Raw genomic sequence first — 144,179 nt, forward strand, 5'->3', positions numbered from 1 at the left:
CATGTTCTGAGAATAGCGAAGTGTCCAGTGAGTCTAGATGCAGTGAGTAAACCCACAGCAGTAGGAAGTGAGGTCACAGACTCTTGATCTCGGGGTTGTGAGTTCAAGCCCTGAGTTGGCATAGAACTTACTTACATTTATTTATTTACTTATTTATTTATTTTTAAGATTTTATTTATTTATCTGACAGAGAGAGACAGAGAGAGAATACAAGCATGGGGAGCAGCAGAAGGGGAAGCAGGTCCCCACTGAACAGGGAGCCTGATGTGGGACTCGATCCCAGGACACTGGGATCATGACCTGAGCCGATGGCAGATGCTTGACAAACCGAGCCACCCAGGCACTCCTAGAGCTTACTTAAAATAAATAAATAAATAAATAAATAAATAAATAAATAAATAAATGGGATCATGACTTAAAAAAAAGAATTCCTCCAAGGTTACCATATGATTCAGCAGTTCCACTTCTGGGCATATATCTGAAGTAAATGAAATCATTATCTTTGAGAGATAGCTGTACCCTCATGTTCATTACAGGATTATTTCCCATAGCCAAGACATGAAAACAACCTAAGTGTTCATCGACAGATGAATAGATCAAGAAAATGTGATATATCTATATCTATATCTATATATCTGCCATTTGTGACAAAATGGATGAAACTGGAGGGCATTGTGCTACATGAAATACCTCAGACAGAGAAAGACAAATAAATGCCTTATTAACTTATACGTGGAATCTAAAAAACTGAACTCATAGAAACAGAGTAGATAGGTGGTTTCCAGGGGTGAGGGGGGCTACTGGAGTGGGGAGATGTTGGGGAAGGGATGGGTGAAGGTAGTCAAAGGATACAAACTTCCAGTTATAGTATAAATAATTTTTCCAGGGATCTAATGAATAGCACGGTGACTCTTGTTAATAATACTGCTGCATTGTATACTTGAAAGTTGCTGAGAGTACATCTTAAAAATTCTCACCACACACACATACACACAAAGGTAACCATGTGAGGTGATGGCTGTGTTAACTAACCTTATTGTGGTACTCATTTTGCAACATATGCATATATCAAATCATCATGTTTTATACCTTGAACTTTCAAAATGTTCTATGTCAATTATATCTCAATAGAGCTGGAGGGGAAAAAAGTACTCCAAAGATATTATGAATATCCAAGTCTAGAATACTAGTCGTATGGAAGCAATTTTTAGGAGCACCTGTTAATGTGTCTAACAAGTAGTGTTCCCCAGAATATCATTTGGGAAATGAGGTTAAAGATACTCAGTGAAAAAAAAAAAGATACTCAATGAATTAAAAGCTATGCCAAACTACTGAAGAGTCAGATAAAGTTAGTGAGTACTAATTAGTAGTAAAACAAGTGTCTTAGATTGCTGTTTTGTTGTGGCAGCTGGGTGGCTCAGTGCGTTCAGTGTCTGCCTTCCACTCAGGTCTTGACCCTGGGGTCCTAGGATCAAGCCCTGAGTTGGGCTCCCTGCTTAGTGGGGAGTCTGTTGCTCTCTTCCTCTGCCCTTCTCCCTGCTGTGCGAGTGTTCTCTCTCTCAAATAAATAAATAAATAAAATCTTCATTTTTAAAAAAGATTTTATTTATTTATTTGAGAGAGAGAGAGGCAGAGGGAGAGGGAGAAGCAGACTCCCCGCTGAGCAGGGAGCCTGATGCAGAGCTCCATCCCAGGACTCTGGCAGACAATTAACTGATGAGCCACCCAGGTACCCCTCAAATAAATAATAAGATCTTAAAAAAAAATTGCTGTTTTGTTTAGCAATGATGAGCTGCTCAGAAGGATTCTGGTCACCATACATGAAATGCAAGCAAAAAGTAAAGTCAATTTTAATATACCTATTGAAATATCAAACTGGCATTTAGACCTAGACATTTTATTAAGCTTAGTGGTAGAGTTTATAGCTAGGTGAAATTGTAAAAAAACAAATAAATAAATGCACATAACAAGTTACATCTGTTCCATTCTTGGGCCTATATCCTATATGTGAGGTCAGCAAGGACTTCAACTATGGACAGCTGAGGGAACCCAGCAGAAGGTCAAGAGAACCAGAGATTCTACAGAAGTGTATTGTTAGCAATTCTGATTTGGGATCTAAGGCTGTGTAGAAAGACAAGACCAGTGAAGTCTTCCTTGTGGATTCCAAATTCACAAAAGGAAGGGACTAGAATACGTGGTAGGTGGAGAGGTTGAGTTTTGGTCAATAAGACCAAACTTACTACAGTAAGTTGACCTGATGAACATTGGGACAGATAATAAGTTACTCCTTAAAAAAAGAAAACACCAGGGGCCCCTGGTTGGCTCAGTCAGTTATGCATCTACCTTTGCCTCAGGTCATGATCTTGGGGTCCTGGGATTGAGCCCTGCATCAGGTTCTCTGTGGGTGGGAGCCTGCCTCTCTCTCTCCTTCCTGCTTATGCTGTCACTCTCTCTCTCTCTGAATAAATAAAATCTTAAAAAAAAAAAAAAAAGAAAGAAAACACCTTTATTAAAATTTAACCCAACATCAATACCACCCTAGGGCTTAAAATTTCCTCTGAAATGGAGAACCCAGAAATAATATGCAGAAACAAAATGCCAAATTGATTTTTTGATAAAGGTACAAAAGCAATTCAATGGAAGAAAGATAGTCTTTTTATTTATTTTTATTTTTTTTTTTTAAAGAGTAAGTAACTTTTTTTTTTTTTAAGATTTTATTTATTTATTCAACAGAGACAGAGACAACCAGCGAGAGAGGGAACACAGCAGGGGGAGTGGGAGAGGAAGAAGCAGGCTCATAGCGGAAGAGCCTGATGTGGGGCTCGATCCCACAACGCCGGGATCACACCCTGAGCCGAAGGCACACGCTTAACCGCTGTGCCACCCAGGCGCCCCAAGATAGTCTTTTTAAATAGAGTGCTGGAGCAACTGGATATGCACAGGCAAAACATTGAATCTTGACCTAAACCTCACACCTTGTTAACTAAAAACTTAACTCAAAAAAGACTATAGGCTTAACTGTAAAAGGTAAATCTAAAAAACCTTTAGAAGAAAATATAGGAAAAAATGTTTAGGACATAGGATTGGTGAACAGTACTTGGACATTACACTAAAAATACAATCCATGAACTTAAAAATGACCAATCTAGACTTCATCGAAATTTAATACATTTACTGAGCAACAGAACCTGTTAAGAGGATGAAAACACAAGCTACAGACAGGAGAAAACATTTGCAAACCACATATCCGATAAAGGACTCATATCTGGAATATATAAAGAATATATATATGGAATATACTGTTACATCTCAAGATGTAACAGTAAAAAACAAATAATGCAATTAGAAAATGAGCGAAAGACATGAGATATTTAACTGCATAGAATATACAGATGGCAAATAAGCACATGAAAAGATATTTGATATTATTAGCCATTCGGGGGATGTAAATTAAGGCCATGATGAGATATCATGACACACCCATTATTAATGTTGGTTGAGCTGAAATCAAAAATAGTGAAATAGCAACTGATGGTGAGGATAAGGAGAAACTGTATCTCATATATTGCTGGTAGGAATGTAAAATGGTATAGCTACTTTGAAAAATAGTTAAGCAGTTTCTTTAAAAAACAAATATACATGTATCACATGACCCAGCATTGTGCTTTTGAACACTTATCCCAGAGAAATCAAAATTGATGTCTACCCAAAAAAACACGTGTTCATAGCAGTTTTATTTGTAATAGCCAAAAAAAGGAAACAACCATAATATTTTGCAATAGGTGAGTGGTTAAACAAATAGGTATGTCCATAAGTGTATCTTATTGGTTTTGCTTTTCTGGAGGATCCTAATACACCAGGAATGCTACTGGGCAATAAAAAGGAATGTAGTGTTGATACACGCATTAACTTGAATGGTTCTCAAGGGCATTATGCTGAGTGTAAGAAGCCAATCTCAAAAAGTCATACACTGCATGAGTCAATTTATGTAACATTCTTGAAATGTCAAAATTATAAGAATGGAAACAGTACTGTTGAACCTTGAACAACATGGGTTTGAACTATGCAAGTCCACTTATACATGGATTTTTTTTCAATAAATATAGTACATGTATTTTCTCTTTATGATTTTTTATCTTTTTTTAAACAAACTTTTTTTTTTTTAAAGTAAATTCTACACCCAACATAGGGTTGGAGTTTCTTTTTCTTGTTTTTTAAGATTCTATTTATTTGAGAGAGAGAGAGAGCACAGGCATGAGTGTGAGTGGGTGGGTTGATGGCAGAGGAAGAAGGAGGAGTAGACTCCCCGCTGAGCAGGGAGCCCAAAGCCGGGCTTGATCCCAGGACCCTGAGATCCTGATCTGAGCCTAAGGCACACGTTTGACAGACTGAGCCATCCAGGCACCCCAACTAACCTTTTTATTTTAAATAATTCACAGTTAATCATTGTTTTTAAGGTCAGTAGCCCACAATACAAAGATATTTCCAACACTGGTCTCAGAAGATAATTTTTGTTTTATATGTATTAAGCATTAATAATCTTCTTGGTGTTCAGATTATGGTCGCCATGTTCAGAATTTGCTGGGAAGACAAGGATATCAAATATTGTGTTCCATTAGTTTTTCATTGAAATCCACATGTCAAAAACAAAACAAAACAAAACAAAAAAACAACAAAACTCTTTGCCAGGCCATGTGTTCAAACTGGAAACTATGATCATTACAACTGGAGAACATCAAACTGAATACAGTCCTTTCCTGAGGGCTTTCATTCTGAATCTGGCAACACTTTGGGAAAGTACTACTTTACGTTCTCAAGAATCCAGAGAGCCCTCTGGCTCTTCCAGTGAGCTCAGCCCTAAATATGCTCAGTCCTTTGAAAAAATTATGAGTCGCAGGTGTTTAAATTTTCCAGGTTTTCTTTTTGGGGGGGAGGCGGTGTCTTTTCATTAAATAACCAGTCCTAACAACGAACAAGGATTACGATTTATGGAGGTAATATTTACACTGAATGCACTGCTGCATTTTCTTCCATTCATTTTCCTTCTTATCTCTCAATCAAACCTTTCACCTCTTTTCTAAACTCCAATATTTAACAAAGCGCCAAACAAAAATGAAGTAAACAAAACCCCACTCTATTACATTGTGGTCACAGTCTTGAGAACGAAGGAAGTTTGTCCCTTCCGGAGATCCGTCCTGGCGTTTGCCTGCAGCAAGATGGCGGCGGTCTCAATGTCAGAGGCGCTGAGGCAAATGTTGTGGGGGAAAAGGGCAGTGGCTGTAGCTGCCATTTCCGTTTCCAGGGTTCCTATCAGGTAACAGGATTGTCAGGCTTCTTCTTCAAGCTTCTGGGGTCGCTCCACTTTCGCGGAGGTCTCTTCTGGCTGGGTCCCGGATAAGGCCGCGGGGAAAGCGTTCTCTGCTGACCCTTTCCTCCGGAGAGGGCGGGCGAATTTGGGACTAGCTGCGATTCAGGGGCGCTGGCCAGGCGAGTGGGGGGCGTGAATGCGGGGATGGGGAGGAGGACGTATGGTTTCTTGGAAGCTTTTGGACTGTTGCTGTGAGAGAGGGTCCGTGGGGTGAGGTTGTCTCCGGGTCTGCGAGCCGAGCTCTAGCCCCCAGAGAAGGGGAGGAGTCTGATTTTTCTCCCCACTTTCCGCACGCCTCCATTTTTCACCTGTTTGTCCATCACTCCAGTCCTTGTTGGAAGGTTAAATCCCTCTCTTCCTTAACACGGCTTTAAGTGGTATTAGTGGTTTTCTGTGCAGAAAGATTGTTTTATTTTTCATTAGACTTCTTGGTTGGAATTCATTGTCAATGAACATATCACTGTTAGTAATATTGGAAGGTAATTTTTAAAAGGCTGGTGGTAATGTCGGAAAGTTTCCTATCCAGAATTTTATTAAAGCTTCACAGTAATTCAGAGATTGTTGCTGTTATTGTTCTGCTTTGTAGCGTTTTTGTGATGGTGATTTTTTTTCGACTGCATTACTTAATTCTCGATTTCCCTGTTTTTCCGAATTTTCCTGACTTTGTTACTAACACAACAGACACACATACTAGTATTTTTATCTGCGAAGAATTATGTTTTATCGCTATTTTCTCTGCTCATTAGAAACGTGGGCATATATTGAATATCTTTATGCATGCTCAGGAAACTACACTAAGTGCTTGGAATAACGTGGAAGCACTGTATGGACAGATGGGGGTGGTTAAAAATTGGTCTAGTCAAATGCTAGTGTTATATTAAAATATAAAGGGAATGTAGAGAGTTAGAACTAGAGTTATTTAATTAGAAAGGATTTCTAGAGGTTAAGTTTTTATTAAGGTTTTAAATAGTGGGTGTTGGTGAGGTGGGGAGAAGAGAATGTTCTGGGTAGCCTCAGTGGCTTATGAAAAGCTTTGAAGGCATTAATGGATATGTACATAGTATACGATCTTTGAAAAATAAGGATGCTAAGATTGGGTAAAGGTAAGCAAGTTTGTAGTTAACTGTTTTTACGTTTGGGTAACTTGAAGAATGGAAAGTGCTTCTCTAAAATGCCCCACAGATTGACTTAGACGATGATACAGGTGATACAGGTTAGTTCTTGTTCTAGAGATTATGGAGATTGATTTTGCATTCCCAAGTAATGCATTCATAGTAGCCATAGAACTCAAAACAAATTTGAAGGGACCACTGGTACATGGCTAACTGAGACATGACTGTATATTTAAGCTTAAGTTCCAGCCATTTTGTCAGCTACTGTAGTCGAAGTTAAGATACTGGATTTTGGAAATGATAATTGGTACTAAGTTATGCAAATTTGAAGAGTTTCTGTTTCCAAATGTGTTAGAAGAGATTTGAAAATAAAATATTACATCATATAAGGTGACTTTTGCTTCACACTTTAAAAAATTTATTTTTTAATTTTTAAAAAAGATTATTTGCTTATTTTAGATAGGGGGGGGCAGAGTGGGAGGGAGGAAGAGTCTCAGCCAGGAGCCTGATGCAGGGCTAGGTCCTACAATCCTGAGATCACAGCTGAGATCACTACCTGAACTGAAACCAAGAATGAGACGCTTAACCAACTGCGCTCCTGGGCGCCCCCAAAATTTTATTTTTAAGTAATCTCTACACCCAGTAAGGGTCTCGAACTCACAATCCCGAGATCAAGAGTCTCATGCTCTATTGATCAAGCCAGCCAGGTGCCTCTATTTATTTACTTTCTATAACACTTTCTTTACCCAAGGAGCTTATGGTCATCTCATCTTGAGGCAGATTTATAGCCCTTCTCTTTTATGTATTATTGGCTTTTCATCCTTAAGTTTTCTCTTTCCATTATGATTCTTTTTTTTTTTTTTAAGATTTTTATTTATTTATTCGACAGAGATAGAGACAGCCAGCGAGAGAGGGAACACAAGCAGGGGGAGTGGGAGAGGAAGAAGCAGGCTCATAGCGGAGGAGCCTGATGCGGGGCTCGATCCCATAACGCCGGGATCACGCCCTGAGCCGAAGGCAGACGCTTAAATGCTGTGCCACCCAGGCGCCCCTCCATTATGATTCTGAGGTAATGAGGACCTGAAAAGTTTGTGGGTGGAAAGAGAACCAATTAATTGGATAATCTAAATCTAAAATTCATTTTATTGTAGTGCTTATAAAACATTTGCAAATAGTATAACATTTCAGATCACTGGAATAGAATGAGGGAGAGTAGAATAGTTGGTAAGAAGGGGAGTAGTGAACAAATATTGAAGAAAGATCAGTAGAAGGAAAGACGCAGTTACATTAGCTTGTATGCAATTAACTATAGAATATCAGTAAAAAAACAAGAGCAAACCTAAAAACCCAACAACATACATAAGGGTGAAAAATTATTTAAACAGTGTAGATGATTCAGTTGATCTAGTTATTGAGCTCATGCTCTAGAGTGTCTTAGTTTGCACGTGCTTCTCATTTACCTGGATTAATGGCCTACATTTAGTCTTACTTTCCCTGACTTGTCTATGGAATTGTCCAGGGTAAGTTTAACTACTTAGGATTTTAATCTAAAAGCTAGATAAAATGGTACTCTCTTTCAGAATAGCAATACTTTGGACTCCATGCTTGATACAGTGGTTTTTGTTTTTGTTTTCTTTAACCTATTCATGTATAACTTATCTAGCCTTGTTTTGTCATTTCTCATTTTTTAAAAAATTTTATTTGTCAGAGAGAGAGAGGGCACAAGTAGGGGGGGCTGCAGGCAGAGGAAGAGGGAGAAGTAGGCTCTCCCCTGAGCAGAGAGCCTGCCACGGGGCTTGATCTCAGGACCCTGGGATCATGACCTGAGCTGAAGGCAGACACTTAACTGACTGAGCCACCCAGCTGCCCCATCACTTCTCATTTTGAACTGAGTCGTGTATTTACCTCAAATACAGTTCCTTAGGGTTGGCACAGGGTATTAATGATGTGGTGGGGACTAAGTGTATGGGTCTTTTTTTGTGAGGCTTATTTTATGCTCCTATCTCTGGCTCTGTTGTGTTGCCCTATTTCCTTTTTCAGCACTAGATAAGCTAGTATGAAATTAATGAGTCTCCAGGACCCTCCTGAGTAAGATGTGCTAAAATTGACAGTCCTAATTTTTTTTTTTTAAGATTTTATTTATTTATTTGACAGAGAGAGACAGCCAGAGAGAGAGGGAACACAAGCAGGGGGAGTAGGAGAGGAGAAGCAGGCTCCCAGTGGAGGAGCCTGACGCAGGGCTGGATGCCGTAACACCAGGATCATGCCCTGAGCCGAAAGCAGACGCTTAACTACTGAGCCACCCAGGCGCCCCAACAGTCCTGATGTTGACAAGAGTTCTGTGTATATTACACCTTGCCGGGAAACTGTCTCAGCCCAAATTTGAGAAACATCTAGGACATTCAAAACCAGTCGTTGACTTCTACTTCAGATAAGCTGAATAAATTCCTCTCTGAAGTGCAGCTACTTTCGCTGTCTTTGAAACATGTCAAAGCTAAGTTTAGTGAGCTTGAAATATCTCTAAAAGTTTTTTTCTTTTAAGTAGGCTCCATGCCCAGTGTGGAGCCCAAGGTGGGACTTGAACTCATGACCCTGAGATCAAGAACTGAGCTGAGATCAAGAGTTAGATGCTTAACCGACTGAGCCACCCAGGCACCTCTAAAATGTCTTCTAATAGGTTTCATTGTTTTTCTTATTTTCCTCATTAAGAAATACCCGTGATTGGTCTGTTTTCTTCAGTAGTAAACATCTTGAATTCTTCCTAGAATAAAATACTTTGGTACTAATAAATATTAGAATAGTGTCTGGCACATATTAAACCTTACATAAATAAACACTACTTTTATTGGTTTGAATATCTGAATATATTTCTTTTCTTTAATCTTTGTGATAGATATTGTGGTAGATGCTGCTATTGTTTAAAATGTTTGCTTCTGCTCCCTGTGACAGGATTATACATCACTGCCTCATTAGCCAAGTGATTTGTTTGGGCCAGTGAAATGTTACTGGCAATAATATACCATGTCAAGCAGAAGCTTTAAGAGCTGTCCCATGTTTTGCCATGTCTCTTTTCCCTCTGCCTATGAGATGGACATTTTAGGTGGGATTTTTTTCTTTTCGCTTAGATCTTGAAATGAAGATCACATGGAGCAAAGCTAGAAGTTGATTCTTAACAGGTTATATAAAATATAAAGTGACTAAGAAATAAATCTTTGTTGTAAGTTGCAAAGATGTTTGGATTGTTGGTTGCCTCCATATAACAACCTATACTGACACATTTTTTACACACACTTGTTAATGAGCAGTTTTTAGCACATGGACTGATGTATCAGTAGTGAGGGCACAGGCCTTTTTGGAGGGCTGGAAAAAATTTTTACTTATTTTTGCATACTTCATGGCACCCATGTAATGGCACACAAATAATAGGTAAATGTTTACCCACTGATGAGTAAATACAGGGGCACCTGGGTGGCTCAGTTGTTAAGGGTCTGCCTTCAGCTCAGGTCATGATCCCAGGGTCCAGGGATGGAGGCCTGCATCGGGCTCTGCTCAGCGGGGAGCCTGCTTCTCCCTCTTGCTCTTCTGCTCCCCCCTGCTTGTGTGCTCTCTCTCTGGCAAATAAAATCTTAAAAAAAAAAAAAAAAGTTGAGTAAATGCATATTTAGAGATTTGTGATTGTGAGGAAAAGCTGGAAGCCATAGGTAGTATTTCTATTAGTAGCCTCATCCTTGAAAGCCAAGGAAGCACTAACCTACATAAATGTGAATATAAAGTATCTGCAACACATACTCTTTTCTAATTACTTGAGGCGGTCTGAGTTTAGGATATTGACCTAAAACTGTGTTATACTTCTGGATTGAAGTTTCTTACAGATTTTTTTTGTACTCATAAATTTTCTTGACAAGTGTCCTGACTCTTATATTCAAATTTTAAAAAAGAAGTGGAAATGAATTTACTTGGGAAAGGGTATTCATGGAACATGATAACTTTTGAAATAATAGTAACTAAATGTGATTATTAGACTTGCATTTTGCAAGCCACTTTACATGAAGGTTTTAAAAGTTAATGTTACATTGGTCTTAATGGAGAAAGAAGGAGCAGTTTGATTCCTTTGTAATACATGAGCTCTGTTTGGGTATGGGGTGAATATAGAATAAGACAATTTCAAATGGAGAAGCTTCTAAAATAAATTCCTTGGTGAAAGCTGAGAATCGTTTTTTATGTATTTGTTCTGAGCACAAATTACCTAATAGCTGTCATTTATTTCTCACTCTGTGTTAGCCATTGTGCCGATGCTTTACCTGCATCATCTTACGTATTTCTCGCAGTAATCTTGTGAACTCAGGTGTTCTTATTTTTCTCATTTTTTGGATGAGGAAACATACAGATGAGAAAACAGATTTTAAAAATTACATTGCTAGGAAATAGTCCGGTTTAGCAGTCCAAAGGAACATGTTGACTTTAGTAGTGAGAAATACAGGTTTGTAATAGTAAATTAAAACCTCAGTGTCTTCTCTGTTTTTCTTTTAGCAAGATGTCTTTATTTGAGAAACTCTGATGCTCTTTACTTTCACTCTGCTGTTCTTTTGTACGGTGAGAGTCTGCAATAGAGAAATTAGTTTTTTTTGTTTTATTTTTTGTAGTAAGGATTTTTTTCCCTTAAGTTTGGTAATTATATTTGGTGAGAAACTTTGTGTATGTGACTTGATTATTATACTTTCTTACCCTCTTAAAAAAATGCATGTGATGAATGTATTAAACAAGGTAAACAACATATTTTTCTTTTTTTCTTAATCCAGTGATCATTAGGAAAAACAGTTATTGTATTCTGATTCCTTTAAAAACTATCAAGTGTTTGCTATACGTTCTGAGTTCTTTTGTCTGCTTTTTAATAGTGTTTTTGTGTCTTCCTTTGACTGGTCTGCTTCTCTTTAGTAGTTTCCCTACCCTTTTTCATTTATCATGAGTTTGAATACCAAGCAAATAAACCTGTTAGGATTTTGTGTAAAACAAAGTAGGCTTAATGAAGCTCTGATAATGGTTGAAATTTATTTTGCTGTGATTAAAACCTTGAGCTTTCTTAAGGTTGACAGATAATTACATATAATACATGAGCTCTTATGATAACTTTTTTTTTTTTTAGTTTGCAGTATCCAAAGACCCTTGTGGAACCTTATTGTACCTGAATTATGGAGTGGCAAGATTCTTCACAATGACTTTCATCTAAATATTTGGATATTTTAGCAAACTATTCTAAGTCTTTTGTCTTAAGTAGTGGCATGAGAGCGAGTTAGAATTCCTGTTTCAAGTTTTCTTTCTGTTGTCTTATTTTGATAGGTGACTACAACCTTAGGTTCTTTAGAACTAATTAGTTGTCAAATGTGACCTTTTTTCTTTTTTTTTTTTTTTTGCCTTTACTCATTAGATTTAATTTTTTCCTTTCTGGGATCTTACTCCAGTTTAGCGGTTTTTAAACCCTTGCTGTGCATCAAAATCAACTGTTGTGTGCGTAAAAAATTCGGATGCCTCGACCCCAATATATAGTAGTTCAATAAGCTCAGGTTGAGGCTTAGCTCTATGGAGATTCTGATGCACAGCGAGGGCTGAAAACTACTGTTTGTGTTCGTGTGTTTTAAAATAGTTTCCAAAAAATAAATAAATAAATAAAATAAAATAAAATAAAATAGTTTCCATGCTGTATCTTTAAAGACTTCAAAATGCATTTTTCCTTGGGGGAGAGGTTGGAGATTTCCAGAAACAAGCAAAAATTCTTCCATTTTTGCATAGTTCCCTAATCTAAATTAAGTTTTATGCTTTTCACCCATGTACTGTATGGAGGGTTTTTCTTGGAGAAATTTTGCTTTGAGGCAGAGCAGGCATTTTGATAATTTTGGAGAAAGCGAGCCATGTTACTCACTCTCTAGAGACTCCCGTTCTTCCTTTTGGAAAGGCTCAGGTTTAATATAGCACAGCTGTTGAACTCTGCCCTTCAAAGTTTTAAGAAGAAAGTGTTTTATCCTTTAAAATGGAAATGCCTTTTTTAGGGAGGTGGTCTTTGGCTAGATATAGTTCTCTAAGAAAGTTGCATGCTTTTCTAGAGTTCTTTTGTTTCAGTGTTTTCTTAGAATTGTTTCAGATGTTGAGAGCACAGTCTCTGAGACTAAAGATCTGGCTGCTTTTCTAATATGTTTTGCTATATCCTTAACAAAGCTAGATGAAGAGTTTATTTCTTTGTGTTTTCTAGGACTCGAAAATATGTTCTTTCCTTTATTCAGCCACTCCATACATAAGTAAATGGTCCTTGAATAGGGTTTACTAGACAAAAGATCCTGTTCTAGATGACTGTTCAGCAAGCCATATGCTTCTCCTAAAAATGTCAGTCTGTCTTGATGAGCTTTAAAGTGAATGCAGATGTTTTGGCTCTTTTGAGGACTACCACTTTTTGTGTGGAAAGAACACTTCTTTTTCAGGAGATTTCTTCACTATACTTATAGAAATTTGCATGAAATTTATATTTGTAACTTTTGTCTTTTTAGCCTAATGAAATTAGATTTAATTAGGCATTAGTAATTCGAGTTTAATTTTAATATCCTTAGGACAAATCAGATTTGTGGAAATAAAATAGGTCTCAATATGGCTTTTGTTAAGATTTTGTATTTAGTCTTTTTAAAAATTTGGAACTCGAAGTGCTCTATAATATTTACCTTTATGCAATGAAAGGTGATATTTTGGCAGGAGGGTTTACCTTTGTAGATGTTTAGTGCCTTCTGCTTTGCTAGGTTAACTCCAGAAGTTACAGTTCATAGATTCATACAGTGTTTGAGTTCGGAGAAAACTGTAGGATCATTCTGCCTGACCTTTTGTTTAATGCAAGAATTTCTAGAATTTCCTGCTTCTTGATTATCTAACAATTGAGAAATAAATGCCGAATTTCTGGTAGCCCTAGAAAACACTCTGTACTTTTGGATTCATTGGTAAATGATGTTTCCCTTTAATACTATACAGAAAAATTCTAACCCCTTTGCACATGTCAGCCTTTCAGATAATTGAAAACCTTTGTCATTACTCATTCTCCCCTTTAAGTCTATGCTCCAAGCTTAACATATCCAATTTTTTTTTTTAGCCTTTATTAATTTATTACCAGATTTCCTGATGCTTCACTATCTCTTGGTACTCCTTAGGATGTATTCCATTTTTCCACTATCTTTCTTTGAGCTATATACTGTACTTTTAACTAAATGAGATTATCAGAGGTGATAACTTAGCTAAAATTGAATTAAAGAGAAAAGTTGACACCAAGTTGGGATTTTTAAAATTTTATCTTTAAAATTATAAAGGAAAGGGACACCTGTGTGGCTCAGTCAGCTGAATGTCTGCCTTCAGTTTGGGTCATGGTCCTAGGGCCCTGGGATTGAGCCCTGCATAGGGCTCCCTGCTCAACGGGGAGCCTGCTTCTCTCTCTCTCTCTCTCTGCTGCTCCCACTGCTTGTGTTCTCTAGCTCTCTCTGTCAAATAAATTAATAAAATCTTAAAAAAGTAAAATTTTAAAGAAAAATTCACTTATTCCTTTTGGTGAACAGTTTTTAGAATTTAATACATGTATAGATTTATGTAATCACCACAATAGTCAGGGTACAGGATACCATAAGACTTCATTGCCCTGAAAGACTTCCTCATCTTTTCCCTCTCAACTCTTATAATCTCTGGCAGTAAGTTATCTTATCTTTTTTTTTTTTTTTTTTAAAGATTTTATTTATTTATTTGAAAATAGAGAAGAGAGAGCAGGAGCAGGGGCAGGGGGAGAGGGAGAAGCAGACTCCCTGTTGAGCAGGGAGCCCGATGCAGGATCTTGGGATCGTGACCTGAGCCAAAGGCAGATGCTTAATGGACTGAGCCCACCCAGGTGCCCCAAGTTATCTTTTCTTCATCTCCAAAGTTTTGTAATTTTGAAACTGTAATATAAATGGAACCATACAGTATACCATCTTGTGAAGATTGGATTCTTTCAGCATAATGAGATTCATCCCAAGTTGTTGTGTTTATCAGTAGTCTATTATTTTTATTGCTAAGTAGTACATATTTTATTGTGTGGATGTACCCCACAATTTATCCCTTCACCCCTTGAAGGGCATTTGGATTATTTCTGGTTTTTGACAGTTATAAATAGAGCCATTATAAATAAACATTTGTGTACAGGAGTTTATGTGAACATGATTTCGTTTTTCTAGAGTAGCTACCCAGGAGGGAGATTCCTGGGTCATTGGTAATATATGTCTAATTTTATAAGGTACTGCTAAAACATTTTCAGAGTGGTTGTACCATTTTGCTTTCCCACCAGCATGTGGGAAGTTTCAGTTCTCTGCATCCTCATTAACATTGATATTGTCAGTATTTTTTAATTTAGCCATTTTAGTGGATGTATAATGATACTTCATTGTTTTTATTTTTTATTTGATTTTTTTTTTTAAGATTTTATTTATTCATGTGACAGAGAGACAGCCAGCGAGAGAGGGAACACAAGCAGGGGAGTGGGAGAGGAAGAAGCAGGCTCCCAGCGGAGTAGCCCGATGTGGGACTCGATCTGGAAACGCCGGGATCACGCCCTGAGCCGAAGGCAGACGCTTAACGACTGCGCTACCCAGGCGCCCCTTTTTTAAAAATTTGATTTTTTAAAAAGATTTTATTTACTTATTAGAGAGCAGAGGGATAAGCAGACTCCCCACTGACTGCAGAGCCCACCATGGGTTTGAACCCAAGACCCTGAGATCATGAACTGAGCTGAAGTCAGATGCTTAACTGACTGAGCCACTCAGGCATCCGTCCCTTCGTTGTGGTTTTTAAGTAACAACTTTATTGAGATATAATTTATAGGCCATAAAATTCACTCACATAAAGTAAAATCTGATGGGTTTTAGTATATTCACAGAGTTGTGCAACCATTCATTGTCAATTTAGAACATTTTTATCACCCCAAAAAGAAAGTCTGTGCCCACTAGCTGTTACTTCCTGTTTCTCCCTTGCCCTAGCTGTAGGCAACCACTAATTTACTTTCTGTTTCTGTAGATTTGCCAACTCTGGACATTTCATACAAATGGAATCACATGTGATCTTTTGTGACTGGCTTCTTTTATTTAGCATACTGTTTTCAACGTTTATCCAAGTTGTAACATGTATGAGTACTTTTATTCCTTTTTATTGATAAATAATATTCTATTGTATGGACATACCACATTTTATTTATCCATTAGTTGATGGGCATTGGGGTTGTTTCTGCTTCTGACTATTATGATGACCTATGAAACATTCATATACAAGTTTTTGTGCAGACATATGTTTTTATTCTTTTGGGGATATGCAGAAGTGTTGGATTGCTGGATAATGTTATAACTGTTTGACCTTTTGAGTAACTGCCAGCCTCTTTCCAAAGTGGCTACATTATTTTATATTCCCACTGGCAATGAATAAGTGTTCCAGTGTCTTCACAACCTTGCTAACACTTGTTACTGTTTTCTTTATTATAACCATCCTAGTGAGTGTGAAGTGGTATCCAGTGGTTTTGATTTTTATTTCTGTGATAGCTAACTCTTTGTGGTTTATGTCTATTTCCCTAATGGCTAATGATGTTGAATTTTGGGGAAGTGTTTGTTTATATCTTTTGCCCATTTTTTAAATTGGGCTGTTTGTTTTCCTTTTTATTATTAGAGATTTATTTATTTTAGAGAGCGCACCCATGCTGCAGGGAGGGGCAGAGGGAGAGGGAGACTCTGTGCTGAGCCCTACGTGGGGCTCGATCCCAAGACCCCTAGGTCATGACCTGAGTGGAAACCAGGAGTCAGATGCCCAACCGACTGTACCACTGAGGCGCCCGTTGGCTGTTTGTTTCCTTATTGTTGAGCTTTGAGAGGTCTTGAAATATTCTGGATATAAGCCTTTTGACAGGTACGTGGTTTGTAAATTTTTTCTCCCAACCGGTAGCTTTTCTTTTCATTCTTTTAACAGTATCTTATAGAGTAAAAGTTATTAATTTTGATAAAGTCTACTTTACTCGTTTTTTTCTTTTATGGACTGTATTTTTGTTGTCCTAAGAACTTTTTCTAACCCTGTCAGTGAGCTCTCTTGCTCAACTATAGACCCCAGCAGTTATTTCTTATTGTACTTTCTTGAGGCATTGACAGAGAAATTTTGCAATGACCTTAACATTCCAACCGCCAGACCAGAAAAGCCTGGTTAGGAACAGAATGCCGAGAAGACCACACCCCACCCATCCCCTCTCCAGCCCATGATCGAGGGCTGAACACATACTGACCCCCACTCATAATCATCACACACTCTCTGCTGCTCTCTTGTCCATATCCCCCTGAACTCTTTCTATAAAACTCCAGGTGTCCATCTTGCTGGTGCAGAGGTTGGTTAAGGCTCAAGCCTGCCACCTCGCAGGGCTCCTGGCACCCAAAGTAAATTTCTCCCTTTCTCTTTTCCAAACCCTTGTCTCTTGAGTTACTGGCTTTTCTTTCGATGAGTTTATCTGTGTTTGTTGGAAATACTGTTGGCAAACCCCCTTGAAATTCCCTAGGAGGAGCAGATGGCTGTGGCAGTGTCAGGGTTTACCCTTGTGTTTCCTGAGTTAACAGCTGTATGTTCGGTAACAACCCCAGGTCATGAAGATTTTTTTGTATTCTCAAAGTTTTGAAGTTTAATATTTTACATTCGGATCTATGATCTATTTTGAGTGAATTTTTGTATAAAGTGGGAGATTTAATTTGAGGCTCACTTTTTTGTGAATGTACACTTGTTCCAACACCATTTATTGTAAAGACTACCTTTTTTACTTTTTAAAGATTTTATTTTTAAGTAATCTCTAGTCCAACATAGGGCTTGAATTTATAACCCCAAGGTCAAGAGTTGCATGCTGTACTGACTAAGCCAACCAGGCACCATTAAAGACTATCCTTTTTCCATTGAATTGCTTTTGCACCTTTATCAACAATCATTTGGTTATATTTGTCTGTGTCTGTTTTTGTATTCTCCATTCTGTTGCATTGAACAGAATCCCTTTGCCAGTACCACGAAGTCTTGATTACTATAGCTTCATAGTAAATGTGTATTATAATTGAGTGATTGTGATTTTTTCCAATTTCATTCTCTTTTTTTCCCCAGAAGTTTTTAGCTATTCTAGTTTCTTTGCCTTTCCATCTAAATTTTATTTATTTATTTAAGAATTTTTTTTTTTAATTTGACAGAGAGGGACACAGCGAGAGAGGGAACACAAGCAGGGGGAGTGGGAGAGGGAGAAGCACGCTTCCTGCTGAGCAGGGAGCCTGATGCGGGGCTCGATCCCAGGACCCTGGGATCCTGACCTGAGCCAAAGGCAGATGCTTAACGACTGAGCCACCCAGGCGCCCCCATCTAAATTTTAGAACCAGCTTATCAATATCTGTGAGAAATCCAACTGGGATTTTGGTTGGTATTGCTTTAAATTTATAGGTTAATTTGACAAGAATTGTCATTTTTACTGTGTTGAGTCTCCCACTTTATAAACATGATGTGTTTCATTTATTTATAGATTTCTTTCATCAGTTTTTTTTTTAGTTTTGAATGTTCAGATCCTACAGATGTCTTGTTAGATCTGTGTCTAAGCATTTCAGTTTTGGGGAGCTATGGTAGATAGCATTTTATTTATTTATTTATTTATTTATTTATTTATTGCATGGTTTTTAAATTTCCAGTTTCTAATTGTACATTGCTATATGCAGAAATAGGAGATTCTAGGGCACCTGGATGGCTCAGTGAGTAGAGCATGCAACTGTTGATCTCGAGGTTGTGATTTTAGCCCCACATTGAGCATAGAGCTTACTTAAAAAATAGGATTGATTTTGTGTAATGGCTTTGTATCCTATAACCTTGCTAAATTTACTTGTCCTATAAGTATTTTGCAGATTCTTTGGGATTTTTAAAAGTAGGTAATCATGTGGTCTGTGAATAGGAACGATTTCATTTCTTCTGGTCCAATCTCTGTGCCTTTTGTTTCTTTTCATCTTCCCAGAGGATGTTAAGTAAGAGTGGTGACAGTAGACTTTGTTGCCATTTACCAATCTTAGGGGAAAGCATTCAGTTTTTCACCATTAAGTATAATGTTAGCTAAAGTTTTTTTTTTTTTTCAATGCCTTTTATCAGATTGAGGGTTTCCTTCTTTTCCTAGTTTGCTAATAGTTTTTATCATGAATGGGTGTTCTGTTTAGCCTAATGGCTTTTTCTGCATCAATTGATGTATTTCTGTGGTTTTCTTCTTTAGATAGTTAATATTGTGCATTGTATTGCTTGATTTTCAAATATTGAACTAGGCTTGCATTCTCAGGGTAAACCCCCGTTGGTCCTGTTGTTAATCCTTTTTATGTATTTCCATATTTGATTTATTGATATTTTGTTGAGGATTTTTACCTATGTTTATGAAGGATATTGGCCTGTAGTTTCGTTTCCTTTTCTTTTCTTTCTTTCTTTCTTTCTTTCTTTCTTTCTTTCTTTCTTTCTTTCTTGAACTGTTTAGATTTGGTATCAGGGTAATGCTGGACTCATAAAATGAGCTAGGAAGTATTTCTTCATCTCCTGTTTTCTTTTGAATTGCTTTGGTTTCATGCCATAATTTTGATATGTTATATTTTATTTTTATTCAGTTTAAAATATTTTCTTCTCTTGAGACTTCTTCTTTGATACAGGAATTATTTAGAGAAGTTTTATTTAATTAACAAGTATTTGAAGATTTTCCTCTCATTTTTCTGTTAACTAATTTCAAGTTTATTTGCATTATATTCTGAAAACCCAGTTCTCTGGGTTTCCCTTTTCAGTTGCAATCCAGAAATTTGTGGCTCTTGTTACTCTGCTCTGTAGTCAGGGGCTAAGGGATGGAGAGACCGAGAACAAAACAAAACAGAACAAAACAGTAGATGTTGGTCCTACCTTCTTAGAATCACAGCTTTAGTAAACGGGGAAGAAGATTTCCTTCCCTCAAATGTTGGCTCTTGCAGGTTTCCATGTGGCCACAGATTGCCTGTAGCTTGTGTATGTGGTGCTTTAGAGAACAGAAAAAAAGAAGAAAAATATGGGCAATTTCCACTCTTGTTCATTTCCATTCTCTTTCTAGCTCCTTGGGTCAGAGTGATTCTTCTGGAGAAGTGCTTACTCCTGGGTTTCCAGCTGCATTAAGATTATTAATTTCTAGCTACATGAAGGGATACTGGAGGGAAAATATGGTAAACTCACATTTGGTTGAGTGGTACTTTGAATTCTGGTGATCTTCCCTGATCTGCCTGCTGTTTGCTTTTTAGTCTTCAGAAAGCTGTTCTATGTATTCTATCCTGAGTTTATGGTTGCCATTCGGTGAGAGAGACAGGGTAGAGTGAGTGTGCTTAACTACACCTTACCAGGACCAGACATTTTAGGATGATTTTTTTTTAAAGCTAAATTCTAATTTTTCTTTTCTTTTCTTTCTTTCTTTCTTTTTTTTTTTTTTTAAAGATTTATTTATTTATTTGACACAGAGAGAGAGAGAGCACACAAGCAGGGGGAGCAGCAGGCAGAGGAAGAAGGAGAAGCAGTCTCCCCACTGAGCAAGGAGCCTGATGTGGGGCTTGATCCCAGGACACTGGGATCATGACCCAAGCCATAGGCAGACGCCTAACTGACCGAGCCACCCAGGCACCCCTAAATTCTAATATATCTTGTATTTTAGCACATCTGAATAGACTTAAAAGATGTAAAAGTGATTCAAAAAAGTTCTTCATGTAGATTCTAAACCACTGATTCTCAACTGTTGTAGAAGGAAGGGATGAATTAACATACCAGAATCTCAAAACACATGTGCCCTTGGTTGAAAACTATGGTATTTAATAAAAGATGGAAGTTTGTTGCCCGTATAAATAGGCAGAGATATACATTAAGTCATTGGCTTAGACCATCAACCAATCTTAATTTCTTTTTTTTTGTTTTTTAAGATTTTATGTATTTATTTGACAGAGAGACTGACAGGAAGGGAGAGGACACAAGCAAGGGGCGTGGGGGAGGGAGAAGCAGGCTTCCTGATGCAGGGCTTGATCCCAGGACCCTAGGATCATTACCTGAGCCGAAGGCAGAAGCTTAATGACTGAGCCACCCAGGCACCCCTAAATCTTAATTTCTTTAGACGATATGGTAGTCAGATTTATTTTGAGTAACTGGTGAAAATTTTAGTACCTTTAATAAATACTCATATATATATATATAAAATCAGAGTTCTGTTTTTAAGGGATTCATGGATCCCATGCTTTGTAGCCGTTCTATAGAGAGTATTAGATCTTATGTGATGTTTTGTTTATACCAGCTCTTATGTTAGCCCTTTATCAGTTACAAGTGACAGAAACCTAGATACTCAAATGACCAGCTTATGCGAGATGAGGAAATTGGTTTATATTACCAAGCAATGGAAAGGGCAGGGGTACAGCTAACTGGTCTTAGAGACTGGAGCTAGACAGCTACCAGGCTCGTTCTAATTTGTCTCTGTCATTCTCTGAGTGACAGCTACTACTTCAGATTTGTTTCCTGTGTGGCAGGTATCATAGCTGATGAAAGTTTTTTTTAGGCTTATATCTCATGTCTTTATCACCAGGGAGGGACTAAAAATCCTTTTCTTTGGTACTAAGTTTTAAAAATCTTGGGGAGAGGTGCCTGAGTGACTCATTGGGTTAAGCATCTGCCTTCAGCGTGGGGCTCCAATCCCAGGAGCGTTGTGTCCAGCTTCCTGCTCAGTGGGAAATCTACTTCTCCATCTCCCTCTGCCCCTCCCACTTGTGCTTTCTCTCTCAAATAAATAAATAAATAAATAAATAAATAAATAAAATCTTTAAAAAAACAAAAATCTTGGGGAAATAGTGAGTCATATTAAACAGACAAGGGTTTATATAATAATTATGTCATTGTTTGTAATTCTACTTATATGTATACATAAAAACTCTAGAAATTAGGTGTAATGAAAGCTAGGCCCCCTGAACAAAAATTAAGAATAGGAATATTTTATATTGAGGTGTCTTTAGGGATCTTTAGGGAACAAATATGTGTATATATTGTGTAGGCTGACTTCTTACCTTTTTTCTTTTCTTTTCTTTTTTTTAATGATTTTCTTTATATGAGAGAGAGAGTACAAGAACAGGGGGAGGTGTAGAGGCAGAAGCAGACTCCCTGCTGAGTGTGGAGCCTGACATGGGGCTCAATCCCTGGACCCTGGACCCTGGACCCTGGGATCGGCGCCGAAGTCAGACACTTAACTGACTGAGCTACCCAGGTGCCCCTTTTTACCTTTTTTCTTAATGAACTCTGGGATTTTGCTTGCTAAAGTTTATTCACCCATTCAGCAAATATTTATATTTTTTTCTACTCTTAAAAGACTGCATTTCTACAGGCTTTTACTGGGAACATCTGCCTTGATGTTTTTTGGAACATTTGCTTCTAGGATGAATGTGTAGGATGGAAGTATTCAAGCAAAGACTAGATGATCGTTTCTTGGGTCTGTGGATGGACTTTGTCTTAGATTGGCATTTCTTAAAGTAGAGTCTGGGTCAGGGATATGGGTGTAGGTGATTTATTTGAGTTGAGCTAGGAACTAGAATGAGGAGTTTGGGAGACAGGGAAGGAAGAAAAAAGCATGATACTGAGATTGGTGCTGTAAGCAATAGAGGCTCAGTTCCTCCTGGAACCTCCTAAGAAGCATTTAGAGTTCCCCTCAGTATTGTCCTTTTGAAAGATGGAGGGCTTGAACGTTTATCCACCGGTTTTCATTCACCTGTGGTTGAAGGTATTAACTCTTCTGTACTTTGAGCTGTACTTGTGCTCCTGAAGACCTGAGGCTTATGGGTTCACTCCACATGGAATATTGGTGGATAACCTGAGTCTGAGTTTCTGTAGCTATGGCAAATGACACCTGGGCCAAGGGGGTGTGACATGAGCCCTGAAGGTGTTGGTTACAGGCTTCCTTATAACTCAAGGGTCTCTATAATTGATTTTTTGCTAGAGGGTGCTAATAATAATTTTAGTAGCTATTATTTATTGAGCACTTAAGCACTGAGGTAATTGCTTTATGTATGTAATTTCGTGTCATGAAAGTGAATGATCTCTTTTTAGATGATCTGTTGACAATTATAGTTTATTCCTAGGGTTGTAAATAATTCACATTTATGGAATTTCCTTTATTTACCAGTACTCTGAAGGACATGACAAAAGATTGGGAAACTGAGGTCTTACAACTCACTTAACTAAATAGTAATAGAAGTTCTCTAGGAAAGAGATGGTTTCTTCTGTAAAATATCATGTTTGAGGAATTCATGATGGCAGAATACTGTACTATGTACTAGGTAGTTGACATCCAAGTTTGACAGTCAAAGATCAACTTACAGATTTTCCTTTGAGTTTGAGAATGTCAACAGATAAGGCTAGTGGCTGGTAATTTACGTAATCTCATTCTCTGGGTTGAGCATATATTTTCACTGATACTGCCTGAATGATTCAAAGATAGTTAAAATGTTTTTCCTACAGCTGCATTTTAGGCTCTTGCTCCTGTCCCACTGTCATCTCTGACTGTTAATATGGTGGTAGCTTTGTCTTCCATCTTATTAATGTGTTTCAGCTACCACTTCAGTGCATAGTTGGTTGTGGAATGGATATAACATGCATCTGAGGTTATTTTACAAATTTCAGTTTCCTCTTCCCTTGAGACTTAAAACATGGTTATTCTGTTGCTTGAAATTCATGGTTTAAGTACATCTTAGTTACTGCTTGTAAGTGACCCCTCATTAGGGCTCAAGTTTTTATTTTGGTTTCAAATTTATCTTTCGACTTCAAGTTCAAACTGTTAATTTGGCCAGTCCCCTTAATAAACTCTTACTAGTGTCCTTGACCCAAACTGCAGGAAAAACTGCTTTCCAGAGATAGCCGTATTAACTCCTGATATTAACCATGCTGCCAGGCTATATTCTTAGCCTCATACTTGAACTATTCTACTTCACTTCATGTATCAGTCCAGTCAAACATTTCAGTCTGACGTAACAGAGCACACGTTTTGGAGTCAGCTCCACCTGCATTTGAGTCCTACCTATGCCACTTTCTAGCTCTTTGCCTACCTTGTATCTGTTTTATAAAATGGACATCATAATCTCTCTTTCATAAAGTGTATAAAGTCCTTAAGGCAGTGCCTGGTGTATGCTAAGTGCCTGATAAATTATAACAATAACGTTATTATCAACATCATTATTTTTTTTTTAAGATTTTATTTATTTATTTGACAGAGAGAGACAGCCAGCGAGAGAGGGAACACAAGCAGGGGGAGTGGGAGAGGAAGAAGCAGGCTCCTAGCAGAGAAGCCTGATGTGGGGCTCGATCCCAGAATGCTGGGATCACGCCCTGAGCTGAAGGGAGACGCTTAAGGACTGAGCCACCCAGGCGCCCCTCAACATCATCATTATTACTGTTTTATGGCTTTTTTCTTTTCCTTTTTGTTCCTTTCTTCCTTCCTCACTTTTCTTTTTTTCCTTTCATAAATCTTACCTAGATTCTAGTTCTTCTTCGTGGATTGTGAGAGCAACCTGGATTTTGTTTATTTACAGTATTTTATTCATGAGTATATAAAAGAATTATCTGCACCTGGCTTTTTCCAGATTGTGACCTCCCATGCACTCCTCAGCTCAAGCCATCTATTTTTGGCATCCACCATTCCACTGAAATAGCTTTCATCAAGGTCGACAGTGACCCTGTTGCTAAATTAATAAGCTCTGCTCAGTCCTTATCTTATGTGACCTTTGCAATCCAAAGAGATGCCTTTCTCATTATTGAAAGATTCTTCCTTTGACTTATACTTTGGCTTTCCTCCTTCTCAGTTACCTTTGAATGGCCCATCATCTTTTGCTGATTCCTTGAGCTGTCAATATTTCTCATTTGATTTAATAGCTCTTTATTCTTTTAAAAATGTTTTATACTATATAATATTTTATATACACTTGAATATATATAACATATATATTTTAGGAAGCATAATGGCACAGTGAATTCATGTGGGCCCACTGGAGAATTACAGGGGCACCTGGGTGGCTCAGTTGTTAAGCATCTGCATTTAGCTCAGGGCGTGATCCCAGCATTCTGGGATCGAGCCCCATGTTGGGCTCCCTGCGCCGATGGGAGCCTGCTTCTTCCTCTCCCACTCCCCCTGCTTGTGTTTCCTCTCTTGATAGCTGTCTCTCTGTCAAATAAATGAATAAAATCTTAAAAAAAAAAAGCTGGAGAATTACTAATACCTTTATTCTTTGCTTACTCTCTATGATAGGCTGAATAGTTGTCCCTTCTTCCCAAATATATCCATGTCCTAATCCTCAGAACCCGTGAATGTTACCTTGGATGGCAAAAGGGATTTTGCAGATAGGATTAAGTTGAGGATCTTGAGATGGGAGATAATCCTGGTGGGCCCAATGTAATCACAGTGGTTCTCTTAAGAAGGACTCAGAATGAGTCCGAGGAGGACATGTGACCATGGAAGCAGAAACTGGAGTGGTGTGACTATATGCTAAGGAATGCCAGCAGCCTCTAAAAGCTAAAAAAGACAAGGAACAGATTCTCTCTTGGAGTCTCCAGAGGAACCAGTTTTGATTGACACATTATTAATCTGTGAGACTCATTTTGGACTTCTGCCCTCCAGACCTGTAAGAGAATAAATTTATGTTTTAATCCACCAGCTTTGTGGTAATTTGTTACAGCAGCAGTAGAAAACTAATATGATCTCTTTGTATCTGATTATCTACCACTACTTCGGTTACCATCTATTTACACTAAAACCTAAATGTACTTCATTTGCATCATATGTACTTTTTTTTTTGGAAGTTCTTTTTTTTTAAACTTTTTTTATTTGAGAGGGAGAGAGAGAGAGCATGGGTGGGGGAGGGACAGAGGGAGAAGCAGATTCCCTGGTGAGCAGGGAGCCTGACATGGGGCTCAGTCCCAGGACCTTGAGACCATGACCTGAGCCAAAGGCAGACGCTTAACCCGCTGAGCCACCCAGGTGCCCCTGGAAGTTATTTAAAAAAAAAAAAAAGATTTTATTTATTTATTTGACAGAGAGCAGGCATAAGCAGGGGGAGCAGGAGAGGGAGAAGCAGGTTCCCTGTTCAGCAGGGAGACCAATGCAGGACTCTGTCCCAGGACCATGGGATCATGACCTGAGCCAAAGGCAGATGCCTAACCGACTGAGCTGCCCAGGCACCCCATACTCTTTGTAGTTTTTGCTTAACATGCTGACTTTAGGACCTACTTTCCATTAAGGTGTGATTCTACATCCTTTTCTGTAAGTCTAGACTTCTAGATCCTTAGATCTAATCAGGATGTCTCCACTTGGATTTTCCACAGCCTCTCAATCATAGCATATCTGAAACAATTTGATGATCATCATCTCTTCTACCACTCCACTCATTTTCTGCCTTAGTTACTGTTACCAATACCTTTCCAGTTATCTAGCCAGAAACCTATGCATCATTCTTGTCTCCTTCCTCTCCTAGGCCTCTTACAATTAGTCATTCAATCCTAGTATTCATTTTCCTAATTCTCAGTTTCTATCCTTACTGCAGCCGTAGTTACTGTCATCCTACTTCCTAACTGGTTTCCATGTCATCAGTCTTAATTTGTTCTCCATGTTGCCTATGAAGTCCATACTTCTCAGCATGCCACAGAGTCCTTCATATTCCGTGCTCGTATCTTCTTTTCATTCCTTGGCATTCATCCTCTCATCATTTTCACTCTGGCCCAATCTCCAGCCATACATGAACTATATTTTAGTGATTCTAAACTGCTTGTAATCCCTGACTGCTCGTGCTCTGCCCCCGCTCCCGCCCTGTCCCCCTCTGTCTCTCTCTCCCCCCTTACCCCTTCCCCCCCCACCACAATTAAGGTTCTGCCTGCCTAGACTGTTTATTCTTTCACCTCTGTCCTCCCTGCCTTGACCCTACCTCAGGATCCTTTGCCTATTAAAGTCCTATTCATCCTTCAGGTGGCACTTTAAACATCACTTTCTATAAGGAGCATTCTATGAATTTACAGGCTTAGACTATAATACTAATCTTATGTTTTAGAATCCTCTGTTCTTAACTCTTATTTTAGTACTTGTTATATTTCATTATGATTGCTTTTTTCCTTGTCTCTGTTTCCCAGTAGACTGAAGTTCTTTGAGAGCAGGAACTGTTTCTTCACCTTTGTGCTTACACAGCATAACACAGTCCTTAGCAAAGAACAAGATACTCACAGTTAGTATCTGTGGGCTCATTTGATTATGGAATAGTATAAACATTTAAAAATATTTCATAGCATTTCCTTAAGCAGGATGGCATTTTAGATTTTTGTTTTCCTTATGAAATAACTGTTTAGGGTTTTAAATGTAACTATCATGGGCACTGATGTCAGAGATTACTGAAAAAATGATGACTTACAGGTTAATGACATATTCTGCTTCTTCCATATATTGTGTAATATTGCAGACTTTATCTTAAGGCAACATTTACTAAAATGTATAAGTGGAATTTGGTCAGAAAGACAGATTTTTGTGTGATTTGGGTTTTTACTAGGACTCCGGAATTTTCCTCAAGAAAGACTGGAGAAGATGAACATGTATTGCAAATTTAAGTAATGGCCAGTAGTAGTATTTTTCTGTAGAAAATAGCTGGGTTGGGGCGCCTGGGTGGCGCAGTCGTTAAGTGTCTGCCTTCGGCTCAGCGCGTGATCCTGGCGTTAAGGGATCAGGCCCCACATCAGGCTCCTCCGCTATGGGCCTGCTTCTTCCTCTCTCACTCCCCCTGCTTGTGTTCCCTCTCTCGCTGGCTGTCTCTCTCTCTCTGTCAAATAAATAAATAAATAAATAAATAAATAAATAAAATCTTAAAAAAAAAAAATTAGCTCCGTAGCTATTATTCGACAGATTTTGGAATGGCAGAATGCTTGATAAACAGAATATACCCTGACTTTTTTTTTTTTTTTTTAAGATTTTATTTATTTATTTGACAGAGAAAGAGGGAACACAAGCAGGGAGAATGGGAGAGGGAGAAGCAGGCTTCCAACTGAGCAGAAAGCCCAATGCGGGGTTTGATCCCAGGACCCCTGGATCATGACCTGAGCCAAAGGCAGACAGACACCCAACAACTGAGCCACCCAGAAGCCCCTACCCTGACTTTTAAGGTTGAGAACTACACGTTCTGCTGTTATAGTCCACATTAAACAGACCACATGATTTTACTTAAATTTGTTCAGTTCTATTTATTTTAGAAATAAAATCAATTAAAAAATGGGATCTAGGGGTGACTGGGTGGCTCAGTCGGTTAAGGGTCTGCGTCTGGCTCAGGTCATGATTCTAGGGTCCTGATCCCCACTTCAGGCTCTCCCTACTTGTGCACTGTCTCTCTGTTTGAAATAAATAAAATCTTAAAAAAAAAATGGAATCTATTAGTGTTTAAGGCATTTTGGAATATTGTAGATATTGTTTAATTTACGGGGAGGGAGTTGGGAGGAGGCAAAATAAGAAGCAGTGGTGGAAAAATAAGCATTTTTGGGAAAAGAATTCATGACTTTTCAACTAAAGTTTAAACTACTGATTTTGTGGTACTATACCTAATTTTAAAATAAATTATGAGCATGTTTTCCAAGACTGTATCATATATAATAGGCACTAAATGTGAATGAATCAAAGTAATACGCTAAACATTTTTAAATTTCCTTCTTAATCCTGCAGCATTGACTGCTCAGGCAAAATTGTTAAGGAAGTTTTTCTTGACAGTCCTTCCATATCCTATCACACTTACCACTCCTCAATACAGTTGTTTTTCCATAAATAGAAAAGCACCTAAATATACCATTATCATAGAAATTACCACTAACTTTCAAAGTAGTGACATTGATATTATTGTGTATATGTCTGCCTTTCCCCAATAAAAATCTTCAAAGCCAGCTACTGAGTCCAGCAGTGTGCATAAGACATAGTAGATGTTTCTTTCTTCCTTCCTGTGTGTGTTTTTTTTTAAGATTTTATTTTTTTTAAAGTAATCTCTGTACCCAACATGAGGCTTGAACTTACAACCCCAAGATCAAGAGTTGTATGTTCTGTCAACTGAGTCAGGCAAGTGCCCTGACATAGTAGATGTTGAAGTAGATTTTTTAAAAAAGATTGATTTATTTATTTTAGAGAGAGAGAGTGCGAGCACGCGTGTATAAGTGGGCGGGACAGGCAGAGGGAGAGGATCTCAGGCCAACTCTGAGCTGATCATGATCCCAAGGTGGGGCTTGATCTCAAGACCCCAAGATCACCACTTGAGCGGAAACCAAGAGTGCGATGCCCGGGGTGCCTGGGTGGCTCAGTCGTTGGGCATCTGCCTTCGGCTCAGGGTGTGATCCTGGCGTTCTGGGATGGAGCCCCACATCAGGCTCGTCCACTGGAAGCCTGCTTCTTCCTCTCCCACTCCCCCTGCTTGTGTTCACTCTCTCGCTGGCTGTCTCTATCTCTGTCAAATGAATAAATAAAAAATCTTAAAAAAAAAAAAAGTGGGATGCCCAACCCACTGCACCACCTACATGTCCCTCAATAGATTTTTGATTGAGAGTAGGCATTAGAATCTTGATGTACATTCTTAAATATATATATAGTCAACAAAGTTCAGCTGGGCTTTTTGAACATAGATATACTATTTTGTAGTTGAAGTATTACTAGCTCTTGCCAGATCTTTTAGATTTTTTTCCAAAGAATATTTCATTGCCTGGCTATTCATCAACGTAACCAAAAATGTTTTAAAATTAAGGCATCTTTTTATACCTTTTTATACCTTTTTAAGGTATAACATAATAACTACAGTTAATAACACTGTATTGCATATTTGAAAGTTGCTGAAAGGATGGGTCTTAAAAGTTCTCATCACAAGAAAAAAATTTGTAACAATATATGGTGATAGATGTTAACTGTGGTCATCATTTCACAGTATTTACAAATATTGAATCATTATGTTGTACACTTAAAACTAATATGCAGTTTATATCAGTCATACTTCAATTAAAACAAAATCCTCTTTAGTTGAATATTTTTATTTTTATTATTTTTTAAAGATTTTATTTATTTGAGAGAGAGTACGCAAGAGCACAGGAGCAGGGATAGGTGAAGGGACAGAGAGAGAGAGAAGCAGACTCCCCGCTGAGCGGGGGGGGGGGCAGATCCTAGGACCCTGAGATTTTTTTTTTTAAATACTTTATTTGTCAGAAAGAAAGAGAGCACAGCAGGGGGAGCGGCAGGCAGAGGAAGAAGCAGGCTCCCTGCTGAGCAAGGAGCCTGATGCGGGACTCAGTCCCAGGACCCTGGGATTGTGAGCCTCTCAGGCGTCCCTAGTACCCTTAGATCTTGACCTGACCCAAAGTCAGAAGCTTAACCGATTGAGCCACCCAGGTGCCCCTAGGTGAATATATTTAAAAGATGGAATGTAATTATGAAAAGTCAGTGGAAAAAGTAGTGGTTTCATGTCTCACTTTCTTATTGATTATATTAGTTTAGTGATTGGAATCAAATTATATATTCACATGACTATTTATGTAAACATCATACGCTTAGGTCTCTGGTCTCAGGTTTAGCTAAATAATTTTCTCAAGGAAGTCAGTGGGCTTTTTAATTACTTTTTTCAGATTTATCAGTCTACAGTTTTACTGACTGGATTTAGGTAAATGTTATAGTGATTGTTTTTTTTTAATGGTATGAAGGCCTATAAAATGATTAGTTGAATCATAAGCAGCCTATTTTCTTTATTAAGCTAACCACTATGAAGTTGTGTGTGTGTCTTTCTTTTTATGTGGCCTTTTGTGCTCTTGTGCATATATATTTTGTTGTGTTATGTTTATGAAATGATGTAAGTCTAGATTGTATTTTACACTTTTGGTTACATTTTAGATTCTGTTTGAAAATTTTTTTAATTAAAAACATTGTATTTATTTGGCAGAGAGAGTGAGAGAGCATAAGCAGGGTTAGTGGCAGAGGAGTAGGGAGAAGCAGACACCCCACTGAGCAGGGAGCTCTATGCAGGGATTAACTGACTCAGCCACCCAGGTGCCCTTATTTGAATTTATTTAAACAAATTAATAGGTCTGTTAACTTTACACAAGCATGCATTATTTTAAAAATAATACTGTATTTCAGTATGGCACTTTTGCTAAACTAGTACAGAATATTTTCAGTTTTTCTTTTATTAACAACTCATCGTTAGTTACAGTAATTTATTACTAATTCTTTACCTGATTTCAAAAAATTACTGCTCTAATACAGGACACAGTAGCAAACATCTACTATAGCTATTTTGGTAAATGAATTGTTTCAGATTAAAATAATCTGAAAATTTTTGTGTATTTCAATCTGTGTCTTAGAGTGGGTATGAATCTTTTTAGGGTTAATCTATAAAAACTTAAAACTTTATTTATGTATTTAAGAGCTCACATGCAAGCGGGGGGTGGGGAGGGAAGAGCAGAGGGTGAGGAACAAGCAGACTCTGTGCTGGGTGGAGAACCCAATGTGGGACTAGATCTCACTACCCAGAGGTCACAACCTGAACCAGAATCAGGAGTCAGACACTGAGCTGACTCAGCCACCCAGGTGCCCTCAAAACTTAAAACTTCTAAATGGAATTGTTAGTTTAACAAATGTAGTTTCTCAAAAATAATAATGATTGTTAATAGTGTTACTTGAAATAGATCAGGAACTGTGCTGAGTGCTTGTTATCATTTATACCTGATTTAATCTTCTCAGTAGCTCTGGGAGGTGATACCTTAGCTCACTAACGGTAGATGGTAACAACTTCTGATGGTAGCAATTGTTACAGGACAAAAATTCAAGGAAATTTTAAAGATCTAATTGGCTTTATTAATTGATTCATGAATTAGGCAACATGCCAGCCAGCAAGTAGAAACGTGCTCCAGAGGGTACAGAAAGGGAAAGGTTTTTATTTTTTATTTATTTTATCTTATTTTTATTTTTATTTTTAAGATTTTATTTATTTATTTGACAGAGAGACAGCCAGCCAGATAGGGAACACAAGCAGGGGGAGTGAGAGAGGAAGAAGCAGGCTTCCAGCGGAGGAGCCTGATGTGGGGCTCAATCCCATAAAGCTGGGATCACGCCCTGAGCCGAAGGCAGACGCTTAACAACTGCACTACGCAGGCGCCCCAGGGAAAGGTTTTTAAAAGCAGGACAAGGAGGTTATAAAGAGAACAAAAGATTCTTTTGGGTAAGGTCACCTTTGGGGGGGGGGGCGTGTCTTATTAGGTTGATTATCTGATCTTCCTTTGGGGGATGGAGAGAGGCCCATATTACCTCGTTGGTGCTGACCAGTAAATTCCAAACTGACTATTTTAAAACCACTTTTCTGGGGGAGGTTGAAACTGCAAGTAGTTGGATATTAAGCCCCAGTTTGGTGACTTGGCCCAGCATGACTCCATTTTGGGCCTGTGTGTTTTGTGTGTGTGTGTGTGTGTGTGTGTGTGTGTGTGTTAGCAGAATGGTGTGCTGTCAAGTCAGGTAACAGGGTTCTCCATGAAGAGGTTTGTTACAGGCCCTATGGTGAGAGACTTGGTTCACTAAAGATAGATAATAGCAGTAGTCTGATAGTAAGAATGATTATGTCAGACAGCAGTGTATTCTTTTTTTTAAAAGATTTTATTTATTTATTAGAGAGGGAGAGAGAGTGCACAAGCATGAGCAGGGGGAGGGGCAGAGGGACAAGCAGGGCCCTGGGCTCCATCCTGGGACCCTGAGATCATGACCTGAGCAGAAATCAGATCCTTAACTGACTGAGCCACACAGGCGCCCAAACAGTGTATTCTTTGAAGTGGGAGATCCTAGGCCCATATGACCTTGAGTGTTCTAAAAATCTAGGCTGCTGAGCTTGCTAAATTGTTAAGCTTTCTTCAGTGGTGCCCATGTAATTTTCCTAGCAATCATGTATTTCAAATACTCATTTTATCAAGGAAAAAAATATATTTTTAAGATTTTATCTATTTATTTGTCAGAGAGAGTGAGAACACAAGTAGGGGGAGCAGCAGGCAGAGGGAGAAGCAGGCTCCCTAACAAGCAAGGGGCCCGATGTGGGACTTGATCCCAGGCAGATGCTTAACCGACTGAGCCACCCAGGCATCCAAAGAAAAATAATTTCAATCTTGCTTTACACCAGTCAAAAAAATCTTTTGATATAAATTTTGATAGTGATAGTTGGAATTCATGTTCATAAGTGATATGGGAACAAAGGCAAAAGAAAAATTAAATTTCCTTACTACTAACAGCCCATTGACCAGTCCTTGAAACAGGCAGAGTGACCTTTCTTTAGCAACTCAGCTGCCTCGATGTTAATATTTTGCTAAGGGCAAGAGGCAGTCTTATCCCAACCCCCCAGAATCTTTTATGTCTTCTTTAACATATAAAAATTCCTTTGGAAATTTCCTTTATCTCTCTTCTCCAAGATACAGGTTGGTAATCATCCTTCAAGCATATGGCCCACTGATAGATTTCTGAAGGATCTCATGACTGAGTTTTTACTGAACACTAGTAAGTGACCTTTTCCTAACAATAGCTAGCCCCCATCAGCATCCTGGAAACCTTGCTTCTAAAATTCCTTAGAGACTTTAGTGCTATCCCTGACCCGATCCCAGCTTGAAAGTATATAATCGGCCATTCCATATGACCCCAGTGCAGCTCTTTCTGCCCACGGATCCTGTCCCCCATGCTACTGAGAAGATGTTAAAAAAACACCTTTTGAGGCTCCTGACTTGGGCTCAGGTCATGATGTCATGTCGGGGTCCTGGAGTCAAGCCCTGCGTCTGCTTTGGGTTCAGCAGAGAGTCTGTTTTCCCCTCTGCCCCTCCCCCCACTTGTACTTTCTCTCTCTTTTTCTCTCTCAAATAAATAAAGTCTTAAAAACAAAACAAAACACCTTTTTGCACCGAAGATGTCTCAAGAATTCCTTCTTGGCCGTCAGCTCCAAACCCCACCACTTCAGACCACATAAGTAAGTAGCCACTTCTGGAGAGCACAGCTAACCATTTGTGGGTGTAGATTAAAATTAACTTGTACATATTAGATGGTACTATTAATACTGAAGATTTATTTTTTCTTACTTCAACAGCTGGACTAGCTAACATTTACTGAGTCTTGACCAAGTGCCAAGCACTTACTAAAGCTTTATATACATTGTCTCATTTAATCCTCACAGTAACCACATGCAGTGAGTAAAAATATGGTCAACATGACTTTTTAATGTAATATTTTGAAGATAATGCAGTCATAGAATTTTGTATATGTAAAGTAAATTGTAAGAGTCTTTTTTATCTCTGTTTCTGTTTGCTCATTGACCTCTGCTCTCCCACCCCCCAAGAAATAATTGTTATTAATTTCTAATGCTTGGAGTTTGTGTGTATTCAAGCAAATACATTTTTACTCCTTTCCATTTTTCCATAAGTAGAGCATACTAATATTTTTCATTTTCTTTCAGTTTTCAACTTTTTTTTAAGTTTTTATTTTTTTAAGTAATCTTTACACGCAACATGTGGCTCAAACCTGCAACCCTCATGCTTCACCAACTGAGTCAGCGAGGTGCCCGTCAATTTTTCAACTTTTTATTAAAATCTTCACATATATAAAAAAGTTAGACTACAGTGAATCCATAAACCTACCACCTAGATTTACCATCGTTAAGATTTTGGTGTTTTTTGCTTATTTTGCTTTTATCTATCGTATGTTTTGGTAAGCAAAATGCATGTGTGTGTGTGTGTGTATGAGCAAAATGTACAAACACATATATTCTTTTTTACCTAAGCTACTTGAAAGTAAATTATCAAAGTTCAGGTACTCCATCCCTAAATGCTTGCATATTTTAAGATAAATTACCACCAGTCAATGAAGAATTTTAAGCAAAGGAGTGGAATGATTGGGCATAATTACTTGGTGATGTGGAAGATGCCTTTAAGGAAATAAGACTAGAGTCAGGGAGACCAATTAAGTGATTGATGTATTAGTCAAGGTGGGAGGGAATAAGGATAGGATCAGTGGATTTGGTAGTGCTTTGTAGTTAATTGGACAGAAAAAGAAAACTGAGAACCTCTGGAAAAGATGTGTTCGTTCATCTTTTGTAGGGTTCCCTTTCCTCTCTTTCCCGTAAGTGAGCTGGTAATTTTGTTACTAGAGGGAAAGAAGTGAACATTTCTCTTTATAGCAGGCACTCCATGCCAATTACTTAACATGCTGTTTAATTCTGCCAGTCATTCTGTGAGGTATTATTATCCTTATTTTTGCAGATGAGGAAATTGAGGTGCAGAGCTGTGAAGTAATTTGTTCAAGATTATATTGCTCTTAAATGGCAGATCTGGAATTTTAACATGGGTCTGACTGATTCTGAAGTCACTATGTGACCGTTTTCCAAATTGTTTCATGAAGTTTAAAAAAAAATTGTTAGTGATTTTTTTTTCTTCTGAGTGTATTTGTAATTATTCTTAATCATGTTATCATCAGCCTCTAAGAAATTGTGTGCCCGAGTGCCAGGTTTGCTAAGGGACAGATTCTTCATCTTTGAATTGAAGAGTAAGCAGCACCTACCAACTAGCTATCTTTTTGATGGAATATTGCTAGATGATGAATACTAATCTGTTCAGTTTTCATGTCTTGTAATTTCAGCACATTTTCTGTGATCAAATTTATTGTTTATTATCTTTTAAATACATATTTATGATACAAACATAATCCCAATGGTTTTATGGCAGTTAGAAGTTTTAAACCAAAAGATTCCTAACCTGAAGGAAATAAGCAACAAGTTGGAATACTTCAAAGTGAAGATAAATGAGGATAAAATACATAGGGTTTTGTTTTGTTTTGTTTTTTTAAATAGGTAAGCTGTCCAAGATGAAACAGTAGCATTAAAGCTGGTATGAAGCAAATCATCTCATAGCTCATCCGTCTAAGCTTTGGAGCTCTAAGAAAATAAATCGTGTTGTCCTTAAAGACATGCTTTTTTAAAAGTGACATCTTGATTCACTTGAAAATAGTAAACTCTCAATATGTAATACTCCCAACTTCAGTCAATGTGAAACAGACATCATACAACTTAAGTTCTCATATGGCATTCCTTAGAGAAGTACATGTATAGAGAATTGCTTATCAAGCTGTATCAGTCAAGATACTAAACCCAAAAATATCTGTGGCTTAAACGAACAAAGATTTATTTCTTGTTCATGTTTCATGGCCCTAGTGGGACAGCCAGAGTTCTATTCCTCCACTATTTGTCCTCACTTGGGGATTGAGACTAACCACTGTTGGTTTCTCTGACGGGGGAAAAGAGATAGGCATTTATACACTGACTTTTAAAGCTAGTAGGTAATGTCACTTCTTTTTCTTTCATTGGCTGAAGTAAGTCACATGCCCACACCAAACTTTAGATATAGCAGTGAAGTGTAATCTTACCATGTGTTTGGAATGAGAACTAGATTACTGGGCACAACTATAATGATTAACACATAAGCCTTGTGAGGAACATAGAAAAAAACTTTTTAAAGATTTTGTTTGTCAGAAAACGTGCATGCATGCACAAGCTGGGGGAGCAGCAGGCAGAGGGAGAGGGAGCAAGGAATCTCATGCAGAACTTGATTCCAGGACCCTGGGATCATGACCTGAGCCTATGACTGAGCCAAAGGCAGATGCTTAACCGACTGAGCCACCCAGGCATCCCGAACATAGAGAATTTTGTGTGGTTGATTAGTAGGATCTATTTTTTTTTTAAAGATAATACCTATGAAGTGATACTATTGTGATAAATTAAGGATCTTGATGCTAAAAGTTAAACAAGGTAGAGAACTGAAAATGGCTAGTAGTTACTTATTTGACAGTTAATTCGTTCATCTGGGCTTACTTTTCCTTGTGTTTTGTTCTTTATAACTTCACAAATATATTAAGAAGTTTTGCTTTTAACCACTATCTATTGATAACATAAGTGTAGTCTATTATGTAAAACGTGTTGAAAAGTGGTACTAAAGCAATGGTCTGAAAAATCACTAGGATAGTAATTGGTATTAAGTATATTAGTAAAGTAACTTATTTTGTGTTACAGAGACATATACTAGAGAGTCTTTTTGGAAACTATGCTACCTGAGGCAGTATAGAGAGTGATTATATTAAAGTTCAATTTGATCTTCTAAAAATTTGTGAAGAAGTGATTGATTATATATATATATATATAGATCTACATTAATTGATTATATATATATATAGATCTACATTAATTGATTATATGATTATATATACTTATACATACATGAAGAAGCTTTTTCTAGGCATAGGTATAAATCTTTGGCTTTGACAAACTTGTATGTGTGTATTCCTCCTTATTAGTGGTTGTAAACATGTCAACAGTTTCTTTACAAGGCATATTCTTTTTAAAATATTGTAAAATACTCATAATGCAAAATTTACGATTTTAACCATTTTTAAGTGTAGTTCAGGGACATTAAGTATATTCATATTGCTGTGCAACCATCACTACCATACATCTCCAGATCGTTTTTTTTGTCTTTTAGAACTGAAACTCTCTACTCATTAAACAATAACTCTTTATTCTTCTCTCCCCCCAGTCCCTGGCAACCACCATTGTACTTTTTGTTTTTATGAATTTCACTACTCTAGGTATTTCTTATGAGTGGAATCATACACTGTCTTTTTGTGACTGACTTATATCACCTATCATTTCTTCAAGGTTCATCTGTGTTGTAGCATGTATCAGAATTTCCTTCCTTTTTAAGGCTGGCTAATATTTTATTGTATATATATACTAAATTATTTTAAATCCATCCATCTGTGGGTTTCCTCCCCCTTTTGGCTACTGTGAATAATGCTGCTATAAACATTAGTGAACAAATATCTAGTCAGGTTCCTGCTCTATTCTTCAGGATATGTATCTAGAAGTAGACTTGCTTGATCATATGGTAATTGTTAATTTTTTAATGAATTGCCATACTGTTTTCCACAGCATCTATACCATTTTACATTTCCCTCCAGTGATTCCATTTTCTTCACATCCTTGCTTATTAGCACTTGCTCCCTTCCCTTCCCTTCCCTTCCCTTCCCTTCCCTTCCCTTCCCTTCCCTTCCCTTCCCTTCCCTTCCCCTTCATCATCCTAATGAGTATCATGTTGTGTCTTTTGGTTTTGATTTGCATTTCCCTGATAACTAGTGTTGTGTTGAACAGCTGTGCATGTGTTTATTGGCTATTTGTTTATCTCCCTTTGAGAAATGTCTCTTCAAGTCCTCTGCTCATTTTTGAATTGGGTTAGTTGTTATTTTGTTGTTGAATTTTAGTGGTTCTCTCTATATTCTGAATATCCCTTGTCAGATTATGTATTTTGCAAATACTTTCTTTAGCCAGTTTCTTTTTCTCACTGAATTATATTCCATTGTATGGCTCTACCACAGTTTATCAGTTCACCTATAGAAGGACATCTTGGTTGCTTCCAGTTTTTGGCAATTATGAATAATGCTGTGATAAATATTCTTGTACAGATTTTTGTGTGGACATATGCTTTTAGTTCAGTTGGGTAAATACCTAGTAGCACAATTGCTGGATTGTATGTTAAGACCATGTTTTAGCTTTGTAAGAAACTGCCAAACTGTATTCCAAAGTGGCTGTACCACTTGTGTTCCCACTAGCGTGAATGAGACTCTCTGTTGCTCCACATCCTTGTCAGTATTTTGGTGTTGTTGGTTTTTTCTATTTTAGCCATTCTAATAGGTGTGTCGTGGCATCTCACTGTTTTGAGTTTTCAATTCCCTGATGAAATATGATGTGGAAAACCTTTTCATATGCTTATTTGCCATCTGTATATCATCTTTGGTGAGGTGTCTGTTCAGACCTTTTGCCTATTTTTTAAATGGGTTGTTTTCTTGTTGAGTATGAAGAGTTCTTTGTATATTGTAGATACAAGTTCTTCATCAGATATGTGTTTTGCAAATATTTTCCTCCAGTCTGTGCTTGTCTTTTCATTGTTTTAAAGTATCCTCCACAGAGCAGAAGCTTTTTAATTTTAATGAAGTCCAACTCATCTATTTTTTCCTTCATAGACTTTGCTTTTGGTGTTGTATCTTAAAACTCAGAAGCAAACCAAGGTACCTAGAGTTTTATGTTACTTTCTAGAAGCTTGATAGTTTTGCTTCTTACTTACGTTTAGGTCTGTGATCCATTTTGAGTCAATTTTTGTGAAAGGTGTAAGGTCAGTGTATAAATTTGTTTTTTTGCATGTGGATATATTCCAGTTCCACTTAATGAAAAGATTATTCTTTCTCCACTGGATTGTCTTGTTCCTATCTCAGAGATCAGTTGACTATATTTGAGTTGTCTGTTTCTGGGCTATTGGTTTTGTTCTACTGATCTGTTTGTTTATTCTTCTGCTAGTGCCACACTATCTGGGTTACTGATAATGTGTAGTGAGACTGAAATCAGTGTTTAATCCTCTAATTTTGTTATGTGTTAGATCTGTAGATCAAGTTGGGAAGAATTGACATCTTACTAATATTGAGTCTTCCTATCCACGAACATGGGATGTACCTTCATTTATTTAGATACTTTGTGATTTCTTTCATCAATTTTCTAGTTTTTTATATAGATTTTGTATGTATTTTGTTACATTTACTTCCATATATTTATTTATTTATTGGTGGTAATGCAAATGGTATTGCATTTTTAATATCAAATTCCAGTTACTCATTGCTGGTGATTTAAGAAAGCAGTTGGTTTTGTATATTAACATATCTCACAAATTGCTCTTATAATTACTTTTTAGTTCTAGGTTGTTTTTTGTTAATTATTTAGGATTTTTCTTTATAGACGGTGTTGTCCTCTGTAACCTAGGACAGTGTTATATCTTCTTTCCTAACATGCTTACTTATCATTTCATTTTCTTGTCTTACTACTATTAGCTAAGACTTATACTACAGTGTTAAATAGGAGTAACAAGAGGGGATATCCTGCCTTTACCCAGTTTAGGAGTAGTTACTCACCATTAAGTATGTTAGTTGTAGGTTTCATGTATATGTTCTTTATCAGTTTTGGAAGTTCCCCTCTATTCCTAGGTTGCTGAGAGTTTTTAGTATGAATGGGTATTGGATCTTGTCAGATGCCTTTTTTTTTTTTTTTAAGATTTTATTTATTTATTTGACACACAGAGAACACAAACAGGGAGAGTGGCAGGCAGAGGGAGAGAGAGAAGCAGGCTCCCTGCTCAGCAGGCTCCCCGTTGAGCAGGAAGCCTGATGTGGGGCTCAGTCCCAGGACCCTGGGATCATGACCTGAGCCAAAGCCAGATGCTTAACTGACTGAGCCACCGAGGTGCCTCATTGTCAAATGCCTTTTATGTGAACATGTGATTTTTTTTTTTTTTGCTTGTTGATGTACTGGATTACATTAATTGATTTTCAAATATTGATCCAGCCTTGCATACCTGGAATAAATTCCATTTGGTCATGTTGTATAAATCTTTTTATTTTGTTGAGGATTTTTGCATCTATGTTTATAAGAGATAATGGTCTGTGGTTCCCCCCCCCTTTTTTTTTGGTGTTGGTGGTTAAGGTAATGCTGCTTTCATCAAATAAGTTAAGACATGTTCCCTTCTGGAAGAGATTGTAGAGAATTAGTATCATTTCTTCTTAAATGTTTGGCAGAAGCACTGTCTGGGCTAGGTGCTTTCTTTTTTTCTTTTTTTTGGGGGGGGGGAAGGTCATTAATTACTGATTCAATTTCTTTAATAGCTGTAGGCCTATTCAGATTGTTTCTTCTTGTATGAGTTTTGGTATTTTGTATTTTTTCAAATAATTAGTTTATTTCCTCTAAGTTACCACATTTGTGGGCATACAGGTATTTTTAATACTTTTTATTATCCCTTTAATGTGTATAGTGTCAATAGTGATGACACTTTTTTTTTGTTTTTGATATGGTAATTTTCTCTCTTTTTTCTTGGTTATCCTGGCCAGAGATTTATGGCTTCCTCTGATCTTTTCAAAGAACAGGTTATGGTTTTGTTGATTTTTCTTTCTTTTTAAAGATTTTATTTATTTATTTGACAGAGATAGAGACAGCCAGCGAGAGAGGGAACACAAGCAGGGGGAGTGGGAGAGGAAGAAGCAGGCTCATAGTGGAGGAGCCTGATGTGGGGCTCGATCCCGGAACGCCGGGATCACGCCCTGAGCTGAAGGCAGACGCTTAACCGCTGTGCCACCCAGGCGCCCTGGTTTTGTTGATTTTTCTTTACCAATTTCCTTTTTACAATTTCATTGATTTCTGCTATAATTTTTATTAATTTTTTCTTCAGCTTGCCTTAGATTTATATTGTACTTTTCTATAGTTTCCTTTGGTAGAACCTTGGATTATTGAATTTATACCTTTTCTTTTCTGATGTATGTATTAATTGCTAAGTATCTAAACACTGCATTTGCTGCATCCCACAGATTTTGAAAAGCTGTATTTTCATTTTCATTTGGTTCAAAATATTTTAAAATTTCTGAGACTTCTTTTGACCCATAATTTCTTTACAAGTATGTTGTTTAATCTCCAAATAATTAGGGATTTTCCAGTTTTCCGTTATTGGTTTCTCGTTTAATTCCATTGTTGACTAAGAGCATACATTGTGTGATTTCTGTTGTTTAAAATTTTTAAAGTGTGTTTTATGGCTCAGAATGTGACCTATTTTGGTGAATGTTCCATGTGATCTCAGAAGAATGTATATGCTGCTGTTTTTGGGTGAAGTATTGTGTAAATGTCAGTTAAATCTACTTGATTGATGGTCTTCATTTCAACTGTATCCTTACTGGTGTTCTGTTGGCTGACTCTGTCAGTTACTATTAGTATAGATTACTTGAAAATAAAATCTTTTATTTTATTTTATTTTAAAGAAGAGCTTTGAAGTCTCCCAGGTATAATAATGAATATCTGTTTCTCCCCTGTAGCTCTTTTGATTTTTGCCCCACATATTTTGACATTCTCTTGTTGGGCATATATACCTTAAGGGTTGTTAATGTCTTCTTGGAGAATTGACTGCTTTCTCAGGATGTAATACCCCTTCTTATTCCTGATAATTTTTTCAAAGTGATCCCTACACCCACTATGGTGCTCAGACTCATGACCCCGAGATCAAGAGTCATTTGCTCTACCGACTGAGCCAGCCAGGCGCCCCATTCCTGATAATTTTCCTTGTTGTGAAGTCTACTTTGAGATTAATATTGCTATTGCAGTAAGATTTGATTACTGTTAGCATGGTATATCTTTTTCCATTTCTTCACCTTTAATCTGTCTGTGTATATTTAAAATGAGTTTCTCTTAGGGAACATATCATTGGTTCTTGGTTTTTTTAATCCATTCTGACATGTATTCTCTTTCAGTTGGTGTTTTTAGACTATTCTTAAAGTGATTATTGATAGAGTTGGTATTAATATGTGCCATGTATATATCATATATCCTCTGTTCTCTTTCTCCCTTTCTTAGGTGATTTTTTGCCTTAGTTTCTAAGAGTCCTTTGTATATTCTAGATATTAGTGTTTTAACCACTAGGTAGGCTGTACTTATTATCTCTGATATTTCCTTTAGTTTGTAGTACCCTTTGTTGTTCAGAAGTTATTTTTCTTTCACAGTTTATGGGTATTGTGCCTTATGTCTTGGTTAAGAAAACTTTTCCATCCAAATGTTATTTTAAAAACCCTTATATTTTATTTTAGTAATTTGCATACAACACAGTGTGTGTGTGTGTGTGTGTGTGTATCCATCTGGAATTCTTTGGTAGATGATATAACTATTTTATAACAGGAGTCAAACATTTTTCTTCCATGAAATGCTACCCAGTTGTTTCGGTATCACTTATTAAATAGTCCATCCTTTCACCGCTAATGTGAAATTGCTCTTTTATTATATAATAGATTTACAAATCTATATTATCTGTTTTTGTACTTTCATCTGTACTGTTTATTTGATCTGTGTGTCTGTGCCTGTGTTAATACCATATTTTAATTATTGTAGCGTATTAGTTGGCAAGGCAGATCATGCCTTCTAGTTGTTTTTCAAAACATTCTTGGTTATTTTTGTGACTTTTTCTTTCCAATGAGAATTATCTAATTTTATAAAAATTCTGTTAGAATTATTATTATATTTAACTTGTAGATCAGTAATTGAAATCTTTATGGTAAATTTGCTTCCAGTTATTTACAAGATATTCTGAAGTACAGCAACTCAGTTCCTTCCTTTAAGGGATTCCAAACCAGTAGTTATTTTTTATTGGCCAGTATAGCTCAATGATTTGACCTTCCTAAATGTGAACTTTCCATGTATTCATTGTGTTTTGTAATATAATTGCTATCATCAGCATGATACCTGTTTCTTATTCCCTTAATTTTCTCCTTATTTCTATTTATTTTGATGACCTGTTGTTACAAATTTGGGTAGATCTGTTTCTCCTTTCCCTTACCTTTTCTGTCATGCCCTCCCAATTTCTTCATTATCAGTCTCCAAAACCTTGCCCACATTCTCCTTCTTTTACTCCTCAGTTTCATTCCAAAGTCTGTTATATAAGCATAATTACCCTTATCCCTCTTGCACAAATCTTTCCTTTATCTGTTGGATGGCACTCAAAGGATTAGTTTAAGTTTTTGGCTGAGTTGGGTCCAGAGGCATGACTGCTATTAGTCTGTGCTACAAGTTCCACCTGGCTCAGAAGAATGGGGAAAAGGATACCTATGAACAGGAGATTGTTAATTTTTACTCACCTGACCAGTGGAAGACTTTAAGATAATATTAAGTCCTGTAAGTAAAGATTAGAAATTCTGTAATAAATCTGAATTAGAATCAAGGAACTTATTTGTGAATAGATTATGTTATTTTCATTGTTATTTCTACTGAACTTAACCAGAGTATTTGTAACATCCTTGCCTTTCCTTTCACTCCACGTATTTTCACAGAATATTAAAATGGTCCCTTGGGGGCACCTGGGTGGCTCCGTTGGTTAAGCATCTGCCTTCAGCTTGGGTCCTGATCCCAGGGTACTGGGATTGAGCCTAGCATCAGGCTCTTTGCTCAGTGGGGAGCCTGCTTCTCCCTTTCCCTCTGCCACCTGCTCCCGCTGCTTGTGCTCTCTCTCTCTGTCAAATAAATAAAATCTAAAAATAAGTAAATAAAATGGTCCCTTGACCCCTCATCTTTATTTTTTCCATTAACAATTACCTCTTTCTTGCTTCTGTCTAGGGAGTAGAGTATTACGACAGTTTAAGTTTTCTCTATTGATTCAAGATCTTGAAAAGCTTCAAGATCATTAACTTGAAGGTGATTGACCCAAATGCTAGCATATTTTAAGCCTGAGATAATTATTGTGACATGGAGAATGTGTATGTTTTTATTTTAATATTTCAGTTAGAACTCTTAGTAATATTTTCTGGAGGTTTAACACTTCTCTATGGAACTAAAAACACTTTCTGATTTAATGTGAATTTGGATTATAATTCAATTTCCAATAAATTAACAATAGACATAATTGGTTTTAATCGAAAGGTTGAGGATTAATTGATTCCTTAATTTTTTAAAAGATTTTATTTATTTATTTGACAGAGAGACACCGAGAGAGGGAACACAAGCAGGGGGGGGTGAGAGAGGGAGAAGCAGGCTCCCTGCTGAGCAGGGACCCTGATGCTCGGCTCTATCCCAGGACCCTGGAACCATGACCCGATCCGAAGGCAGACGCTTAACAACTGAGCCACCCAGGTGCCCCAGATTCCTTAATAATTTATATAGGATTAGGAATTTTACTCTGTGTAGAAGTTGATCAGTTCATTTCTGGTCTTTTGAAGTTACTGGTTCAATTTTAATGTTTATAAAATCATCTTCACTTATTTGTAGGGATGTTTTTATTATCTATTGTTGGACACAAGCTACCCCAATATCAGTTGCTTAAAACAACAACAGTCATTTATTTTGCTCACAAATCTGCATTTTGGGCAGGTTTTGGCAGGGAAGTTTGTCTCTGCTCCACATGGTGTCTGCTGGGATGGCTCAACTTGGGCTAGAGGATCATTCACATGGCCAGCAAAGCGATGTTAGTTATTGCTTCTCCTCATGTGGATCTCTCTGTGGGGCACCTTGGACTTCCTTACAACATGGTAGGTGGGTTCCAAGAATGAATATCCCAAGAAGCAATGTTCTAAGAGACAGGAAATGGAAATTGCTAGTTTTTAAAGGCCTGAGCCTGGAAATACACATAGCCTCAGTTCTATATTATATTGATCAGGCAGTCACAGGGCTCAGATTCTAGGAATAGGGGACCTGCAGCTCTTGATGGGAGGGATGAGGGTCAAAAAAATTTGGAGCCATGTTTCAAACTGCTACAAGGGATATGGGAATTTTATTCTCCTTAGTTGATAGTTAGTTTGCTTCAAAGGGAGAATAGTGTTAGTACCTTGAATCAGTACAGTTCATTCTTATTCTTATCTACTATTTTCCATTGCAAATGGTTTCTTTTTCTCTTTTCACCATTAAGACTTTTTTAAGAGTGTATTTTGAAGTAGTACAAACAGTATTTGCAAGATGTATACGAGGAAAATAAAACGCCAGTCAAAGAAGTCAAAGATCCTCATGAATATATATAGACAGGAAAACTCAATATTGTTAAGATGCCAGTTCTTCCAAACTTAATTCAACAGTCTCAGTCAGAACCTCAGCAAACTACTTTGTGGATGTCAAGAAACTGATTCTAAGCTTATATAGAAAGGCAAAAGACCCCAAATATTCAATGTAGTAGTGAAGAAGAGTAACAAAGTCAGAGGAATGGTACTGACTTTAGTACACAGCTATGGTAATCAAGACAGTGTGGAATTGGTGAAGAATAGACAAATAGATCAATAGAACATAACCAATAGCCCAGAAACAGACAACTCAAATATAGTCAACTGATCTCTGAGATAGGAACAAGACAATCCAGTGGAGAAAGAATAATCTTTTCATTAAGTGGAACTGGAATATATCCACATGCAAAAAAACAAATTTATACACTGACCTTACACCTTTCACAAAAATTGACTCAAAATGGATCACAGACCTAAACGTAAGTAAGAAGCAAAACTATCAAGCTTCTAGAAAGTAACATAAAACTCTAGGTACCTTGGTTTGCTTCTGAGTTTTAAGATACAACACCAAAAGCAAAGTCTATGAAGGAAAAAATAGATGAGTTGGACTTCATTAAAATTAAAAAGCTTCTGCTCTGTGGAGGATACTTTAAAACAATGAAAAGACAAGCACAGACTGGAGGAAAATATTTGCAAAACACATATCTGATGAAGAACTTGTATCTACAATATACAAAGAACTCTTCATACTCAACAAGAAAACAACCCATTTAAAAAATAGGCAAAAGGTCTGAACAGACACCTCACCAAAGATGATATACAGATGGCAAATAAGCATATGAAAAGGTTTTCCACATCATATTTCATCAGGGAATTGAAAACTCAAAACAGTGAGATGCCACGACACACCTATTAGAATGGCTAAAATAGAAAAAACCAACAACACCAAAATACTGACAAGGATGTGGAGCAACAGAGAGTCTCATTCACGCTAGTGGGAACACAAGTGGTACAGCCACTTTGGAATACAGTTTGGCAGTTTCTTACAAAGCTAAACATGGTCTCAGTATACAGTTCAGCAGTTGTGTTCCTAAGTGGTTACCTAAATGAGTTGCAAGCTTATGTCCCCACAAAAACGTGCACATGAATGTCATTACCAGAAACAACCTTAATGTTCATCAACAGATAAATGGATAAACAAATGTGGTATATATGATTTTGAAAGTTTTAACTCTTTGAGGTTTTAAAGAAAAACAGATTATGAGTTATTATTACATAGCACTTCCATAAGGGATTATTAAAACGAAGTAGAACTATACTCAGTTCCACTTGTTAGAATCACCGAGACTCATCAGTAAAAGGAACTTCAGAGCAACAAGTCCTCATTTTACAAATTTACAAAGAATGAAATTGAGGTGCAGAAAGGGTAAGTGATTTGCTCATAGACAGAAATAGTAGGTACTAAAACCAGAGTTAGAAATAAGATCTCTTGGGGCGCCTGGGTGGCACAGCGGTTAAGCGCCTGCCTTCGGCTCAGGGCGTGATCCTGGCATTCTGGGATCGAGTCCCACATCAGGCTCCTCCGTTATGAGCCTGCTTCTTCCTCTCCCACTCCCCCTGCTTGTGTTCCCTCTCTCACTGGCTTTCTCTATCTCTGTTGAATAAGTAAATGAAATCTTTAAAAAAAAAAAAAAGAAATAAGATCTCTTGTTTTCCATTTCCAGGATATCTCATTTTCTTATGGGAAACTTGTACAGAAAAACTAGATATAATAAATGGCTTGCTCAGTTTAATGGTAATTGATAATAATAATCACAGCCCTCATAGTTTATCCTTTGGGCTCAGAATTAAAGTTGACCCCTAAGAAACCTGGAAATGTGAAAAGGCCACTTAAGACAACAGGTGGGTAGACAGAAAGGCAAGTTTATGAGGCAAATAAAATTTCTAATTTCCAAAAAATAGGTACCAAATAGCAAAGTTCAAATTGCTACTTATTTACTGATGATTACGTATTAATCATTTCTACATGTATACTTTTAAGTGTTGTAATACATTGCCCAATAACATAAGATTATTAATATTTTGGCAATTTTTGTCTTTAGCTATTGGGAATTGTGCTATTAGGAACATGGGTGTACAAATACCTATTTGAGTTCCTGTTTTTAATTCTTTTGGGTATATATCCAGAAGTGGAATTGCTGAATCATGTAATTCTATGTGTAATTTTTTTAAGGAACTGCCTAAAATTTTTTAAGGAACTTTCCATAGCAACACTGCATGATTTTACATTCCCATCAGAAATGCACTATTTTCTCCTTTTTTACATCCCACCAACACTTATTTTTTTGATAACCATCCTAATAGGTATGAAGTCATATCTCATTGTAGTTTTGATTTACATTTCTCTAACAATTAGTAATGTCGAGCATCTCTTTATGTACTATTGGCTACATATAGATCTTTGGGTAAACGTCATTCAAGTCCTTTTCCATCCTTTACCCAGTTTTAATTAGGCAATTGGTTTTTTGGTTGTGTGACTCCCTCTTGAAATTTAAGATGTATCTCTACTTTGGCTAATTTAGTCAGTAGAGCATTGTGAATCTTGATCTTGGGGTCAAGAGTTCTAGCCCCATGTTGGGTGTAGAGATTACTTAAAAAAAAAATAAAGAATTATCCCTACTTACTGATTTCTAGGAGTTCTTTTACCTGTATTTTGGTCCTTACTGTTTTATATTGTAAATATTTTCTCCTTGTTCGTTATCTTTCATCTTCTTTTATAGTATCTTTGGTTTAGAAGTTTTTATATTTTCTGTCATTTTTTCCTGTATACTTTCTAGGTTTTATTTCTTGTTTAATGTTTTTATATTCTTATATTATTAATAAACACTTCATTTACTGCTACCAATTTACTGATGTAACATTCTTTAAAGGCTAATCAGCAAATAGATATTTGCTATATAATTTACATTTAATCTAAAATTAACTGTAGCTTATATTTTGTAGGTATAATTAATTAAATGCTGTGTTTGTAATTGACTCTAGATCTCTGTTGCTACCTTAACTATTTATAATCGGAGGAAAATTTTTCTCTACATCCGAGATTTGGTTTTTTAAAAATAATTGCTGTTTCCGTGATTAGGGAGCAGTTACTTTGCACATGACCCAGTGAAACCTACACACACATATACACATATATATATGCACGTATTATGTGTGCGTTCTTAGGCAAAATTTTCTGTGATAAATTCTATGAATATATATTTTCAAATAATAAAAATTTCTATTTATGATTACTTTGCAATCTAGCCTATCTTTAAAGTTTTTTCTTACAAAAAGTTTTGTGATTTTTAACTCTTTCTCATAGGATTGTTTTACTTAACATCTTTTGTCACTTTTTTATTGTGTTGTCTTTTATATACAGCATGATAAAAATATGAGATGGTTTTTCATCTATGTATCTGTTTATAAAAGTTATCTGTTTTCAGAAAGTGATATATAGCTTCATTCTTCTGATTAGTTGGAGATAAATCTAAAACTTTAAAAATACATCTTTATATATGCTTCTAAAAATTTGCTTTAGTTTATGACTAATATACAATAAGATTTTATTGTACAATTTAAGAGAAAATTGTTTAAATCATATTCACTGTGTAATCCGAAGTTACACACTTCATGGATTATAGAGTTTTAATCTATGTAGAAAACTTTGAAGTTTTAATCTAGCACTTCTCTTCATGAGAGGAACCCTACAGCTTCATTTTCTTGAAATGTAGTACATTTTTTAATATTTCCATATTTGAAGTTCTCCTGAGTTCCCTTATCATTGCCTGATTTTTTTCTTATAATATATTGATTTGGTGAAGAGTATTCAGAATGTTTTTATTGTCATATTATTGGTCTTAATGATTTCCAGAGTAAATAGATTTTAAAAAGTGCTAATTATACTCCTTTAATATAACAACCAACACATGTATTTTAACTGTTTGTATAAATAATTTAAAATAATTTCCATATAGATGTATTTTGTGTATATGTATTTCTGAGCAGGGTATTTAAAGTAGTAAGGAATTATATTAATTTGGGGAAATAACTGACAGATTTTTAAAAAATATATATAAGCAAAAAAGCCTTTTGTATTATCAGTTATCTTTAAATTATGCCATTAGTAGGTAGATTTTCTCTAAAGCTGTGTACACCATAGCTGTTGAAAGTTGAACTTTTGCTTGAGGTTTTGCATCAAATATTAGTGTTCATGTTGTGTCAAAATTATGATAGAGGTTTTACTTCATTTCAAGAAGAACGCACTTGGGACACCTGTGTGGCTCAGTTGGTTAAGCGTCTGCCTTCGGCTCAGGTCCTGATCCTAGAGTCCTGGGATTGCTCTCCCTCTGCCCTTTCCCCCAGCTTGTGTTTGTTCTCTCTTTCTCTCATATAAATAAATAAATTCTTTAAAGGAAATAGAGAAGAAAGAACTTAATACTGTATATTCTGTTGGTTTTGAAGTTTGAGTCATGATTGTATAAGCTAATTTTCTAAAGAGAAATCTACTTAGGTTGGCTTAATAATTTGGAAAATGTAAAATGTTAAATTTAACAAACAGTGACAGTATGACTTTTAATTAGTATAGAGTATGGTGTTTATATGACGTCAGACAAACAAACCTGATAGCTTTAAGTAATTTCTTTGGAATGAGGGTCAGATGATGCTAATATAAAGGAGCTAGATTCAGTGACCATTTTATTTCTTACTTAATATTTCTGTTTTTCACTCTTTAGACTTTCTTCAATTCTGTGAATGGGATACAGGACTAAACTAATAACATTAGTTAACATGATCGTAGAAATCATTTCTATTTAAACTACTTTCGTTTTGAAATTAGAGTGAAGAAACTTTGTTAACATTATATAATTAAATTCTATAATATTATTTTCGGCCATGAAGAATATGATTGAGAGTTTTCTTTTTCTTTCTGATGTGGTCATTTAGGAATCAGCATTCCAGAAGGATTGATATAGCTTTGCATTTCTGAAGGGTTGATAAAGCTTTGCATTTTTCTTCCTGGTAGTGGCAGACTAGCTACTGTACACTCATGGAGATGGTACTTGTCACTGATGGCCTTTCTGTGACAGAGAGCCTATAGACTGACATGAAGTGCAGCCTGTTGTGAACTCCTAAGTGAGTCTGCCAAAAACTCAGCACAGAACTAATTGGGGAGAAAAAGGATTTTTGTGCCCTCTTCTCTTTCTTTCTATTCTTTTTTGTTTTATAAGACAGATATTGTTAAAGTAGCTCATTTATGTAAGATTTGTCTGCCTCTCTTTTCTCATTGCATGGATCATTTTTTAACTTAAAGTCTTGCACTGCAGGTTGCTAAGCACTTCCACATGGAGGTTGGCCCAGGACCAAGCTCGAGACATGCAACTCATAACAGTTGATGAAAAATTGGTAAGAATTTTCTATTATACACGGCTATGATTCTGCCTTCAGGGTTCTTTTTGTACAATAGCTTTTCAGAATGGTGTTTTGGGTTCTTCCAGGAGAGTGATTTGAATTTGAATTTCTAGATTGTATGTAATTATAAGAGAAAATATTCATTACAAAAATATAATTTGGTTAAGCATTATACACAATATTAAGTCATATGCAGATATTAAGAGATTAAAATTACAAAAAGCTTCATTTTTGTGGTGTTGATAAGTAGCAATCAGAACATTTTAAATTAATGAATATGAATTGAACATGAATATTAATATAAATATAAATGAATATGTATAGTTTTTTTTCTCACTATACTCCTGTTTAATTAAGTTGTAAGACACTTAACCAGGTAGTACCTAAACTTAAGTATATTGGGTTTCTATGGAACCAATTGTTGTTGTTACTGTATGGATATATGTGTGTGTACACACACATGTTACATTTCTACATTATGCATGAGAGATTACAACTAGCAACAAATAAATAATATTCTGTTAATCAGTAGTGGATAGAATTATGGTAACCATCACTTAAACATTTTTTCTATGTGTGATGTTACTTTAGAGGTAACTTATTATTTATGTTTATATTGTAAAATAGCATAAATTTTGTAATGTCTAAGACTTGTAAAAATGTGTAATAGTATAAACGTGCTTTTTCATTTTTTTATCTGGTTTACCATTATCAGATGGATGGGTATGTTTCTTAACTACTCTTCTTCTGGTTGTACATTCTTTTATCACTCAGTTTTGACTCTGTAAGCATAATTTAATAGATCACACTTAAAGATCTAAACACTGTTTATACCACTAAAGATATAAACAGATATATAAATAGGTGAGTAAACAGACAGACAATGGATAGGTAGTTTGGAAAACTCCGATCTTATGCTTAAAGCTGGTTAGTTTTATCTTTAAACTGTCTCTTAGATCTGCTTGCTGACATTGGCATCATCCTAGTCTAGGCTACCATCATCTTTCACCTAGATTGCTGCAGTAGTTTTTAAATTGATCTCTATAGATACTTTAATCTTCCTTTAATTCATTTTCCAAAGGATAAACAGAATTGTCATTTAAACACTGGTTTTGTCACTTCTTGTGTATGATCCATTGGTTTTCTTACTGACCTAAAAGTAAACATTAAAATCCTTACATGGGTTTTGAGGTCTTGCGTGATTAAAGTCCTGCCTTCCTCTCTAGGGTTTATCTTGTACCACTGTGCTATATACACTGTGCTCCAGCCACACTGAGCCTGGAACTTGCTGTTCCTTTCCCTGCTTCAGGGCATTCACATTCCAGTTCACTCTGCCTAGATGCTTTTCACCAATCCCCTAGCTCTTATCCAGGGACCCTCTACTTCTTCTTCAAATATTAATCAAACAACACGTGCTTACTTAGTCAAGTATAAAAGAAGTGAGACAGGTTTGAGTGTAAGAGGAGGATGATTTACACATGCCATGCATTGATTAATTAATGAGGGTACTATTTTAATTTTTCCAGTGACCATCTTTTAAACCCCAAGAAATTTTCTTCTTGTTCTAATATTGTGGGGTTTACTCTTTATAAGATTTTCAAGTTTTGTAGAATTAGTAATGCTTTTAAGTTCTCTTCTTTCTAGTTTGAGGAATAAGCGAGGTAGCAATCTAGTTCTCTAAACAAGGTGGTGTGAATCATACCAGAGAGGTATACAGACTGCTTTGAGTTTTGTTTTTTATCTCATTAAATCAGTTGCATACTTTCAGTGAATTTTGTTGCCCTGTTTAGATTTTTTCCAGCTTTGTTATGTCTTTCTTGAAGTGTATTAGTCAAAATGTCTGTTCCAGCTGAAATCAGTTCAAGTCTTACTTATAAATTATTCATAGCTACTGAAGTAATATTTAAACAGATAACTGAAACCCATAGGTAATTTTCAAACATGAGTTTTAACCATTCGTTTAGGTTTATATTAAAATGCAAATATTAGATAATCAAATAGGTAACATAATGTTGATAGGGGTTTCAGGTCTTTTTGTTTCCACACACTACCTACTTGATGAAAGGTTCAGTTGATAGCATAATGACAAGACAAATGGCTGAAGGGTACTTCCAGAAATATTGAGCAATTGGAGTTGATTATGTTTGCATTTTGAACAAAAATTATTATAAAAATATATAGTAACCCCCCCAGCCCTTATCCACAGGGGTATGTTCCAAGACCCCCAGTGGATGCCTGAAGCCACGGATAGTACTATATATGCTATGTTTTATCTATATATACATATCTATGATAAAGTTTAATTTACGAATTAGGCACAGTAAGAGATTAACAACAATAAAATGGAATAATTATAACAATATACTCTAATAAAAGTTATGTGAATGTGATCTCTCTCAAAATGTTTTATTGGACTGTACTCACCCTTGTGATGTAAAATGCCTACGTGATAAGATGAAGTCAGGTGAATGATGTAAGCATTGTGAACTAGTGTTAGGCTACTATTGACCTTCAGATAGATATGTTAGAAGGAGAATCATTAGTTTCCAGACGGTGGTTGACTATGGGTAACCAAAACTGCAGAAAGCAAAACTGTGGATGGGGTGGTGCAGGAGTGGGGGATCTACTGTATATCAACATTAATGATAAAAATATTTCAAAATGTGAAGTGAATATAAGTATTTTAGAAGGAGATGTGGAAACAGCATTTTCACATCAATATTATGTAATGTAAACCAATTTATTAGCCAAGTATACCATTTTATTTTATTTTATTTTATTTTATTTTTATTTATTTATTTTTTTTAAAGATTTTATTTATTTATTTGACATAGAGACAGCCAGCGAGAGAGGGAACACAAGCAGGGGGAGTGGGAGAGGAAGAAGCAGGCTCCCAGCGGAGGAGCCCGATGTGGGACTCGATCCCGGAACGCCGGGATCACGCCCTGAGCTGAAGGCAGACGCTTAACGACTGCGCTACCCAGGCGCCCCCCAAGTATACCATTTTAATTAACTACTCAGCACTAGATTACTATTATATTTGTACCTGATATTGGATAAAAGAAAGAATCTTAATTGTAAGGTAAGAGAATTGGCCATTATCATGATTTCTATGGGATATTCTTACATAATACATTAAAATTAATATAGGTGATTCCTGTTATAGCCCAGGGCTTAAGCACATGGACTAAACTTAGTTGGGGATAAAGTTTTGTGGTTTTTGGAAAATGGGTCCTAGGAGTTTAAAACCAGAGGATAACATTAGATGTTACCTAGTTATATTACTGAATCCGGTTATTTTTCATTTAAAAGATTGTTCAGCTTTTTATTCAAGAGAAATTTTATGGGGAAATCCGGTAAGTGATTAACTAGATAAAAGCTGAATTGCTGGAGGGTAAGGGTTAGGAACATGAAGGAAGACTTGTAAGCCTTCTCCAAGACAGTTTTCTTGGGGGACTTCATAGAGTGAGATTTGGAAAAATAATTTAATTTTCTATCCTTTTTTATTAGACTGAACAACTTGTTCTCAAACTTCTGTTCAAAAAATTTCCAGTTAACTGGTACTCATTTCTCTTGAGGCTACTCTTTATATTATTAATCAGCCATAATTATTAGAAAGCTATTTCTTACTGAGAAAAAAATAGTCTTTTCAACAAATGAAGATGGAGCAATTGTATAGTCAAATGCAAAACAAAACAAAAAACCCTTCGTCCATACTTTGTACCATATGCAAAAATTAACTCAGAGTTCTAAATGTAAACTCATAGTTCTAAATGTAAAACTAAAAATTATAATACTTCTAGAAGAGAATGTAGGACAAACTCTTTGTAATTTTGGGTTAGACATATATTTTATTTATTTATTTTTAAAGATTTTATTTGAGAGACAGAGAGTGAGTGAGCGAGCGAGAGCACAAGCTGGGGGAGGGGCAGAAAGGGAGGGAGAAGCAGACTCCCTGCTGAGCAGGGAGCCCAACGTGGGCCTTGATCCTGGAACCCTGGGGTCCTGACTTGAGTCGAAGGCAGACACTTAACCAGACACTTAACCGACTGAGCCACCCAGGCGCCCCATATTTTATAGATACAAACCTAAGTGCAATTGGTTAAGTGTCTGACTCTTGATCTCAGCTCAGGTCTTCATGGCAGGGTCATGAGTTCAAGCCCCACATTGGGCTCCATGCTGGGTGTGGAGCCTACTTTAAAAAAAAAATTATGAAGTTGGGTTTCCTTACAGTCAAAAATTTCTGGTCTTTGAAAGAGATTGTTAAGAGAATGAAAAGACAACGCACAGATTGGGAGAAAATATTTATGAAGCACATTTCTGATAAAGGAGTTGTATCCAGAAAATCAACAACACTACAACTAAATAATACATTAACTCAAATAAAAATGAGCACTTTACCCAGAAAATATTCAGATGGCAAATGAGCGTAAAAAAAGATGTTCCACTTCATTAGTAATCATGGAAATGAATATTAAAACTGCAGAGATACCACTGTACATTTATCTGAGTGGCTTAAAAATATTGACCATACCGAATACTGACAAGGACGCAGACCTACTGCAACTCTCATACAGTGCTGATGGGAATGCAAAATGACAGCCATTTTGGAATACAGTGCGGTAGTTTATTATAGAGTTAAATATACACTTACCATATAAGCTAGCAGTCTCACTTCTCAATATTTACTCAAGTGAAATGAAATCTTGTGTTCACACAGAATCCTGCACACAAGTGTTTTTAATAGCTTTATTCATAATTCCAATAACTGGAAACACCCCAGCTATACTTCAGTACCTCTAGACAATAAACTTTTACTTACCAGTTAATAACAAACCTGGATGAATCTCCAGTGCATATATTAAGTAAAAGAAGCCTCACAGGCTACCTACTGTGTGATTCCATTTATTTGACATTCTAGGACAGGCAGAACTCTAGGGATAGAAAATTGATCACTTTGTCAAGGTTGGATGTAGGAGGCAGAATATACTAAAAAGGGCATTAGGAAATTTGGGGGGGAGGTGATGGAACTGTTCTGTTTCTTGATTATGCATTGATTCTTTTTTCAAAATTCTTACTTGTTTTTGTTTTTTCAAGATTTTATGTATTTACTTGAGAGAGAGAGCACAGAGGGTGAAGGAGAAGCACCCCCTGCTGAGCAGGGAGCCCGATACCATACAGGACTAGATCCCAGGATCCTGGGATCATGACCTGAGCCGAAAGCAGATGCTTTATCGACTGAGCCACCCAGGGGCCCCATAAAACCCTCATTTATATTCATTTGTTTAAAAAAACCATAGAACTGTAAGCTTTAAAGGATAAATTTTTTTTTGTTTATAAACTACATCTCACTTTTTTAAAAGGGGAAAAGATTGTTTCTTAATTTGGTGTTAATCTGCTCCCCCCCCTTTTAAGATTTTATTTATTTGAGAGAGAGAGATAGTGAGAGAAAGCATGAGTGGGGAGGAGAGGGAGAAAGAAGCAGGCTCCCGGCCAAGCAAGGAGCCCGATGCGGGGCTGTATCCCAGGGCCCTGGGATCTGACATGAGCCGAAGGCAGACGCTTAACCAACTGAGCCACCCAGGTGCCCCACTAATCTGCTTCTTTATAACTAATATCCATTGGTTCAAGGTCTGCCCTAATATACAGGACATGCCATTTTCTACATGACAGCCTTCTGTGTATTTGAAAACAGCTCTTTGGTCATCCTCAGTGGTTCTCAAAGAATGGTCTGGGCAGGGTAGAGGTGGGGGGTGGCCCAAGACCCTCATAAGAGTCCACAAATCAGACTGTTTTAAAAGTTATACAAAGATGTGTTGACATTGACATTTAAGGTACAAAAGCAATTTTCGTACATCTGTGCTACTAGTCATTTTATTCTTTGCTTTCTTGCATTCATGATTAAAAAAAACCCAGTTTCACTTAATGTCCTTGATGAATCGCAGCAAAAATTATTACTTTAAAAAATTTCAGTGCTGCATAAACATCTTTTTATGTTCCATGTAACAAAACAGAAGTCATATGCATAAAACACTTTTGGTGCATACTAAAGTACTACTGTTGTCTCAAGCAGAGCACCTGTATGGTTGAGTTGCTGTTGGAAACTGAACTTAGTCACATTTTTCATGGAACACCTTTTAAGTGAAAAAACAGTAACAGATGACAGGCAAATGATGGTTATTCAATTTTCAGTACATGGAAGACATTTTCTCAAAAACTAATTTCAAGAAGTGTTGCCAGTGGTAAACTGCAAGCTTTCAAGTGAAAATCAGAATTTTTGTAGAACTTGATTCTACCATTTAATCTGATTGAGCTTGACATCTTTCCAATACTTAAAGACTGTTCTAATAGGATTGGTGGTGGTATTAAATTTTTAAAATATTGTGTAATGAAATATGCTAACAATTGGAAGATGTGCATACCTCTATGAAATAGTATTTTCCATATGACCAGTGTATGATATTATAAAATCATGCATTGGTAAAATTTCATTTAAAGTGCAAGAAAGAACAATGGACTTAATGTAACGGGGTATGAAAATATTGAGGCTAGGGGCGCCTGGGTGGCTCAGTTGTTAAGCGTCTGCCTTCGGCTCAGGGTGTGATCCTGCAGTTCTGGGATTGAGCCCCACATCGGGCTCTCCTGCTGGAGCCTGCTTCTTCCTCTCCTACTCCCCCTGCTTGTGTTCCCTCTCTCACTGGCTGTCTGTCTCTCGCTGTCAAATAAATAAATAAATAAATAAAAATCTTAAAAAAAAGAAAATATTGAGGCTATTAAAATATTGCTCTCTTCTAATTACATATCTGAGGGTGGATTTTCTTCATCTATTGAAACCAAGACAACTTAGCACAACAGTCTGAATTCAGGAACAGATGTTAGAATTCAGCTGTCTTTTATTAAGGTAGATATTAAAGATTTTCAAAAATGCAAATCATTGCCACTCTTAGTTTTTGAAAATAGAGTTACTTTTCATTATAATATTATTTATATAGATATATAATCAGTTTATTTTAAGTATATATTTAAATTTTTTCCATTTTAATGTCTTATACGGTAAGTATCTATAGATATATCTCTTATAAATAAAACCTCATTGGGGTCTCAATAATTTTTAAGCATATAAGGGAGTGCTGAGGCCAAAATGTTTGATAGTTATTATCCTAAGTCTTCTCTTTTCTGAGTTAAACATCCCTAGGGCTTTGATTCATTTCACATGAATTCCAGTTAATTCTTTATCTTGATTACTTCCCAGTTTGACTGAATCCTTTTTAAATGTTGTAGCCAGGATTTCTTATGATACTCCAGATGTATGGTGCAGGGTATGGGAGGGATTATTACCTCTATTCCTTTTAATCTCAGCAGTTCTAGTAAAGCAACTTAAAATTTAGGTTCTCATACTTCTTAGTGTGGATTTCATGGAGAGCTAAAACCTAAGATCCTTTTTTATTTGTACTATTATCAAGTCATATTTTGTTTCTTTCATCTTAAATATATGCTGTTTTTAACTTTTACTCTTAGATTAGCTCAAACAGCATGTTAATCAAATGAAGCGTAATTTTTTTTTTTTTTTCTGCTATCACATCTGACAGGCCAAATTTAATAAAATGTTTTGTTCTGGGCATCAGTTGTATATTGATAACATGTTTTCTCGTTTCTTTTTAAGACATAGAATGTGGAGGGGGTAAATCTGCCTGACATTTTCTAATGTAAAGAATCTGTTCCCTAATTTTAGAACTATATACAGTGTTGACATACTAGAGAAAAAATCTTTAGAGAATAAAATTCTATTTCCTGGATTACTGTTAATAATACATTTTTTGTTAGAGTACATGGTAAATTTCTAATCGGTCAGTCTTAAGAATGTCTTCTCTTTTGCATAAACTTTTTCATTTACTGATAAAAGAACTAGTAAAATTTTAAATATCAAAAGTAGATGACAGCGTTTTAAAATAATCTTGTCCATTTATGTAGAAGCTCAGTGTTAAAAAAAAAAAAGCTTTTTGTGGGTTACACCATTATTATTTCCAAATATGAAATACTTCCTAAAAATAGTAAGTGAAGCTTGCAAATGGTTTTTTGGTCCTTAGTTTTTGTTTCCGAAGTTGCTGTGCCATGGAGGTTGGGTAAAGAATGTCTTTGCATTTGTGCTTTATTAAGAGAGTAACTTTTCTTCTTTTATGCCACCTTACCTTCATCTCCTTTCAGTGCATTTGATGAAAACCAAAGTCCCATGAACATGTAAAAAAGAAGTTAAATTTTCAGTACTCTTTAAAGATTTTGTGTAGGTGCTCCCCCACAAAACAACCAAAGCATACATTAAACCTCCGTAGGTATGTCTTTGATTTGTTTTTTTGTTTGTTTTTAATCATTTTTATTACCTCTTTATTTACCTTATATTAACTATATACAAAAGTAGAAAAATACCCTCATAATATGTAAGAATTGTTTCAGTTTATTAATAAAAAATGTGAAATGAGCTTTAATAGCTTGTACATTAGTATATTTTGTAAAATTATGTTGGCTGACATATTTTCTTCATTTTTCATTTATTTATTCAATAAATATTTGGGCACTTGTGTGTGCCAGGCACATATGTGAGTTTGAATGGCTTGTTTTCTTTTAGGTGCTTAGTTATTTTGTTTAAAATCTATTAAGTACTACCTGTTTTAAATCTTAACAAAAGTATTATGGTTACCCATGCATCCTTAACACAAATGCATATGAAAAAGGAAACTTTATTTAGCAGTCTGTAATACAACTCAAGTTGCGGGGGTGTGTGGAATGGGTATCATTTTAAAGCTTTTTCTTGAGAAATTGCAATATACACTATTAATGAAAGATCCTAATATATTTTGGAGATTTTAAGTAGTCTGTATTTATATCTCTAAAAATAAGGTGTGTATGTAAAATAGAGTCAATGTTTTGAATGTTACAAATTTGTTTACTACTTGACATTTTCTTCCAAAGAGCAGTAACACAGCAGTTAAAGCTTTGTTACTTGCTGATAATTTGCTGTATATAATTGCCGTTTGATTAAGTACATGGTATTAGTAGCACACTCAGTCAACTGGGTGATAATATTGCTGTTTTAGAAGTGTCTGTCAGCAGCAAGAAGTTGTTTAATAGAATTTTTTTGTCACTTTAATAGGTTTAGAATTTTTTCATTGCTTGAACTTGCTTTAAGAAATTTGTAAAAATGAATGATGTTTGCAAGCCTTCAGAAATGAAACAATTATGTTTGCTACACAAGTATTTGTTTTATGTTTTATGTTGGTTTCTTCCTAATGTATTAAAAGTTTATAGATGAAAACTTTTTATAAGTCTGCAAACTTGAAATAAAAATCAGTCCTTAAGAGGTGACCAGCACGAAAAGATAAACCTAAGTTAAAGGCTTAGATTTGCTTTGACTGCTTGCTTTTTGGGTGGGGGTGGGAGGGTCAGTTTTCTTTTGGTGAGATTACTTTTGGTGCATGGCAGCGCTATCTCTGCTAGATTATTGGAAGGACTAGTGTCTGCATTTGGGGTTATACAGCCTTCTAGCATCTCAAGTGTCTGTTTTGTCTGGACTTTCCTCACGCGGCATTCTTGTGCAAAAATTTCAAGGCTTTAGTCTGGAGCACTGGGTCAAAGGATATGTCTCTTTGAAGGGTAGACAGGAGTTTTTTATGTTTTATTCACTAAGTAGTATTTCATTTTACATCAAAGAATAGCAGTCTTTGAGAACCTTCCATGGTGGCAGTTTAGCATGTGGGGTTTTTTTTTTCTCTAAGACTTTCACTAAATATGGAATAATGTTTCTTCGTGTTTTTCAGTCTACAGATGCTTATTTATATTCTTGTAATTCAGATGAGACTATTAAAATAAAAAGAGAAAAAGCATTGACTAAATATAAATGTTAGTTTGCAATATAGTTTTATGTTTTAAAAACAACTATAGTTTTTTTTTTTTACAATGTACTTCTATGGTTTTACACTACCCCTTAGCTACTGAAAAAAATTGTTGAATAGCCTTTAAAATTGTAGCAATACTACTGCTTAAAATTCTAAAGAAGTAATGACTAATGATTTAGAAGTGTAAATTATATAGTGAAATGGCCATTCTTTAATTGGCCTTTTTTTAGGCACTGTGTGTGTGTGTGTGTGTGTGTGTGAGAGAGAGAGAGAGAGAGAGAGAGAGAGAGGGTGGGAGAGACGGAGAGAGAGAGAGAGAAAGGGAAGGGAGGGGGAAGAGATACTGATTTTGGAAAATATCAAAAGCTGTGAAAAAAAAAACTGTGAAGTAATGAAAAATGTAGATTCGGTAGGGCTTAGAGGTAAATGTTCTTCCTACACATTTGAGATAAGTTAATCAGTAAATGTATTTTGTACCAATAATATTAATCAACTAAGTGATTGTTTATATGTTTAGAAGGTTATTACATTGCATTTAATATTTCTGTCACAGGACATACATACCTAAGCATATGGGCTGATGTTAAAATAGCTTATTTTTATGTTTACAGATGAAACATGCTCTTAAATTACTGAAAATTTATCTAAATAGAGTAAATTGATCATTTAAAATAGAAATACTTCTACTCTCGTTAATAACATATCAATTTTAAAACAACTTCAGTTAACTCTTACATTTAATATTGATTAAAACAAGTCAAATCATTTATTATATAGTTATTTTAAATAAAATTATGTATGTAATTTTGTTGTCTGAAACACTCCTAATTAAAATAAGTTACTTTCACATATTATCACATTATATAAAACTTGTACTTATTACATGCTTACAGAGGAAATGGATGTTAATAATTTTTATGCAGGCAGGAACCATTTAATTTAAAATAGAGAATGATCTTTCTATATTAAAATTGTTTAAGGAACAAAAGATCTTTCCTCTACAGTATTCAGCCATCTCTATTATCTGTGATTCTTCAGCAATTAAAGCAGATTTATTTTCCTCTTTGTTCCTACTTGGAATACTTGAACAATGCTGGAGAATTGAACTGACTGGACTGTTTTATCTTTCAAAAGCTTTAAAGTTCTATGTACCAATTAGCAAAATACAGTAAAGGTTTAAACTGTTAATAGCCACAACATCTTTAATGCATAGATCTGTAGTATGCTAGGGCTGTATAACAGTTCTCCATTGTATGTCTCTTTTAAGGAGAGTTACTGTGTCAGTTCTTTTCTTGCTTTACTACCTGCTGTGTATGGAAATTGTGTGTAGTACTTGACACTTGCTTTCACGAATTTAAAATTCTTGCATGTTATTATGTAGGAGCTTTGGCTCTCAATAAAGTAGAATTGATAATATTTTACTTGTTTGGATTTTGATTAAGATTTTTTGGTCATATTTTAGAGATTATACAATTTATATGTGAAAATGCATTATCTGTTTTTCTATAATGAATTCAAGGTACATAAGCTGTATGTTATCTCCTTGGAATTCATTTGACTGAATATAATTGAGGAGAATCATCAGTGTTTGTATCAGAATATGTAGATACATGATGTTTTGTGTTTGAATATAGGTGGGTTGTTTGATTGTTGCTTATTTGGTAGTAGAAAGAGTATTTTGTTTTTAGAGTTATTGCTTTTTTAATTGTCCAGCTTACCCAGATAATTGCAGAACTCAAGAATTTCTCCAAATATCTGCTTCAAACTTGTTAAGGCCTGATGTTCATCATATTATAGTAAGTTCTTAAAGAATGCAGAAGTGAGAGGAAGTGAAGAAAATAGTAACATCTTTTGATAGTAGTTACTTTTTTCTCTTTATCTCATATATCTCAGGGAATAGAATTAGAGCAAAGGAAAAGAGAATGCAGACCTCAGAATTTGAGACTAGCAAACTATTCTGTTTCTATGTTCAGGCTTTTTAATTTTATATGACTTAGTCTGTGCTGATTCTAACTCTTTAAAATACCACTGCAAGCTTGCAAATATCATTCATGTTTTACAAGATGAGGAAGTTTGAAAAAGGATAGTGATATGGAACCCTTATGGTATGCAGTGTACTGTCTTCACAAAACTCTGCTTCTTCATAAGGCATACTTTCAAGAGTGTATGAATAGGCTTTTTGTTCCATTCCTGTTTCATGTTTAATACTTCTTTCAGCTTTGAGTATATTGCATATTAGTAACTGAGTGGGTTTTTTAAATTTTAATGCTTCCACTAAAATAGGTATAAAAAATGATCTTGGCTTTCTCTAAGCAACACATGGGACATATGTTGGCCTGAGAACGCTAATGTAATTTCAAGAACTGAGGATCTGATTAGTGTACAGATTTGCATCTATTACAATGACTACTAAGTGTATATTATAATTAAAATCTGTCAGTTAAAAAGATTTTTAGACCTAATTGAGTAGTTTGAGATTTGACATCTAAGAAATTAAAATAAGGTTCCTAGTTCAATAAGCATCATAATATATTAAACATTCAAATACGGCTGATGAGGCCTGTGCCTGGAGTGTTTAGAGAGTAAAACTACTCTAGGGCTAGTTTTCTTTTTATTTATTTATATTTATGATTTTTTTTAAGAGAGGGAGGCAGGGGGAGGGGCAAAGGGAGAGGGAGACAGAGAATCTTAAGTAGGCTACACCTCCAGCACAGAGCCCCAGAGGGCTCAATCTCACAACCCTGAGATCATGACTTGAGCCGAAATCAAGAGTTGAGCACTTAACCAACTGAGCACGCAGGCGCCCCTAGGGCTAGGAATTTTTAACTATGACAATCTGTAGTTGTTTGTGAAGATCCTGCAAGGGATTTTTTTTTTTTTTTACTTCTCTCTTATTTATAGCTTAAAATCTTACTGTACTTTATCATTTGTTTATTCCATTTTTTGAATGTGTGTGTGTATGTATGTATGTATATATGTATGTCTATGGCACTGTTATTAAGCACCTATATATATTATTTGAGCATCTATATAGATATAAATATGGAACAACATTGTTGCCCTTAAAGCTTGTATTCTCATGTGTAAGCATATGCCAACTTTCTAAATAATTAATGTATGTATAGATTAATGAATGTTATATAAAAAAAAGCAAGGTGATGGGATAGAGAGTAACTGGGGGTTTGGGTAGAATAGGGGTTATTTATAGGGCAATCAAAGCAAGCCATTTTGAGAAGGTACGATATTTGAACAAAGATCTGAATGATGAGAAAGAGTTGGCTAAGTGAGAATCCAAGAAGAACATACCAGGCAGAGGAAGAAGCTCGTGCTCCAAAGTGTAAACCAGCTGGTAGTAGTCAAGAGAGGGAAAGCAGTGACGTAATGAGAAGAGGGAGGTGAAACAAAATGAGGTCAAAGAGGTAGGCAGGGATTGGATCAGGTACAATTTTTTTTTAAATTTTTTTTTTTTTAATCCATTTGACAGAGATAGAGACAGCCAGCGAGAGAGGGAACACAAGCAGGGGGAGTGGGAGAGGAAGAAGCAGGCTCATAGCGGAGGAGCCTGATGTGGGGCTCGATCCCAGAACGCCGGGATCACGCCCCGAGCCGAAGGCAGACACTTAACCGCTGTGCCACCCAGGCGCCCCGGATCAGGTACAATTTTTAGGTTGGTGGCAAGAAGTTTGAATTTTTATCTTAATTATAATGGGAAGCCATTTTAGGGTTTTAAGTAGGAAAGTGATTTGATCTGATTTATTGATCAAAAAAGCTTGAGAATTACTTAGGTGTAATGCTTAAAGATCAGAGAAGCTCAAAGGAAGTGGTTCATTTGTTCCCATTTTTATTCACTCCTATGCCTTTTTTTTGGATGTTCATGAAATAATTTTTATAGTTTTCATAAAGTTTCCTACATGAAGTTTTCTACAACTGATTGAATTTTTAACATCCACTTAAAAAAAGATCCTTGTTTTTGTCTTTGCATTTTAGATTTTTTTACATATGGTTTAACAATTCAGTGATTCTTCCTATTAAAAAGAATCTTCTGAATTTGAAATGTTTTTTGTTAAAGATCATATTGGGACCTGAAATAATAAATTTATCTCTTTCTTCTAATTCTCCACTCTCTCTGGCCCTGCCACACTCTCCCTCCCCTTACCCCCCAAAAAAGAGAGAGAAAGTGGAGATCTGTTATCACTGTGAAGGAAGATAAATTAACTGAGCTGCTGTCCACCAAGTAGGTGCTGACAAAGCCCCAAATACATTTAAGCTTCCGTGCCTTGCTTCACCTGATGGTGTGGGCCAGTGGTGATGGTTGTCTGTCTTCATCTTAACTTTGACTCTACTTCTCTCTCTCTCTCTCTCTCTCTCTCTCTGCCCTTCCTTTCTCCCTCTTTCTCTCTGCTTTTTGCGATTTGTTTCTCTCTCCAGTGTTTGTATAGCTATTTCCCTCTGTCTTTGTGACTCTCTGTTCATTTTTGCTGTCTCTGAAGCTGGCAGTCATCTCTCTGTCTTTCTGACTGCTTGTGTTTCTCCTTCACCACTGTCATTTTCCCTTTTCAGCAACTGGCTATAAAGAAATACGGCTATGGACATTATCATTCTTTCCCTTTTTCCAGTCCTTTATGTCTCTTCTACTCTTCCTGTTCTTCCTCTCTTTCTCTCCTTTCTTCTACATTTCTGTTACTTTTGTCCTTTTTCTTCCTACTTCTTTCTTCTTTCCTTCTCCCAAAATGCTGGGAGAGCTAAACCAGACCTAGAAAGGAGAGACAGAGATGGCCCTACCCTCTAATAGCTTTTCTTCTCTCATTGCCTTATTTCCCCCTTTGAGAATGTATAAGATTTTTGAAGACATTTACTAACTGGGAAAAGAAACACCATGATTTGTACATTATATTATTTGACATTTTCACCCTAGTGAGAGACTGGAAAGACTGTGGACTGATTTATAGATACAACATTAGATCTTTAAATCCCTTCTTTTAGCTCTAAGACTTTGAGCAAGTTATTTAACTTCCATGTCCTCATCTTATAAAATGAAAACACCTTTTCGGATTTGTTTTGGAAGTTTATTGAGAATATCTACATTAAACAAGAAGAGATACAATATCTTATTTATTTTATCATTCAACGAAAGGTCTTTTCTTCCCTCTCCCCCCATGTGGAGTTGTATGAAGAGAGAAGCAAACTGGAATTAATGATTGTTATCCATAACTGAATCTGAAGTAATTTGGAGTATTATTCTGAGTCACATTTCTACTCAGACACTGAGTGCTAGGGGATCTTGGAGCAAAATATTGACCTCAGTTACAATGGTCTTAGGTTAATATATCAGTTGTGTTTATTTGTGTGTGTATGTGTATGTGTATTTAATAATTTTTGTTGTGTAACTTGCCTTTTTCTAACAGCCTGTGGCATTTTTACTTAATCATCTTTGATATTACTGTCTCAGTACATAGTTTCTAACAATCAGTTGTGTAGATGTATTGATATATAATTATCATTTCAATGAGAAATTTCTTTAGTCTTTTATAACCTATTTTTTAATGGGAATTTTAAACAGTATTATTCCAAAAAAGTTTTTAAAGGCCTTATTCATTTTATTGTACATTAAATTCAGTCATTAAACTGTATGTAATTTAAAAACTTTACTGATTTTAGCAGTAAAATATGTACATTGTAGAAATATCAACCTGGAAATGTAAAAGTACAAAGAAAATTAAAATTGTCTTTAATTTCAGTCTTGGTGATATTGCTCCATTTTTATATGAATATTTAAATACACCAACATTCAGTGTATTTATATATAACACAAATCATGCTTTATAGTTTGATGTCCTATTTTTTCATTTTATTTGCATTATATTGTGAATATCTCTAAAATTATTCAAAGGTATAACTGTAATGGATATATAGTCTCCCATTGTATGGCTATACAATAATAACATCTATTGTTACACTTCCCATTATTTAAAAATTTTCACAATTATACACAATGCTAGAATGAACAACTTCATACCTAAGTTTAATCTTTGATAACATCTTTTTTTTAGGATTGATTCTTTGAGTGGGATTACTAAATCTAGTATCTTTAATACTTCAAATATTTTTTAATACCTAAAGATAATTGATACAGAATACTTCTAGAGGTTTTTACTAATTAACTCTATATAATTTTAGGGTTATGCCTCTTCATAGCCTGTGCTGTTTTCCTAGCATACGTGGTCCAGTTCTATGGATGCCTTTCAGACGCTGGCACATGGGTATAACAGATTCTACCTAATATGTCTAAGAATTAGAAAACAAGAAAAGCACATAATACTTAAATGCATTGAAAGTACTTTAGAGTTTAGTACGTTCTGAGGATCAACGTTATGAAGTTAGCTATCATTGTACTATCAGTTTCTGGATATGCAAGTTGATGAGATTTCTATCATAAATATATATATATAAAATGCATAACAGTACTACTGCTATTACTATTATAATACATTTTAACAGAGTTTGTTATATATGAAATTCATATATGTTCATATATGTTATATATGAAACATTCTCCCTATTTTATATGTCAGTCTATATTCTTTCTCATTCTTGTTACAGCACCTTTCCAGAACACTACAGGGTGATCATCCTTAAAAATTTCTATAGTACTTCTCTTTGTCATTTATTTGGTGAACTACATTATTATTGATTCTGATTTAATTTAGCTTTGTTGTAGTCAAAAACACACTCTGAATTCAGTTTTGAAATTTCCTGAGACTTTTTTTTTTATGGTTCAAAGTGTGGCCTACCTTGATGAATGTTCCATGTATACTTGGAACTATATTCTATAATTTTCTATATTCTATAAATTTCAGTTGAGTTTTAAGTTGGGTTAATAGTGTTCAAATTTTTTTCATCCTTCCTAATTTATCTATATCTTCTTTCAGTTACTGAGAGTAGTGTTAACATTTCAACCTATAATTTGTGTGTTTCTTATGTTGGTCACTTTTTTGTTTCACTTATTTTGAAGCTCTACTATTAGATGCATAAACATTGAAAACTGTTATGTGTATTTGATGAATTGATGTTTTTATCCCTTATGTAACGTTCCTCTTTTCCTGGTACTAATCCTTATTCTGGAGTCTACTTTGATGATACTAATGTAACTGCTCCCGTTTTGCATGGTGCATCATATTTCAACCCTTTACTTTTAACCTGTTTGTGAGCTTATATTTCAAGTTTGTCTCTTGCACACGTAGGGATGCCTGGGTGGCTCAGTCGGTTAAGCATCTAACTTAGGCTCAGATCATGATCTTGGAGTCCTGGGATCAAGCCCTGCGTTACGCTCACTGTTCAGCGGAGAATTTGCTTCTCTCTCTCTGATCCTCCCCATCACTTGTGCTCTCTCTCAAATAAGCAAAGTCTTTAAAAATAAATAAAGTTTGTCACTTGCATATGTATATATTTGGCTCTTGCTTTTATTTTACCTAGCTTGACAATCTCTGCCTTTTAATTTCCATGTGATTTCTCTTTTCTTTCTTTTTTTGTGAGGGAGGGACAACTTCACCCATTTCTTTCACTCCAGTCCCCATCTCTGACAATCACCAGTGACCATTTTACTTTTTCTTTTCCTGTTGGGATGCCTTTTATATCTTTTTCTTGCCTAATTGCTCTGGCTAGGACTTCCAGTACTATGTTGAACAGAAGTGGCAAGAGTGGGCATCATTGTCTTGTTTCTGATCTTAAAGGAAAAGCTTTCAGCTTTCCACCATTGAGTATGATGTTAGCTGTGGGCTTGTCACATGGCTTTTATTATGTTGAGATATATTCCCTCTATACTCACTTGTTGAGAGTTTTTAAATGCCTTTTTTGCATCTATTGAGTTGATCATACAACTTTTATCCTTCATTTTGTTGATGTAGTATATCTCTGTCAATGTGTGATCTCTGCCTTTTAATTCCCATCTGATTTCCCCACCTTTCCTTTTTCCATTGTATTTTAGATTCAATACATTTTTAGAAACCTATTTTATCTCCTGTATCAATGTTCTATCTGTACCTCTTTTTTTTTTTTAGTGGTTCCTTTAGGGATTACAATATGCATTCTTAAGTTTTTGCATTCTGCATGAACTAGTAATATGTCACTTTACATGTGACATAACCTTGAAATACTGCCTCCATCTGTTAACACTAGTCCTTTGTGTTAATGTTTACATACATCTTATTTCCAAATGTGTTGCAGGCCTCATAGTAAATTATTAATATTGCTTTAAACAATCTTAGTATCTTTAAAGAAACTAAGAAACAAGGAGAAAAATCTTTTATATTTACCCACTAATTTACTATTTTTGATGTTCTTCATTCCTCCATATAGATACAGATGTCTATCTGGTATCTTTCAGTCTGAAGAACTTCATTTTAACACTTCTTATGGTGCAGATCTATTGGGACAAAATCTCTGAACACTGTGTATCTGGAAATTCCTTCATTTTGCCTCTGCTTTTGAAAGACCTTACTCAGGCTGCCATTACAAAATACCATAGACTGAGTGGTATATATAACAGAAATTTATTTTCTCATAGCTCTGGAGGCTAGAAGTCTAAACTCCAAATGCCAGCTTGGTTGCTTTCTGGTTAGGACACTCTCCAAAGCTTGGAGATGGCTGCTTTCTTACCTTGTCCTCACATGGCAGAGGGTAGGGGAAGGGGAGAGAGAAGAGAGAATGCGAGTGAATGTGAGCATGTGGATGGGCGTGAGCAAACAGGTGCTCAGGTTTCTCTCCTTATTTGGGTATTAATCTCATTATAAGGACCTGACATCACTCATCTAACCCAAATTACTTCCCAAAGGCCCATCATGTCTCCAAATACCATCATATTTGGGGTTCAGCCTTTAATACATGAATTTATGGGGCTAGGGGACACTGAATGTTATGGACGTTCTGTCCATAAAACCTTCTCATTATTCTTCTAGGTTGAAGGTTTTTATTTTAACACTTTAAAGATGCCATTCCATTTTCTTTTTTTTTTTTAATTGTGGTAGATATACATAACATTTTAGCCATTTTTAAGTGTACAGTTCAGTGGCCTTAAGCTCATTTAAAATGTGCAACCATCACCTATCTATTACCAGAACTTTTTCGTGATCCCAGACAGAAACTCTGAACCCATTAAATAATAACTCCCCATGACCCACTTCCCCACGTCTCTGATAACCTTTATTATACTATCTGTCTCTGTGAGTGGGCTTATCGTTGGTTCTTCTTAATGAGTAGAATCATACAATATTTGTCGAAGGGGAGAAAGGTCTTCAGGGAGCGGAAGAGGGGTGCTGAGTCTCACACTCTGGAAGGTACCCAAAGTCTCCTTTCTGCTTTGGTGTTCTCCCTTCACTGTTAATAAACCTTGAAGGAAACTGGTGTTGGTAGTCTTGTTGAAAATCAGTTGACCATATATGCAGCAGTTTATTTGGAGGCTGTCTATTCTCTTTCCTTGGCCCATAACTGTCCTTATTACCACACTATTTCAAATACTACAGCTTTGTAGTAAGTTCTGAAATCAAAACATTTTAATCCTCCAACTTTGTTCTTTTTTTGTTTTGAAGCAGAAATTTCATATGAATTTTGTGATGAATTTTTTTGTTTCTGCAGAAAACATCACTGAGATTTTGATAGAGTTTGCATTGAATCTGTAGATTGTTTTGGGTAGTGCTATCATCTTATTAATAAAGTCTTCCAGTCCATGAATATGGCATGTTTTTCCATTTATCTATCTATCTATCTATCTATCTATCTATCTATCTATCTATCTATCTGAGAGACAGCCAGCGAGAGAGGGAACACAAGCAGGGGGCGTGGGAGAGGAAGAAGCAGGCTCCCAGCGTAGGAGCCTGACTGGGGCTCGATCCCAGAATGCCGGGATCACGCCCTGAGCCAAAAGGCAGATGCTTAACGACTGAGCCACCCAGGCGCCGCAGCCTTTTCATCTCCCTCCATTTATTTTTGTCTTCTTTAATTTATTTAAGCAGTGTTTTGTAGTTTTCAGTGTACATGTCTATCACCTTCTTGGTTAAATTTATTCCCAGGTATTTTATTCTTTTTGATACAATTGTAAATGGATTTTTTTTCTTCATTTTCTTTTCATATTGTTTATTGGTAGCATTTAGAAACACAACCAGGTTTTGTGTATTATTTTTTTTATCCTGCCACTTTGCTGAACTTGTACATTAGCTCTAACAGGTTTTGTGGGTGTATATGGAGTCCTGTAAATTTGTGAACAGAGATAATTTTACTTCATTTCTAATTTGGATACCTTTTACCTTGCCTGATTGCTGCTCTTCAGAACTTTGCTTCACAAATGTTTGTTACCTCACCAGCCCTAAACTCTGATTACCTTCTCTGCTTTGAGACCACTATGTTCTGCTTGGGCTTCACAGTTGTCTGCCATGCGCTTCCAGGCATAAAGCTGAGACAGTTAAGGACTACATCATGAATTCTTCTTTCAGGGATTACAGTATGATTCTGCCTACTATACAGTTGTCCAATATCTGAAAATTTGCTTAAAATAACTTTTCCAGTTTTGGGACGCCCTTGGCTCAGGTCGTGATCCCAGGGGATCGAGCCCCACATTGGGCTCCTTGCTCGACGGGGGAGCCTGCTTCTCCCTCTGCCTGCCACTCCCCCTGCTTGTGCTCTCACGCTCGCTTGCTCTCTCTCTCTGACAAACAAATAAAAGCTTAAAAAAAAAACTTTCCTAGTTTTATATGCAAGAGCAAGTCTGGTAACAATTACTTCATCATGTATAGCAGTGAAAGTCCATGTACTTACTACATTGTGACAATTCTTTTACAATAATGGCTTCGTTAATGAATCTTTTACTTTTTTTAACCTACCTTTAACAATTTGTTCAGTTACTGATTCTCTCAATTCTTTCTTTAAAACATACTGACACCCCAACACACCACATACCATGGCTTAATTTAGGTTTCATTTTAGTATAGTACCAGACTTCAGCTCTCAGTAATTGAGTCATATGCTTACCAAGACTCAGTTGTGTTTGTTTCCGCAAGTTTCTACGCCAGTCTTACTTGAAATTGTAATTACATAATTTAATTGAATACTATGATCTGATTGCTATATAGGGGACAAAGAGTTCTTTCTGTGACAGTTCTGTTGAATACTTTGAAAAGACAATGATGAATTTCTAATAAACAATTTCGATCAAATTAGGTGGAGGTGAAACAATTATAAAAAATTGTCATGTAAAAGGAAATAACAAAATTCTGAACAGATTTTGGACTCAGAGTGTTTCACAAATGTCTTTATTTTCTAACTTCACATTTAAGAAACCAAAACTATAAATTGCAGGTGACATATTTTCTTGGTAGCTTGTGGAAGAAACGACACTTGGAATTTAATCATTGGACCTATACTCAAAGAAAATGCACTGGCCCTATTATCAGTTTATTAAAAGAATGTGCATATATGCTTTTTGAGTTACAACACAATGTTTAAGGGTGAATGTATATGTAGGCACATGTAAACACATGTGCACATATGTATTTATTTTCTTAGGGGTCCCTGTCGTCACTAATATTGTCAGTTGACTGACTATCATTTCCTAAGTCAGAAAGGAGACTTCTGTTGGGTACTTTCACTTTTATTCTTACAGTAAATTAACAAGGAATTGTCTTACACAGTTTATGTGCCTCTTCACAATCTAGTTTGGCTTTCACATCATTGCCTCTTGAATGTTGCTTTATTAAACCAGAAGCATTTATCTTTGGATTCATTATTTTCTGTTATTTCCAGCTTCCTTTCCAGATTTAATTAATTTCATTTATTGCTTAAGACATCTCTTGATTTTAAGAAGTTTATTTACCTTCTATTGCTTTGCCTTGATATTTATTCAACAGTTATTTCCTATTTAGTTCTTTGCTGCCATGGCTTTTGTAATAATTTTTAATGTATGTTGTATGTATGTCAACCTTTTAATTTGTTACCAGGGTATGAGGAGGACTATTTGATTAAAAAATAACAAATTGGATCTTTACAAACTGTGATATGTTATGTGAGTTCCAAGTATATTGTGGTTATACTTTTTTGTCCTTTAATTAATTAATTAATTAATTTTGTCCTTTTATTATTTTAGTAATATATTGTTATATATTTTATTAATATATTTATTAATTTTAATGATATATTTATTAAGGAATATATTTAATAAAATATATTATTAATGATATTAACAATATTATTAAATATATGATATTAATATATAAATATTATTTATTATTAAATATTATTTAAAATATTATTTAAAAAGCTCCTACATGCCCGATATAGCTACATGACTTAGTGATTTAAAATCCAAAGTCTTCTGGAGCACTGGATTAAAAAGCAACAACAACAAAAAAGTCTTTTTCATTACTAAAAAGTGGATCATTATTATTATAACTTTCTTCTTGTTAACTTAAAAAATGTTAGTTTAATAACGCAGAATGCTTCAGTGAAGCATACTGGTCTTCACTGAGGCAGTATTGATCATTTATTTGTGAAGCATGATTTTTTTAGTAACTTTCAATTGTTTCAAAGTTAATAGAAAACAAAGATTGTTTCAAGTGTTTTCTTATAAAAGTGATTGAGTGTTCCAATGAATTTTCCTGATTTGAGGGAGAGAAGTTTATTTCTATATCATTTTTTAAAAATTCTAGCATTCTGAAAAAAGATTGTAGCATTCTGTCATAAAACAGCAGCTTAGTAGACTTGCTTTGGCTATGCCATATGTCAAATCATGTACTACAGAATAGAACTATGTACAATACAAATCTGAAAATATTTGCCATCTTTGCACTATTATGTTGGGTACGAAGAATTTATTCTGCCCTTCAAGGTCCTTCTAGATGAACTAAGAATGAAGATGACATGAGACAGATTAACAGGAGAAAATCAAATTTAGTAGGGTACACATGGCAATTCACATAGACATGGAATTCCAAAGACATGGAGCAATGTGATGCTTATATGAGCTAAGGAGAGGGTAGGAGTCTGAGGATACAATGGGGAGAAAGACCATTAGCGGGAATGTAAGAAGAGATGTTTAAAAAAAACCCCAGAGTTGCCTCATTATATAGATAAGGTTCTTGGGTAAAGAGGAATCCATTAATAGCTCTCTTTCGGGTATAAGCAGGCAGTTAAGGGGAAAATAAAGAACTTTTCCTAAATCTGCTGAGTTTTAATTGCTTTTAGTTCAAAATAATGTTCATGCCAAACTGGCCTATCTTGAGGTGGCCTGCCATTGGTCCTTATAATTACAAAGAGATTATATATTTGTATGATATTCCAGTTATATTTGGGGCAGTTAATTAGATTTTAGGTGAGTGTTACCTTCTCATTCTGGTTTCTTCTGGTAGCTGCTCTTATAAAGTAACATAACATCATTTGGGGTAATTTAGAGGAAATTTTGCTAATTTTTTGGTATGTTTTTATGCGTCAAACACCAAACTCATCCTCTCCTTTATACTTTTGTGTGAAAACACACACTAAATAAATTCAAGGCAATTAATATATACCTGTGTTTCTGTACCTTGAGAGAGTAAGTGGAGGTTGGCTTACCTTGTTGGTGGCAATATAAAATTTGATCACAATTTTGGAAAGTAATTTGATAACATTTCAGGGAGCATGAAAATTCTTAAAACCTTCGACTTTGTCAAGTCTGCCGTCAGCGACAATTAAAGGAATTAGTTTACTGGGATTTTCATTGTAGTATACTTGAAAGGTAATAATAATGAAATAATTTGATTTTTCAGTAATGAGGAATTGTTGCTGATTGATTTATCATAGCCACTAACTCAGGAAATAAATGGGTGTGTCCTCATGCACTGCCTCAGCGAACTGCTCCGTCCCAGGGATTCCTGAGGGGGCTGGACAAATCAGAGCATGACTTCTGGCTGGGTTTGCCAACACTATTACTGAACAAACTTGTTGCAAGAGAAGCCAGTAACTCAAGAGACAAGGGTTTGGGAAAGAGAAAGGGAGAAATTTAATTTAGGTGCCAGCAGCCTTTGGAAGTGGCAGGCCCAAGCCTTAACAGCCTCTCTGCTGGCAAAATGGGAGAGTTTGGGGGTGGGGGTTCCATTCAAGAAAGCAAGCATAGAGTATACGATCCTGGGTAGCAGTCAGTATGTGTTTAGCCCATGATCCTGTCTGGGCTGGGAAGGGGATGTGTGGGGAGTGGTCTTCTAGGTATTCCCTTTGCTATCTGGGCTTCTCTGGTCTGGTGGTTGGAATGTTTCAGTCATTACAAAATGTCTTTGTCAGTGACTCAGGAAAGTGCAATAAGAAATAAGCACAATGCATTTTAGTTAGAAAATGAGTTAAGTGGTCTTGTCTATTTCTGATTAACTGTTGGTGTCTATAGTTTAGCAAGAGGGCTGACTGACACAATTGGCTAAGACAGTGTGACATATCAACTTCATAGATTTTTAATGAGACCATTAAAACAAATATGAACACTGGGTAACTACATGTAAAAAAAGGTAGTGATGTGGGGCGCCTGGGTGGCACAGCGGTTAAGCGTCTGCCTTCGGCTCAGGGCGTGATCCTGGCGTTATGGGATCGAGCCCCACATCAGGCTCTTCTGCTGGGAGCCTGCTTCTTCCTCTCCCACTCCCCCTGCTTGTGTTCCCTCTCTCGCTGGCTGTCTCTATCTCTGTCAAATAAATAAATAATAAAAAAAAATCTTAAAAAAAAAAAAGGTAGTGATGTGATACTTAAAAATAATCAATGCAAAATATTATAACTATGTAAAGTGGATATGTATATAGATAATTATTGGTAGGTAAACCAGTTAAGAAAACAGTTGCTAGGGTTTTAAGCATACGGATATATTTTTATAAATTTCTCTTTAATACTGGTACTATGTTCACCAGTATCTTTAAAATCATAAGTATCCTGAAGGAATCACCTTCTTTGTCCCTCTTTGGTCAGGTATTTTCTGATACTTTTTCACCTTTAAAACCTGATACAATCCTTCCAAACAGTTCTACGACATAGGCTCTATGATACAGTTTTTAAAGTAGGAAACTGACATACAGAGTTTAAACAGCTTGTCAGTACTGCACAGGTAGCAAATGGTGGCTGGGGTTCCTCCAGATTTATCTGAGTTATACTTCCTTCCTCTTAACCAATATTGTATTTCACAGTATGATTATTTAGTTATTTCCCCACACATAACCCCCACCATGGGTGCACAAATTGTAAACTTTATTCAGGAAAAAATTGTGTCTTTACATGCTCTGCAGCCTCTGGCATAATTAACTTGGCATAGTAGGATCTTTGATTTGGAGTTAAACAAATAAAGGTAAATTATATCTTATTCTATTTTATGAATGTCATAGGCTTACCAGTATGTTTTCATACTTAATAAAACCAATTTAACATATATTTTACTCAGTATTTTTGATGTAGACAACAAATGGGATATTCAGCTCTTTTAAAAAGCTGCATTTTTCTCTCCAGACTTGAAGCAACTTACTGACTTTAATTATAAAACCCTTTGTTGTAATTTGGTTACTAACTCAGTTTTCAAGGAAGATAGATTTTTCTGCATCTTAACGCCAGCTTCCTATTATTTATTCACCCTGTCCTTTTTAAAAAGTTCAGTATTAATTTTCATGAAGATAGAAATGATGTTTGTATTGTTTTGAGCATTGTGTCCAGTAACTAATACATAGGAGGTGCTGAAAAATATGTTGAGTAAATGAGATAATACATTCTTTTTATTGTCTGAGACGTTAGTCATCATTTTACCTCATTTAGTTGATTTTATAGATGGTGAATTAAGAAAAGTTTATTAATTTGCCCACAGTTGAAGGTTGGGATTCTTCTAACCCAGTTTGACTCAGCCCTTTGCTTTTAACCATTGCTCCTGCTCAGAAGGTAATGAAAATAGGTTGAGATAGAGAAACGTCTCTAATTCTTAGTTTTTAACTTGTTTTATGATTTTCAGTCATTTGCATGTTACTATTTCTATCTTAACATTTTATTTAAAACTTAACTTTTGGTTTCATGATAGCCTTGCCCAGCATGCAAAATGTAATGTTACATTCCAACACTAGTTTCATCACCTGGTTGGATTACCACATCAATGTATTTTTGCAATTTTTATTTGTATCTCAATTTTTATGGCTACTGACTTTTTGGAAGTGCTTAAAGTTCTTCTGTGATAAGTAAATACATTTGGTTATGCTGTCAACTCTATATTTTTCGAATTGTAAAATTTATTTCGTAAAATGTCCTTCATTATTTATGAGACCATTTAATGAGTTTCTTGTGCTAAGTATCTGTAGGGTACTTGAAAGGAAGTTTTTATTACAGATCTAAAATTGTTTTCTTTTTAAAATCTTTCATGGTTGAAGTAGAATATAAACGCAGTCTTCAAATTTAGATCAGTTTTAGCCCTGGAATAAATTTAAATACATAATTGGTAACTAAAAGCTTGCAGTAGAACAAGTTTCTATGACAATATTTGTACTTAATGTTCCAGTATGTGCTCTATTAAAACTTTTCAGTCTTGATCCATACATGCAATTTAGTGAACTTATTACCAAAAAGCCTGGTTAAAATTTTGGCTCTTCTGGATGTACTGGGAGATATATCAAAAATTCCCCAAAGTCGCAAAAACCTTTTTCATTTATTTCTGTTTATGACAAGTGTAAACTATTAAGGTTAAGTGGGTGGGGCAACTGGAAGTAATTACTAAGGCCAGTGGCATTTTTGTGGTTTAATAAAGGCAGAAGCTAATTATTCAGTTTTTATTTAAGTGAAATGGTGCCAAAAAGGAGGTTCCTGCAGAGCAGCTGCACTCCTTCAGTGTTACCCTAATTTACCAAAGACACAACTGTCACAAACAAAACTTTTAAACTTGATATATAGCCACAAAAGTAAGGAGGCTTTTGTTTGGAGTGCATGCAGAAGAACTCCTTTATACAAATCAACCGGCAGATGACGGACAATGATGAAAATTTGATTCTTTGAAGTCATAATAGTCATTGAAATGTGTGAAATTCTGGTATTGAAAAGAGAGCGACCAGCAAGACTCTAAATCCTGGGTGGTTGCAAGAAGCTTGCTGGGAGGTTTTTCTGCATTTTGACACCAACTTCCCATTGCTTGTTCCCTGCTTCCTTTGTTAAAAAAAAAAAAAGTTGAATTCACACAACATAAATGGGGACAGTTGATAACCGAATCATACAGTTTTTATATGGAAAACTAATATTTTATAATGGAAATTGGTATTTGAAAGAATAAAGGTCATTTACATATGCTGGCATATACTTTCTTAATGATTTTTTTAATTCTTCTTCCATCTAACTAGACCTGTGAAATAGAAAGTCAGCTGTAAGCTCTTCCAGAATTTAAAACTGTGGAAGAGATGGTGCTGAAAGAGTGGAACTTCAGAATTATGATACGCATCTTTTCAGTAGCAAATATTTGATTGCCCTTCAGTCTACAAATCATTACTGTTTCTTAAAATCACATTATTGTACCTAAGATGGTGTTTGTGAAACTTAAGATAGTGACATTCTTTAATAATTTTTATGCTTTAATCTGTTTAAAAATTAAAAGTTTTAAAATTCAGTAAATTAGTGTATATTATCCAAAGGGTAACTTGATTTATAGGTAATTATTAGCTGATGAGTCTTGAGTTTCTTCAAGTAAAAACTTGAAGGCTTCTTACTCATCCAATGTGATTTAGCTTTTTTGTAGTAATAGAAAATTATGAATTATTATTTATAAATATTTTACCAATAAAGTGAGAAATCTGTAAAAGACAATATTGACATCTTCAAAGCATTTGTATCTTTTATAAGTGTTTTTTTTTTTTTTTTTTTAAACCACAGGTGATCCATATTGCAATACCAAAGTAGAAATCTAGAGATAATGTCTTTGGTTCAATATAGTTTAGTTTGCAGATGTTTTATTATTTATTTTGAGGGAGAGCAAAGAATTCAAAACACAAGTAAAGATTTCAACATAGTGCCTCATAGTTCTTTTCAAGTATTACATTGTTTTAATGGAATCTTGGAGTGGGAGCTTTTAGCCCATTGAAATGTGGCTTAAAGGACAGGTTCTTCTGTCACTAGCTGAAGCTGTGTGGATGAAATGATAACAATAGTGTCGTAATGCATTTTAAAAGTGTGAGAAATCAGTTTGTCTAGACTAAGAGTGTGCCTACAGGGACTAGGAATTTTTGAGCTTCTGTGCCCTTTAGGTGTCAAGTATGTGAGAGATGCCAAGCCTTTTCATCCTCAGTCTCTGGCAGCAGCTCAACTCGGCTGCAGTACCTTACATGTCTTCTGCAGGCAAAAACAGGGATTCTGTGTCAGGACAACTTAGGCTTCAAAATTCAGGAACTTATTTGTGCCAGTGACAACTTTAAATTGGGGAATGGTATCAATAAATAAAAAAATGCCATTCTTTCAGAAGCCATGGAAGCACTGATAGATAGTTGTTCAAAATAAAAAGAGCTTAGCAACATTTTATAGCCACTTAAGAGAGATTTTCCATCCTTAAAAAAAAAAAAATCATTGTCCTTTTTTATGTTAATAGTACAAATCAAGAAATGCTATTTCCTTTTTAAAAAGTTTTATTGCTTTTTTCTTATTTTGGCATATATACATCACAGTTATAAAGAAAAAGTAAATGTTTCCTATAATCTCATCTTCCTGAGCTAATTGAGTTTAATATGTTTCCTTTCCTGAAAGTCTTAAAGAGTAGCTAACTTATAGCTTTAGTTTTTATGAACTCGCTATAGAGGGTTTGCTGTGGAATTTGGAACTGATGCCTCACCCTGTAATTTTGTAACACACTTACATTGTTTGTTTATATCCCACTTCAACTCTAGCTGAGGAAATATGACTTTAATATAAAGATACATAATATTAAATAATAAATTAATGTGACAGATTTTTTAGGACTTCCCAGGAGTCTCTTTCAGCTCTTGAGTAGAGAAATACGCTTCAGAAAGTCATCAAGTATAATCATTCCTGAAATTTCTTTGAAATTGAACTTGACAAAGTTTATCAGTTAAAACTTAACATTCATACGTTTAAAAATTATGAACCAGTTGCACTTATTTTGCTTTTATTTTATCCTGTATGCAAAGAAACTTTTAAAATGTAGGTACATCCTTGAAGTGCATATTTGTATAAATATTTATATGGATTATTTTGGTAGTTTCTCCGAACAGACAAGCTGTGACAAAGTAACCCCACCTCATTAATTATTGGTGCAGGTGGAAAGGTATTATGTTAAGCAGAAGATTGGATGCCAGCTAAAATAACTTTAAACAATTTTTAAAAATCTGTGAGTAGGAAGATGAGTGCAGTCAGAAATACACTTAGTATTTTCCCAGTACATATTGCAGTACCAAGTATTAACACTACTTGGCCCATAGCATTTAGAGTGGAACTATAAATAAACATTAGTCTTCTTTAGCGGATATGTTACAATGAAATTGAAATTCACAAAATTTTCTGGTTTTCACAAATTTGGTATCATTTTCATATTAACTGTGTTGTTTTTAACCAGTTATTTAAAGTTAAGGGAACCATGATGTTATTATGCTTTGTTTATAAGAATATGGTTAACGCTGATATGATCTTACTTTGATCAAATAAAGTATTTCTGCCATTACTGAATGGAGACCTAAACTCTGAATTACTTTACTGTTTTGTGTCCTGATTGCTACTATATTTGATAAATAGGTCTAATCTGGGGCATCAAAATTACATGCATTTATCATTTGAGCATTTGTTACTGGATAAAATTATTTTAAGAAGAGTCAAGAAAGTTACCATTGTTTTCATTTCACATTTCTGCAAAAATTGTGTGACTTTTTTGGCTTACTTTTTCAGAATAGATTTGATGTATTATTTTCTTTTCAGTAGATTTCACCAAAGGGAAATAAAATCCTAATTAAAGTTGTTAATTGGTTTTGTTTACCAAAAGGCTTAGGCCTTCCTCTAAAGGAAATGCGTTGTAAGCAGTTTGACACAGAAATCACTGGTAATAGATTTTTTCCTATTTAAAAGTTATTAATTTTTTATATCTCCTTTTAATATCCATTCACATTTTTTCTCTGCTTACTAGTTACACCAGCTCAAGAAATAAGAATCTACTGATGACAGGCTCTTCTACCAGCAAACTCTTCAGAAATTACCAATGCTTTGTTGGACAGAAGGGACCTAAATTTTTTCATGAACCCTTTCCCACTGTACCCTAACACTCCTCCCAATATACCTTTTCCGGATATCAAAATAACAATTTATAGGGTTAAAGAGTAGTGAAGTCAGAAAGCTAAAACCCCAGGGGCGCCTGGGTGGCGCAGTCGTTAAGCATCTGCCTTCTGCTCAGGGCATGATCCCGGTGTTATGGGATCGAGCCCCACATCAGGCTCCTCCGCTATGAGCCTGCTTCTTCCTCTCCCACTCCCCCTGCTTGTGTTCCCTCTCTCGATGGCTGTCTCTATCTCTTCAAATAAATAAAAATAAAATCTAAAAAAAAACAAAACAAAACCCCCAGTTTATAAATCTGAATAGAATTGCATGAATATACAAAGCAGCAAAAGTACATCAGAGTGTATATGGGCTGTTAGAAATGTGTTTGCTTGTTTTTCTGTAGGATATCACTACTTTAACTGGTGTTCCAGAAGAGCATATCAAAACTAGAAAAGTCAGGATCTTTGTTCCTGCTCGCAATAACATGCAGTCTGGAGTAAATAACACAAAGAAATGGAAGATGGAGTTTGATACCAGGGAGCGATGGGAAAATCCTTTGATGGGTTGGGCATCAACGTGAGTACTTTGGTTTAATTTGAATATTGTTTTCTGCTCTTTGTAAATTTTCCTTGTACATATATTGAAGTGTAAACTTTTTCATGTAGAGTATGCTTTGATAGTACTTTTTGAGACCATTTGTATAGGTGCCATGTTCAGTGACAGACATATATTACATTTACATGTGTATATATTTAGTATTCATGTAAGTGTGGCGCAACACAATAAATTCTAGAAACAGTCTTTTCAGAGTACTGTTTATTGGATCAAATGGCTGACAGTGTGAGCACTGTTAGCATGGTCCCAAATGATGTATATTAGTTTGATATGATGTATGAATCGTGTTAATAATTTAATAACACTTTTGTTTATTTTTAATTTTTTTGTCATTTGTTTGTAAGGAGAATAGTTTAGAAATTATCTGTTTTGGGGCACCTGAGTGGCTCAGTCGTTAAGCGTCTGCCTTCAGCTCAGGGCATGATCCCAGGGTCCTGGGATTGAGCCGCGCATCAGGCTCCCTGCTCCACTGGGAGCCTGCTTCTTCCTCTCCAACTCACCCTGCTTGTGTTCCCGCTCTCCCTGGCTGTCTCTCTCTTTTCAAATAAATAAATAAATAATCTTAAAAAAAAAAAAAAAGAAATTAACTGTTTTGAGGGAAACTTATAAGTTCTTGCGATCTTGTGATTAACAAATGCATTTACAGAACATTGGAATAAAGTGGTTATAAATTCTGTGGCACCAGTGAAGCAGTGACCTAAATCTCTGTGGTGGAATAAAACTCAAATGTTAAATAGCAGGACTGCCTCTAGCTGATTAAAAGCTGCTGCTACTAGAGAAAATAGCCAGATAAGATAGAAAATTATCAGTCTTATTGAGACTCTTAGAACACTGTATGTGTCCAGTCTGCAGTTGAAAGTGGTTATCCATTTAAATTATGTCTATTTTAGAAAAGGATGATATTTAACATCTTTTCTTATCAAAGTACCTGGGAGAGTTTTTGTTAAAAACATGTGCCATGTTCCAATTTAAATAAAATTATAGGGGCGCCTGGGTGGTTTAATTGGTTCAGCCCCTGCCTTTGGCTCAGGTCATGGCCCCAGGGCCCTGGGATTGTGCCCCGTGTTAGGCTCCCTGCTCAGCAGGGAATCTGCTTCTCCCTTTCCCTCCACCGCCACTCTTGCTTGCTGGAGCGTGTTCTCTCTCTCAAATAAATAAAAATCTTTTAAAAAATAGAATTATATTTTATTTGGCAAAATAGTATGTAGGCATAGTTCTTTAGGTGTCCATACTCAGTGTTTGAAATGCCATGATTACTCATTTATTTTTTTATTTTAAAGATTTTATTTATTTATTCGACAGAGATAGAGACAGCCAGCGAGAGAGGGAACACAAGCAGGGGGAGTGGGAGAGGAAGAAGCAGGCTCACAGTGGAGGAGCCTGACGTGGGGCTCGATCCTGTAACGCCAGGATCACGCCCTGAGCCGAAGGCAGACGCCCAACCGCTGTGCCACCCAGGCGCCCCCATGATTACTCATTTCTTAAAAAATTTTATTTATTTGAGAGTGTGAGAGAGAGCAAGAGCGGGGGGAGGAGCAAAGGGAGAGGGAGAAGCAGACTCTCCTGGCTGAACAGGGAGCCTGAAGCAGGAAAGGGCTCTATTCCAGGACCTGGGATCATGACGTGAGCTGAAGGCAGATGCTTAACCAACTGAGCCACCCAGGCGCCCCTGAAATGTCGTGATTACTCTTTCCGTCACATGAGATTTAGTGTTTTCTTCTATATGCAAGACTCATCCATTGTACTGTTTATTAATGGCATTTGGGTAGTTTTCTTGATAAATTTAACAATCAAATTGGCTTTATTCAGTGATTTATAAATCAGGCAGGATCCCATCTAGCTAATAGAAAGGAGCTCTAAAGAACTATACAAAATGGAAGACTGGGGGTTTTTCGTTTGTTTGTTTGTTTTAATTTTATTTTTAATTAGTCTCTACACCCGGCATGGCACTTGAACTCACAACCCTGCAATCAAAAGTCAGTCACATTCTCTACTGATTAGGCCAGCCAGGCACCCCCAAATGGAAGACTTTTATTGGCAGAAGGGGTAGAGACAAGGAAAGCACGATCACCTCGTCTTTCTTGGGGACAGAAGGGGTCTTTTGGGTCGATTACCATACTATTGTTGACTAGGAAATTCTAGGATTGAGTAGTTTAAGATTACATTTCTGGGAGAGGTTGAAACTACAGTTAGTTTAGGTATGAAGTCTTGTTTTTTTGATGTGAGGCTTAGCACAAGTGACTCCATTTTGGGCTGATTTTTTTTTTTTTTTTTTAACAATCCCCTCCCATCCCCCGTTTGGATTAGACTCTCAGTTTAACTGAGAGAGATGATTAAAATTTAAGGCATTAGCATTATTCCCAGCTACCACTTTGAAGTTCTCACAGCTTTTGTTTTTTTTTTTTAAGATTTTATTTATTTGAGAGAGAGAGCATGAGAGAGAGAGAGAGAGCATAGCCAGATATTTGAGGGAACTAAAAAAATTCAGGATGTAGTCCAGTTTACAGGCATATAAAACCTCAAAAACAGTTAATAGGACCAGAATCTAACGTTTAAAAGGTGCAAACATTATCTTACCCTATACAATGAGCTCCACTTTTTTTTTTAAACCAAAGATAATAGTAAAACTAATTTATTTGCAGTAAACTTGGCCTGATTGTTGATATAAGTGCAGTGAGAATAGTGACTGATCATATAAGCTCTTTTTGAAGACTGCTTTCCTGGAACTTTTCATAAGGAATCTTTGAGCTCTCAGAAGCTTCTGAGGGACAGGCCATCAGATTTTACTTGAAAACCATTCCAGTCAAAGGCTTGGTGACATAGCCAATATTTCCAATCGTGTCTTGTTATAAGGAGAACAGATTTTAAGTTATGTAAAAAACTATATTACTATGAAAAAAATATTCATGGGGTGCCTGGGTGGCTCAGTTGGTTAAGCAGCCAACTCATGATCTCAGATCAGGTCTTGATGTCAGGGTTGTTTGTTTAAGTCCTGCTTTGGGCTGCACATTCGGCATGGAGCCTACTTAAAAAAAAAGAATACTCAAGAATTTCATCTTTATTTACAAAGGTGTACTTTACCAAATTGTTGTAAGTCATAAATTGTTTAAGATAAAAAGTTTTGCCAAACCGGGAAAAACAAAACATTAAAGAACCAGCAATATTTCAAACAAGAAATGATAAAAATTAAATTTTCCTCAATCAGTCCCATGTTACTAATTCTTTATTTTTTAAGTAGGCTCTATGCCCAACATGGGGCTTGAACTCAAGGCCCTGAAAGTTGCCTGTGCCCCACCTGCCATGTTAGTAATTCTCGAATCCAGTTTTTTCTAATAAATAGATGTGGAAATTCCTACCCAGTTCAGTTTTATGATTTTAGTTATCAGAAACTTGTACTTGTCAGGGCACCTGGCTGGCTCAGTCAGTAGAGTATACAACTTTTGATCTTGGGGTTGTAAGTTTGAGACCCACATTGGGTATAGAGATTACTTAAAAAAATAAAAATCTTAAAAAAAACGAAACCCGTCCTTGTCAAAATCCTTTCCATGAATCTCCTTAAAAATGTAGCACTTTTGCAGGAACACTTAAGCATCAGAGTAAAACAATCTCGCTGAATGACGTAGGACTTTAAAGTATTTCTGTGGTTAAAGATCTGAGAAGAGTCTCTTATAATGGAATTGACAAGGAAATTTGGTTATTTCTGTGTTACACAACATTTTAAGATAATAAGTGAAATTATGAATAATAACATTAGGGGCGCCTTGGTGGCTCATTTGGTTAAGTGGCTGCCTTCGGCTCAGGTCATGATCCCTGGGTCCTGGGATCGAGCCCCACATCGAGCTCCCTGCCTGGCAGAGAGCCTGCTTCTCTTTCTGCCTCTCCCTGCTCCGCTCATGCTCTCTTTCTCACTTGCTCTCTCACTGTTGCTTTATCTCAAATAAATAACTAAAATCTTTTAAAAAATGATAACATTATACCAGGACATCAGATTTCTAAGAATTTTGTATAATTTTTAGAACACTTAACAATACATACCTATATAAATACAACATAAAGAAGACTTTATACTTTGACAGTGCATCTCCTGTCATTTAACATACCAAATAAGCCTAATTAGTTTAACATCTCTCTTTTTATAAGGAGAGAATACAAATCTTTTCCAGTTTTTCCGGGACCCTCTAGAAAATCCTAAATTTAGTTCAAGGTCAAAAATACTTCATTTGGAGTTTGATTTGTGGGAAGTTGATCAAAAATATCATAGGTTAGAAAACACTTGGTCAAGTAGGATCATAGGTAACTGTGAAACAACAGTTATCCAGTTAACCATAGTGACAATTAAAGACTTGGAAGGCAAATAGAAAAAGTTAAGTCATTATAAAACAATAACCTTAGCTGTTTTAATAGGGAAGATTCAGTATTCTTAAGTAATTAAAGACCTGATAAAAACAACATGAGACACAGGAAATTATTTTGAGAAGATAAAATCTTTGTTTTCTAGGCAGATTACTTAAAAAGGTAAAGAAAAAAAGAATTTTTTAGTCTCTTATCAAAAGCAGACCAGTAGTCCAAGAAAACTTTGTCAGTTTAACAGAGGGAGAACCACATTCTAATTTAGCACTAGTTTACATTTAGAGAGAGAGTCTTAAGCAGGTTTCATGCTCAGCGTGGAGCCTGACACAGGCTCTCATCTCATGATTCTGAGATCATGACCTGAACCAAAATCACGAGTCAGATGCTTAACGGACTGAGTCACCCAGGCTCCCCTACACTAGTTTAGTATAAAACACATTCACTTAAATTCATTCTAATCTTAGCCAATCTTGACCATGCCTAATGTTCCTGTCCAGATTTCCTTTTCCACAAAATTTAGTGGCTTTAATTACATATATTAGAATTTTTAACTCTAGAAACCTTAAAATAATGTAAGATCCATGCCCATCGTGGGGCTTGAACTCATGACCCTGAGATCAAGAGTTGGCATGCTCTACTGATTGAGCCAGACAAGTGCTCCTAAAAATCTTAATTTTTAATGAAAATAAAGAAGTAAACCGTTATGAATTGTCTCTTACTCTAGCACTCTGTGGATTGGCAGACTCTTTTTTTTTTTTTTTTTTAAAGATTTTATTTATTTATTCTACAGAGATAGAGACAGCCAGCGAGAGAGGGAACACAAGCAGGGGGAGTGGGAGAGGAAGAAGCAGGCTCATAGCAGAGGAGCCTGATGTGGGGCTCCATCCCATAACGCTGGGATCACGCCCTGAGCCGAAGGCAGACGCTTAACCACTGTGCCACCCAGGCGCCCCTGGCAGACTCTTAAATACTTATTATTTCTGGAAATGCATGTTTTCTCATAGTAGATTTCTCAGGCACAAAACATGTTTACTGATAGATCCAGGTACTTTTAGTTCCTCTAATAGGAAGCCAAAAGCAGATAAACCTATATTCAGTATTTTTTAATTTTTTATCTTATTTATAAATGATCTATATATTTAATGATCCTCCATCACTTAATCTAGCACAACTTTAAAGGTTTCAGGTTAACAAAAAGATTTGGAGAAGCTATTTTAAAAATTCATCTGAAAACCTTTATCCTGCTTACATCTATTTAATTCACTCGTTCTCGGGACACCTGAGTGGCTCAAGTCAGTTAGGTGTCCAACTCTTGGTTTTGGCTCCATTCGTGATCCTAGGGTCATGAATCAAGCCCCAAGTATCCAAAATCAGTGAGGAGTCTGCTTGGGATTTTGTCTCTCCCTCTGCCCTTCCCCCCTCTCATGCATGTGCGTGCTCTAAAATAAATTTTTAATTCACTCATTCTCAATAAGTATGTTTAGATAATTTATGAAAATTCATCATATTATTTTTCTTGCTGACAAGTTTTGTAACAGCGATAATGTGAACATATTTGACTACTAAATCCAAGTAGAATAAAAGTTGTATATCTGCATTATATTCACTATTGGTAACTCTAAAGACCTATTTTAATTACACAAACAAACTTAAATTAGCTTTGATGCTGAATATTTTCCCAGATCACATGAATATGAAAAGCATTTGGGTTAGTTTCTATTGTATATCTGAGAATTTTAGGAATACCTTAATTCAAAAAGGTGCTTAATTTTCTTTAAACCAGTTAAATAGACCTCTTTTACAAATTAATTTTACCAATACCATCTAGAGATAAAAAATAATAATCTGGGGCGCCTGGGTGGCACAGCAGTTAAGCGTCTGCCTTCGGCTCAGGGCGTGATCCCGGCGTTATGGGATCGGGCCCCACATCAGGCTCCTCCGCTATGAGCCTGCTTCTTCCTCTCCCACTTCCCCTGCTTGTGTTCCCTCTCTCGCTGGCTGTCTCTATCTCTGTCGAATAAATAAATAAAATCTTTAAAAAATTATTAAAAAAATAATCTATCTGCAACACAAATATTTAGACCCACGTAGACATACAGAGAGATGTAATGGAGAATTTATAACTTCTATTTTAAAATTACTCCCATGAATCAGGTACAGTAATACAAAACTCACTAGTTATAGAAGAAGTTGGATCTAAGTTGTTTTTCTAGTAAATGGAATAAGATTGCCTCCTCAGTTGGCTAAAGCTTTTTACTAATATTTCTGGAGGAAACATTTGCTTCACTTGAGCTGATATTGACAGATTTGCATAGGAGCTTTGAGGATACTTTTTTTCCAGTGTCCCAGTTGATTACAAATGAAGCATCAACCCTTGGGCCATTGTTTTGATTGGGGACCCAGATATTATTTTAGGTGCCTGACCTTGGAGCTATTGTAGCTGTAAGGCCAGTAGCTTGGCAGACTTTTGTTTGTGGTGTTGTTCCCAAGTCCTTTCAAAGTACTCAGCTATGATCACAAGTTCAGTCAGTTGTCTCCCATCCTGTTTTCTGCTTGTTTATCAATCCACTAATCTCAGGAGATAATCCATTTACAAATAGGGCAGCTAGAGCAAATTGGGTGACCTCATTTATTATGTGGAGCCCTGGAATGCTATAGAAGAGAGCTTCCAAGTGGACTTAAAGTCTGCAGCAGATTCATCTTTGAATAATTTACCAATCATTGTGAACAGGGAAGATTCTAGGCATGGCTTCTTAAGATCAGTTGGCTGTTCTGTAGACCTTTCCTAGTCCACAAAGGGAGCAGGTTGAGGATTAAGGATCTTGGATATCATCCTTGGAGTTACACCATCCTGCTTCCTGCATCCATTTTTGGGCTTCACCAGGTCCCACCGGCATGTGCACAAACTGACAAGATCTGGCAGCCTGGGGACATAGGCCCTCATAATGACTCTTAATAAATTCTTCAGAAAACTTTGGGGGTCCTCCTTGGGTTTAAGAAACTCTTTAACTATGGTTTTTAGTCTGGTCTTTGACCAAGGAGTGAGTCACCCTGCAGCCTTGGGTGATTTTATCATAAAAGGTAACCTTTTAATAGTCTCTTCAGAGTGGAAAGGCAGTTCAGATAAAGGATTAGTAGAATGTTGAATACTCAGGTAAAGGAAGATTAGAGGGGAGCAATAGGAATCATGTCAGTTTTATTGTCTTTTTTTAAGTGTCTTTAATTTTTCATTAGCCTTTTGCTTCATTTTTTTAATGAAGCAATTTGATGCATTTTGCAAGCTTCTGAATACCAATTAAAATATGTATCCCATTCTATTTGTTCAGTTCAGGAACCCTTGTTTTTAAGTGCATTTCTTAAATTAATGATCTCATCTAATTGGAACATTTCCCATAATGGCTATTGTAATTCTAGGTTGTCTCTAACAAAATTTTGACATTTTTGTAGATACTTATAGCATCTGCGACTATAATTCTTAGACAAAATATGCAGGTGTGCCAGAAGGTGGCATGCTTAACTTTTTAGAATTTAAAGATCTTTTTTTCCTTTTTTTTTTCCCCCCCAAGCTAAGCCTTTGGGTCTCTCAGAGCCAAACTAAAACCCGATGTGCTGCTGCATTGGGGATTTTGTGGTATTTTGCAGTGTCTCTCATTGCACAGAAATTTTCTTGAGTTTGGCAGTGATATAGCGTCCATCTAACCCATTCTGCAATCAACTTATGCTAACATGGGAATCTTTGAGTTAGGTGGTGAGTGCTGTAGCAGTTTTTGAGTGCTCAGCATGTTCCCACCAATTTTTGCAGCTTGCTGGCTTCCAAGATCCACATTAGCATTAACCTTTACACAACACAAAACAAACATGTATACCTTAATATACTGGCAGTAACCAAGAGATGTTACTGTGTCCTGGCCATGAGATAGTCCTGTGTGTACCACCAATAATTTCCATCATGGAATCTTGGACTGGGGAAAGGATTGAACTAGCAAACACCAAACAAATGGGGACTGGAGGCTCCACATCAGTGGGAAACTGCAGCTGCCACTAACGGTTCCCACATGGGTCTTGGGACAGAATCAAGGACTGCAGGTTTCCACCAATTAAACCAGAATTCCAGAATTGTGGCGTGAACTACCAGCAGCTCCCAACCTGGAACTGACTGGTATGCCAGTTAGATTGGGATTGATGCAAAGAAAGTGGAGCTCAGAATCAAAAAGAACTTACCCATGGCTCTTGGAAATGGTGAAAAAGACCAAGAACTCAACTCAAAAAGGTTTGTGGGTGCCACACCTGTTGCTGATTGTCTCTGCCGTCAAAAAGTTGCTTCACATCCCACTACTGCCACTAAATTGGTTAAAAACAAAATTCAGCTGAGTAAATTTAAAGATTAAATTGGCTTTATTCAATGATTCATGAATCCGGCAGCATTCTGTCTAGCAAATAGAAGCTTCTCAATGCTGTGGGAAATGAAAGACTTACAGGCAAAAGGGGGCAAGGACAAGGAAAGAGCAGATTATTTTTCCTCTCTGATTGGTATTCCAGACTGACTAGTTTAAGATTGCATTCCTGAGAGAAATTGAAATTGCAGTTAGGTTAAAGTGGAGTCTTGTGAAGTCTTGATTTGCTGATCTGGGGCTAAGTACAAATGACTCCATTTTGGGCCTGTTGTCTTTTTGTAACAGTCTTCAGTTGGGGTTATTATGCATAATAGTAAAATGAAGATTCTTGTACATATCTTTGGTGAACCTGTGACTTCATATTAATATGCATAACTAACCCCTGATCAAGTCAATTTCTATTAAGAAGTTTCATTCTGAAAAAAAGGAAAAGAAAAAAAAAAGTACCATTCCATTAATTTTCTATCCTTATGCCTATCCACTTAATGACATTGATAATGTGATGAGTTGTGTTCCAGAAGACAGTTAAAATATGAATAGATTACCTTGAATTTCTGGAGGATTTATTTTATGCTTTGTTAGGTTGGGTGCATTTCGGTTTTACCCTGGTCTTAGTCCTAGAACGTAGTGTTAAAAATAACAAGGCATGGGGGCGCTTGGGTGGCTCAGTTGGTGGAGTGTCTCACTCTTGATATTAGCTCAGGTCTTGATCTCAGGGTCATGAGTTCAAGCCCCAGGTTGGGCTCCATGCTGGCTGGGCATGGAACCTACTTAAAAAAATAAAATAATAAAAAGGCATGGCCCTTTTGAGGTTTCGGTGGAAAGCACAAGGTTCTTAAGTCCTTCTAACTGGAGACTCCAAACTCAGTCTCTCCTGTAGCAAAAAACAGCTGCTGAAATCTCTGCTTTGTTCTTTCAGCCTTCTCAGTTATTGTTTTTAGAGCCTTGTGCATTTGTGTGCGGTTCAGTAGTTCTCTGCACGTGCCTCCTTTTCACTCTTTCCTCCCCTAACTTTCCAGCTGCTCTGGCAATACTAAACCCCCTTCTCCAGATTCCTTGTGCTGATGACTATCTTTCTGCTTGAGTTCTTGATGGTCCTAATGTCTGGACTAGAGAGTACCTTTAGGGGAAAAACTCTCAACTGGATCTAATCCAATGTGGTTCCCTTCCTTCAAAAGTTGAATTGTCTCCCATTTTCATTCCTGCTTTTGGTTACTCTGTTCCCTTCAAACAGTGGGCTTTTTTATTCTGTCTGTAGTTTATTATGGAATTATTAGGCAGATAAATCTGATTTTAATGGCAGGTAAATCTGCCATTAGCCAAATTGGAACCTCAGTAATTGGGAAGTGAGCAAAACAGAGTTTAAAAATATAAGTACAAATTATATTTACTAAAGATTGAAAAGAGAGATTATTTATAATTGGAGGAGGATAGGATGTAAAAGACTTCGTAGAAAAGATTAGTATTCATTGTAAATCACGAGAGATGGTTGGGATGGACTTCTATATGTTGATACAGTGGCCTCTCTCTATATTCCTAGTGGAAGGAACAGATTGAGCTGGTGGGAACGTATAGGCTGCATTTAGAGGAGCACTCAGCAATCTGTTTGACGAGTTGGTTACTTCCAAGGGAAATAATTAAAAAGAAGATTGCAAAGTGGGTTCTGATCATATTGTAGAAGTGCTCAAATGCTAAAGTGTAGGAGATTTTGAAATTCATTTGGTAGACAGTGAAAACTTCTAAGTTTTAAAGTTGGACAGTGAGTTTGAGAGTCAAACTTTAGGAAAATTAATCTGGCAACATGCTGAAGGTAGATCGGAGTCGAGGAGAAGGAAAGATTAGTTAGGAAACTATAGTAGTTTGGGGAAGGATAAGAAAGTGAAAGCTGGTTGTGGCTTAGAAAAGAACTTCAAAACATAGGAGATGGAGAATGAGAAGGATAGAAGTGGAGTGGCTGGAAAAATGGTGGCTTATTGATACAGGTTAACTGTTCAACCTATGTAATTCTTCCTAAATAGAGAATAATAAAGGCTGTACCACCTTTGCAGATTATAGAGCTCTTGGCTCCTGAGTTTTTCCTACAGTTTTTCTGTTGTGTTTCCTGGTCTCAGCTAAGCTAACATGAATGTCAACACTCATCAAATTATGGGATCAGGGGCTCTGGATGGCACAGTTAAGCATCTGACTCTTGGTTTCAGCTCAGGTCCCAATCTGAGGTTGTGGGATCCAGCCCTGTGTTGGACTCCGTACTCAGTGGGGAATGTGCTGGAAGTTCTCTCTCCCTCTTCCTCTCACCTTCCTGCTCATTTTCTCTCAAATAAATAAATCTTTAAAAAAAGCGGGGGGGGGGGCTCCTGGGTGGCTCAGTCGGTTAAGCCTCTGCTTTTGGCTCAGGTCATGATCCTGGGGTCCTGGGATCGAGTGGGCTTTGGGCTCGTCGCTCAGTGGGAGCCTGCTTCTCCTTCTCCCTCTGCCTGCCACCCTCCCTGCTTGTGCTCTGTCAAATAAATCTTAAAATTACTGGATCATATTTATGTTGACATTTCTGTTCTCAGTATAGTTTATCTAAACTATCAACTGAGAGATCATGTGCTTTGTAAAAGGAGGGATAAGTATAAAATTATTTGTTGTTGGTACTAATACAACTAACCATTCTGAAGCTCTTTTTCTTACAAGGTGGAGGAGGGGGTATGGTAAGAATACATATCATTATAGGGGTCTCATAGGAGCTCAGAACAGTAACCCCAGTAGAGGACTAGAATTTCATCAGCATTAATTTGTGGATCTTCATTTCAGTGAGGGCTACTTCCTGTATATTCTTTCCTCTGCATATCTCATATCTTCCCATTATCCATATTACTTCCTAAGTCTTCTTTTTTACTTCCACATTTTTTTTTTAAAGATTTTATTTATTTATTTGACAGACAGCCAGTGAGAGAGGGAACACAAGCAGGGGGAGTGGGAGAGGAAGAAGCAGGCTCCCAGCAGGGAGCCCGATGTGGGGCTCGATCCCAGGACCCTGGGATCACGCCCTGAGCCACCCAGGCGCCCCATTACTTCCACATTTCTAAACGATGTCTCACAGAATGCTGTATTCATCTTTGAGAGATTCATAATAAACTTTTGTAGCAAACAGTGTTCTGCCTTCTTATAAATGTACTAATAAGAGTGATATTTCTGAAATTATGTGGTATTTTGTGAAGGTTCTGTGTAGATTTGTAAACATCACTATCCTAGATTGAAGAACTCAAATGTTAATACTTGGGGCTTTATTTTATGAAGGGGCCATATGCTTAATTGTCCATAATGATGGAAGATTCATTTATATGTTATTGCCATCTATTTTTTGGGGTAATGATGGTATTGACAATTGCACTCACCAGTAAATTTTTTTTTTTAACATTTTATTTATTTATTCGACAGAGACAGAGACAGTCAGCGAGAGAGGGAACACAAGCAGGGGGAGTGGGAGAGGAAGAAGCAGGCTCATAGCAGAGGAGCCTGATGTGGGGCTCCATCCCATAACGCCGGGATCATGCCCTGAGCCGAAGGCAGATGCTTAACCGCTGTGCCACCCAGGCGCCCCTCACCAGTAAATTTCTTGATATTGAATTTATAAGGTCAATTTGAGAATTGTTGGGATTTTTTAATTCAATTTAATTTTTTCTTTTTTTTTGAAGAGTTGAATATTAAGGACTAAAAATTACCAAATGTCTTTGCAGTTACAAATTTTTAAATTTGACAGTACAGGTTAGAAAATCTCAGTTTAATACAGGAAAAAGATATTCAAAGAGTTAACAGTTTTAAAATATGGTATTTCATCAGTAGTATACTTACCTTATATTATAGCAACTATTTATTTTCTAAACATTTTACTTTATTTAAATAAATTCTTCCCCCCCCCCAAAGCTTAATATTAAATTCTGGAAAAAAATTGTTTCTTACAGGGCTGATCCCTTGTCCAACATGGTTCTAACCTTCAGTACTAAAGAAGACGCAGCTGCCTTTGCAGAAAAAAATGGTATGTTTGGTCTATTTTTGTTTTGCTTTGACAAATGAAATCAAGATATGATTTTATGACCTTAATCAAAACCAGTCAGGAATATAGAATTTGAGTTGAAAGAAATCTTATAGTATGTCTAATCCATTGGTTTTTAGATTTTTTTATACCATCAGAACACCTCCCCCCTCCAAAAAAATATCTAAAATGGAATGCCCACATAACATGTAAACAAAGCCAAAATGCTCTAATTAGAAATAGAGGCAGGGAGTAAAACTATTTCTGCGCCTCCTTGTTCATGGCCCACTCCGCAAAATCACTTATATTTGGTTTTTAAACTCTACTTGAACATCTCATAAGGCAGCCTATTCCAGTTTTGAGACCTGTTTATTCTTTCTTACTTTGATTTAAAATCTCAAATCTATAATTCTACCTAATAGCTCTTTGATTACTTGGATAATAGTTATTACCTTATTCTTAAATTTTCCTTAAATTACCTTAAAATTCCATAAAGTACCTTAAAATTTCACGTAAGCCTGATGTCTGTGGGCCACTTTTCTAGATATGGTGGGTATAGTACCGAGCGTAATCTCAACTCTACAATTAGGTTAATGCAGCCTAAGAGGGTATTAGTTTTTGAGATAGCCACCTAAAACTATTACTTATATTGATACAACAAAAATACAAATTTTTTTTTCTCATTTTCTATTAAGCCATGCAACATGGTAGTGAAGAGAGGCTTTGGAGTCAGTGCAGTCTGAATTCTGATCCTTATTATGCCACTCGGAAGCTACATGATTTTGAATTAATTTCATAATGGACTTAACATTTTCTCATTGTTGAAGTCATGATACTTAACTCATAGTGTACCTAGTCTAGTACCTGATACATAATACATGCTTAGTAACTATGCATTCTTCCCCTTACCTCTCTCCATCTGCTATTTCTGCTGTTTTTCTCTCTTGGATTTGCAAGCACTACTGTGTATTGTACCTAATGCATTCTTCTGTTCTAAGTGGTCAGTTGAAGTTGAATCTGAGTTATCTATTTGAATGACATAATGTCTAAGTATATTTTTACTTTAAGGCAATATATGTAAAAGATTATTAGTATTTTATAGCATATTTGACATATAAAAGTGAAAGCACTATAAAGGTTATTATCTAAGATATTTGCTTTTTAAATATTTTACCCTTAGTATTATATAGCTTATGATTAAGAGTGTGAAGCCAAACTGCCTGGGCTTGGATCCATGTTGGTCTCTTACTATTTGTATGTCTTTGTACTTCCATTTTCTCCTATGTACAATGGCATTGTTATGAGGATTGAATTAGTTAATAGAAGTGTTTAGAACATAGTTAAGAACATAGTTATTATTGTATATAAGTTTATCCTATTCGTTTTAGACTTTATAAAATCTAAAAAAATTTTTAAGTGAAGCTCCTTATTAAAACATGTTCTTGGCAGTTTCGAAATTTCTTAATTACATAATTATTCTCAAAGTGGTCATAGTCTTTAAAATATTATTTTGATTTAAATCAAATTGTTTTTTAATTACACTGTAATATAGCTTATCATAAACAGTTCTATTAATGTTTTCCATCTTTGCAGCCTGCCATATTTCATGTCTGACACCTTGAAAATTATTCGAGGTCTGTAATGTGAGTTTAATAACAGGAAATCTAATTAAATTGTTAAATCTCTGGTTAATGTCTAAGTGGTCACCAGGACTGCATGACTACAGTTGCCATGTGAAATGCAGGTGTGAACTAGCCACTGCTGCTGTTGAAATCACGTCCTTTCCCACTCTGATTTCTGCCTCCCTGGAAAAGAAAATTGAGGAACATTATCAAAGTCAATAGGCAGTATAACTTGAAAAAGCTTAGTGGATAGTATAATACTATAGGCTAACAGTGGATCAGGAATTTTAACCTACAAGGTAGTAGGAACCACATCCATCTTAGTCACTGCCTTGTCCCCAGCACCTAGCATAATATCTATATAATGGACATGTGATAATGTGGTAAAATTACTTTCTAAAACACATTCCTCTACTCAAGAATTTGAAGCTGGTCTCATCTCTTGGGAGAGTTCTCACTGATTATTCCACTCTTGAATTCATTATAATACTTATGATCTGCCTCATTTATCTAACCTTCAGCATTATATATCATTATATGTAAAGAGACTTTATATATATAAACGTCCTGTTTCTCTAGTTATTGAGGCAGCCAGTCTAAGCAAATCTTTGAAATGGTACAGAATCATGGGGTGGAGGATCTTTTCCAAATTACCCACATCTTATCCATTCTGATTTGCCTCTCTTGGGTAGGTAGATAGTGGTGGGGACATTCTAAAGGTTTTCCTCTCCCCCCACACCTAACATCATTTTGTTGTGAGCTAATGGAAGGTTGGGTGAAACCAATATTCTGGTTAGTGAAAGCATTAGAAAGAAATGGTTTAGAAGTTGTTACTAATATGTGACAACTATTGGATTCAGAGACTAGGATTCTCATTCCATAACTGTTTACAGGAGATCTTGAGCAAGTCAGGTTCCTTCCTCTTTGAAATGAGAAATTGGATTGGGTAATACTCAAAAACTAAGTACACTTAAGGATATTAAGCTCATGGGCCAACTCATATAGTTTTATTTCTTTATTTTCTAGCCCAGTAACTTATTTAACTTATTCATTATATGGTCTAGAGGGAAAATATGTTTTTGTTAATAAAGATGTTTCTGTGTTGATAATAAACAAAATATCTGGCAAAAGTTATCCATTTAGGAGTATTAAATGTTTGCCTTTCACTAGTGTCAAGAAACAGGAGGTTAGGATAAAAAAGATATTTATCTTTGCCTTGCCTCAAAAAAAAGATATTTTGTATACTCAGGGACTATTCTGAAAGTGAACAACATACACATTTCATCCCCTTTTTGGGTTTCTTGTTTTCCTTACTTTTAAATGGTTTTTTAAAAAAGTCATGACCATCAGTTTCCTTGACATAAAAGATTGTATTATAGAGAATCAGTATAATAAAGAACAAGATTTTCAGATTCATTTTCTTCCTAGAAATTTTTAATGCCTTCTAATTATATTTCAGACTCAGGTAATGAGTATCATCACCACAAAGTTAACATTCATAAGCATTAAGGCATGAGTTTGTCACTCTGCTAAGTGCTTTTCATTCGTCCTATTTAATCCTCACTGCAACTCTGTGAAGCAGGAACAGTTATTATCCCCATTTTGTAGATCAAAGAAACTGAGGTTTTAGAGACATTAAGTAACATTAGCTAACAAGGTCATTACCTGTAAGTGAATGAACAAGTTTTATTTGAACACAGTTGTATTCATTCATTTATATATTGTCTGTAACTGCTCTTCAACTGCAATAGTAAAATTAAATAGTTGTAATAGAGACCATAAGGCCCCCAAAGTCTAAAAATATTTTCTATTTGGCCATTTACAGAAAATGTTTATTAACCCAGGATCTAAACCATTGTATAAAAATACACATATACACACAGTCTTAATAGCAAGACCCCTGCTTCTGTGACATTTTTCTAAATCCAAACTACTCTTTATTAAAACATCTTAAAGGGCTTCTGCTTAAGAGATATACTCTCAACTGATAATCAGAGTTCTTCACAAGAGCACCTGGCTGGCTTGGTAGAGCATGCAACTCTTGATCTTGGGGTTGTGAGTTCAAGCACCATGTTGAGTGTGGGGATTACTTAAAATCTAAACAACAACAAAAACCAAAGTTCTTCAGAATATAAACACATCACTGAAGCACTGACCTAGCTTTATTTTACTCTGTCCCAACTCTTTGTTCTGCCCTTATCCCCAGGCTTCTTATATATTTTCTTACATCTACAACTTACTCATGCTGTTTTTCCCTTTCTCATCCTTATTCCTGCCAAGAACTACAATCTAACCTTTATAAAGAATACAGTTTAAACATTAACTCTTTCCGGCTCCCTTTTCTTATTCCCCTTTCCCACTTCCATCTCCCACCCCTTACTGGATGTGCTTTCTCTTTCTTTTAACATACACAATAATTTTTTTCCTTTCTTACAGCTTTTATAGTACGATTTTGTATTTATTACATTTCATTCCATCAGACACTATTGTTGCTGGCAGTGGTGGCTAGGCTTTGGGGATCCGTAGTTAAATAAGGCATGTCCTTGTACTCAAACTGTAATAATTTATTCTGCCTACTGGATTATAAGCACCTACACGGAAAAAATAAACACCCAGTCCCACTCATCTTTTAATGTGCTCAGTAAATATTTGGTGAGTTTGAACTGTACATTTAGTGATGTTATAAATTATTCTCCAAATCATGTTTTAAAAATCACTTTAAATTAATTTGGCTACTTGTTCGGTCTTTCAGAAGAACTGTTACTTCCCTCTAGTAATCAGGAGAAAGAAAATTATAGAATGATTAGCAATTTCTTATATTTTAGTGTGTTCGTAAAATACAACCAGTGTTTCTCTAATGTGGAGCTTATCCTGAGTTTAACCGATAAACTTAAGTATATTCCAGTGTACGTAAGATGATTATTTCGTAACGTTAGAGCTGTTTTCCAAGGTGTTATTTGTTCTAAACTTTTTTTTTTAAGGATACAGAGGCCTAGAAATTAATAAAAGACCCAGATCAATCACATAGCTCTTAATTGATAAGGCCCAAGTTCCTAGATTCCAAGTTCAGTATTTTTTATATGATACTATGCTGCTAGTAGATCTTAAAAAATTGATTATGATACAAGAAATGGTTGGGGTTCAAAGTCACGGCCAAGAAAGAATTCTTGAGATGTCTTCTGTGTAAAAAGGGTGGTTTTATTAAAGCATGGGGACAGGACCTTTGGGCAGAAAGAGCTGCATTGGGGTTGTGATGGATGACTGATTATATACTTTTAAGTTGGGAGGGGGTTAGGGACAGCACAAGCCTCCAAGGAATTTTGGAAACAAGGTTTCCAGGATCCTGAGGGGGCTAGCTATTGTTAGGAAAAGGTCATTTATTACTGTTTGATAAAAACTCAGTCCTGAGACCCTTCAGATGTGTATCAGTGGGCCATATGCTTGGAGGATGATTGCTGAGTATCTTGGGGGGTAGAGATAAAGGAAGTTTTCAAAGGAATTTTTACATCTTAAAGAAGACTTACAGGATCCTGGGGGGTCGGGATAAGATTGCCATTCGCTCTTAGCAAAGTGTCAACATCGAGGTAGCTAAGCTCCCCGAGGAGGGTCACTCTGCCTGTTTCAAGGAAATTTAATTTTTTTCTTTTGCCTTAGTTAGGTCAGCACTGTCAAATATGGTACCCACATGTGACTGTATAGAACTTGAAATGTGCCTAGTTCATACTGAAATGTGCTGTAAGTGTAAAATATACACTGTATTTCAAAGACTTGGTATAAAAATTATCTAAAGTTTCTGTATTGATTACATATTTAAGTGATAATATTTTAAATCTATATTGGGCTAGAAAAATATGATTAAAATAGATGTTACATATTTCTTTAAAGTGGCTACTAGAAAATTTAAAATTATACTGAGGCACGTGTCTGGTTCAGTCAGAAGAGCAGCTCTTGATCTTGGGCTTGTGAGTTTGAGCCCCTTGGTGGGTGTAGAGATTACTTAAATAAATAAATAGATAAACTTTAAAAAAGTAAAGAAAATTTAAAGTTATATGTGATTCACATTATGTTTCTATTGGATAGCACTGATCTATATAGTACTTAGCAACGCACAGAATATACATTCTATACATATTCTAAATATTTCACTAATATATATTCTGTATGAATGTAGGAAATATGAAAACCTTATGCAACTTTGAAAACTTCACTTTTATATTTTTGAGAAATATAGTTCTATTCTCTATTCTTACCCAGTATGAATCAAGGATAAGTGGAAACTCTTATGTTACATGTAATACAATAATGAAATAGAATAGCTAAAAGAGAACTATGTTATACCACAAGATCCCATTAATCACCCATTTTTCATTTCTTAACCATATAAGGTATTGTGCAGGTTCATCTTTTTACATAAGAATTTTATGTAAGAATATATAATTTCTGAGACTAAAAGTAGTTCTCTTCTTCCTGCTATTAATAACTCCTGTAACTACCCCCCTGCTTCTGTTTTGCTTGGGTCTCTCTTCTCACCATATCTCGCTTCATCAGAGGGCTGGTTCTGTGAAACTAGGGAGTGGGAAAGAAAAGACTGAATGCCCTCCCTGTGGCTTTCCCCCCCTGCTCCCTACCTTCCACTCCCCCAAATCTTACTTTTCAACCTCCCCCAACATACACACTAAGTAAAGAAAATATAAATACCCCTGAGTCTTTTGGCTTTAACCCCAGGGCCTCATCCTGAAGGTCTCTCTTTGAGCTCAGCAAATATTCCAGAGGAACTCTTCAAAGATAACCTTTCTTTGTAAAAAGAGAAAAGAGTATCTGGGGTTTCCTCTGAAATGTAGATCAACCTCACTTTAGTTCTTTGTGTACTGAAAAGACCCACCTTTCTCACCCATTGTGGCTTTTGTCTTTCCTACTGTTTCATGATAGAGTTGAGGGCGGGGTGGAGAAGGAAGCCGCATCACGGAGAGAGGAGGAGTAAGATAGTTGTGGAAAAAATGTCGTTGGTAGAAGGCTAGGATCTACTACCATTTACATGCTAATGAAAACCAGAAATGGCCTTTTCCCCGTTTGATCTGATTTGAAACTTTGTGACTTTCCTTTGGTAGGTCATTTTACCCCCTGTGTTTTTCTCATTGTTGTTAGCTGTAAAAACTCTTTGAAATTCTCAAAATAGAGGAGGGTTTCTTTCAGGAGTAGGAGGACAGAGGATAAACTGTGAAACTGCATTCTGTCCATACTGGGTCTATTGGGGAGGAAAACCCGCCTCTGAAGTAAAAGAAGGTAGAGGCAGGGGAGGAAGCAGACAGGTCGAGCCCTCGATTCTGGAAAATAAGGAGGTAATTGGAGCTGCAGCCCAGGTTTTAGAATTATTCCAGAAGTAGACCCATCAACTAAGTCTGGATTTCCACCTAACTTAAACCTTCTAATGAGGGTCTCAACCTCACATTCACTCATCTGTTAAAAAGACAGCTTTGTTTCGAAAGCTAAGAAGCAGGACTCCTACAGATATAAAAATTTGTGTTAAAGGATTTATTTTATCCATGTGTTATAAGGAACTAGGTAGATGTTATAACCAGTTGAAAGTAAAAGTCAAAACACAAATGTATGTGGAAAAAAGGAATGCAAATGGAGACAGATGGAGGTTTGTGGGGGAGGGGTAGTTAATTAAATCACTACCAGTAGGACACAGGACATAATTTGCATATCTATCAGTCATACAACTTAAAAAGAAGTAAAATAGCTGAAAGACAAGGAGTTAAGCTGAAATCTGATAACCTGGACGGGGAAAGGGCATACTATAAGATAATGCAGTTTTCTACTGAAACAATTTGTTCCCACTCTTCCTCTTTTGTGATTTAAAAAAAATCTCAAAGATTATTTATGATCACAAAATATTGGGCTAATATTTGGCCTGAGCATTTATTTAGGTATAGCAAGAATGAATAATTTGCAACTGTAGGAGAGGATAAATAAGTTTCCCTTTAACTTTATAGTTCTTGGCTGAGACCCCCTGCCCTCTATAATTAAAAGATTAACAGAGGAAAACAAACAAGTTTAATAACATGTATACCTCCTGTATACCAGGGAGAACTGTTAACTCCAAAATGGCCCTTGCCACCACCTTAAATACCATCTCCAGCTGAAGACAAAAGATTTGGGGAGCAGGCGCTGGGGAGAGCATTGGGAGGTTATCAGGCAAAGAACCATAAACAAGGATATAATTGTTATGCAGATTTAATTCCACAGCTTCTCCATTGGTGAATTTCCAGAGTTTTAGTCATCCTCCCCTTCCTAGTACAGAGTGGGAGACACCTTTACAAATGGAGATTTCCCTTATAAATGTAAATGTCCCTCATAAAAGGGCAATTTCTTCATTTTCAGAGATTTCCCTGTGTTTACTGTTTTTTAAAACTAACCAGCTCAAAATCCTTATGCCAAAAGGCATTTTCGGGGGCAGCAGTTCTGCTGCTCTTTACCTTATATGCTTTCTTACGTTTGCTGAAATTTTTCATAGGGAATCTCAGATTAGACTTTTCACAACTATTAACTTGGCACCAGATTTCTTCTGTGATGCCTATTAATTTGGGCATATTTTTCCTCCCTTCTCAGGGTCCCTAAAATATCCTAAGATCCTCAAAAAATGTTCCTTACCACCTTGGGGAACTTTGCAATTTGTTAGCCTGATGCCATGCCACTTTCCTAGAAGGATTTTTTCAACTTTAGTTTCTTAATAGTGTCTGGGCGTATCTGATTATATTAGTATCATTGTCAAATATGTCAATCTAGGTATGGCCTTTGTTACATAACCATTGTTTACACTAATTTTCTCATAGAAAGGAGGACATATTGAACATGTACAAATAACCGTATTGCCATGAATATAAGAATATTCAACAAGAGTTCCCGAATTCTGTAGGGGTCATGCAGGGAGACTAATATCATTTACAAATGATACAAATTTTAGTTTACAGAACACTATCTACTAAATTGTAGATACCTCAGGAGAAAAGGGAAAGGATTCCTTAAATGCCCAGAAAATAGAACACTGAAACAATATCAGAAATACTCCAAACAGAAACTACATTCAGCCCTCATCAGTGCATTCAGTCCTATATAATTAATTCTTGTTTCACTGGATCATAAATTCATCTGCAGCTCAACTAGAGTTCTGGAAATCCTGACTCAGTCCACTGGTATGGTCTTATAATTATTTATGCCATCATAAGTCTGTACCCAAGAATACCTAACAGTCCTTCTCCATGGAGCTCTGAGGCTGTCTGTCTTTGAAGACAAAGCACTCTGGCCTGTAACTGATTTCAGGAGCCTTCAGGGTAGCATCAGAGTAAAACAAAAAAATTTATCCCTAAGTAATAAAAGATTTAAGATGGCCGTAATTGACATTATTGGTGAATTTCAGAAATGAAATATAAGCATTCATAACAAAAATAAAGCAACTTAAAGTCATACCAGAAATGTTATATACAAAATATCTGTAATCAGTATTAAAGCCTGGTTTCAAAGAAGACAGTGAATGTGCATCTAACTTATAAAAATGGATGAATATTTACAGAGAATAATAATCCTGAGATGTAATATACCCTTAATGTGCCAAGCATGTAGTAAGAATATTACCAGGAATATGTCAAGAAAATCAAGTGAAGAGATTCCGTAAGTCTGAGGAAGGTCCTAAACATTTGTATATTGATCAAACTCCGTTGATATGTGATACGGATTCCCAGTTTACACAAACTGGCCTGGGAGATATGAGATCCAAACTACAGAAGATGCAACCAAGTTGATGTTTTTAAAGATAACTGAAATTGTTTCTGATAACCTGTATTAATATCAGACAAAGCGGTACCAGAGCCTGATAAATAAAACATGGACAGTGAGGGCACTGAGAATCTATACTTAGCATATAGCATAAATTTCTGAAATATTTATATTAATAACATTTTACCCATATAGATTTAACCTCAGGAGGGTTAAGCATCTCTTCTAACTCTTACAGTCCACTCATCAATAGTATCGTGTCAAAGAAACCTAATTATTTCCAGTATCTCTCTTTTCACGAGGTTGAAAGAATACATCCTTGTGATAGTCCAGAGGCCTTCTGGGGAATCTTGAAAATAGTTTTAGGTACAAAGATATTCTGAATCTTTTATTTTACATTTAGGCTGTTATTTTGGGGAGGCAAAAATTTAAAAATGTCAGTGGATTTGCACACTTAGGATAGGAATAGGATCGTGGGTGTGAGACAAACAGTACTTGACTGCTCTTTTCAAAGGGATGATAAAACTTACAAACATAAAAGGTAACATGACTGTAAAGATCCTGAGCTCGTAAGGAAGTCATTAAGGACTTAAAGTGGGCATATGAGGTTATTCTGGTAAGCGGCAGAAACTTTGAAATCTAGGCAGATTAAACAAAAGGAATAACCCTTCATGTTGTAGGTAGAGGCAGTAAATAGTGAACTAATGAAATAAGCCCACCTAAACTGAGCAAACTTTGCTAGGATTTTAATACATTTCATAACTTCTCAGACTTTTTGGACATACTGTAAGGCAAATAAAGCTTTCTTTTTGCAAATCTTATATAATTTTCAGCATCCATGCAGGTTTTGTCCTTCACCATTCTCTTTCTCATTCTGAACATTTACTTTAGGACCTAACTGTGGGGTGACCCGACCTGATAGGATGGTGGCTGCAGTGTGGGAGGTGTAAGAATTCACCCAAGGCAGAACAAACGGTGGGCAAGATAGCAAAGGAAAGACTGGGATAAGGGGGTGGTGAGGGACCACAGTTATTGGGCAGAGTGAGAGAGTATGGAATTTTCCCTTTTTTGGTAATTTTTGGAACTGTGCCTGGTTATAATTGGTCAGTTAAGGCCTATGGCTATTCCAGGTGGGTCGCTTAGTGAAAGCCTCTTTGCATTCAGCTTGGTGGTCACTGTGGGCCCCTTTGCCTTGATCAAGTTTCTGTCATTCAAGTTGGTTGCCTAAAAGAGGCCTCTATACTAACTATTCTCTTTTTCCATTGGTAAACAAAAACACATCTCATTACCTTGCATACAAAGTTATATACCTCTTTGCCACTATTGCTCTTAGGAGAATTTCATATGTTTTAATTGTATCTTTTAACCAAAGTTACTCTGATTTCATAGAGAAAACTGAGATCCTTGAAAACCGTTACACGCTAATATTTAAGTAAACTAGCAAAACTTATAAATTCACATAACAACTTTCTACAACCATGTAGTTGTAGTCTTATAGTCGAACTTCTCCAAGCAGCAAAAATGAATGTGTCCATTAACAAACCCAAAGATAAAACCTCCAAAAGTATATAAACTTAAATTTTTGCTTAGTAATCAGTAGTTCAGTATTCTTAGAAATGATCTAGGTGCTTAAGTGTCTAATAAATACCCATTAACATCATCTAAGGTTTTAAGTTAATCTAAGATCTTAGAAATTAATTTTCAAGGTGACATACTATAAAACTTAGTTACCAATTAGTTAAAATGACCAGAATAAAGAATCATTTTGGATAAAAAGAAATTTATATTTTTTAGGATTATAAACATTAAACAGAAGTAATGCTAGCTTATTTGATCAGTAAATTTATATATGTTTAGAAAGAATATTTTTAAGTTTTTATTTATTCATTTAAATAATCTATATACCCAGTGTGGGGCTCGAACTCACAACCCTGAGATCGAAAGTTGAATGCTCTTCTGACTAAGCCAGCCAGGTGCCCCAAGATTCACCTATGTTATTTGATCTTGAATTCTTAAAAGTTCCGTAGGTCTATAAGAATGCTTACCTGCCCCCCAGAGAGAGAGAGTTCCTCAGCAGAGGTGAGGATGGGGGTGGGCAAAAGGAGAGGGAGAGAATCTCAAGCAGACTCCCTGTTGAGCCTAGAGCCCACTGGGCCTCAATCTCACGACCCTGAGATCATGACCTAAGCCAAAATCAAGAGTCAGATGCCTAACTGACTGAGCCACCCAGGCACCCCAAGAATATCTTTTTAAAATCTAGCACATTAAGAATATTTAGAAGTTGAGTTTCCTTGTTTTCTAAGAATTTTGGGTATTCTTATATAAGCACTTATTTTTTCTATAAGCCAATCAAAACAGAGTTTTACGATCTAATTCATTAATAACATACCGTGGTAGAAAAACATTACCCATACATATATAATGAGAAGTAAAGACCCTTCTGAATTAACAGACATGTAGACAAACCAGTAGTCACAGTTTATAATTTCAGTTCTAAAATTTCAGGCTTGGGTTAACAGTTAACAGTGAATTAAGAAATTCACTGGTCCATACTAAAGAGCTATTCTCTTCACAGTGAGTACAAATTATTCATTTGTTTGAGCTCAAGTAGACCACAAAGACCAATAGACCAGATTTTCGGTCTCTTTTCATCCTATTTAGAGAATAGATTTCTAAAACCAATTCCCAAACTTAGTACAAAGTTAAAATTAGAAAAACAGGGAGTCAGCAAAATTCTCTTGTGTTTGCCTCTTGGGGCCAAGAAAAGACATACCTGAGCTTAAAATAAGATGCACCACTTCTGGTGAAGAAGTTTGCCAGGCTTTGGTGAATCTATTAGGTGTCTCAGTGGGACTTCCAAAATTGTGAAAAGAATATTTCCTGAAAAAGATAAAATCATGACTCTAATATAGATATAGATGAACACATTTTTAAGAATTTATTTTACTCATGAAATGAGGGAACCAGGCAAATGTTATAAGCAGTTCAAAGGAAAAGTCAGTCCGGCACAAATTTATATAGAGTAAAGGAACATTGAGATGAATTACAAATGGAGACAAAACTGGTTTTTCCAGAGGGGGCAGGGAAGTAATCAGGCAGGACAGAATTTATATATCTCTTACAGTTGGTTCTTGTTACTCAAGGGTAGTTATGATCTCTAAAGTCACCAAAAACATGAAATTAACGAGTACTGAAATATTGCTCCTAAGAAAAATACAAAGTTAGATTCTTTTGAGACTATGATCACAAAATTTCGTCAACCAATCAATACATATGTAATCTTTTTAAAATATGATTCTGTTCAAATGTTTAAAAACACCTTATTTAATGTGTATTGTTGATTCATGAACATTGAACTCATAGCTAGCAGCACCGTAACTTAGGCTGGAATTAATCTTATCTAACATATATATTGGTACATCATGCCTTCCTGCCTTTAAGAAACACTAGGAAGTGCTGGAGCACTACACTTGTGGGGCTATTGTAAACAGCAAAATCATCCACAAGAAGAACAAAAATGCCAAAAATGCCGCTGTAAATAGACCATGAAAAGGACATTTGTTTACAGTATGAGATCTTAAACAAGAAGGCACAGAGCATTATTACCTTGCTTGACCCTATCTGGGAACATGTATGTTGAGTGACTCAAATTTTCATTGCTCTGTGCATGTCACTAATGACCACGGAAGCATTGTGAATATTGATTTGGGGGTACAAGTAAATTTTAGTGAACAGGCAAATTCACAAATACAGAATCCACAAGTTATGAGGACTGTTTGTACCTACATCTTACAGGGTTTCAAAATAACTCAAAGACCATGATCAGGGCTAAGATCTGGTGTGCTGTAGACACTGCATAATTTTCTTTTGAAGCCCCAGTTTTTTTTCTTTGTCATTCTTTCTTCTCAGTGCCCAGTCCAAGGTACTGGCTGTCTTTGTGGCCAGAGAAATGTTCAGCTTGACTCCTGAACTTCTGAGACTCCTGAGAGACAGAGATAGACAGACATGTTGGGGTGGGGAAGAGATATTTAGATTCCCTATTGGAGGTCTGAAATAATTTTTCTCGTAGAGATAATGTTATACATGGTAACTTAGTGAGGTTCCTAGTGTATTATGGGTTAAATGGGATTTGGAAATCCCATGCACAGACCACACCCAAACCAATTACATCAAAATCTCTGAGAGTGATTTTTGGACATTTACCACTGTTGTATAGTCTCTTTCTCTAGAAAAAAATGTGTTCTCAATTTCTAATGACTGATTTTCACATGTACTTTTGGAACACAAACCATTTTATTTTGTGGCAAATTCTGAATAATGTGATTCCAATTACTGCTTTGGAAATAAAAATAATACTGTATAGCAACTATATTATTTGAAAAGATAAAATTTAAGGGGGCCATTGACTATCACATCAAAGGTGGGATTTTTTTTGAGGTGTTGCAGCTGTGGCAGGTGTAGGGTGTTACTAATCTAATAAATATTTCAGGTGCCTCACATTTTCACTGTATTTGCTTGTTTAAATAATTTTATATAATTTTCGTGGAAAGAGTTGCTTTGCCAGTGTATCCTAACCCATTATTTCTCCATAATATTTTCTAAAAGAAGATCTAAGATACTTTCAAATTAATCTGAACCCCCTCCCCTGCCAAATATTAGGTACTTGGGAATTCCCGAGTAAAGGGACTTCTAAAATGAAATTCCTCAAAGACCGTCACAGCCTCCCAGCCCCCTTTAAATTATATTTTAAAAGTTTATGCTTTGCTTTTACCCAGGCATAATATGGGTGCATAGACTGGTGAAAACCCTTGAAACCTCCCAAGTATCCACATACCTTGCTTTGGCTTCCCAAAGTCTTTTCTATTCTGATCCTATGCCTCTGTTTGTTAGCAGTGACTGCCAGTTATGTCAGTTTGTGCCAAATTATGCAGTGCTTCTTGCTTTGTACACAGATGGACAGTAGGAAAAACCATTAAACTGTTCACTTCTGAACTAATGTCAGGGTTTGAGATTAGATTATTACAGGAGAAAGACATTTTATAGGACTTGAACCAAGGTTACTAGAGGTCACATTTCACAAGCAGTAAAAGCACTGATGAACATTTCTCTATATTTTTGCATTACTGAACCATAAATAAAGTAGTTCTGTAAATAAAAGTGAGTGGAATTAATTTTTCTGTCCCATACATAGAATTCACAAGTTAATTGTCATGATCAGGTTTTGTTCAGAGGCCTTTTGTGGATGCTTTTTGCTCTTTGATTTTTGAGTTTTGGGCTTTTTTGGGCGCCTTTGAAAGATCACACCAAACATTCATATCATAGGAAGTAGAATATCTCAGCCACAGTCTAGAGATCAACAAAACAAACGGGCATCTTTCCAAAAAAGAAATTGAGCGTGATATGTTATAGGTCACATTTCAAGTTTACTACAGTATTTGCCAGAGGTACTTCTCTGATACTAGGGCTTAAAGATCAAAATATCTTTGTGAAAGCATTCCAGTGTGTGAAACAGCAAAGGGAGTCAGCTTCTCATCATTTAGGTGCTGGTGGTTGGATTTGTGGTTAATCCGTGCCATATGGCTGCTCTCCTCAGTGGGAAGCGAAGGCAGCCCTAGGAGCTTTCCCCATCCCTGGGGCAGCTGCTTTGGACTCAGTTGTTTTGATCTTCTTCTGTTGCACAGCTGAGAAGAGTAAAGGCTGGTTTTCAGTGTCCTAATAGAACGACATATTGGGACCACTGTCATAGACTACACCTTGATTTTGTATAAGAGTCTTCAGAGAATGCAGGTGTTTTCATTTCCGTGATCTCATTCAGAAACTTAAGTTTTTTTAAAAAAAACTTAGTGTTGAAAAAATTCTTACAGAAACTCAACATTTCACAAAATTCCATTCTTAAATTTTTATGTTCTATTTCTTGCAAGTTATATTAGGTTCTTTCTTTTTAAGAACAACTTTCACATAGGAAGTAGAAAAGATAAGCACAATTCACAGAACTTATCCATTAAGTACAGATGTTTAAGTGTTATTATTCTTATGGTTATTTTGTCTTTTTAGCTAAAGCTCACTACTTGCTCCAGTAGCCTTTGTATTGCCACAATATTACAAAAAATAACTTGGGAAAGATTGTGGTATGAAGTATAGTGCAACCAATAAAATCGTTTATCCACGCATTGTAAGGTAAACACTTTGGAGAAGGATGCTTAGAAATGTGGTCAGATTCTTAACAGAGTTTCCCCCAAAAAAGCAAATTTTCATCCTAGCATCAGTCCTACATAGTAGAAAAGTTTTCTCAGTGATGGATAGAAAATCCAAAGGAGATTTATGTAGACTCTGAGGTGAGTTTCAGTCTCTTGTGAGTTCTCATTAGACTTCCTCATACCCCTCTTTTCCTTTTACTTAATCAGAGAAGCGTGTTAGTTGCTTGTGCAGCTTTGGCAACAAAGTTGTTTCCCACAGAAAAATGTGAGGAAAAGAGATTTTTTCCCCCATACATCCTAATAATCCTGGGTGGCTGTGGTAGAGCAATAATATAGAGATGGGTACTGTTAGCAAATGTTAGTTTCTTCCATGTGTGTTTTTGTTTTCCCAAGGTCCTTTGCCCATCCACATTCCTGTCCCTAGAATGATACTTCTATTTATTGTTATCACCATCAACAGCAACTATAATCTGGCTCACGATTCCCAAGAGCCAGGTCACTCCTTTGTTACCAGGAGAAAACCCAAACCAGTTGTTCTTTTATGTGTACAAAATCCCAGTCTTCTCACATTGCAGTGACCCTGACAGCATTTTGAGACTCCATGAACAAAACAGGTAATAGAGCTATGTCTGCATTCTGACACAGTAAAAAAATTTTTTTCTCCCTGGTGATTGAAAAACAGATTAACCATGTAAATGAGAGAGTGATTATCAGGTATGTGTTTGTGTATAATACCAATTCCTAAATATGACCAAGTACTTTCTCATTTCTTCTTCAGTTCCTCTTTTATTGGACTGGAGAGTGTGTGTTTAGAAGTAGGGATGGAAAGGGAGCATAGGTTTTCTCACCCATCACTTGGCAAGAAGAGATCATGGAGGCCTTGGATAACTTACCAACAATCATTATAACCAGACGTAGAATCTACACTAGAAACCTTTTCCTTTCTCCACAACTGGGGTGGGGGTGGCTGGACATATGGCAGACATAGTCTTACTTTCCAGGCATTCTTGAAACAGTCTTTTCAACACATTTATAAAAATAAAGGAGGGGAAGTTACAAAATCACAAAGATTGAAAGGAAATGGGTGAAATAAATAAAAATTGCAATTATAAGATGCTTTTAAAGAAATGCAGTTTATGAGGTAGCTAGGTACATAGCTTTAAAGTCAACCTCTGTTAAAACCCTGACTTTGCCACTTAGCCATGTAGCTTTATGCTGCATATTTACCTTCTCTGTGCTTTATTTTTCCTAAATAATTAAATATAAAATTGGGGTATATATATATATAATGGCTACTTCATAAGCCAAGCAACCTATGATCTCAGTTTTAAAATTCTATACAAATACATTTAAAGCACTTAGCAGAGGACTTAGAACATGCCTCAAGCTCTTTTCCCAGGCATCCACACGGCTAACTCTGATCTCCTTCAGGTCTTCAGTCGAATGTGACCTTCTCAAGGAGGGAGGGCTTCCTTGTGTATCCTCTTTAAAATGTTTTTTCTTTAGTGCTCATTAGCATAAAATATGTATTTTTAATCATAGGTATTACTGTATTGGCACCTAATATACCATGCATTTACTTACCAATTTCTCTTCTGCTAACTTGAAGTTCGGGAATTTATTCACTGCTTTACCTCTGGTGTCTCAGCAGTCGTGACACAGAGTATGCAGTCAGTAATATTTATTAAAGGAATAGCAAATGCTCAGTAAATATTGCTATACCTGCTTTGTTATTTTTTTAATAATTAACAGCATCATTTGCTGGTTAACGTAGGAAATGCTTGAGAAGTTTATAATGTTAAAGTTATCATGTTCAGTTCACAGTATTAATTTGCTTACCAAAATCCCTTTCTGTAATTAATTCAAAATTAATGGGTTTCAGTGTGATGGAAATTTTATTTACATTAATGCTTCACTTCATATAGAAGATGTGTTACTAGAAAGTTGCAAATCAAATTTGAGACAGAAAGAATAGCTTATCAAGTGCTTGCTGTAAACCACAAGAGACACAACATTAGTTAAGGCAGAGGCTCCAGAATCAGATTCTTTGTTTAAATCTTGATTCTGTCCCTTCCTAGCCGAGTTAGTTTGTGTGAGTTACCTAACCGCTTGCTGCCTTAGTTTCCTCAGTTACATAAAGGAAATATTAATTCATATAAAGGTTTTAGAAAAGTACCTTTTTCCTAGAACTCAGTAAATGATTGTTAAGTGCCATGTGTTTTCTCAGCAATTCACACTAACAAGCTTGTTTAATCCTCATGACAACCTATGAAGTAGGTACTATTCTTAGGCCCATTAGTAAAGTTTTTGAAATGCAAATAGCCGCTTGTTAATGTACTTATTTTATGAGTTCAGGTCCTCTTAAAGTCAGACATAGGTTTCTGATTTTTTTTCTATTTTAATGGATTAGAAAGTAGTCAAAACTGTACTCCATGAAAGGAAGTAAGGTTATGTTTAAGCAAGTAAATTGAATCAATATTTTCTCTGCTGGATTCTGATGTTTCGTTTGTATTTTTAAACCATTTGTTTCATTTGCTTTCCTGCTTCTCAATTTCCTCATAGCACTTGGACTTTCTTTGAAGATGGAGTTCTAGCAATGGAATTATTAATTATTTCCTCTTCTGGACACTAAAATAAGCAGTAGTAGCAGTATACTTTGATGACTTGATTTTTACAGGCTTCACTTTGTGGCAAAATTGCATTCTAAGGGGCTATTGAAATATAAGCTTTTGTGGCAGCAAATACTATACCCACCAAGAGGCACTAGAACTCATAACAACTCACAAGATCAAGAAGTTTACTTAATGAGACATGTAATAGTTTGGACATTTTATACATGATTGCATGATTCAACAGCCATGGATCAAACGTTTCAAGATGAGTTATTTGAAGAAAGTCCTCAGATAGAATGATAAATTACAGGGATGGAAAATGAATCTTATGAAGAAAAGTTACAGAGGTTGCTTGGACTAGGGAATAGAACGATGACTTAATTATATTTTCAACGAGGAGGGTGTTAAAGGGTTGTTCTCTATACCTTAGAAGAACTGAGAAACTGAACTTAAAGCAGAAGACATGGACGTGAATAAATCCATTAAAATTATAAAACACTGAGAAGGGCTTTGGAGAGAAGATACAAAGACTTTCAGAAGCAGACAGTTTAGGCCAGTAGTTCTCAACTTTCTATGCATAAAAATCTCCTAGGATCAATAGTTAAAAGTACAGATTCCCAAGCCCCTACCACAAATTAGATCCAATGAGCCTTTGGTCAGGCTGAAGAATGTGCGTTGTTATCAAGTACTTCCATGGGATTCTAAGTAGATAGCCCTTGAAGCAAATGCTGAAAAAGTGTTTTAATTTAATCAGTAGCCTGTCAAAGCCCAGAGAGGTAAACCAAATTATCTTTCAGGCCTGCTCTGACTGTGTCATTTATATAGGTAACTGTACATGGATATGTACATATAACCATGTATGCTTTTCTGTATTGCTTTGAGTGAGATCTAAACTGTTGTGAAGGCGTGAGCTTTTAGAGAACAGTGAGGTTATATATTGCTCAGTGTTCCCACTGCAGTTATTAAAGACGACACATATTAAACCACATAGAGAAACAGAAAATTTTACATGAATATGTGAGCATCAGTAATTGAATAAGGAATATTGAGTAGGGAGAAGTCACATCATGGGTTACACTTTTGAGATATAGTAAATCATCTTCAGGCAATATTTTGGACCCCCTTGTCACACAGGATTATAAGGGGAAGTATTACTAAGTATTTATATTTCAGATGTGCCAACATGTATTCCTCATGATAAATGAACATTAAATTTATGAAAGCTTCTGCTTGCTGTGCTCTTGAGGTATCCTCCTTAATTTTGTTTCTGTGGGTTTGTTTTTGTTTTCTAGGGTGGAGCTATGACATTGAAGAGAGGAAGGTTCCAAAACCCAAGTCCAAGTCTTATGGTGCAAATTTTTCTTGGAACAAAAGAACAAGAGTATCCACAAAATAGGTTGGCACTGACTATATCTCTGTGCTTGACTGTGAATAAAGTCAGCTGTGCAGTATTTATAGTCCATGTATAATACATCTCAATCTCCTAATAAATTTGACCTTTAACCACAAATACATTTTGTGGTGCCTTTTTTTAAATGTTTTTTGATGTCTCAAAGTGAACATGTTTCAATTTCTTATTTATAGAGGAGATTTGAGGTGATCATACCTCTAGGAAATTTCAGCTTAAAATCTGTTAAAAGGTGGGGCGCCTGGGTGGCACAGCTGTTAAGCGTCTACCTTCGGCTCAGGGCGTGATCCCGGCGATCTGGGATCGAGCCCCACATCAGGCTCTTCTGCTATGAGCCTGCTTCTTCCTCTCCCACTCCCCCTGCTTGTGTTCCCTCTCTCGCTGGCTGTCTCTATCTCTGTCGAATAAATAAATAAAATATTAAAAAAAAAATCTATTAAAAGGAATGCTTGACATCAGCTGCAACATTGAAGTTTTGCACTTCGTTCTTTATAGCCATTCTCAAGTTAATAGTGTTCATAAATTACCAGCCATCATTATTTATAATGCTATCTTAGAAATTCTCTTGTTTTATCTGAGGTTAGAGAAGTTCAAGATTACACTGCTATCTAATAAACCCAATCTCCTTAATAGTGAGGTTCTCTTCTAATTTTGGGGGGTTGGGGAGGAGAAGAAGAAGGAGAGAGAGACTCTTAAACAGGCTTCACACCCAGCCCAACATGGGGCTCGATCTCACAATCCTGAGATCATGACCTGAGCCAAAATCGAGAGTCAGGCGCTTAACTGAGCCACCCAGGAGCCTCTGAGGTTCTCTAATTAGAACTTTATATTCTCTGAGTTTGAGTCTGAATCTGAATGAATTGTGTTCCATACTAAATTCTGCCCAGAAATTGACATTTATGACTCTGAAGGGTTCAGATGAAAATTTTATATTCTTATGAATTGAAAGACTCCAAGAAAATAATCAGTTCGTTATTAGAGATCTTTTTGTATTCACTGTTGTTTTTGTAAAATAGACATGGATATAGGTTCTTGTTACATCTTAATCTCTTAGGTCATCCAGTATGAGTTATCAAGCACATACTCCTGTCTGTCTCTTCAGTAATCATTCTGTACACTAATCTTCATCATAATTTTGTTAAGTAGGCACTGTTATTTCCCCCATTTTGCAAGCACATAAATCAAGGCTTAAAAGAACTAAATAACCTACTCAAAATCACACAGATCCTAAGTATCAAAGCTGGGACTTGAACCCATGTTTGTCTTCACATCCCATACTTTTAATTACTTCAGTTATAAGATTGATGGCAGATGATTTCTTTGGATTGCTAATAATTCTTTATGTTACAAGAGTTACATACTAATTATTTACTTTCTCACAATGACATTTCATAAAAACATTAATAGCACATTGACTTAGCCCAACAAAGAAAACACATCAAAGTGTAAATTTGTGTAATATTGTTTTGAAGAGCAGTCTCTTTTCAAAAACTGTGTATTCCATTTAGTTCTAAAAATCCTCATCCTGACAAATAGCCCATAGATATACACAGAGGTGAATGTACAAATATATTACAGAATGGTTTCTAATAGCTAATAAGTTGGAACAGTCTAAATGTTCATTAGAAGAGGAATGGAGTTAAATGGAGTATTACAGAGCTATTATAAAGAACAAGAAATATCTACGAGCAGTTTGGAATGATGTTCAAGATATACTGCTAAGTAGAAAAATAGAGAAATAGTAGATAACATCTGGGGGTGAGGTGTGGCAGCAGGTGCTCACACACACCTGCAGCTGGAATATTTCAGGCAAGATACGTAAGAAACTAGTAACGTGATTTTACCACCGATTGGGAGGAGGAGAGTCTTGGGTCTTTCAACTTTCTAAAATTTTTTATTTTTAGAGATTTTATTTATTTGAAACAGAAAGAGAGCACAGTCGGGGGAGTGGCAGGGAGAGGGAGAAGCAGGCTCCCTAACTGATGCAGCGCTCGATACCAGGACGCTGGGATCATGACCTGAGCTGAAGGCAGATGCTCAACTATCTAAGCCACCCAGGCGCCCCCCTTCAACTTTTTCTTTTCTTTTTTTAAAGATTTTATTTATTTGAGAGAACACGCATAGGGATGGGGGTCGGGGGTTGGGGGAAAGGATAGAGGGAGAAGAAGCAGGACTCCCCACTGAGCAGGACCCTGGGATCAGGACCTGAGTGGAAAGCAGACACTTAATCAACTAAGCCACCCAGGCACCCTGGGTGTTTCAACTTTTAATACGGTGTTTGAATATATTACTATAAGGATATATTATTTGTATAATCAAATATACATAACTATAAATATTTATACACTACAATTCATACCTTCCATCTTAAGCTTGAAAATTATACATATTTTTTAACTGCTAAACTTTAATTAGAATTTTATTTCAAGTAAACTCTGCAAAATGTTAAAATATAGCTATTAAGAAATTCCACAGATACTTCAATAGCACAGTAAAAGAAACCTGTTTGTATCCCATACAGTAAGGCAATACAAGCAGGTTTTCTTCTAAAAGAGATTTAGCATTCCACTTTCTTTTTTTTTTTTTAAGATTTTATTTATTTATTCGACAGAGATAGAGACAGCGAGCGAGAGAGGGAACACAGGCAGGGGGAGTGGGAGAGGAAGAAGCAGGCTCATAGCGGAGGAGCCTGATGTGGGGCTCGATCCCATAACGCCGGGATCACGCCCTGAGCCGAAGGCAGACGCTTAACCGCTGTGCCACCCAGGTGCCCCTAGCATTCCACTTTCACTTTGGTTTTTAATATAACATAGCACTCTTTATTTCTGTTACTCGGTAGAACTAACTTCCTAGGCAACCTCGTGCATTGGCTGAAAAATTCAGTATTGTTCTTTTCTTTTGTAATATCTGGTCCTTATTTGCATAATAAATCAATGCACCTCTCTTTCTGGGTTGTTTCCATCTTTCTCATTTCTCTATAGGTGCTGCTGATGCAGTGACTTTTATGTTCATATTTAGTATAATTTATAATTTATTTCTAGCACCAAAGGGCCCCCATTTGTTGTTTTCTAGATTTTTTCCTTTTGGGGTAAGTATGACAAATCTGAAAAGAATTACCTGGACATCTCTCATTTTTATAGTCTATGTCTTATGCTAAGGGATTTTGTATGTAAATTTACAAAAAACAGTCTACCAATAGTCCTAAAGTGTACTATCAACACAAATTTGTCTTACTTTTTCCCACTATGTTAATCTAAAAATTTTGGTGCTATCATTCTGATTGTGGATATCAAGGTATTGCCTTTATTGACTGAATCTGAACCTCTCAGTTACCTAGTTTTGGTTGTAAACCATAGTGACAAAAGGTGATCTGTTCATTAATGTAACTTTTTACTTGATGACTACTATGTGTTATATACTACGTTATATACTACGTTACACCCTGGGGTCACAGTGGAACAAGACTGACAAGGTCCCTGCTGTCATGTTACTTGTAGACCTAAAGTAGGAGCTTATATTCTGCCAGCAATTGCTAGTCATTTTGTATGAGTAAAGACTGATTTAGGCTACTTGGGCTTGAATTCTAGTTCAACCACTTAACTAACTCAGTGGTCCTTATAAAGTTAATTAAATTTCTCTAAATCTCCATTTCCTCATCTCCAAAATGGAGGTACCTACCTAACGGGATAAGTGAGCATCAAATGATATAATCGGAGTAACTGCTTGCTGAGCACTTACTGTGTCATGTACAGGAAACTGCAACCCCTTGTGTAGGAATTCTGTCTCTTGTAGGAAGACATCTTTGAGGACTCCAGTCCTATGAGACTGGTCTTAAAAGAACTCAATGACAGAACAATTTGGTGCTTAGCAAATACTGCTTTGTATTTTAAACTATGTTTTAGAATTCTTTCTTTAAAATATTTGTACTCTGGGGACGCCTAGGTGGCTCAGTTGGTTGAGTTTCTGACTCTTGGTTTTGGTGCAGGTCATGATCTCAGGGTGGTGACATCCAGCCCTGAGTGAGGCTCCATGCCCAGCGTAGAGTCTGCTTGAGATTTTTCTCCTCCTCTGCTTCTCCCCCAGCTCTCTCTCTCTCTCAAATAAATAAAATCTAATAAAATATTTGTACTCTGATTACAGAAGTGTTGCAGAAATACCTGATCTACATAGAAGTCATAAAGATGAATATAATCACAAATTCCTCCCATTCCAAGAAACCATTATTATATAATTGGTGTCTATGTTTCCAGTTTTTTTCTATTCTCTACATATACGTATGTTGCTTTTATAAAACAAATTGTAATAATATTGTATTGTACATACATTTTTTAAAACAAAATTGAATTGGTGTCAGTTTTTAACTGAGTATATGTTTTCCCATGACATTTTTCTATAACATGATATTAAATGGTCAACTGAACTTTTCAACATGATTTTTCTAATTTGTTGCTTTTATATTTTTACAAATAGAACTTATCTCTCCAGCCATACTGTAAATGAGAAGAGTAAGAATTGTAGTTTCTTTCTCAGTGTCTTCCACAAAGGCTCATTCATGAGAAAACTCAATAAACAATGCTTAGTTTGATTATTTAGAGGATTCTGAATATAAACCAAAGCTGATTATGTCCCACTCTCTTTTAGTTTTCAGTTGATAGGCCTTTGAAATTGTTAGTGGATATTTACTGGAACTCTAGTCAATAGCCACTTGAGTCGATGATGTTTATACTCAGCTAAAAATTGCACCAGGCACTAAAGAGTTATTACTTTTAAAGATTTTAGGTAATCTCTACTCCTAACGTGGGGCTCAAACCCACAACCCCGAGATTAAGAGTCGTATGCTCCACCAACAAAGCTAGGCAAGTGTTTCTAAAGAGTTGTTTTTAAATGTTATTTTTCTTTAAGTTTTAGGAGTCAGGTTTTTTTTAAACAGTTTTATGTTTTATCCTAAATAATCTGCCATAAATTCTCAAAAACTGGGAAAAAATTAATTGTACATTACAGTGGATTTCTTTGAAAGATAAATATGAAATCTTCATGGATAATGAAAATTAAATCCCAAAATAGAAAAAAAAATAGATTCTAAATTGTGATGTAATTGATCACCCATAAATATAGAAATAATTACATCTGTGCTTTGGATCTTGGTTGGGCTACGTTTAGGCTGAGGAAACTGAATGCTGGAATTTGTGGCAACTCTGGGAACCTGATGAAAAGCTTCACTGTCTCCAGTTACCAATTTAACAAAAAGAAGTCCAGGAGATTTCATTATGGTAGGAAGAACATCATGCTGATTTTGCTGATTTTGATAATAAAGTTTGCTAACAAAGATATGTGATTATAACTTATTATAATGTATTATAACTTAATAGGTTTTCTCCTTATCTAAAGGTCACTGGTAATATTTTTAAAGTCCTTTCTTTTCTCTGGAATTTTCCCTAAATTTTTATTATTAAAATAAAGGTTGAAAATAAACATTCATATACCCTTCACTTAAATTTTCTGGTTAACATTTTGTCACATGTGTTTTCCTTCCTTTCCTGCACATAACTTTTATTCAAAAGTAAGGTGCATAGATCATGATGTCAATTCTAAATACTTTGGGGTGTGTCTCTCTTGAAAAAAGACATCGTTCTTCTATATACCACAATAACATTGTCACAGTAAAAAAAAAACCGATCACTGGTACAGTTTTAACAATATTCAGATTTGTGAGGTTGCTCCGATATTGTTCTTTGCACTGCTTTTCTTAAAATCCAGGACCCAGTCAATAATCCTGAATTTAGTCTCCTTTAATCTTGAACAGTTCACCTGCTGTTTTGACACTGGGCAATTTTGAAGAATCCAGGCTAGTCATTTCATACAATGTTTCACAATTTGGATTTCTCTCATTTTTTCCTCATGATGAGACTCAGGTTAAACATTCTGGTAACAATCCAAAGAACGCTAAAACAATTTGGTGAAACTTTGTGGGAAAACAGAATTGTTGCAATTTCAAATATCAACCCATAAATTACATACTAACCAAAAGAGATAAAAGTACTTTTATGATGGAAAAGTCTGATATATACCACTTGAACCAAGTGATCAATAACCAATCACTAACCAGTAATTAGTGATTTTATAGTCTCAATCACTTCTGGAGGCACATAAGATCACTGTCCAACATGCATACATACACACACACACACACACACACACAGACCATCATCATGATAACTTCCTATTCATCTGTAGCTCAGAGTTCTTCCTCTGAACTTTGCACCCCACTTCATGTTTTATCACCCTTCTCTCACAATGAGAATTCTCGTACCTAACATCAATGCATTATTCATTTACTCTGTCCTAGGATACACACAAAATTGCTTTAAAATTGCTAATACCGTAAGTAACAAACTACACGGTAAAGTTCAAGTTTTCTTCACAATTCTCATCTTCAGAAAAAAATTACAAAGAAGATGGAGTACTGTGTTCCAAGTCACTTGAATTCATTCTTTACATTGTCAGTTTTCATGTACAATTAGGTTCTTTTGTTCCTTTGTATTCATCCATGTTTCTTTTTTTTTTTTTTTTAAGATTTTATTTATTTGAGAGAGAGAGAGAGCATGAGCAGGGGGAAGGAAGCAGAGGGAGAAGCAGACTCCCTGCTGAGCAGAAAGCCTGATGCAGGGCTCAATCGCAGGACCCTGAGATTATGACCTGAGCCAAAGGCAGATGCTTAAATGACTGAGCCACCCAGGTGCCCCTGTTGATTTATTTTTTAAACATGTAAGATTTCTTATTCAGAAGTCAAAATTGTAGGGGCGTCTGGGTGGCACAGTTAAGTGTCTGACTCTTGGTTTCTGCTTAGGTCCTGATCTCAGGGTTGTTAGATTTAGTCCTGCATCAGCTCCATGCTTAGTGCAGAGTCTCCTTGACTCGCTCCCTCTTTCTCTGCCCCACCCCCACCTCAAATAAATAAATCTTTAAGGGGGGGGCAAAATTGTATTTGTTGTGCTCTAAGGACTTCCATTCTCACCTCCACGCAGTTTAACCAATTTTATTTTCTGATTCATCCTTCCCATGTTTCATTTTGCAAAAGCAAGTAAATATATATGTATTCATATTTTTACTTTCTTACACAAAAGGAAGCATACTATACTCTTGTATTTTGCTGTTTTTTTCCTTATTATACCTTAGAAAGTGCTCCATTAATATCTGTACTTAAAATAAGTACATCTTAGTGTATGTAAATTCTACCTCAATAAAGTTGATTTAGACATGAAAGCAAACCTCAGTATGATGTCAAAGCAGCACTTTGTGAGGTTCATGATCTATGAGCATTTGATATAATCAACCATATATACAAGGTTTTTGATACTTGAGAAAATTGTCTTGTTAGAATCCAAATACAGAATAGTCTAAAAAGTCAGATTTTCCATTCCTGTAGTTACTTGCACCATAATGAGGATGGTCCATGTGGAACAAAGCAAAGTGAAGAAATGCTGAAAAATATTACTCAAAATTGACATCTGCAAAACTCCCAAAATCAGATACTCCTCTAGTTTCCATTATTGTGTAAAACAAAACAAAACAAAATTCTTAACATGCCTTATTTGATGAAGCATTCATTTCCTGGTGTGATTTGGTTTTCTGTTTATAAGTCTATCTTGGGAAGATGAATTCATTTCTAGTTATACTGAATGCAAGATGCCAATGAGCTACCCAGCTGAATATTTACAGCAGACCATTGGTAATATAGGTCTGGAGATTAGCAGATGCGCCAAGAGAATTGGCTGTATAGTAATCAAGCTAGAGCAATGAGTAGACCGACAAGTACAGGATAATGAGGAAAAAAGGAGAAGTCAAGGATAATCCCTTAGAAAAAATATTTTTGGTAAAGAGGAAGAGGAGGCAAACAAGGGATAGAGGAGGCCAATGTAGGATTTTTCTTTTTTTTAATTAAAAGGGTGTCTAATAAAGCTAACAGACTACACACATTCTTATAGGTTGCTACATGCTTAGGATCAAGATTACTAGAATATCAGAACAGGAAATTGAAGAAAATTGGATGCAATTTCATAAAAAAAATTGTGGCTCTGCTAATAAGTTCAAGGCTATTTAGTCTTCGTATTAGTTTCTTATGGTTGCTCTAACAAATTGCCACAAACTTGGTGGCTTGAAAGGACGCACATTTATCCTATAGTTTTAGAGGTCAGAACTCCAAAATCTGTTTCAGTGAGCCAAAAATAAGGTGTTGGCAAGTGTATTCCATCCATAGGATCTAGAGGAGAATCCATCTCCTGGCCCTTTTCAGTTCTAGAGTTGCCTTCCTTGACTTGCAGCCCCTTCCTCCCATTTTCAAAGCCAGGAACATTTTGCTTTAGTTGTCCCATTACATTCTTAATTACCTTCTGCCTGTCTTTTATAAGGATGTTGTGATTACATCTAGGATTCACCCAGATAACTCAAAACATGGGAAAATAAAGCCATGAAAAATGTCCCAGAATCACCTCACTCAAACTGCCAATCTTTCTGACAAGTGTGTTTGGCAGTACATAGTTATCAGTGTGTACACGAATGATTACGTTTTAGAAGGACCTTCAGAGATAATGGATCTACTTGAAACTTGTGGAAATAAGGAGTAACTTACACAATTTTATAAAACAAATCTTATTATCACAATGAAGCTTCATACTGTCTCTCCTTTTGAAAAGCTCCCTAGAATAGTCACATGACCATTTTGATCAGACTGTGATAAAGTTTGGCCTGCTTGAAGCCAAAAAAAACATCCGAACTTGTAAGGAAGAGGTAAAACTGTTACTGTACCTTTGCAGATGATATGATACTATATATAGAAAAGCCTAAAGACTCCACCAAAAACTATGCATATTAAAACTAATTTAATATACAGAAATCCATTGCAGTCTTTTAAGATTTTATTTTTTTAATATAAGCAGGGGGGGTGGCAGGCAGAGGGAGAAGCAGACACCCCACTGAGCAGAGAGCCTGATGCAGGACTCAGTCCCAGGACTCAATCCCAGGACCCTGGGATCATGACCTGAGCCTAATGCAGACACTTAACTGACTGAGCCACGCAGGCATCCCAAGACTTTATTTTGTTTTTAAACAATCTCTATACCCAACATGGGGCTCAAACTCAGGGGCTCACAACCCTGAGATCAAGAGTCACATGCTCTACCGACTGAGCCAGCCAGGTACCCTTGTTGTGTTTCTATGTACTAATAATGAAATGAAATAGCAGAGAAATTGAGAAAACAACCCCATTTACAGTTTCATCAAAAAGAATAAAATACCTAGGAATACATTTAACCAAGGAGGTAAAAGATCTATACTCTAAAAACTCTTAAGACTGACTGATGAAAGAAATTGAAGAGGACACAAACAAATGGAAAGATATACCATGCTTATGGTTTGGAGGAATTAATGTTGTTAAAATGTCCATACTACCCTAAGCAATCTACAAATCCAATGAAATCGCTATCAAAATACCAACAGCATTTTTTCACAGAATCAGAACAAATAGTCCTAAAATTATGGAACCACAAAAGAGCTCAAACAGCCAAAGCGATCTTGAGAAAGAAAAACAAAGCTGGAGGTATCACAATCTCAGATTTCAAACTATTCTCCAAAACTCTAATAATGAAAACACTATGGTACTGGCACGAAAATAGACACGAAGATAATAGAACAGAATAGGAGCCCAGAAATAAACCCATGCTTATATGGTCAATCTGTAACGGGAGGCAAGAAAATATAATTGGGAAAAGAGAGTCTCTTCAATAAATGGTGCTGGGAAAAACTGAACAGCCACATGTAAACTGGACTTTCTTATATCATACATAAAAATAAACTATAAATGGATTAAAGACTTAAATGTGAGACCTGAAACCATAAAGCTCCTAGAAGAAGAGAAAGTTCCTTGACATCAGTCTTGGTAGTGACTTTTCACGTCTGCAAGAAAAGGAAAAATAAATAATGGGACTACACCAAATTATAAAGCTTCTACACAGCAAAAAAAAATGATCAACAAAACAAAAAGGCAAACTACTTGAATGGGGAAGATATTTGCAAATATATCCAATAAGGGGTTAATATCCAAAATATACAAATAACTCATACAATTAAATACCAAAAAAAAAAAAAAAACCTGGTAAAAATGGTCAGAGGACCTAAGTAGACATTTTTCCAAGGAAGACCTAAAGATAGCTAATAGACACATGAAAAAGTGCTCAATATTACTAATCAGGGAAATGCAAATCAAAACCACAAAGAGACATCACAAGAGACATCACCTCACACTTGTCAGAATAGCTAGTATCAAGAAGACAAGAGATAACAGGTGTTAGTGAGGATGTGGAGAAAGGGGAACACTCATGCACTGTTGGTGAGACTGTAAATTGGTGGAGTCACTAAAAATACTATGGAGGTTCCTCAAAAAATTAAAATCAGTAATATGATACAATCCAGTAATTTCACTCTGGGTATTTATCCAAAGAAAGTAAAAACACTAATTCAAAAAGATCCACGTACCCCTATGTTTATTGGAGCATTATTTATAATAGCCAAGATATTGTAGCAACCTGAATGTCCGTTGATGGATGATGAATGGATAAAGAAGATGGTGTATATATCTCTGTGCAATGGAATATTAGCCAGAAAAAGAATGAAATCTCGCCATTTGCAACATGAATGAACCTGGAGGGTATTATGCTAAATGAAATAGGTCAGATGGAGAAAAACAAATGTCATGATTTCACTTATAGATGAAATCTAAAAAATAGAACAAATGAACAAAACAGAAATAGACATAGAACAAACTGGTGGTTGCCACAGGGAAGGGAGGTAGGGGGATGGGCAGAATAAGTGAAGAGGACTAAGAGGTACAAACTTACAGTTATAGAATCAGTCATGGGATATAGTCAATAATATTGTAATAACTTTGTATGGTAACTACACTTACCATCATAAGCATTCCATAATGTACATAAACATCAAATCATTAGTACACCTGAAACTAATATAAGCTGTATGTCAAGTATACTACAATTAAAAATAATTTTAAAATAAGTGAATAAAGTAAATAAATTTATCAGCTTCAATATCCCATTTGGGGGAGAACCAAAAGCACAGTTTTCTTAAGACAACCCTTAGATCAAATGTCAGGTGTGTGACTTGTACTTGACCTCTACAAACTATGTGTTATCAAATGAAATTGAACAAATAAGTACTTAGTAGATATTTTATAAATGTTGGGCACTCTCCTTCATGAAAATTCAATCACTCATTAAATATTACTTGTGGCCAGGCATTAGGCTAAATTTATGTGTGCCTTCTATTTGAGTAATTTTTTTAAACCTTAATCATAATGTGAGATAGAAAAAGCAGGATGCCTACAGATAGGAGTAGGACTTAAGTAAAATAATACAGTTTAACTTTTAAAGTTGTGTTTATAATTAAGAATAAATAGGACTTAGCTGACCTGTTGTAAATATGTGAGTTAATTAATGTTTTTATGGGAAATCAATAAAATAATGTATGGGTACAGAGTGATGTGGTTAGGTTTGTTAATTCTAACTCAAATTTACTCTTAAATGAAATCTTCAGAGAAAAATGCTAACAACAATAGTTTACAATGTTTAATATCTGCTGACATTTTTCATTATCAATACATAATTATCAGCTCCTAAAACTTTGTTTGAATATGAAGATTTTATAATCCTTAAAATAATAAAGTATGTATAAATGGAGGAAATTAAGTTTTGTCTAAAGCCAAAGAAGATAGTCACAAGGTGAAACTTTATAATTTTAAATATCTCTTTGGGATGAACATTTTTTTTTTTTAAACAGTGATAGATTTCATGAATGATTGCATTGTAGTCTCTCTAATTGATGTCAGGAGCTCGTATTATACATTCCTGTCTTTGTCAGTTCAGGCGGGTGTAATGAACTACCACAGAATAGATGCCTTATAAACAGTAAACATTTATTTCTTATAGTTCTGGAGCCTAGAAGTCTGAGATCAAGGTGCCAGCATGGTCAGGTTCTGGTGAGGGCCTACTTCCTAATTCGTAGACAGCTGTCTTTTTATGGTGTCCTCATATGTCAGAAAGGATGAGACAGCTCTCTGGGCTCTTAATAAGGTTAGAGATCCCATTCACGATAGCTCATGACCTAATTGCCCTCCAACAACCTGACCTCCTAATACCATCATGTTGGGAGTTAGAATTTCAACATACAAATTCGGGTGGGTAGCCACAAACATTCATTCTGTAACATTCCACCACCACACCCCCAAAATTTATGTTCTTATATACAAAATACATTCATTGCATCCCACAGCCCTAAAAGTCTTAAACCACTCCATTTTCACCTCTAAAATCTAATCTACATCTAAATCAAACAGGGGTGAGATTCAAGATATAATTCATCCTGAGGCAAATTACTCTCCATGTGTAAACCTGTGAAACCAAACAAATAATATGCTTCCCAAACAGACAGAGGCACAGGCAAGACATTTTATTCCACAAGGGAGAGAGAGGAAAGATAAAAGGCCTTGTGGGTCCCAAGGGAAATATTAAACCATAAGGTTTAAGAATAATTCTCTTTGGCTGGATGTTTTATCCTCCAGACCCACTGGGGTGGAGGTCCTACATTCGAGATCTAGTGGTATGATATTCCTCCCCCTTGCTGCCCCCCCCCCCCACCAGTTGAGAGAGCATGACCCACCCGTGGCTCTTGGCAGTGGTCATGCCCATGCTATGCTTCTCCATTGGGTGAAGGTTATTTCCCCAGGGCTCTGCCAGATGCCTACTCCCGTAGTTTCACTGAGCATTGCTACTGCCCTTTGAAATCAAGGTAGGAGGCAATCCTGCTTCCTGGGCTCATGCACTCTGGGCCTGTGGTGAGAGTGATGCCCTAGGTATTTTCATGTAATTATGTGAATAATTGGCAAAAACATGAGCCAGCCAGTCTGAAAGTGTTAATACCTTTTAAAGTAAAGCCTACAAATATGAAAACAAAACAAAATTGGTCTTGATACCAGTTTACAATCATCAAATGGGGGGGAAACATCTTGGAGATGTAAAACAAATGAGTTTTACAAAGGGATTTCCATGTGAATCTAAAGTAATACATGCCATAGTTAAAGGATACTTTCTTACAAATGGCAATTCACCTAAGGACACACAGTACAGTACGTTTGGGGATTATAAATCATACAAATGCCAGACGGAATGATTGAACGTTACAGAAGAAAGAAAATTGCTAGTGGTGAGAAGAATTTCGGAGAGGACTATAGCTAAATACGAATTAAGTAAATATGTAACAGTATGGAAGGGCTCTGGGGAGTACATAATGCGATTTCATTGTGTATTAAACAAAGGATAAATTGAAGTAAGTGAAGAATCGCTTCAGTTAAATTTCTAAAGAAGAAAGTACACATTGTATTCTGCTTTAGGTTACACCATTCAAAGAAGTATATGGCAAGAATTCCAACAAAGATGACAATAAAGCCAAATGCCAAAAGGTGGATCGTATCTAAAAAATAAAAGTCCTGGAACAACCTCATCTACTTGGAGCCATTAAAAATACAATAGTCTGGGAACGTCTGGGGTGGCTCAGTCAGTTAAACACCTGCCTTCAGCTCAGGTCATGATCCCAGGTTCCTGGGATGAGTCCCTCATTGGGCTCCTTGCTCAGCAGGGACCCTGCTTCTCCCTCTTCCTGCTCTCCCTGCCAGTCTCCCCCTTGTGCTCTCTCTGACAAATAAAAAAAACACTGTTAAATTATTATTATTTTGTAAAGATTTTAAGTAGTCTGCTTAGACCATCACAAAGGTTTGAGAGACAACAAAGAGCTAGGGCACAGTTAAATAATGAGGCTCATTTTCTACATGAGGCCAGTCCTTCAAGACTGGGAGAGGCAGCTATTTTATCTAATGCCTGGAAACCAACACTGAGAGTCAAGGAAAATGAAGAAACAGAGAAATATGTTACAAATGAAAGAACAGGATAAAACCTCAGGAAAAGTCCTTAATGAAACAGAGGTAAAGGATTTACCACATAAAGAATTCAAAACTGTAGTCATAATGATGCTCAACGAACTTGGGAGAAGAATGAACACAATAAGAACGTCAACAAAGAGATAGAAAATACAAGAAACTACCAAGTAGAAGTCATGAAGATGAAAATAAAATGACTAAACTGAAAAATACACTAAAGGAGCTCAAGAACAGACTAGATGAAGCAGAAGAGAGGATCAATCACTTCAAAGACAAGGCAGTAAACAATCAGAGCAGGAAGAAAAAAAAATTTTAAAAGTGAAGATAGCTTAAGGTACTAGTAGGACAACACCAAACAGATTAATATTCACATCCTAGGGCTCCCAGAAAGAGGAGAGAGAGAGAAAGTGGCAGAAAACTTATTTGAAGAAATAATGACTGAAAACTTACCTGAAGAAGAAAACAGACATCTAGATCCATGGAGGCCAGAGAGTTAGAAGTAAGATGAACCCAGGGACCCAAACCAAGATACATTATAATTAGAATGTCAAATGCCGATAATTACTTTAAATGTAAATGAACTAAATTCTCCAAACAAAAGACATGCAGTGGCTGAAAGGAAAAAAGACCCATTTATATATTGCCTATAAGAGACTCAGATCTAAAGACACACAGATGGAAAGTAAAAGATAGAAAAAGATATTCCATGCAAATGGAGATAAAAAAACTTGGGAGTAGCTATACTTATGTTAGACTTATATTAGGCTTTAAAACAAAGATCATAATAAGAGACAAACAAAGGCATTACATAATCATAAAGGAATCAATCCAACAAGAGAATATATTATTTGTAAATATTTATGGGCCTAGCATAGGAGCAAATAAATACATCAAGCAAATATTAGCAAATATAAAGGTAGAAATAGCAACACAATAATAGGAAATTTATTATTATTTTTTAAAGATTTTATTTATTTATTTGACACAGAGAGAGAGCAGGCACAAGCAGGGGGAGCGGGAAAACCAGGCTCCCCACTGAGCAGAGAGCCCAATGTGGAACTCAATCCTAGGACCCTAGGATCATGACCTGAGCTGAAGGCCGTTGCTTAACTGACTGAGCCACCCAGGTGCCCCAAGTAAGGAAATTTAACACCCCACTGATATCAATCGGTATATCACCCAAAGTCACTAAGAAAACATTGGCCTTAAATGACACATTAGACCGGATGGATTTTTTTTGTGTGTTTTTGATTTTTTCTTAAATTTAAATTCAATTAATTAACATACAATGTATTGTTGGTTTCAGAGGTAGAGGTCAGTGATTCATCAGGCTTATATAATACCCAATGTTCATTACATCATGCGCCCTCATTAATGTCTATCACCCAGTTATCCCATCCCTCCACCTCCCTCCACTCCAGCAACCCTCAGTTTGTTTCCTATGATTAAGAGTCTCTTATGGTTTGTCTCCCACTCTGGTTTCATCTTGTTTTATTTTCTCCTCTCTTCCCTAATGGTCCTCTGTTTTGTTTCCTAAATTCCACATGTCAGTTAAATGATAATTGTCCTTCTCTGATTGAGTTATTTCACTTAGCATAATACCCTCTAGTTCCACCCATGTCATTGCAAATGGCAAGATTTCTTTTTTTTTTTGATGGCCGAGTATATTATTTTATATATAGACTTATACATATATAAAATACACATTTTATACACACATACAAACATACGCCACATCTTCTTTATCCACTCCTCTATTGATGGGTATCTGGGCTCTTTAAATAATTTGCCTATTGTGGACATTGCTGCTCTAAACACTGGGGTGCTGGTGCCCCTTCTGATCACTACATTTGTATCTTTGGGGTAAATGCCCAGGAGTGCAATTGCTGGGTTGTAGGGTAGCTCTATTTTCAACTTTTTGAGGAACCTCCATGCACCAGCTTGCATTCCCACCAACGGTGTAAGAGGGTTCCTCTTTCTCTGCATCCTCGCCAACATCTGTCGTTTCCCGACTTGTTTATTTTAGCCATTCTGTCTGGTGTGAGGAGTTATCTCATTGTGGTCTTGATTTGTATTTCCCTGATGCCCAGTGATGTTGAGCATTTTTTCATGTGTCTGTTGGCATTTGTATGTCTTCTTTAAAGAAATGTCTGTTCATATCTTCTGCTCATTTCTTGATTGGATTATTTATTCTTTGGGTGTTAAGTTTGAGAAATTCTTTATAGATTTTGGATACTAGCCCTTTATCTGATAAGACATTTGTGAATATCTTCTCCCATTCTGTCAGTTGTCTTTTGATTTTGTTGACTATTTCATTTGCTGTGCAAAAGCTTTTTATCTTGATGAAGTCCCAACAGTTCATTTTTGCCTTTGTTTCCCTTGCCTTTGGAGACATGTCTAGCAAGAAGTTGCTGTGGCCAAGGTCACAGAGGTTACTGTGTACTTGTCTAGGATTTTGATGGATTCCTGTCTCACCTTCATGTCTTTCATCCATTTTGAGTCTATTCTTGTGTATGGTGTAAGGAAATGATCCAGTTTCATTTGTCTGCATGTGGTTGTCCAATTTTCCCAACACCATTTGTTGAAGAGATTGTCTTGATTGGATATTCTTTCCTGCTTTGTCAAAGATTAGTTGACCATAGAGTTGAGGGTCCATTTCTGGGTTCTCTATTCTGTTCCATTGGTCTATGGGTCTGTTTTTGTGCCAGTACTATACTGGCTTGTTGATTACAGCTTTGTAATAGAGTTTGAAGTCCAGGATTGTGATATCATCAGTTTGGGTTTTCTTTTTTAACATTCCTCTGGCTATTTGGGGTCTTTTCTTGTTCCGTACAATTTTAGGGTTTTTTGTTCTAGCTGTGTGAAAAAAGTTGATGGTATTTTGATAAGGATTGCATTGAATGTGTAGATTCGTCTAGGTAGCATAGACATTTTAACAATATTTGTTCTTCCAATCCATGAGCATGGAACGTTTTTCCATTTCTTTGTGCCTTCCTCAATTTCTTTCATGAACGTTCTATAGTTTTCTGAGTACAGATCCTTTGCCTCTTTGTTAAGTTTATTCCTAGGTATCTTATGGTTTGGGGGCAATTGTAAATGGAATTGACTCCTTAATTTCTCTTTCCTCTCATTTCTGTCTCGTTACTGTATAGAAATGCAACTGATTTCTGTGCATTGATTTTATATCCTGCAACTTTGCTGAATACCTATAGGAGTTCTAGCAATTTTGGGGTGGAATCTTTTGGGTTTTCCACAAAGAGTAACATGTCATCTGCAAAGAATGAGAGTTTGACTTCTTCTGTGCTGATTTGGATGCCTTTTATTTCTTTTTGTTGTCTGATTGCTGAGGCTAGGACTTCCAGTACCATGTTGAACAGCAGTAATGATCGTGGACATTCCTGCCATGTTCCTAACCTTAGGGGAAAAGCTCTCAGTTTTTCCCCATTGAGAATGATATTCACTGTGGGTTTTTCATAGATAGCTTTTATGATATTGAGGTATGTACCCTCTATCCTTACACTGTGAAGAGTTTTAATCAAGAAAGGATGCTAGTACTTTGCTTTTTCTGCATCTGTTGAGAGGATCATATAGTTCTTGTCCTTTCTTTTATTAATGTAGTGTATCACATTGATTTGTGGATGTTGAGCCACCCTTTAGCCCAGGAATAAATCTCACTTGGTCATGGTGAAGAATCCTTTTGATGTACTGTTGGATCCTGTTGGCTTGTATCATGGTGAGAATTTTGGCATCCATGTTCATCAGGGATATTGGTCTGTAATTCTCCTTTTTGGTGGGGTCTCGGTCTGGTTTTGGGATCAAGGTAATGCTGGCCTCAGAGTTTGGAAGTGTTCCTTCCATTTCTATTTTTTGAAACAGCTTCAGAAGACTAGGTATTAATTCTTCTTTAAATGTTTGGTAGAATTCCCCTGGGAAGCCACCCGGCCCTCGATTCTTGTTTTTTGGGAGATTTTTGATTACTGCTTCAATTTCCTTGCTCGTTATGAGTCTGTTCAGGTATTCTATTTATTCCTGTTTCCGTTTTGGTAGTTTATACATTTCTAGGAATGTGTCCACTTCTTCCAGATTGCCTTATTTGTTGGCATAATTGCTCATAATATGTTCTTATAATTGTTAGTATCTCTTCTGTGTTGGTTGTGATCTCTACTCTTTCATTCATGATTTTATTTATTTGGGTCCTTTCTCTTTTCTTTTGATAAGTCTGGCCAGGGGTTTATCAATCTTATTAATTCTTTCAAAGAACCAGCTCCTGGTTTGGTTGATCTGTTCTACTGTTCTTTTGGTTTCTATTTCATTGATTTCTGCTCTGAACTTTATTACTTCTCTTCTCCTGCTGGGGTTAGGCTTTATTTGCTGTTCTTTCTCCAGCTCCTCTAGGTGTAAGGTTAGGTTGTGTATTTGACACCTTTCTTGTTTCTTCAGAAAGGCTTGTATTGCTATATACTTTCCTCTTAGGACTGCCTTTGCTGCATCCCAAAGGTTTTGAACAGTTGTGTTTTCATTTTTACTTGTTTCTATGAATTTTAATTCTTCTTTAATTTCCTGGTTGACCCATTCATTCTTTAGTAGTGTGCTCTTTAGCCTCTGTGTATTTGAGTTCTTTCCAAATTTCCTCTTGTGATCGAGTTCCAGTTTCAAAGCACTGTGGTCCAAAAATATGCAGGCAATGATCCCAATCTTTTGGTACCAGTTGAGACCTGATTTGTGACCCAGGATGTGATCTATTCTGGAGAATGTTCCATGTGCACTTGAGAAGAATGTATATTCTATTGCTTTAGGATGGAATGCTCTGAATTTATCTGTGAAGTCCATCTGGTCCAGTGTGTCATTCTGTGTTTCTTTAATTTTGTTATTCATTGGCTTATATATTTGGCTGCTCCCATGTTAGGGGAATAAATATTTACAATTGTTTGATCTTCTTGTTGAACAGGCCTTTAATTATGATATAGTGTCCTTCCTCATCTCTTATTACAGTCTTTGGTTTAAAATCTAATTTGTCTGCTGTAAGGATTGCCACCCCAGCTTTCCTTTGATGTCCGTCAGCATGATAAATGATTTTCTACCCCCTCACTTTCAATCTGGAGGTGTCTTTGGGTCTAAAATGAGTCTCTTGAAGATAACATATCAATGGTTCTTGCTTTTTTATCCAATCTGATACCTGTGTCTTTTGATTAGGGCATTTATCCCATTTACATTCAGAATGATTATTCAAAGATATGAATTCAGTGCTATTGTATTACCTATAAAGTCCCTGTTTCTGTATATTGTCTCTGTTCCTTTCTGGACTCTGTTACTTTTGGGCTCTCTCTTTGCTTAAGGGATCCCTTTATGTATTTCTTGTAGGGCTGGTTTGGTGATCACAAATTCTTTTAGTTCCTGCTTTTTTGGAAAGTTTTTAATCTCTCCTTCTATTTTGAATGACATCCTAGCTGGATAAAGTATTCTTAGCTGCATATTTTTCTCATTTAGCATTCTGGATATATCAAGCCAGTCCTTTCTGGCCTGCCAGATCTCTGTGGTTAGGTCTGCTGCCAGTCTAATGTTTCTACCCTTGTAGGTTGCAGACCTCTTGTCCTGAGCTGCTTTCAGGATTTTCTCATTGTCTCTGAGATTTGCAATTTCCACTGTTATATGTCAGGGTGTTGACCTATTTTACTGATTTTGTGGGGGGTTCCCTGTGTCTCTTGGACTTGAATGCCTGTTTCTTTCCCCAGATTAGGGAAGTTCTCCACTATTGTTTGCTCCAATATACCTTCTGCCCCCCTCTCTCTTTCCTCTTCTGGGATCTCAATTATTCTAATATTGTTTCACTTTATTGTATCACTTATCTTTTAAACTCTCCCCTCATGATCCAGTAGTTGTTTCTCTCTCTTTTTCTCAGCTTCTTTATTATCCATCATTTTGTCTTCTATATCACATTCTCTCTTCTGCCTCATTTATCCTAGCAGTGAGAGCCATCCCCGGGTGGCTCAGTCAGTTAAGCATCTGCCTTTGGTTTGGGTCATGATCCCAGGGTCCTGGCATCAAGCCCCACATTGGGCTCCTTGCTCAGTGCAGAGCCTGCTTCTCCCTCTCCCACTCCCCCTGCTTGTTCTCTCACTCTGTTCCAAATAAATAAATAAATAAATAAATATCTTTAAAAAATAATAATAATCCAATTAAAAATGGGCAGAGGACCTGAAAAGATATTTTTCCAAAGATGACATACACAAGGTCAAGAGACACACATCACTAATGTTCAGGAAAATGCAAATCAAAACCACCACAAGATATCATTTACACCTGTCAGAATGGCTAACATGAAAAACAAGAAATAACAAGTGTTGATGGGATGTGGACAAAAAGGAACCCTCATGTATTGGTGGTGGGAATGTAAATGTAGCCACTATGCAAACAGTATGGAGGTTACTGAAAAAGTTAAAAATAGAAATATATGATTTTGTAAGCCCTACTAGGAATTTACCCAAAGAAAATGAAAACAATTTGAAATGATATGTGTACCTCCATCTTTATTACAGCATTATTTACAATAGCCAAGATATAGAAGCAACCTAGTGTGCATTGATAGATGAATGGATAAAGGAAATAAAGATGTGGTGTAGATATACAATGGAATATTTTTAGCTGTAAAAAAGAATGAAACCTTGCCATTTACAACAACAAGGATGGACCTAGAGGGTATTATGCTAAGTGAAATAAGTCAGTCAGAGAAAGAGAAGTAACATATGATTTCACTTATATGTGGAATCTAAAAACAAAAACAAAAAAACACCCAAAAAACAACAAGAACAAAAACCCCCAAATGGACAGAAAAAGCAGAAACAGATCCCAAATACAGAGAACAAATTGGTGATTGTCAGAGGGAAGAAGGATTAGGAAATGGGCAAATGGGTAAAGGGGAGCTGGAGGTACAGATTTCTAGTTATGGAATTAATAAATCATGGGGATGAAACATACAACATAGGGAATATAGTCAATGGTATTGTAATAATACTGTATGGTGACAGATGGTAGCTATACTTGTGGTGAGTATAGCATGATGTATAGAGTTGTTGAATCACTATGTTGTATACCTGAAACTAATGTAACATTGTATGTCAGCTACACTTAATAAAAAGGAAAAAAAAAACAAACTCAACAAAGCTGGTATAGGGGAACTTATCTCGACCTAATAAGGGCCATATAAGACAAGTCCACAGCTAACATATTCCATAATGAAAAGCTGAAAGCTTTTCCTATAAGTTCAAGAACCAGACAAGGACGCTCACTCTCAGCACTGTTACTAATATTGTTTTGGAAGTCTCAGTGTCACTACTTGCAGATGACATGATATTATATAGAGAAAACTCTATTAACTGCACCCGAAAACTGTTAGAACTAGTAAACGAATTGGTGAAGTTGCAGTATAGAAATCATTTTGTAAAAATTCACTGAATTTCTATATATTAACCATCAGAAAGAGAAATTAAGAAAACAATTCCTTTTACAATTTCCTTTATCAAAGAAGAGTAAAATACAAAAATTTAAGCCAAGAAGGTGAAAGAAATTGAAGGTGACAAAAAAAAAAAAAAAAAAAAAAAGGAAAAATAAATGTTCCTGAATTGGAGAAATACTACTTCTTACAACCTAAGTATCCATCAGTGTATAATGGATAAGAAATTGTGTTATATAAACACAATGGAGTAGTACTCAGACATAAAGAATGGCATCTTGCCATTTCAAACAATGTGGATGGGCCTCGAGGCCATTATGCTAAGTGAAAGAAGTACTCTATGATCTTATTTATATGTGGATTCTGAAAAAAACCATACAAGCTCATAGACACAGAAAACAAATTGGTGGTTTCCAGTGGCAAGGGGGGAGGGGTGGGTGAAATGGCTGAATAGGTTCAAAAGGTACAAGCTTCCAGTTATGAAATAAGAAGTCATAAGGCTGTAGTGTACATTATAGTGACTATAAAACTGTATTACATATTTCAAAGTTGCTGAGATCTTAAAAGTTCTCATCACAAGGAAAAAATTATAACTATGTATGGCAATGAAATTTAACTAGACTTATTGTGGTGACCATTTGGCCATATATATAAATATCAGAGAAACATCAGAGAAGCAGAAAAGTATCACAGAAGGATTAAAGTACAGTAAGATCTTTACTCCTCTTTTCTTAATTGATCTAAAAGATAACTGTTTGAAGTAATAATAAATAGTAACAATGAACTGGGTGATTATGACACATAGATTGAATGAAATGAATGAGAGCAATGTCATAAGGCACAGGAGGGAGAAATTATGAATCCTCTCTTACCAAGTATCTGCCCTACTTGTGAAACAGTACAGTTTTAATTGAAGGTGGACTTAGATGAGCAAAAATGCATATTGAAAACTCTAGGGACACAACTAGAAAGTTAAAAGAAAAACTAACAGCTCAGTGACACAAAATCAAATAACCCGATTAAAAGTGAGATGACTTGAATAGACATTTATTCAAAGATGATATATAAAATTCCAAGAAACATATAAAAAGATGCTCAACATCATTAATTATTAGAAAAATTCAAAAGCAAAACCATAGTTAGATATCACCTTAAACCTGTTATGATTTCAGGCTGTTAAAAACATACAAATGAAAATTGCAGAAAATAACAAGTGTTGGTTAGGATGTGGAGAAATTGAGACCCTTGTGCATCACTAGTAAGAATGTAAAATTTTTCTCAAAAATTAAAAAATAGAGCTATCATATCATTCAGCAATCTCACTTTTTTAAAAAAATTTTTATTTATTTATTTATTTATTTATTTATTTATTTATTTATTTATTTATGACAGAGATAGAGACAGCCAGCGAGAGAGGGAACACAAGCAGGGGGAGTGGGAGGAAGAAGCAGGCTCATAGTGGAGGAGCCTGATGTGGGGCTCGATCCCACAACGCCGGGATCATGCCCTGAGCGGAAGGCAGATGCTTAACGACTGCGCCACCCAGGCGCCCCTAAAAAAGATTTTATTTATTAATCTGAGAGAGATTGAGTGTGCATGCACACAAGTGGGGGGCGGGCAGAGGGTGAGGGAGAAGCAGGCTCCTCCCTGAGCAGGGAGTCCCACTTGGGACTCCATCCCAGCACTTGGAATCATGACCTGAGCTAAAGGTAGATGCTTAGTTCACTGAGCCACCCAGGCACCCCCCCCTTTTTTTTTTAAGATTTTCTGTTTTTAGGGGTGCCAGGGTGGCTCAGTCCTTTAAGTGTCTACCTTCGGCTCAGGTCAGGATCCCAGGGTCCTGGGATCGAGCTCCATGTTGGGCTCCCTGCTCAGTGAGGAGTCTGCTTCTCCCTCTCCCTCTGCTTGCCACTCCCCCTGCTTCTGCTCTCTCTCTCTCTCTAGCAAATAAATAAAATCTTAAAAAAAAAAAAAAGGACTTTTTTTTTTAAGTAATGTCTACACCCAAGGTGGGGCTTGAATTCACAACCCTGAGATCAAGAGTTGCATGCTACACCAACAAAGCCAGCAAGGTGCCCTAGCAATCCCACTTCTAGGTATCTATTTAGAAGAACTGAAAGCAGGGTCTTGAAGACACATTTATACATCCATGTTTATAGCCCTAGTATTCCCAATATCCATGAGGTGGAAGCAACCCAAATGTACATCCACATATGAATTCATAAATCATGGTGTATACATAGAGTGGATTATTCACCTTTAAAAAGGAAAGAAGTTCTAACATGTGCTACAGCACAGATGAACCTTGAGAACATTATGCTAAGTATTTGCCATAAAAAGACAAATACTACATAATTGCACTTATATGAAGTTTATAGAGTAGGCAAACTCATAGAGACAAAATACAACAGCAGTTGCCATGTGGTGGGAGTTATTTAATGGGTATAGAGTTTTAGTTCTGCAAGATGAAAAAGTTCTGGAGAGTTGTCTCACAACAATGTGAATATACTTACCACTACTAAACTGTAAGGTGTAAATTTAAGTTTAACCACTTAAAATTGGTGAAGATGGCAAATTTCATGTTATGTTTCTTGCCACAATAAAAAAATCAATAGCATTTATATATACAAATAACCAGTTATAAGTTATAATAGATAAGAGAACTCTATTTATAATAGCAATAAAGAAGATAAAAGATAAAATACTTAGGAATAAACTTGATGAGAATTGTCTAAGATGTTCATGAAGAAAATTACAAAACATTCATGAATGACAAAAATAAACCTAAACAAATGAGAAGATATCCTTTGTTCTTTGATAGGACATCTCACCATCATGAAGATGTCAATTTTCCTTAATTTATAAATTTGATGTCTTCCCAGTTTAAAGTTCAGTAAGTTTATAAATGGATCTAGATAATTTCACAAACTTGTATGTAAAAAACAAAAGAATAGCTAGGAAAAAACTGAAAAAAGTGAAACAAAACTCTGAGTGAAGTCTAGCCCTGTCAGATATTCACACATACTACAATGTCTATAATTAAAACAATTTGGTACTGAGCATGAATGGACAGGCCAATGGGATAGAAAACAGACACAGACCAACTATGTACAGAAATCTGATATGTGATAAAGGTGAGATCTTACATCATTTGAGGCAAATATGATCTTTTTAGTAAATGTTATTGGGACAACTGGAGAAGATGAAATTTGACCCAATCCCCACACCATATAGAAGAATAAACTCCAAATGGATCAGAGTTGGAAGGAACGGGGAGGGGAGGGGAGGGAAGGGGCGGGAAGGGAGGAATTATGTATATTCTAAAAGAAAACATGGGTGAATTTTTCTATAGCTTCAGTAGGGAAAGGTTTTTTGTTTTGTTTTTAGCTATGATTCAAGGCTTTTTAACTATAACTCAAATCCCAGATGCAACACAAGAAACTGACAAATTTGACTATATAAAAATATAAATCTTTGAAATAGGAAGCCATAAGCAAAGTTGAAAGACAAATAAACTGAAAAAATATTTGCAACATTTATCAGTTAAAGGACTAATCCTTAATATACTAAAGTTTTTTAAGAACTGGGGGGTTGGTGAGATGGGGGAGACAAAAATCCTATAGAAAAATGGGTAAACGTCATGAACAGTGAATTCAGACAAATAAAAATGGCTCTGAAACATATGTAAAAATGTAACTTTAATCCAAACAAGGGAAAATGCTAATTAAAAGCATTTTATGAGGGGTGCCTAGGTGTCTCAGTCGGTTAAATGTCTGCCTTCAGCTTGGGTCATGATCTCAGGGTCCTAGGATCAAGCCCCACATCAGGTTCCCTGCCTGTGGGGAGACTGCTTCTCCCTTTCCCTCTTCCTGCCATTCCCTGCTTGTTCTCTCTTTCTCTTTACTAAATAAAATGTAAAAAAAAAAAAATAAAGCATCTTGGGATACCATTTTTCACCCATTGGATGGGCAAAAAGTCGAAAGCCAATATACTTGTTGATGAGGCTATGTAATAGACACTCTTGCATTGCTTTGAATGCTAAATGGTACAACCCCTATAAGGAGGAATTCAGCAACAACGAACAAACTATGTAAGTATGTGTTCTTTGACTCAGTAATCGTACTTATGAGAATTTACCTTGACAATACACTGCAATAAATATAAAAATACATATGCCCAACTTTATACATCACAGCTTTGATTGTAATAAAAATGTTAGACACTACATAAATATCTAGGTATTAAAAATTGAATGCATGAAGTTTGGAACATTCACAAAATTGGGTATTATACAGCTGTTTAAAAGAGGAAAATTTATATGAACTGATATGGAGTGATTTTTAGCAGACATTTTTTTACTGAGGCAACAAGTATAAAGGATAAATATATCCTTTACTGTAAAAGAAGAGAAAACCAGAAAACAATGAAGCTCTTTACCAACAATGGGTAAATGAAAACCGTAATCATACTGAAGGGAGAAAAAACAAACAAACTTAACTAAGTTACTCTGAACATAGTATTTGATTATATACCCACAGTCTTGGAGGGATGGAATGGTTGGGCTGAATTCAAAACATGTCCTTAAATCTTTTTTTTTTTTTCTTTTGGGGGGGGTTGTCTTATGCAGTAGTATGGGCAATGAAGTTCTGAAACAAATTTGGATGTATTATAAGATTAAACATATGAATAAATATATTGCTTTCATTGAGGAAGAAGGGACATACAAGTATAGAATGAGGAAAGGCAAGAATTAACTTTGTGGGGATGAATTAGAATTGGTGATATTAATGTAAACTCATGATTTCTAAATATGTATCTGTGTGCATGTATATGTATATGTGTGTGTATATATATACATGTGTATTTATATGTACAGAAATTGCCCAGTTTTGCCCACTGAAGGGCAAGGATCAAGATACTCCAGTATCAGAGAGCACACTTGGCATCAAGAACTTGGTTTGTAATAAGATTTCATAACGAAATTTACTATGGCAAAAAAAATAAAAATAAAAAAATAAGCCCAGCACTGAGCCAGGATAAATACAAGATGAGTCTAAAACATCTTGATATACCAGAAAGTAAGAAAACATTCCAACAAAATGATACACAACAATGAAGAATTCAGCTTAAAAGAACCCCACTGGTCAAATCTTGACAAACTGAGATGAAAAATTACTAAGGACATTATACTGAAGTATAAAGCATTAGGGAAAAGAATAGCAACTCATGAATCCATAGTGATAATACAGATAAATAAGGGAGGAAAACAAAGGGCTCTTGTTTATAGTAGAATGCCAAGTGCTGACCCGTAAATTTGGAGAGAATACCAAAATTGGAAAATCAGTAGTTTGCAACCATTATAGTCAAGATTTGATTAGGCAATGGAATTTCTGAAATATTTACATGAGAAGCTTAACAGATCCTCTCCTCTGAGAAAAAGTGGTGAAACAAGATAAATACATAAATGAATTAATATTTTTTAAAAAGTCACTGGAAATTGACTAAAGGGCATACAACAAATCGAGAAGCAATTGCTCAGGAAAATCTATGCATCTCAGTAAGAAAGGTGGAACTCTGTGTCAGTGAAGCCAGGGGCTGCTCCCATCATCCCTATCTCCATGTTGTAAAAATTTTATCTATGGGTAGGGCAGCTTCTGAGGAATGACAGCTCCCATCCTTCCTCACAGGTTCCACTCCAGGAAAGGCTGGAGCACGTTGGGAGAACCAGTGGTGCCCAACTCCACATCCATGGCTCTAGTCTTGTGTTGTGGAGGCATGCAGCATTACGAGGTCTTGCCTAAAGGGGTTAACTTTATTTGAAGTAGAACATGGGAAGAGCCATGCCCAGGAACATTGTTAAGAACAGTAGAGATCAGTGACAAATAATCAAGAAAGGCTAACATTTCTGTGCTACTAATAAAGGCAAACAACACTGCATTATCAGAACTGTAAGCAGGAGATTTAGGGAGAGAGATAGTCAAAGAGAGCCTTGCTAAGACCACATTCATCCCTGGTCATTTGAAAAGCTGTGCACATGAGCAAGACTGCACAAAAGTAAAAGAAGTTACTGGTCCCTGGCTGAACATAGGGCAGGCTTGTAATTTTGACTCCTGAACTTTGATAGCAGTCCACACAACATAAACAGATCCAACAGCAGAGTGGAAGCATTACTGGCTCAGTGGGCTTAAGCATAACCTCTGACGAATCATTGGCCACTAAGCTAAGCTGACCTAGGGTGATGTCTAGGAAGCTTAAAAAGGAAAACAAATGAGCAGTGACATACAATAGAGACTACACACTGCAGAGGAAACAGACTTCACAAATTTTGTCCAATCAAGTCACTAAGAAAGAAACAAAAAACAGCAACAAACTTGGAGTGGGAACACAGAATAAGAACTGAGAATTGTTATAATATATTATCCAATTGTCCAGATGTCAGCAAAAAATTATGAGATGAGCAAGGAAACAGAAAAATGTATCCCATACACAGGGGGGGGAAAATCAATAGAGGGGCGCCTGGGTGGCTCAGTTGTTAGGCGTCTGCCTTTGGCTAGGGGCGTGATCCCAGAGTCCTGGGATCGAGCCCCACATTGGGCTCCTCTGCTGGGAGCCCGCTTCTTCCTCTCCCACTCCCCCTGCCTGTGTTCCCTCTCTTGCTGGCTGTCTCTCTCTCTCTCTCTGTCAAATAAATAAAATCTTTAAAAAAAAAAATCAATAGAAAGTGCCTTAGAGGACACCAAGGTATTAGCATTAACAGACTTCAAGGCAACTACTATAAATATGTTCCAGAACAAAAGGAATCCATATTTAATGCATTAAACAAAAGTATAATAATGACTCACCAAATAGAGAATATTAATAAAGAGATGGAATTTAAAAGAAAGAAAGAGTAAAAGAACCAAATAGAAATACTTGAGTTGAAAAGTATAATGACTAGAACAAAACCCAAATAATAGATTTTAGCTGAGAGAAGAAAAGGTCAGTGAAGCTGAAGATAGATCAATAGAGATCATCCAATCTGAAGAACAGAAAAAAAAAAAAATGAACAGAGCCTAAGATATCTGTGTGATATCATTAAGCATACCAGTATATGTATAATGGAAGTACCAGAAAGAGAGGAAAAAGGAATTGTATTGGTTTAGTATTGGTGTCATAGCAAATTACCAAAAACTTAGTGGCTCAAAACAACATTCATTTATTCATTCACTCACTATTTGACAGTACTGTAGGTTAGAAGTCTGTCATATGTCTCACTGGGCTAAAATCAAAGTGTTGGCAGGGCTATATTCCTTTCTCAAGGCTCTAGGGGGAAATCATTTTGGTTTTTTTTTTTTTCATTTTCCAGCTTCTATAGGATTCCCACCATTCTTCACTCATAGCTGCATCTTGGGCCACCTGAATGACTCAGTTGGTTGGGTGTGTGCCTTTGTCTAGGGTCATGATCCTCAGGGTCATGATCCTCAGAATCATGGGACTGAACCCCACATCAGGCTCCCTGCTCATCAGGGAGTCTGCTTCTCCCTCTCCCTCTGACCCCGCCCCCCACCTCATGCTCTCTCCCTCTCTCAAATAAATAAAATCTTCATAAATAAATAAATAAACAAATAAATAAATAAAACCGGCATCTCTCTGATCATTCTTTTATAGTCAGATTTCATTCCAACATTTACCTCGGTCAGGAAAGTTTCTTTTAAGGGCTTTGCTTGGGCCCATCCAGATAATCTAAAATAATCTCCCCAACTCAAGTTCTTTGATCTTAATTTTATCTGCAAAGTCCTCTTTTCCATGTGAAGTAACATATTCATGGGTTCCATAGATGAGGACATGGACATCTGCAGGGTGGGAATGGGGGTAGGGGTGCATTATTCTGCTTACCATAAGAGCAGAGAAAAATATTCAAAGTAATAACGATTGATCACTTCTTTCAAATTTGATTAAAAAACAAGCTACACTATAAGTAGTTCAATACAACCCAAGTAGGATAAGGAAAAAACAGAAATCCAAACATGGACAAAGCAGAGGCCAACAGTTGAAAGACAGAAACAAGGAGAAATCATGAAGCAACAGGACAAAAATACATTAGATACAAAAGGACTACAGTAAGAGTTGATTTCTATTAAACATCATGGGGGCCAGAATACAGTGGAATGACATATTTAAAGTGATGAAAGAAAAAAAATTCTGTGTACAGCAAAAGTTTTCAAATATGAAAACAAAGGTATTTCCAGATAAACAAAAATCGACAGAATTCATTGCTATCAGATGTGCTATAAAAGAAATATTGGAGGGTGATCCTGGGTGGTTCATTTGGTTAAGTGTCTGACTCTTTGATTTCTGCTCAGGTCATGATCTCAGGGTCGTGGGACAGAGTCCCATATTGGGCTCTGTGCTTAGTGCAGAGTGTGCTTGAGATTCTCTCTCCCTCTTCCTCACTCACTCTCTCTCAATTAGTAAATAAAATCTTCAAAAGAAATATTAGAGGGAGTAACATCAGAAAGATGGGCACATAGGTCATTCCTAACTTAGCTCCCTCTCATAAGAAAAATAACTAATAACTATTTGTGGACAAGACTTTGCTGAGAAATCCTAGAACACAGAGATGAGGCTGAAGCATTCCCTGCACTACAGAGACCAAGAGAGACATTACAAGGGCAATAGGAATGGTTACATATGCTGACTCCATTGCCTCTGGCACAGAACTGTGCTGAGAGGTTCCGCCTGAACTTATGTTTCCTCCAGTGGGAAAAGAGCTCAACAACTCAGATCTTGGCTGACTGAATTCCTACCTGCAGCACCCAGGTAGTGATTCCAACCAACAGTTATGCTTATTTATGGAACCAATTCACTGGCAAAGTTTGCCTAGGGAACTTAGTAAGGTGCTGGTCTGCCTGATTCAAGTTCTTAAATGAAGAGATTTGCTTGCTCTGTAGCCTCATCTCCTCGCACCCAGACATAAGAGCTGAGTCAGGTCTGCT

At 36.2% G+C, this 144,179-nt stretch overlaps 1 protein-coding gene across 2 annotated transcripts; it reads left to right on the forward strand.

Moving 5' to 3' along the window:
• The first annotated feature begins 5,179 nt into the window (after positions 1–5,179).
• On the forward strand, positions 5,180–119,250 carry NDUFS4 (NADH:ubiquinone oxidoreductase subunit S4). Of its 2 annotated transcripts, none has more exons than XM_026510686.4 (6): positions 5,180–5,314; positions 50,530–50,608; positions 81,167–81,339; positions 94,070–94,143; positions 113,640–113,743; positions 117,896–119,250. In XM_026510686.4, exons 1-5 carry the CDS (start codon positions 5,217–5,219, stop codon positions 113,741–113,743), a joined length of 528 nt encoding a protein of 175 aa, XP_026366471.1. In that variant the 5' UTR covers positions 5,180–5,216; the 3' UTR covers positions 117,896–119,250. The 2 variants fall into 2 exon arrangements, with proteins under 2 accessions (XP_026366471.1, XP_026366470.1); XM_026510685.4 differs by having other exon boundaries at positions 118,916–119,250.
• Positions 119,251–144,179: the final 24,929 nt, after the last annotated feature.

Source organism: Ursus arctos, unplaced genomic scaffold, assembly GCF_023065955.2.
Source record: "Ursus arctos isolate Adak ecotype North America unplaced genomic scaffold, UrsArc2.0 scaffold_15, whole genome shotgun sequence".
In the NCBI taxonomy this organism is placed as follows: Eukaryota; Metazoa; Chordata; class Mammalia; order Carnivora; family Ursidae; genus Ursus; species Ursus arctos.

Excerpts from the sequence above, each read along its gene's own strand:
- NDUFS4 (XM_026510686.4), top strand. The coding sequence starts at position 5,217 with ATGGCGGCGGTCTCAATGTCAGAGGCGCTGAGGCAAATGTTGTGGGGG. Across the intron at positions 5,315-50,529 it reads GTTTCCAGGGTTCCTATCAG|GTTGCTAAGCACTTCCACAT; the intron begins GTAACAGGATTG and ends CTTGCACTGCAG. Across the intron at positions 81,340-94,069 it reads TTGATGGGTTGGGCATCAAC|GGCTGATCCCTTGTCCAACA; the intron begins GTGAGTACTTTG and ends TGTTTCTTACAG.